Source organism: Pagrus pagrus (assembly GCF_965226575.1).
Source record: "Pagrus pagrus genome assembly, chromosome: 2".
NCBI classification, from domain to species: Eukaryota; Metazoa; Chordata; class Actinopteri; order Spariformes; family Sparidae; genus Pagrus; species Pagrus pagrus.
This window is the reverse complement of record NC_140186.1, coordinates 5,656,481-5,783,153: the sequence shown is the minus strand read 5'-3', so window position 1 is coordinate 5,783,153 and position 126,673 is coordinate 5,656,481. Positions and strand designations below refer to the sequence as shown.

At 41.8% G+C, this 126,673-nt stretch overlaps 6 protein-coding genes across 8 annotated transcripts; 5 read left to right on the top strand and 1 right to left on the bottom strand.

The window, feature by feature from the left end:
* Positions 1-8,176: 8,176 nt before the first annotated feature.
* On the top strand, positions 8,177-11,905 carry LOC311272776 (dynein axonemal light chain 4). Of its 2 annotated transcripts, none has more exons than XM_084379430.1 (4): positions 8,177-8,273; positions 8,789-8,868; positions 11,318-11,401; positions 11,588-11,905. In XM_084379430.1, exons 2-4 carry the CDS (start codon positions 8,797-8,799, stop codon positions 11,750-11,752), a joined length of 321 nt encoding a protein of 106 aa, XP_084235556.1. In that variant the 5' UTR covers positions 8,177-8,273; positions 8,789-8,796; the 3' UTR covers positions 11,753-11,905. The 2 variants fall into 2 exon arrangements, with proteins under 2 accessions (XP_084235556.1, XP_084235557.1); XM_084379431.1 differs by having other exon boundaries at positions 8,237-8,339.
* A 10,413-nt stretch (positions 11,906-22,318) lies between these two features.
* fam20cl (family with sequence similarity 20 member C, like) lies at positions 22,319-56,162 on the top strand. Its single transcript, XM_084379526.1, has 10 exons — positions 22,319-22,839; positions 24,183-24,358; positions 26,652-26,730; positions 27,057-27,149; positions 27,352-27,467; positions 27,684-27,864; positions 28,086-28,210; positions 55,326-55,407; positions 55,522-55,581; positions 55,874-56,162. Exons 1-10 carry the CDS (start codon positions 22,337-22,339, stop codon positions 56,145-56,147), a joined length of 1,689 nt encoding a protein of 562 aa, XP_084235652.1. The 5' UTR covers positions 22,319-22,336; the 3' UTR covers positions 56,148-56,162.
* On the top strand, positions 29,782-54,916 carry dnhd1 (dynein heavy chain domain 1). 2 transcript variants are annotated; one of them, XM_084376041.1, is made up of 44 exons: positions 29,782-29,844; positions 31,137-31,561; positions 31,906-32,103; positions 32,188-32,391; positions 33,194-33,304; positions 33,425-33,581; positions 33,848-34,102; positions 34,325-34,468; positions 34,867-34,978; positions 35,166-35,398; positions 35,491-35,734; positions 35,991-36,148; positions 36,891-37,016; positions 37,176-37,452; positions 37,659-37,786; positions 38,161-38,359; positions 38,436-38,521; positions 38,668-38,887; positions 39,037-39,162; positions 39,270-39,364; positions 39,489-42,639; positions 42,738-42,843; positions 43,092-43,251; positions 43,360-43,633; positions 43,741-45,268; positions 45,359-45,464; positions 45,806-45,920; positions 46,025-46,211; positions 46,425-46,527; positions 46,822-46,950; positions 47,147-47,338; positions 47,464-47,883; positions 47,992-48,400; positions 48,551-48,649; positions 48,771-48,947; positions 49,351-49,529; positions 50,358-51,356; positions 51,444-51,612; positions 51,752-51,826; positions 51,986-52,211; positions 52,341-52,432; positions 53,184-53,333; positions 53,567-54,195; positions 54,298-54,916. In XM_084376041.1, exons 2-44 carry the CDS (start codon positions 31,227-31,229, stop codon positions 54,685-54,687), a joined length of 13,473 nt encoding a protein of 4,490 aa, XP_084232167.1. In that variant the 5' UTR covers positions 29,782-29,844; positions 31,137-31,226; the 3' UTR covers positions 54,688-54,916. The 2 variants fall into 2 exon arrangements, with proteins under 2 accessions (XP_084232167.1, XP_084232166.1); XM_084376040.1 differs by lacking the exon at positions 29,782-29,844 and adding an exon at positions 29,923-30,210.
* Positions 56,163-57,853: 1,691 nt separating the features above from the next.
* On the top strand, positions 57,854-66,509 carry baiap2l2b (BAR/IMD domain containing adaptor protein 2 like 2b). The gene is made up of 14 exons (XM_084376065.1): positions 57,854-57,985; positions 58,170-58,245; positions 59,163-59,249; positions 60,232-60,293; positions 61,119-61,190; positions 61,767-61,856; positions 62,003-62,134; positions 63,057-63,161; positions 63,593-63,695; positions 63,864-64,071; positions 64,328-64,393; positions 64,527-64,866; positions 64,973-65,016; positions 65,552-66,509. Exons 1-14 carry the CDS (start codon positions 57,932-57,934, stop codon positions 65,625-65,627), a joined length of 1,515 nt encoding a protein of 504 aa, XP_084232191.1. The 5' UTR covers positions 57,854-57,931; the 3' UTR covers positions 65,628-66,509.
* Positions 66,499-105,275, bottom strand: pvalb7 (parvalbumin 7). The gene is made up of 5 exons (XM_084376074.1): positions 105,042-105,275; positions 68,591-68,659; positions 68,190-68,319; positions 67,930-68,039; positions 66,499-67,127 (listed from the first exon to the last, which is right to left on the bottom strand). The coding sequence occupies exons 2-5, from the start codon at positions 68,649-68,651 to the stop codon at positions 67,102-67,104; spliced, it is 327 nt and encodes a 108-aa protein (XP_084232200.1). The 5' UTR covers positions 68,652-68,659; positions 105,042-105,275; the 3' UTR covers positions 66,499-67,101.
* Positions 67,072-114,784, top strand: ncf4 (neutrophil cytosolic factor 4). The gene is made up of 14 exons (XM_084376088.1): positions 67,072-67,157; positions 72,524-72,612; positions 79,191-79,369; positions 80,597-80,686; positions 81,030-81,484; positions 82,563-82,647; positions 82,732-82,891; positions 91,319-91,389; positions 92,127-92,254; positions 95,817-95,865; positions 105,214-105,312; positions 109,869-110,020; positions 111,255-111,320; positions 114,362-114,784. The coding sequence occupies exons 5-14, from the start codon at positions 81,453-81,455 to the stop codon at positions 114,567-114,569; spliced, it is 1,050 nt and encodes a 349-aa protein (XP_084232214.1). The 5' UTR covers positions 67,072-67,157; positions 72,524-72,612; positions 79,191-79,369; positions 80,597-80,686; positions 81,030-81,452; the 3' UTR covers positions 114,570-114,784.
* Positions 114,785-126,673: the final 11,889 nt, after the last annotated feature.

The window sequence follows — 126,673 nt, the reverse complement described above, 5'->3', positions numbered from 1 at the left end:
CAACTGCTGCTAAAAAGCAACACTAAAACCAGTGGAATTAACTCCATTTCTGTACTAATTACTCATAAAATTAATAGATTTCTGCACTCATTGTGCTAAAATGAAAGCTAAGGTGCAATATGTAAGAATTTTAACTTGAAACATCCAAAAATTACCTAAAATTATCAACAGAATGTGAAGAAATAAGTTTTGAGTTTTGAAGCTATAGAGTGCTGTAGCGATGAGTCCTCGTCTCAAAGTCAAGGTTTCTTTTTTAATTGGTTTTTCATTTAAATGCCTGAAAGAAGGTGTGTGGTTACCACAGGCTTAAGATACTTACACGTTTTTGTTCGAAGACATAAAAAACATCATTAAAAAGTCCCACAGGTGAGTTATAAAGCGCGTACGTGAAAACGGCGGTTGCTAACAAGTGGCAAAGTGAGACTACAGGAGTTTTCAGGGACATTAAACATCATCATCAGAATCAGAATCAGAATCAGAATTAGAAATACTTTATTAATCCCCGAGGGGAAATTGCTTGCATCACAGCTGCTCCCATTCAAAGTCCAGAAATATACAGCAAAATAATAATAATAAAAAAAACAAAATACAAGAAATGTACATTCCACTAGAATATATCTATATATAATTTGTAATAAATAATGCTACAGTTGAAAATATATGGGTTATTGCACATTGTTTGTCTTAATTATTGCACATTAGAGAGAAACAAAGCGTCCAGAGTCCTCCTATTGACTCAGAGTGTCTGACACTCAGAGCGAGGTAGTTGAACAATTTGATGTTCACAGGCAGGAATGATTTCCTGTGGCGCTCTGTGGTGCATCGTGGTGGGATGAGTCTAGTACTGAATGTACTCCTGTGGCTGACCACCACGTCATGGTGTGGATGGGAGCCATTGTCCAAGATGACATGTAACTTGGACAGCATCCTCCTCTCTGACACCACCGTCATCGAGTCATGCTCCACTCCCACAACATCACCGGCCTTGCGGATCAGTCTGTTCAGTCTTTTGGAGTCTGCTACCCTCAGCCTGCCGAACACGGAGACTCATCTCCTCACTAGTCCGTCTTTACAGGCCGACTTCAGTTACAGACTATTCTAACTCTAACTTTACAACTTGTAGATTGACCACTGTATAGAAAACATATTTAGTCATTGTGTAGTAAGATGCTTAGTGGTGGTGACGTTTAAACCATGCGACCGCAATGTAGCCTGTTTATAGCCAAGCATTACCTTTTTACGTCTAGAGATTTACTTTACATTTGAACATGTTAAATTGGTGTTCATCTGTGAAGATTATCTTTCTGAACAAAACGTGGAAGTATCGTAAACTTGTGTTTGCCACAGAGCTTATTTTCGGCATTAATGCAAAATCCAGTACAAATTTCTTATAGGCTTTTTGTCGAGGGACCGGGGGGGGTGCTACCTTTTCGGTAAGCCTACAAAAATACGTCATCCATGCAGCTCTCCAGAGATACTTATGAAGTTAGCATGCCAACCAGCTTGTTGTACGTATATTTTTCAGTCTATAGAGCCCTATTTTGAACCTGGAAATGTTAAGTTTTTGTTGTAAATATACAGTATGGGTCTAGCATCATTAGCAAAAATTAGCATTATCACCAATTTGGACAATATTTCAGCAGCATCTTGGCCAGTATCTTGGATATTGGGCAATATTCGACTGGCTGGGGGGTTACTGAGGATGTTAAATTTATTTTGAATATCTTGTGGCCATATTTCACCAACTCTGTGTAGCCCATTGATCAGTTATAAATTCAGTCAATCAATGAGTGAATGAGTAAGTGAGTCATCAAACACATCAAGTCAATGAGGTAATCAGTCAGCCCTACAGTCAGTGAGTCATCCAGTGAGGAAACATTTTTCTTCGCCGATTCTCGGCTCCATCTCCCCGTTGATCTCTGTCACAGCTTGTTAGCAGAGTCACATGGGGTCCACCACTCCCCTCCCCAACAAGCTGCTTCCTCTGCTGTTGAATTATAGATACACATTAATTACCTCTCTCTGAGGCAGGCAGAATTTATGGAAATCCTTACGTGACCCACCACCACCCTCGCCCCCGCTGCCGCCTACCATCTCTCTCACGCACATACACAAGTACACAAATACACCGACTCAAATATTAATTTCTACATCGAATCTTGATCCCTTTCATAATATCTCTCAACTCTTTTCATCCCCTGCAGAACAGATGCTGGCAGTGTGTGTCAGCCTTCCTCTTGACTACACAAACAGATTACCAGCGTTTTTTTATTCTCCGTGCACGGCACCGCTTCTTCTCTGCGAGCTCTCCAGTCGAGCAGTTCTTACACGTCCCCTCATATTTATTCTGTAATTTCACTGTTGATCACTCCTTCACCTTGAGCTGCTTCACCCTGAAACCCCGTCTTCCATTATCCAAACATTCTTCCTTGAATTTCTTCCCACGTGTGCAGCAGCAATGCTCGCTCAAGACTCTGCCTCATCCTCTATTTACCACAAAAATGTTTTTTAAAATATTTTCCCCCGTCCTGATGAATACTCTCCTCAAGGTCTTCATACCGCCACTTTTCTCCTCTTCTGTTTTTTTTCAACCTCTCCTCAGCAGTTGGGAACTTTTCACCGCGCCGTCTGTCAGAAACACCTCCATCTCCTTTTCTCCGGCCTTCCGCTTTGTTTCGACGTTCGTTATTTCTGCTTAGCTTCCAGCCCTCTGGCACTTCTCTTTGCAAGTCTCTCACCTGGGTATTATATGCTCGCTCTCTTTCAATGTATTTCAAGATGTTTCACACTTGATCCGAGATGGCTGCAGACACCCACATATACAAGTTGTTGTAATCAAATATAGTCAGTTCTCTTGTTCTAATCTATAAATGAACATAAACACCCATTTTTCTTTTTCTTACTATGCGCTCTGATTACGATTCACGTGTTGAAGCTGGGTCGTTATTTTGTGTTAGCGGACTCCATTTTTAAACCAACATTAGCTACTGTTGCTCTCTGTTAGCGGCGCAGGTAGAGGCACTGAGACGAGGCGCTGGAGAGTATTCATCAAGTCACATCCAGTGGACTGTCGCAGAAAATCCGCATTAAACAACTTAAACAAAACGTCCACAGGCTTGTATAGGCAATCGAGAGAGATGGGGAAGACAGTCCGCTCACATCTAAACTAAGGCGTTAAAAATGTGTCCCCATGGCGATGCAGTGAAACATGTATGTATATTCAATGCCATTTTACGATTCTCTTCTTTGTCTGTATGAGTTCTCGCTCACCTCTCGCTCCCCTTTTGTTATTCAGTCTGTTTCAAACAGTCTTTTCTTTTCGTAGCTTTTAGCGGTGTCCTTCATGTCACATAGAAATAATACACTTGTCAAAATATCCTCAAAACAGGACAAAGAGAAAGGAAAACGAAAACAGTGATTCATTCACGAGGCATGATACACAAATGTATTCATCTGATAAGCATTGAGGTTTATTTTTGACCTTGGAAATAGTTTGACAAAGAAATTCCAACTCGAGGTTCATGATGAAGATGATGAAGAAGTGTAAGAAGCCTGTGTGATACAGTTGAAAGCTTTGGAAAAAGCTTGTATGAATTATGGATTGTCAATGTACTACTTCAGATTATTTCTAAGGCAACAAGGTACAAAACGGCCGAGCATGGCCACATTGTCATAGTTCAATGTTGAGGCCAGCTCAACTTTTATTTGTGGTGCGTCACGCCCTTCACGCGGGAATGATTTTCAAGGTTCATATCGCCAACATCCACTGATAATGACTTGTGACCTGCTGCCTTGACACCAGTAGACTGCACACACCATAAAGCATCACAGAACCGCAACATCCATGGTTCAGTTCTGGCCAGGGACCTGTCCGTCCCCCTATGTTTTCCTGTCCCTCTCACATAAAGAAGACATTTTAAAGGGACACTTCACTCAAAGATGAAAATTCAGTCCTTATCTACTCAACTCCAACCTAATGGAAAGTCGGATGTGGTCCACAAAACATTTCTCATCTAACAACTGAAGTAGCCGTTTATGTTAGTAAACAATGGCTCCATACAGCTTGTCCAGCATAATTCCAGATCCCAAATTGATTTAAAAAACATGATTTACACCTGCAACCTGCGACTCTGGAGCCCCTCTGCAGTGGCTCCCTGTGGCTTTGACATTTTACATGGAAATGAATAATGTATATTTATGTATATTTATCATCATCACTGTTTCAGGCTACAGTGTTTCTTACATTCTCCGACAGTAAAAATGTGCAGCCTACACACAGAGTTGTATCTGTTCTATCAAGTTGTGATTAATTGAATGATCTTGAGTCAATATCATTGTGCTTTATGCTCAAGCCCGAGGGTTGAGCGCTGTATGTTTACTGTTTTTAAATGTAGGCTGCCGCTATATGTTTTATTTAGTACCAAATGAGGCTACTTTTTTATTTTGTACATTTTCACAAACACAGGGAGGACTTAAGTCGGCCTGCATATATAGTTCTGTATTTACTACTCTATTTCTATTTATTGTAGGTTAGTTCCTTTATTTCATAAATGCACCAAAACATGGCATCATTGAAACGGAAATGCAAAGTTTAAGTACCTTATACTGTAGGCATAAGAAGCCCACTGCAGAGTTGCCACATGATGTGAAAATATAAATGAATGCTCATTTAGACCTATTAATAATCTTGATAGGCTAATTTAGACTTTCTAGGCTGCGTTACCTTCATTATAAGACACAAATATGTTTTGCGGCTCCAGTCAGATTCCTTTGGCGAGGGACGGGGACAAAAATGACTCTTTTGACAATAAAGCTTGCCGAGCCCTGGCTGAGGAGATTACTGTAATGCTGTTTTGCTGCTCCAGAAATGTTTTGTGGGCTACGAAACTTCACCTGACTTTCCATTGGGGTGTGTAGATAACGACAAAATGTCTTCATCATTTCTTTATGTCTTCTGTATGTTGGCTCAAAACATTGTAGAGAGAGACAGCTAACACAAGAAGACAGTGAGCTTGAATCTGGATTGTTGTGTCAAACTGTATTTATTTGGCTCGTGTACAAATGTTACCAAACCAAATTGGGCCAAAACATTTCATAACATAATCTGCCACTGTGCAATCAGTTAATGGCTGACTGTTTCTCTGAGCTCACACACTCCTGAGAGGAGGAGGCAGTAGAGGTGAGGGACAGGGTTTAAATTTAGTCGCATCCTTTCATGTGGTTGCATAAAGAGAGTTACAGACAAGGACAGAAGAGACAGAAGAAGAAGAGGAAGATTATCATGCGATCCGTCTGCCTTCCCAGTGTTAGATAATCAATTGTAATACCGAGGAGAGTCGTTGTTTTAAATTAAAATCCAGATGCTTCAGACCGGGGTTATTACAGCAGAGGCTAAACGCACGCAGCCCAGGTAGACGGACACAACCCTCACCGGGAGGACGTGGGACTGAGTGGGGTTTTGGGTGTGTGCCTGTGATTTTTGCGTGTAAAGCTGACTGACAATTCTGGGTCAAAACACTCCACCTGGGGATTCCACCCAGATGTTTCCAGCTGAATGTGGGTCAGATTTAGTAAGAGGGATGAGAGGGGAAGGGTAGAAAAAGAGGTTTTACTCACATGCAGAGCAACAGAGAGTGGTTTAATTTTAGAACAGATGGACAGATAGACAGTGGTGGACTGTAACCAAGTACATTTACTCAACTTGACTTCAAATTTATTCTGTTTTACTTCTACTCTTGCACATTTTATTAAAAAATATCATACTTTTACATTTACAGACTAAGATTTTACACACAAAACACCTAATGTAAGCATTGTGCAACATCTGACATTTATTTTTTATATGCACAATGTGCAACGTTATTTATTTTTCATATAAGGTGCTTGATGTGTTGTCAGCTTGCTCTTATTAGGGCCCGAGCACGAATCTCGTGCGAGGACCTATTGTATCTGTAAGGATTATTTATAATTCTCCTTCTTCCTTCCACTCCCACATCTGACTTCAACATGATTGGGGGTGGGGGTGGCCAGGGGACTCCATAGCGCCACCTAATGTCGCTGTGTCCCTGTGACATCTTTCTTGGATTGTCGTGAAATTTGCAGGAGTCATGGCGCTCAAGGATTTAGGCAGGAATGATTTTTGTCGGAATTTTTGCTGCAACAGGAAGTCGGCCATCTTGAATGGTGTGCGGCAATTTTAATTTTTCCGATGCTATTTCGGGACTTTAGGATGTTCGCAGACTCACCAAATTTGGCCCGTAGCTCCTTACCCATGAGTACGTTAATTCGATACCACAACTGCCCTCATGCGCAGCACGATAGCTCAGTAGCGCCCCCTAACACCCCCTCATGGCTTTTCCCATTCATTTTTTTTCATTTCTACGCCTCGTACTTTATTTAACTAGTCTGACAGATTTCACGCCACAGACTTCACACTCACTAAGTATCATCTTGAGACCTTGATGATGACACCCTGTCAAAAGCTTTCGCCTCCGATATCCCTGGTGGGCGTGGCGGTGCGGTTAATTTTGATGACCCCCCTTATGGCTTTTCCCATTCTGTACGGACCCAATATGTCCGTACAGTAGCATCCTTAGACCTTCAACAGCCTGCGTTGTGCTTGGTGGGCGTGGCGGTGCGGTCAATTTCGATCCTTCGCCATCGTGTAGGAAGTCCTTATAACTTCCACATACAATTTCCCATCTTCACCAAATTGGTCACACATGTAGATGGGCTGGCCATGATTACGTCTATGCATCAATACTGTGTTAAGTACAAAGATGGCTCTATAGCGCCCCCTGGAATATTTCTTACTTGAAGCCCCGCCTCCTACATGCATACATGAACAAAATTCGGTATACATATGTATCATTACCAGACGCACAAAAAGCCCTCTTGAAGGCATACCCTCAGTCCAACGGGAAGTCTGCCATTTTGGTTCAAAGTTCAGAACGTCACCTTTTTTTCCCATTTAAAACCCATTTTTCTGCCTCGTAGCTTAACTAACTGGTCCTACAGATTTCACACCGCAGACTTCATATTCACTCAGTAGCATCCTCGTACCTTGAAGATGATGGTTTGTCAAAAGCTTTTGCCTAAGTTATTCCTGGGGGGCGTGGCGGTGGTGCGTTCAATTTCGACGACCCCCTTATGGCTTTTCCCATTCTGTGTGAACCCAATTTCTATGCCTCATACTTTAACTAACTCGTCCTACAGATTTAACACCACAGACTTCACATTCACTCAGTAGCAGCCTCATACCTTCAACAGCCTGTGTTACACCTGATGGGCATGGCGGTGCGGTCAATTGTGATCCTTCGCCATCACGCAGGAAGTCCTTATAACTTCAACATACACTTGCCCATCTGCATCAAACTGCTCACACATGTAGAGGAGCTCACCCTGAATACGTCTCTGCATCAATACTGTGTCATATCTATAGCGCCACCCACTGGACACAGGAAGTCACTGAATATTCCACTGTTGTGTTTTGTGTGACACGTATCCCATTTAGGTAGGAAATTTCCACAGGCAAAGGAGTACACATCTGGGCTCGCGGCCTCCGACGGCGCCACAGCCCAACGTACGTGAGGGGGCAAGGGCCCGCTCATCACTGCTTGCAGTTTTAATTGTACTTGTATTTTTATTCTTGTTTGCTCTTTTTACTGATAATGGTGCCTTGTGAGGCAGGGCACACTATTTGTACATGACACAGTAATAAAAGATCATGAATCTATTCTATTCTATATAAAACACACTGCATTGTTATAGAATAAAATTGCATCATTCATTCAAGCCATTAAATTTAGCTCCACTTCAATCAGCAACATTTATGTACACTTTTTGTTTATGCATCAGACATAATGATCCATTGCTTTAACAGTGCAACACAATATTATATAATGAGAGTACTTTTTTTTGCCAATAATGATCAGAATCAGACATGAGGAATTTGCCTTTTTTTGATGCATAACAATATATAAAGTGAGAGAAAGAAGTAAAAGACAAAACAAGCACTGGAAATAGAAAGATTTACAGAAAAAAATGTATATATATGTTTAAAAAAATTTGAAATATATCTGTTGTTAACATGAAAAGAGTGGGGCTGGATGGATATATGGAGTCTTTCTTTTGATTGACAGAGTTCTGAACCAATAGGAATGAGGCTGGGCTGTAGTGGGCGGGGCTTCCCTCGTACATCAGTTGTTTAAAATGTCTCCCTAACAACCGAACTGGGAGTCCAACAGCAGAAGTTTTCGCTGGACAAAGGCCTCGTAAGTAACTCACGTCTGTGTGTTCACCTCCGCCGCTCCGCATTTATGATCCACCGACAACACGCTGTGAGTCGCATTACTACGGCTGCTGATTTAAAGAAGTCGTTTTTGAGATGGGAAACATCAACCGGTAGCATCAGCTGTTTGCTATCACGCAAGCTAAGCTAATTAGCTAGCTAGTAAAAACCTAGTTCGCTGGTAACGGATGCTAACCTGATGGAGCCTGGTCACGTTAACGAAGCGACCGTTACATGCGATATCTGTCGATGCTGTCTGAAGGAGAAACGTCTTATTTTTGCGCAAACCACTAAGATATACTTGTTGTAGCTAGTTAGCATTGGCTAAGTGGTTTTTTTAAGCTAATGAACCTAGCTGGGTCATGTTACAAGAGTGTTCAGCCAGAGATGTGAAGTCTGTCCGTGCTCCTCGTGAAATGCTTTATGTTACCACGCTGTTGGTTGACTTTCTTACTACGTGGGTTCATTTTTAACATGTGGGAAATGCCTTTTTTCCAGGAGTCGGAATGGCTGGGACTGGCGAGGGAAAGAAAGAGGAGGCCGACTACAAGAGACTGCACAGCTTCCCTCTCATCAGGGTAGGAGAGAAACGGGACAGTGCCTCTTGATACAGGACAAGAACATCCTAACTGTTGTTGGGAGCAGCTTATTCTGCAATGACAACATCCAGATCACATTTTGATCGTTGTCTTGTGCTGTGTAGGCTGCACATTTTAGGCTGCTGGGTTTTAGTATTGATAGTAATGATGTATTTGTTTCATAAGTACATGAAATGTACCTGCAAACATAAATGTCAGTGTCTGTAATTGACTTCTGGAAATGAAAGACAACTTCTCATTGGTTCAAATTGCTACGTAGTGTGCTGACTTGGTCATTAAAGCACATACAAGTTCACTAGCAAATGCAATAGTGACTAATCTGTAGTTTTAGAGTATGTGTTTTTTACAGATGTTTTACAGAATATGTAACTACTATATATCAGAAGCCATGTGTTGTGATTAAGACAGGAAAACTTCAGGCACTTTGAAGACATCCTTATGCATTAGATGATGCAAGATCCTTAGAAGTGTCAAGAAGAAGACAACACATACTTTACACTGTGATGCACGATATGGATTTTTTCAGCCAATACTGATAACCGATAATAATGATAATTTCAAATTTTTGTATTTTTAAAATAAGTTCATTACCTGTAGGTTATGTACCCCTGAGGGTAAAAAGGCTAAGATGTGGCAGGCAAAGATGGATGATTTATGGTTAATAATTCATAGCTCTAATAATATTTATTCTGATAAACTCAGACTTTTTGCCTCCTCTTCGAACACTTGCATAACATTTATTGCAAGTTACAATTGTGTTGTCTTCTTCTGAACTTGAACAACAACGTCCAGTGACGACATGTGTGGCTCGTGTTTACATTACGTAGCTCTACACAGGTGCAGCAGCTCTACGTCATGAACGTGATAACTGATGTATATCGTGCATCCCTCCTTCACACTCGACTGATCCTCCAGGCCCAGTTTGGGTATTTAAATGTGTTCATACTATACAGACAGTTGATGATAAACAACACACAGACAAAAAATGTTGGAGAAAAATCTCTCGCTCAAATTGAGATAATCTTTCGTTAGGTATCGAATACTCTAAGATCAGCAAACTGCATAAATGTGTGACTGCAGTATTAATGTAACTGCAACCACATTTGTCATGTTTTCCAGCTACTGTTGCAGAGTTGGTCAGCCGCAGCATAACGACTAATCACTGGCATTGCTCACGATGATAGAAAGTGCAAAGCCCTATTAGCACGGGACTAGTCTTGCCTCTGGACCTCTTGTATTTGTAATAATTCAGAGGTCTTTGATCTCAATCCTGTGCGATTCTGCCATGGCCGTAATTTGTTAAATAAAGATTCTGACACAAATTACCTTCAATATTTTACCAAAGTTAAATGTCCTGTAATAATATTAGTCCTGTGAGAATCGGCAATGCTGTGATTTGGCATATTTTTTTATTTATTTTACTGAACAAATATGAAGTTTGTGAGATGCCAGAGAAGTCTAGGAGCAACAAAAAGTTTGTCATATTAAAGTATCGCCACAAAACATCTGTTACTTGATCTAAATGTGCTGCAAATATGTGTTCATGCTTGTAACGCATGCAGAAAGCAGGCAAAAACGTCATTAATGTGGCTGCGGAATAAAATGAATCTCCGCTTCTGAGATGTTAACGTTATGTGGAGCCATGACATCATATGTGGGGGGATAATGTGAATTTAAGTTAAAAAAACAGGCTATCTCAAGTGAATGTGACACAAGAAACACAAACATGAGGAGGGACACAACTAGTTTGTCGGGCATGTTGAGCAGCAACATCGGGAACTGAAGGTGTTTTTTAAAATTTCCTAGCAAGCACAGTAAAATTAGAAGAGAGGAGATGTTGTTTAAATATGGCTTTAACTGTACACAACATCAGATATCTCCCCTGGAAGATATTCGTCGTGTTGCTCTTGGTTGTTCATATGAAGAGCAACAGAAATAGTTGTGTCAAGAATAAAAAATGAGGTGGCAAGAGAAGTTCAAACCCTGGCTCCTTTCCCACCTCTGCACAGCTGGTCAGTTATGGCGTGAAGCGAGTGTGGATGTCGGATTGTCCATTTGGGAAAGTTACAGAAATGTTGGAACACAGCTGTGGGTGGAGGAGGTTTTCTTCTACCGTCAGAAGACTCATTTGGATGTAAGACAGTTATGACTTCTCCGACTGAGTCTTGAGGGCGACACACACACCTATGCTGTTCGGACGTGCATCATCACCATGGTGACACACACCAACTTGTATGAATACACCATTGTCCTGTCTCCAAGCACCAACATGAGTCAGAAAAGCAGCAGTTTTATTATCTGATTCCTGGATGAGTCCATCCAAGCTACTGCGCTGTGTTTGCATGACATGTTTTTAAAGATCGTCTTATATTTAGATTTGTTTTTTAATATCTTGAGTCTAACATTTAACACGTGTGTTTGTCTCCAGCACACAGACATGCCGGAGGAAATGAGGGTTGAGACCATGGAGCTTTGTGTTACAGCCTGTGAAAAGTTTGCCACCAACAATGAGGTGAGTGAACGTGTTGTGTGGTCGGAAATTGTTTTCCTGCCACGCTGTGCCTGTAGTTAATGGCTTTCGCAAGGAAATTAAATCACATTCTCGACAGCGGTATTGTGTCAGGACTTTTTGTTCGCACTGAGGCTTCATTCTCTACATATAAAGATTCTCCTTTTTTGTCATCGCTGTCTTTCTCAGAGTGCAGCGAAGATGATCAAGGAGTCAATGGACAAGAAATTCGGCAGTTCGTGGCACGTGGTGATCGGCGAAGGCTTCGGCTTCGAGGTCACGCACGAAGTGAAGAACCTGCTCTACATGTTCTTCGGAGGGAGTCTGGCTGTGTGCGTGTGGAAGTGCTCGTAGCACCTCCTCGCTGTCCTTCCTCCCCATCTGACCTGGTCACTGGGCTGGGAACGAACACCAGCTACCAGCCAGATGCTGGTCACACTTTCGTTGCGGCGGGTTAGTTTGTCCACACCGCCAGCCACTGTGGCAGATAATAAACCATCAGTTGGAGATCTTGTCCAGTTTGAAAATGTAGTTGGAAGGGAACTATGAGTGCAGCAGTCACTTTGGCTGGTAGGCATTAAAAAATAGCTTCCTGCCTTGTCCGTCACTTTCCTTTTTCTCTTTGTTTTCTACTCTCCGTCCGTCTCTGAAGCCGTACCCATGGTCCTAAACGTTTGTGAGCGTGCATGTGCAAGAACGTGAGCTCAACTTTTACAAACAATACAGCCAGCCAGGGTCTCCAAAGTCCTTTATCCTCATTCCTCTTCAGGGAGCGTGTGTGTGTGCGAGTGAGTTTATATGTTTCGTGTGTGCTGGACACACACTGTTTTTTGAAATAACATTTCATCGTCACCTCCCTCAGCAGTTTGTGCAACAGTAAACTGTCCACATCATCTGTGACTTTTCACGCGTGTCTTTCTCTCTTTCTCTCTCTCTCTCCAACCGCACTAGTCTTTCAATAAAATTTTTAATATTTTTTATGTGTACATATTTTGATGCGACTTGAAAAACTTCTTTTTAAAGACCAGTGTCATCTTCTTACAGACTGAAAGGCTCAAGAGTCTCCTGAGCCGAACGAACACTACACCTGATCCACCTTTTCTCCCTGTAAAGGTGTTTGTAATAATCCCTATTAATATCCCCCCCCCCTCCGCTGGGTGATATTAGCAATGTGATTGTTTTCATGTTGATGCCAGTTTTTAATGATCCAGTGCAATGGATCATTTTGTGTGACTTGACCTGATTGTACAATAAACTCTGAAATGTGGTGAAATACGAACCTTAATCGCAGTGTGTGTTCTTCATGATATTTAATGTTCGCTAAAGGGGTTCAATTACATTCATTATAATTTTGGAAGATCGAATATATCATAAGCAAATGTAATTCTTGGAGCACCAGCAGGGAAAGAATAATTGCCACCGAGGTGTGAAAGATTTCTGGTAATTTAAGAGCAAATTTGGTTTGCTGTGTTTTTTATTTGTTTTAAAAAACAGTTACGCAGTTTATACATTTATTAGCGTAGCCAAAAGTCAAATGATAATATATATGTAATTTGAATGCCTAATTTTAAAATGGTAGAATGGAGTAAAAGTCAGGGAGTCACCGACCATCAGTATCTCCAATGCTCACCACTTTGACTGCCACCGGCCTCTCAGTAAACAAGATTAAATCACATTCACTGATGGCAGTGGGTATTGTGTCACACCTACAGTATTTCGCGCTGGCACATTCACGAGTAATTGTCTCATGACATCCCCCGCCATCAATTTGCAAGGCTGTCTGAAAAATTGTTCTCATTGAGTCGGTAGTTGTACAGCAGGCTCAAAAGCCTTTAGAAGTAGTTACCGAAGACTCTTTTTCATGTGAAACAAGGCCAGAGTACAGGTTGTTTCGTCAATGCTACGATCGAATTTGTGCTCTTTCAAAGGTAGTGTAACACAGGCCTGAATGACTTTCAAACCATTTCCCTGGAACGTAAGGTCAAATCAACAACAGAAAACATCGGCCACTGGTCACTGTGTTATTTTAAGCATCAGTTTTCACAATTCAGACACAGGGCAACTCAAAGTGCTTTTACGGGGCATAAAATGACATTGAAAGACATTAAAAACGAGTGAAAAGACATCAAAAAAAGTATAAATAGAAAAATATGCTAAAATAGAATAGGCTTTAAAAAGACAAGACAATAAAAGTTACAGCGCAGTTCAAGATATTGATCAGAGCCTTGCTTCAGTAAAAGGCAGTGGCAAACAAAATGGTCTTCAGCCCCTTCATTTAAAAGAGGTGAGAGTTGGAGCTGACCTGCAGTTTTCTGGGAGTTTGTTCCAGATATGTGGTGCATAATTACTGAACCGTGCATCCCTAATGAAAATATATTTTTTTTTTGCATGAGGAATAACATGCCGGCAGCTGCTTTTAAAAAGCTCTTTATAAATAAGAAATACACAGAGGAGAATACTAACAAAGATGCTTCCATAAATACCTCAGAAGGGGTTTATGTTCACAAGGAAAAAGATGTAAATGCTGAAGTGTTTGGATAGTTTGGGACTTGTCAGGATGAAGATTGAACCAGGCAGGTTTTTCCCCGAGAAACCCGAGAAAGTTGTATTGAAAAGATGCTGCTTTAAAGTTCAAATGCAATCCTCTGAAGGCAATTTACATTTTTTTTGTGAAAAAGTTTCTCAAACTGACAGTTTTGCTTAAACAATCTTTGTAGAGTTCCTTGTTGAAAGGCAGCGTTAACCTCAGCCGGCTCTGCTCTGTGGCTCCAGTGAGAGATACTCCAGTTCATGCGATCCATTTTAAACGCATCAGCAGCGGTTACAAGAACCTGTCGGTGAAACGTGATGCTGGCACGCCCGACAGAACCGCGTGGAGAGAGGAGAACAAACGATGAGCACAATAACCCGGTTCTGTTCTTTAACGCTTAAATTAAACTTCTGCAGGACCTTCAAGGTCGTCACAACCAGGAAATTAAAGATTAGTATCACAATGAGATTGAATGTTAATAAACATTAAGGGAGTGACTCATCAGTTTGCTGCCAAAGGATGAAGAAGTTTCAAGGATATTTGCACTCACCTAATCAGTATTAGTTCTCATTGTCATTAACCACACAGCACATCTCAAGGAGTCTTGAGCAGGCTGCGTAGATGCATTGAGTTTCACAACCTGCCAGCTACTCACATGAAACATGACACTCACATGTCCTTTACGACAGCGCTCCAGACTTTCTCTCTCAGGTGCACCAGCACATGATTTAGGTGCACCTAATGCATCTTAATTTAATATCTGGCTAGCAGCAATGTTTAGTCACACTTGATGGATTTCTGGGCGCATGTGCGACCAAAATAGTCACACCCTGCAGCCTCGTATCGCTATCACTCGAGTAATTGCTGCATTTATATGTGTTAACATGTTTGTGTGTTTATATATGTACTTGATTTGTGTATGTTTGTACCCCTAAATCCCAATTATAATCCTGATTTCTGTCCTTAAGTCAATCACATCTCATTTCTAGTCTAAAATAAACCTTTTAAGTGATAAAAACACACAGTAGCTTGACTGTGTGAATGTACGTGGCACTTCTCTACTTACAGGAGAGAGCTATTATGTGACGTAATGAAGTGTGGAGGGCATTTTGACCCAGCAGTGGAGGGCCAGAGGCCGCCATTATTGACAAATCAACAGAATCTGGCAACCTCCACCTGAGTGTTTGTGTACCCAAACACCACGACCCTGAATCAGGTCAGCCTGCACTCCGGCCTCAGAAATGAGACGACACTCGTCAGATCTCTTTCTCATCATTTCCCTTCTGTTCACACTCACGTTGCGCCGAAGAAGGAATTATCTTCCTGTGCAGGAAATAGTCAGCGACGATCTGTCCGTCACAAAGCAAGCATATATTCTGCTCATTATTTTTCACTGTGTGTGTGAATATTACATGTACCATTAGAAGTTAGTGTCTGTCGAGTCTTTGTCCAGAGTCCTGAATCTGCCTGAAAAAGTGAGTTTGCTCTTGTTAGCTGTGGCTTTATTTGAAATATGATTAGAAAAGGAAACAATTAAGTGATATTAAGATTAACCTTTGGGCCCTAATAAAGATTTTGTTGCAAAGTGGTCATGTAACCACACCACCCAAACTCCCTGGCTTTAGTCTTTTACCTATTTTCAGTTTAATTAAGTTAAATTGTGCAGTTATTTAAACGTAGGCTGGAGCCGCGTTGCAGTCTGGTGCTACAGTACATCACTAAAACAAAGTTAATATTGTTTTATTATCACCATCTTTTGTCCGCAGGTGCCAGAATCAACAAAAAAAAGACAGTTCTTTGTCGTAGCTTTAACAAAATAACATGAAATTCATGCATTAAAAAGTCTAAAATGACTCGAGCCTTGTTGTGTATTTTGTTGAGTTGTGTCCTTTTAACATCGCAAATGTTTCCTTCATGTTTGAACCCAGAGAAATCTGTAATTTTATTCAAGGTCATGGTGCTTTTCATTTTGTTGCCTGTTAATATAACTTCTGTGCGAGGGTCAGAGAGTGAGGAAGGAAGTCGTGAGCAAAACTTCAAAACATCACCTCGTCCGTGCCTGAATCACGGCAGATTTTCAGCAATGGTTGTTGTTTATACGAAGACATTAACTCCCATGACCCCACACTACTGACGTCTCTTATTTTGTTTTGATCGGGAGCGACAGAAATAAGTGTGCGTTTAAGTCATCATTGTGGGACCAGTCTTTCTAGTCAAGGCTTAAACAGTGGAAACAAATCTTCTGTCCTCATGGTCTTCACTGTAGCTTCTCTGGACCACAAGGATCAGAGCTGTTCATCAATTATTCTCGTCTGATGTTGCTTAACATAGCATTTCAGGGCGAAGGTACCAAATCTGAAAAAGGCAAACAACCACAACGGCTTTAATATCCTCCAAAGAAGTTTAATACTTCGGTGACTTTGTCAGCGAGCCTGAATCAGCGCTTAAAAAGGTTACAGTTCATCCGGGTCAAGGCATCCAGACTCCGAGTCAGTTTCAGCCCTTAAGCCATCAGATCTCTGAACACTCTCCCCGCCCTCCCCGTTACAAAGCACCCCGAACCTCCCTAACGCACACAAACACACACACAAAACATTGCATGAGTCACTCTCATACCAGCACATAAGCTAAAGTATCGACCTTTGGACTATTTGCACTATCATGATTGCTGCTTTGCCACCTCATCCTGCATATTTATACTTCATTCTGCACACTCATCAGTATAATTTATATTCTCTGTATATTTATATATTTTTTTCTGTTGCATGAGTAGTTGGAGAAATGATATTTCACACCTCTCTGTGTTTTTAACATTTTGTGGAAGTGACAGTGAAGATTAATGATTACTGAGATATGAGATCTTTCTCTAAATTTCTTTGCAAGTTAATTTTATCCGGTTTGTTGTTGTGTCGCTACCACAGTTGATTGCTAATTTGGCTGCAGCACTGACAGGTGCTACAGTCCCTCCTTGTGATGTTGCCAGAGAGTTCTCGACAGGAGATTTGGCAGGAATCTGCCGCCAAACAGCAAAAATGCATTCATAACATTTTGATATCGAGAAGCAGCCCGGGCACGAGAACCGCTGGCTTACAAATCCCTTGTCATTTCTCCATCCTGTAAACATCTGCCCACACAATTGAAATGGATTTGACCGGGCTACGTCCGGATTTGTGTGGATTTAACACCCTGATAACTTTCACCCGATTTCACCTGCCTGTTTCATGAGAAGGAGGCGGCACATTCTGCAATTATTGTACCAGCAATCTGATTAATCCGGTGGGTCCTGTGTCGGTAAACATGGCTCCACCCTGCGAAGCGTCTCATTCATTATTCACCTCAGACACTCTTTATATATCTCCTCCCTCTCTCCGTGTCTCCTTGGTGTTGTTAAATATTCATACAAGGAGCCGCAGAGTCGCACCAAAGGCTCTGTTTGCTCAGTCTCAACACTGAAACGCTCTCCCCAGTGTGTGGAGAGAAGACTTATTATGCTGCCGGAGGCTCGCATGAACTTTAGGTGAAGTTACAGACATCGTTAGCATCAGAGGAAACTATTAAATATCATGCTCTCATCTCTTTTCTTATGTATTTCCATGTTTTTATTGAACCATTGTGTATTGACTTGTTTATGTTTTTCTGCTTATCGTGTGCACGTTTCTTGGTGACATTTAGTTTTTCCCTTTATATAAATCTTTCAAAATGTTCCATCTGTTGCTGAACTTCATTACAAATTGTTTCACTGTTATTTAATACTATGCCTCTTGTTTGGGTACAATTTCACTATAGTCTCTGAGTTTAGACTCTTCGAGACTTTCCAAATTTCATTTGACCAAATGGCTTCACTTGTGATAGTCAAACAAGTCATTTCATTTTTTACAGCTGCTTCTTTTACAATGTAAGCTTATGGGGGGAAAAAAGTATTTTTGGGCCACAGTGCATCACGTGACGTAATTAAACTGTTTGGCCACTACGAAAGTTGGCCTCAAAGCCCGGCGCTCTTCCTGGGGTGTTGCATTCAACACACATTCAAGGTTGATGTGAGTGACAATAGCTCGCTAATAAAGTGTGGTTGAGCAGCAGCTTTCACATCATTAAATTACCATTTCTTCTCTTCCTCAAGGTTTTATTCCTTCTAAATAAATCACAATGACTGCTGTGGGCGAAGGCTTTAGCATCGAGGACACACATCTTTTCTTGGAATTGTGGGACCTTAACTACAGTTTACGTTTTATAATTTAAAGCTGGATTAAAGGTAGTACAAATAATGAGTTTCCAAGAGAAGAGGCCCCCTTTTTTTTTCGACTCAGTGCCTGGTTTATCTTTACAGTCTAACATGCAGGACTGATGGCGGCTGCTTTCACATAGCGTGTTGCAGCAACAGGCAGTCGAGAAAAATACTTTTTTATAAATGTGGAAAATCCACTGATTAGTGCTTCAGCTGTTGATGTTGAACTTCAAACACAGTTTCTGTGCCGTCACACTGTGTCCTCATTCGAAGCATCTCTGTTATGTTGGAAAAGCTCAGTGCCGTATCTTAGCAACCTCCTTACCACCTGCAATGATGTGTGGAGGGAAGGTTGGAGCCTCCATGTGTGTGTGTGTGTGTGTGTGTGTGTGTGTGTTAAAAGACACAGGAAGTAAAACGGAGAAGACATCTGTAGGGGGTTTAAGATGTGGTGACTGACAACACACAGGACTCAATATCTGGTGCTGAAAAAGAAAGAAAAGTGGGGTTTTTGGAGAGTTTAGCGACTGAAAATTCAGATTTCAACAGTCGCCGAAGGATCCAGAGAGTTAGAGAGGAGTGGAGCGAGATGAGAGTCTGACAATAGTTAGAGACGGAGGGCGACGGAGGACAGCAAAAGCAAGCGTGAGGGATGCATTTTTCATCCGAACACCGCTCGTGGGCTTTTTATATTGAGAGACGAGGAAAAAAACAATCCAGTTTTAATATGAGAGTGTGTTTGTGTGGCTTTCCGCGAGTGTGTGTGTGCATGTGGTGGCTCCTCTTATGACCACCAGCTCCTGTGGCTTTGTGTCTCACTAGCTCATTCCTAGACTGAAATAAAAGGGCGACTTTTATTAAGTTTTGGGAAGGAGGATGGTGAAATGTAGCAAGAGACGACTGGTGTGTGTGGATCAAGCTAGAAACAGCTTGTTTATAATACATCATTGAGGGACAGAGACAGAGAGAGCGTTAGACAACAACAGAGACACTTGGCAATAAAAGTAAACTGGCCAGAGGGCTGGTAGGTGAGCTGAAGTAAGAAAAACAAATCATGAGATTGGAGGGAGAGAAATGGAGATGACAGTTGTGAAGCTGTTTGCGTCCTCTCTCTTCTGATTGATTCCTCTCATCACCCTGCTGAAGGCTGGAGATCCTTGGGAGCTTTTTGCTTCACTTGCAGCAAGAAATTGAAGTAAAACCCTTAAATTGTATCCTGATACCGGCTGAAAGGATCGGAAAAGATGATTCTACTGGTGTTGACAACCTTGAAAGTCATTTCAATTATAAAAACCAGTTCCAGTTATCCAAGGCTGCCACCACGACGAGGCTGAACAAGAATGAGAAACCAAAATTAAATAAGCAGGACGGCCAAAGAGTTCAAGCGCACGCTGATTTCAATTCAAACACGACACAGTTTCATGATTCAGTGCAGCAAAATTAATTATCCTGTCAAAGTCTAGTCTTTGCTTCCCCAGGGAAAGATAACTGGGTGGACTTTTTTCTTTCTTTCTTTTTGAAGCGTCCTCGGGCTCCATGAAACGCCCTTCAAGTCTCATTTTATTATCACTATTGTAACTGATAGTAACAGATTCCTGATGTACAGTCACAGTTCATAGTCAATGGGAGAAAAAAAACACGAATGTGGAGAGACAGTGGAAGAACATAATGAGTCCCAATGCATCCCTGCAACGCAAAGCGGTCACTGAACGGGCTGACAAGTATGAAAGTGACAGGACGTCCAAATTAAACCACAAAACATTTGCCTTTCGACATAGGCTAATTTGTCTGTTACTTATTAACTGTCATAAATCTCTGTTGAAAATAAATGTTTTAGAATAAAAGCTTAGGACTGTTTGTCTTGTTAGTTTCAATCATATACCCTACCTACAGACACACAGTTACATGTACAGTAACTCCAAAAATGTTAATCTAAAAGCAGTCACAAATCTTCAGCTTCCTCTGCGTTGGTCTCCATCAACATGTCACATATTTCTGATACACCCTTGAACATAACTTGTTTTAGTAGGCAGGTAAAACCCACTGAGATGTGTCCTAGTCTTTGAATTTAAATAATTTAGACCCACTGAGACATCCTGGCCGCTAAAATAAAGAGCCCGTGTTTGCCCGTCTTGTGTGTTCTGTCATCCTTATGCATAATAAAAAATACACACATACAACGATACGACGCTTCCTTTAGTGTCCAGCTTCTTTTCCCGCTTTGGTTTACATAATTTTAATCCGACTCGCTTCATTTGCATGTCGCTCATGTTGCAATCCAGAACATCAATGTTTTATGAGCGCCGGTGAATAATACATGAATATGACCACCTGCATGAATACAGGAGGCTTGCACGAAATCTGTTCAATGCACTCTATCAAGCTGATGGAGGTGAGTCACTTTTAAGGTAGGAGATCCCTTTCTCTGCACCGTCAATACCCTATTCAATACACTATTTAGGTAGTCATGGGGGTATGAGGCATGCATTTTGTTAAACTTTATCAGATCTCCGTATGAGACACACATAAAGCTCACAACATGTAGATACACGCACACACCCAGACTTTAAAGAACCATACTTCACAGGAACAGTGTATCCTGTGGGAATCTCCATGAAGTCTGAGGTGCCTGAATCAAAGTCTCAGAGCAAATACACTCACAGAATATAAAATATCTGCCTTCATACTGCCTGGTTATTAAGTCCACATTGTCGAAGCCTTGAACAGACTGCACATAATTCACTGTTTATGTACATAGAGTATATTTACACATACATTTTCCGGCAGCACACAGAATACATCTTCCTCTCTGCTCTTATTTCTCTTGCAGTACGGTGTCAGATCTGCAGGAACAACTATTAAAGCCACTGTGGTAAAGGATTTACCTTTGAAACAACATATTTCAGGAACAACACAACCTCATATCGAAATGGCTGGATAGGTTTTTTTGCCAGCAACTCCCAAAACAGGCATGTCAGCTAACATCGGCCACTTTAATATTTAATGTGTCTGCGGACGGGTGTTTTCAGCAACAACCACAGGTACTGTACCTCATACAAGCTGCAGATTGATGTCAATAAAGGTCACAGAATGGTGTAAAACCTGTCTGTCTGATGGATGTCTGTACTACGTCTGTGACTCTCTACATTGTCGTCAGAAGTGCAACAAAAAGTAAAGGTTTGGCTCAAGGTGAGTTGTGTAAAAGTGATTTCCTGCACAAAAGAGGCAGGTGCAGAACTAAGTTCGGAAAATATTGGATTTAAGTTCAGGAGTAATACTTTTTTCATAGCATGAATATATGTACATTTTTATCTTGATTTTCTTTTCACGTTCCTTTGAAATCATATTTAAAATGTCGACCCATCAGTATTAATTCGGATCGTCCTGCATCTGCAGTGCATGTTCAAGTGTGTGTGTGTGTGTACTGAAGTAGCTCCTGACTGGACAGTCCTGGCTGTCATGAATGATCAGGAGGTTTGCCCTTCCAACACTGCCTGTTAAGCATTAAAGGCACGTTTACATATAGTGTATAGAGTTACACTCTTTTGTGAAGTAACTTTCCGAGACTTTGCAGAATAAGATCAATCCGTGCTGTGGAAATGAAGAGGTGGAAGTGACACCCTGAAGTCGAATTTTTCAAAGGTCTAACTGATGAACGCAATGACAAAAGGACAAGACAAATAAACTGGCAGAACAAGTCTGACCGACTAAAAAGAGAGAGAGAGAGAGAGAGTAAACACATTGATCCACATCCAGATCACTTTAACCTGGCACCAACCTCTGAGTCTGGTAGCAGGAGTACAGAAAAGTGCAAACAACCCGAGTAAAGCTGCCTTGATACTGGATAGAGTCCCGTCTGATTCCACTGAGAACCAGAAACAGCAGTGAGTTGACAAGAGGGATTTTTAAAGGAAGGAAACTATGTGTAAGTTGCCTTTTTCTCTTTATGTAAACTGACTTCAGAAAGGTCAGAAAGTAAAAGTAGGCTGATATGGACTTTTTCAATGTAAAAAGCTATATACAGACTGCGTGATACTCTGACTTTAATATCTTTTTTAACGCTCTACACCATATGGCTTTTCTGATATTCTCCGAGCATCTTTTGCACAGAATTTTCTTCTTCCTCTCTTCTTCCCTCCATGTGTTCACCTCTCCTAACCCTCTCTCAGCTCCTCTCAGTAGGATGATGTGGCGTATGCGCAGTCGCTCCAGGACAATCTGTCTGTCCTTGGCCTTCATCACCGTTTTCCTCTACCTCCTGCTGGCGCTTGTCTCTCTTCCCATTTACCACCAGCCCTGTGACCCCCTGCTGTCACCGAGGACACACATCCTGCGAGACCTGGCACGCGCCAACTACACCTCTGTGGGGCTGAGTGGTCCAACTGATGCCACACATAGAGATTCTTCCAATAAGGATGCCAGTAAGGATGCCAAAGGCCACGTGCGGGCACTTTCTGATGGGCTCTCATCAGCGACAGAGGGTGAAAATGCCTCAATGAACATGCCGGGTGATGTGCGTCGCTACGGCACCGACCGAGCAGAATCTGTGGAGTCTGGGCTGGCAAAGCTGGAGGCATTGTTCGACCATCCTCTTTACAATATGCCCAGCCCTCCTATCCCCGAGGAAGACTGGCTATTGAAAGTGAAACCGAAGATCAAGGCGAGCGAGAAGAGCTCCCAGATGTGGTCAGTATATAATACAGTTAATGTGCATCAGACTCTTTGTTTGTGTGAGATTTCTCCTTTAAAAAAAAAAAAAATCTTCCCATAACCTCTTTACCTTGAGCAAACACAATTGTATTTGCTTCATCTAACGTCTTTCGCCATTTCAGTTTCTCTCAGTTGCTGTAGTCAAGTCAAATAAAACGTAATGCCTGCAAGGGTTATTATATTCGACACCTCGCTACCCAGGCACAACATATCCACTCAATATAAATCTACAGCAAGTAAAAGCCAACAGCGAAAACACTTCATGGACAACTGTATGTAGAAACCTGCTAATATTACACTCAGTTTCTCAGCATTTTCCTCTGAAATGTACAGTTCATGCAAGATTTTCAGCAGATGGGTCAGACTGCAGGGAGCAGACATGATCCCCTGTTGTCAAGTCGTGTTTATATTCGTCACAATGCTGTTACTATAGGTCTCTGCAGGAATGCTTGGAGCTTCTGTACGTTGTCGGTTAATGTATTTCCACGCAGCATTTGCAGACACTAGAAATATGAGCGGCCTCCTTGGTATGCATCGCAATGTTCTGTGGCATCTTCCCACCCATTTCTGCATTAGTCTTGATCTTTGTACTTACACGGTCTGGAATGTTTCCAACAATGTTCAAACCCAGAGAAATCGGTGAGTTTACTCAAGGTAACGGCGTGTTTCATTTGGTCGCATGTCGCTAAAACTTCTGGAAAAACCTCAGATGATTCGTGAGCGACTACACATAACGTGAGTAAAACTTTTAAAAGTACCTCGTCCTTTTTTACATTTCTGTCTGAGTCACAAAGATAGAATTTCATCAGTAGTGGTTGTTTAACAATGAAGACAATAAATCCCATGATCCCACGCTACTTGTGTCTTTTGTTTTTACAGAGAGACTCCTCAGGGCAGAAATGACATACTGTGCATTTAAAGCTGAAACTAACAAACTTTATTACCGATTCATTTGTTTGTTTTAAGTTATTGATTATTGTCCTATCTGTAAAATTTCAGAGCACAGTAAAAATATCGCGATCAAGAACCTAAGATGGCATTTTCAAATGACCAGCAGTCCAAAACCCAAAGAGATGCAGCAAGTTTCACACTTAGAAAGCAATTTTCCTTAAAACATGACTCAATCATTATCAAAATTGTTCCTGATTCTTTTTTTTCCTGTTCTATGTAAATTTATTAATGATGCTGCTGAACAAATCATCAGTTCTTTGTTTAGCCAAGGCACGTCTGGTGCCAGTCTCTGTCTCACAACTTAAATCAGAGAGAAGAACTGACACACTCGCCCACCTGGTCACTGCCTCGCCTCCGTCTCTCTGCAGGGTGAGTGCTAGCCAGGACGGCTACGAGGACGTCCATTGGAACAGCAGCAGTGACAGCCATCCTCCATGGCTGCGCTTCCACCTGGGCATCTCCCGCTGGCAGCTGTACCCCCGTCATGACCCCAACATGGAGCCGCTGACCAAGCAGCTCGCCACGCAACGCATCGTCAGTGCAGGTGTGACACAACATTTCTGAGCCGGGGTGGTGTGTGCTTGGGCAAAGTTTCTCTCTCAGACACTTCAATCAACAACACACTGATCACGCTCGACAGAGGAGGTGTCAGACGATCAAAAGAGAGATGTTTTTTCAAGTAGTGGACAGGAGGATCTGAGTCAGCTTCGAGGGTGACTCAGTTCACTTCTTGATATAATAAGCGAGAGACTTTTGGAGGACTGCAGTCGGCACAAAAACAAGATGTCGTTGAAAAGCAGTAGATCTATCAGAACCGAGACTAATTTTGCCTCCAAGACGAAACCTGTAGTGGAAAAGGTGGGCCCGCTTCAGGGAGAGAGAGGGCAGATGAAGGGAAGGGTTGTTAAGATTGTGTGACACCTGAGGTTTAGGGTTAGACTTTCAAATGTAGATTTTCTTCTTACTTCTCTTGAAATGAAAGCAACTGTGAACCTTTGAAGGGCCTTGGGGGCTCAGCAAGAGGGTGGATATGAATATACTGTATGAATCACTGGCCAGGGAGCAAACATCTCAGCCAGTCAATCAGCCACGGTTCTCCACACTAACTTTTTTCACTGTCGGTGTGTTTGTGTATTTGGTTTGGTTTAATTAAAGCCGTGACAAGGAAATGTCCTCTTCTGTTGATCCTGTCGGCCCTCGTGGACAAAGGTGGTATGAACACACGACTGCCTCCTGTCATAAAAAAGCTCTTGATCTGGCTAGCTTGTGCATTTTTAATGCTATTCTTCGTTTTCAAAGGATAAGTTCAACCACAAATGAAAGTTTGGTCAACATCTACTCACCCTCATGCCGGTGGAAAGTTGGGGGAAGTTTCCTCGTCCACAAAACATTTCTGGAGCTTCACAGCAGAATGGCATCGCAGCATTCTCCTAAACAACTGAAACATAACTCGTTTTAAAACTCCACACAGCTCGAACTAAAGTGTCCGGAAGCCCTGAGATCCTAAATCAATTTGAAAAGATTTTTTTTTTAATTTTACACTCCAACAGTGCAGGCAAGCTTATGCACCCACTTCTGACACTTTAAGCTGAGCAGCTACTGTGAAGGTTTTGGCTCAAAAAGGGCGTAAACAGAGAGAGATAGGGTTAGAAAAATTATATCAGCGCTCATACGACGCCTGTCAGCCTGCTGACGTTCAGACCCATGACTACTCAGTAGCTGTTACTACATTATTACACAAGTATTCAGTACTCATCAGTTTGAGCGCACCCATCTTCAAACCTGGCCTCGATTTCGATCTCAAGTACACCCAAAGTTTGCAGCTAGTGAAAAATAGTACCGAACAAAGACAGCAGCTGAAGGTGCAGTCTTGGCCTCTTTTCTAACAACAAGAAACCTCATTATCAGACCAGATAAGTGTACTGTCATTAGCCTCTTGTCGTACTAGTATGGCTGACGTAAATTGAGCAAGGATGTGTCTTATTGTTTCTGAATCTAACTTTTGATTTCCCAAGCAAAAGCGTTATTTCGTCTCCCAAAGGTGACACAGCCTTGCCTCGACAAGCAGTGGCATAAATATCGACAGGAAGCAGCTTTTTGTGCTTGAATCTTCACTCAACCTTGATAAACTGCACGTGATTTGAAAGCACAAGGCCTCACATTCTGATCATTTTTCCAGTTCCACTTCCAGTAACAAAACAGCGGAACAAACAGTTAATTCTTTTCACCGTGTTTGTGCCTATGCAAATTTGGTTCATCGCTTTGATTAATTCTTTTTGATATTAAAACTTCAAAGCACGCTTACAGAAAGACTATGTCTGTGACTATTACAGCCCAGCGTGACAGTGACTGTAATCAACACAGATCAAGGACGGTGAGAATGAGCACGAGAACGCACGCTTTGTCTAAATAACAGAAGATATGGAATAAAAATAGAGATTCATTTACCCAGTTGAAAAAATAATGATCTATATATGTGGTAGAAAATATAATAATCAGTCCTTGTGACTCATTGTTCACTCCATGTTACAGAGTGAAGGCTGAGTGACACGTGAATGAATGCAAGTAATGCAATGTCCCATCAAACAGAGCAAAAACTGTGTGTGTGTGTGTGTGTGTGTGTGTGTGTGTGTGTGTGAGAGAGAGATGACACAGTGGTGTGAGTGAACTGTGTTATATCGCGATGACGCACATATTGTCTATTGTTATATTTTGCTCTGCGTGTGCGCCCCATTAAAGGCCAGTGTGTTTGGTCACAGCATGGTGTGTTGCATGTGTGTGTGTGTGCAAACTGTGTGCTTTGTTGCTATGGAAACATTGTCTGCATTGTTTTTCAGTGCAGAAGTCTGGGGGGACGCAACTGAAGCTGGTGATGTCATTTCCCAACTATGGACAAGCCATGTTCAAACCAATGAAGTGAGTCGCAGGTGGCAAATCCATCGCGCTGTTTATGAAATCAAAGAAAGAGTGAATCGGTTCAGTAAATCACGAGGGGAAACTGTGGATGCATAGAAAGACATTTTTAATCCTTCAGACAACTGAGAAATGTCGTGAGTGAGTAAATATTAGAAAGGACTGTGTCGAATATTTCCTTATGTCCAGTTAGTGTTGGATTTAATGGAGAGCAGAAACTTCCACGGCCCGTCTGTGCTTGTTTAAAGCAAGTGAGCAAATAAAAGGGGCTTATATGAATTTAATGAACACATTATGTGCTATAGTTTGACTTTCTTTCTCTCTGACAGGCAGGAGAGAGATGAGGAAACCAACTATAACCTCTACTACTTCTCTGACTTTGAGAGGCACAATGCAGAAATCTCAGCTTTTCACTTGGACAGGTACCAAGTCCAGTTTTTTTCTACAAGTACAACACTGCTCGAGTTTGCACAGCGAGTGTAATGCTGGATGAAATGGCCACAAAATGAAAACACGTTACGTAACACTGGATCTTCTGTATTTTCTTCTCTACTCCCTTCCCATTTTCTTTTGTGTTTGTCTTCTTGTCCTCATTTCCTCCTTTCCCTCCAACTCTCCCTGCAGGATTTTGGGCTACAGGAGAATCCCTCCGGCGGTGGGGAGGCTGGTGGACGTGGTCGAGGAGATCAAAGATGTCACTACAGACCGCAAGGTGGCTCGAACCTTTTTCACTTCCCCTGGTACCGCTCACACAAGCCTCCATTATTCTTTCAGCCTGCGTAAAATGCCCCTGTTTGTCAACTGATGCTGAATCTCTTTGATTTGTGTTTCCTTTCTTCTAATTCTCTCTGGTCACAACCACCCACAAACTCTTTCATCCAAATGTTTTCTTTTGTCATTTTCATTTCCTCCTCTCCTCTTCCTCTCCTGCTCTGTGCTCCTCTGGCTCCTCCTAGTGGGCAACGTGTGTTTCTACGGCCAGTGCTCCTACTACTGTTCGACGGAGCACGCTGTCTGTGGTCGCCCCAGGAAGCTGGAGGCCTCCCTGGCCGTCATGCTGCCTGATCTCTCCCTGGCGTCCCGCAGGTCCTGGAGATCCCCCTGGAGACGCTCCTACAGCCGCAGCAAACTGGCAAAGTGAGTGGGTCTTTAGTTACAGAGGAACCAGTGTGCTGGATGAGATAAAGGGATTCAACATATTCAGCTCAGCAAACCCCAAATGTCTCTACGTGAGACCAGAACAACAGCTACAGTGGTGTTACCGGGGATTGCAATCCTCTAAAACTGGTCTAAGAGTCTACCTGTGATATAGACCACAGGTGGTAATGTAAAGAGTGGATGCTGTCTGTCTGTTTCAGGTGGGAGTCAGAACCAGACTACTGCTCGACAGTGAAAAAGACCCCGCCGTACGACAAAGGCACAAGACTGGTGGACTTCATCGATCTGGTCATACTGGACTTCCTGATGAGTAGGTTTATACTGAGTACAGTGTATTGTAAGAGGTCAGACGCAGAAGTCAGACTCTTTATAATGCAGGTTAGGGAAGAGTTAACGAGGTTGTTACCTGCTGCTCGGCACACAGCAGGAGAGTCGTGGCTCGAGTTTGGCTTCTTACTGAACCCTCTTTGATGTTGATCAACATGAAGGTCTACTAGGCTGAAGAGTCGGCCTAAAATATAAATGTTCAGATGTTATTGCATTGAGTTTCATGCCGGAGGATGATGTGTTCATCTAAAAATCATCAACACCTGAGCCATGAACTCTTTCAGTTGGCGAGGCAGCTCACATATTGAAGCTACACTTTCACCTCTGCATGGTTGTAGAGATGTGCTCAAGGAAATGTAATATTAGAGTTACAGGTGTTACAGTGCAGCTGGTGACCCAGCAGTTTGTGTTTGGAAGAAGATCCTTTAAAAGTATTAATGCCACGTCATAAAAATACTTAATTACGTAAGTATTTTTGTAAAAATCCTGCATTTAAAACTTTAATCAAGCAAATTTACTGAAAATAATAGAATGAAAGTACCAATATAGCAGAAAATTGGTCTGTGACTGATATATATATAAAAGTAAATTACAAAAGCAAAGGATTTATATTGACAAGTCAATGCATAAGCAGCTATAAAATATCAACCACAGCTTGTATTTATTACTTATTTAAGCCTACTTTAAAAAAACTTAGTTGGTAACACTTCATAATAAACACCAAGTTAATAACAGTTAGTTCACTGTGAACAAGCAATGAATTGCTTTAAAAAACATTTATTAAGCAGTTGTTTATTGCTTAATTGTTGTTGTTTAGAGCGCATTTGAAAGGATTAATCAATACTGTGTAATTAATCTGTAAGCATCATTTGGATGGCCATTATAGAGTCGCATTAGATGTTTATAAACCTTTACAACTGCTAAATAAATGTTGTATAAAGCATTTCATTGTATGTTAACAGTGAAATAACTATTAGCTAAAGTTTGAAAGACACTCCTGGTCTTATACCACTGCGTTTAACTTGAATAACATATGTTATGTGTGCTTGTGATGTGCTGATCTGGGTTACTCTGTTATGTTTGCTTTAGTTTATTTTTTATATGAAGTTTTAATTATGACTGCAGATGTAAATTAGCTCCAAGCTAACTCTGGTACAATGCATCAAATGGCAACATTTATGTTTATTATTGTACACGGTCCCTCTACAGATAAAGATAAAAACACATTAAATATAAAGTTACTGTTATTATTATTGGTTATAATAAAGTTTTAATGTAAGATTTTAAAAAGCAGTACTCGCAGTAGTACTTTTACACTGTGGTGTTGATGTTTATAGCTATAAGAGTAGAGTAGTAGGCCTCACTTCCTCCAACACGGATCTGCTGGGTCACCAAATACGGTGTAACACCTGAGTGACTCGCTGTGATTTCTTGTTAGTGCTTTCTGTTGTTTCATGCAGTCTTAAAACGACATACCGGGTTAAACAAAAGCTTTTAAGGCTAAAGGTTACTCACAGTAACAGCAGACATACTTGACCTTCAGCGGCAGACCGGCCGGCTCCGCAACCAACTGTGCGTTACCGTGGCAACGAGCCGTCGCCGCGGTTGCCTTGACAACTCGTTCACAGACAGGTAAGAGTCACAGAAGTTTGTTTCTCTACTCATTGTTAGCTAGCTCGTTGTTTAAAAGTACTTATTTAACTTTAGAAACATCACTACCTGCTTTCTAATCCTCCTGTGGAGCAGCAGTAATGTGAACGGGTGTTAAACTGCGACGAGTGTAACGTCTTCGGTTTACAGTTAACTTTAGTTAGCTGGTGTAATGTAACTAACTTTGGCTAACGTTAACTAGGAAAAAGTGCTTATCGCGTCAAGCTTTATGAATGGATGAGTGAAAGCTGAATGAATGAAGCTGTAAAAGGTTATAGCAATCATTATAGGCGTCATATCAGGGATAGTTACACAACGGTGTATGAAAATGTCTCCCAGTCAAAACGAGTATGTATCATGCTTTATAAGATTTGTTGTAAGCTAACTGCTAACGTTTGTCTGCACAGAGATATCAACACTTTAGCAGCAACATGCTGAATCTCTGTCAGCAATCCAAACATTTTTCAGGATTTGTAGTCAGATATATGGCAAAGTAAAAGGATACTGTATGTAAACATGGTTATCTTGGTTACAGATATTGTTGATAACTTTTTTAATGGGCTGTTTTATGCCATTAAACTGATAATTCTGTATTCAAAGTTTCTGCTTATCCCTGTCTAATTATGTTTGTTGAGACTGCTGATATCATGTATATCTTTATCTGTTTTTTGTATGTTGCTACTCAAAGGAGCACTATGTAGTTTTGGGAAAAGAAATTGTAATCAGAATAGAAATAATAAACTTTATATATACAGCACCTTTTAAAACAGAGTTTACACAGTGCTTGGACAATCCAGCAAAAACAGGAAACTCAGAAAGACGATATTACAGAATAAACACTCAATAGTAAAGCCAAACACAAGGAAGCCTCGTCTAACACAAGTTAAAAAGAGAAGGCAGAACAGAAAATGTATGAACACAAGAAGTCAATATGAGTCATTACAAGTAAAAGGACTAAAAGTGATACAACAGGCAAAATCACAGAAAAAGAAAAAAAAGTAATGCAAAAGTAGAAAGTTCCTCAGTGACTCATTTTTTTTATCCCTCAACAAACTAAATAAACAAACTCTATTGGTTTCCGTGACTGAATAAAATGAATAAACAAACTGAGTCTGTATTATTACCTCATTAATATTTCAATATTAAAATTCTGAGTCTGAATTTCTTCCCCAAATACTAAGTAGTGCCCCTTTCACAATACAGGATATGTTTAGCATGATAAACTGGTGATTCACACTAAAAATGTACATTAAGTTTTTGTTCTTTTCTTCCAGAATTGCCAGAATAAAGTCCTAATGTAGATTGGCAAGACAACGTTTGTGCTACTGAAACCTGCTGATGGTATTCAGAGAAAGATCAGCAGCATGTTCGCTGCCCCTTCAGAGAAAAGGTCCCATGATGGAGACATTACTAGGTCTGGATCCAAGGTTAAGAAAAAGGCCCACGCTCCTGAACTGACTTTACCTCCACTATGCCGGGAGCCACCATCTCTCTCAGCAGCTTTTCTGGCCAGGCCTCTGTTCAGAAATGTCCCCTCCGATCGGCCTTCATCGGTGGTGGAACTCCCTCGTCTTACAGCCCAAGTAGGACCTGGGAAAACCACAGATGATACAAAATGGACTGAGGGACCTCGACTACTGGCCTCAGCATTAGGGACCCACATCCCTAACAGAAGTGCTGATGAGTCAGCAGCACAGAGGTACATGGAGTACTTTGTTCAGATACAAATTTTAAAGTTGTGGTTATGAGTGTAATTCCTACTGTTATCACACTGTTTCAGATAAAATCAGGACAATGAGAAATCTGATGTTGTTGATGGTTTGAAGGTGGACTGGATGTGCATTTATAGATCTTTGGTTGTAGGGTAATTCATATTTTTCCAGATATAGTTTATACAGTATATTATAGGAGCTTGTCAAGCAGTAAGTTTTTCAATTACCTTCCATAAAAGGGTGACAGATTTAGCTATCAACATTTACTCCTCAAGGTATTTGACGACTGAATTAATTGCTCTTTTGTTTACACTCAGTTTTTATTTTTCAGTCTTACAGGGACAGACGAAGCCATAAAAATCGCAACATGTAACGATAAAAAGATGACGACTGTGATAAATGGGAAAGTGACCAAACCAAATAAAGTTCCTCTCACTGGCACAGAGGTAGTTCATATCTTTGCCAAGAAAATAGACCTGGGGGAATTGGAGCTTTATTACCTTAAAGAAGTGGCCGGAGACTCTTACAGGTACAGTAAAATAAGGTTATGTACCAGCTGGGGTGCACACAATTAAATAGTGAATACACAGTGATATGTCTGCTTTATTTCCAGACCATATGACCTGCGAGTGGTCGATTCCAGTCAAGCTGGTTCTGAGCACTACATCTTCTCCCCTACTACTGTCCTGCATGTGACAGAGGGGGGTTATGGTGGACTTGTGAGTCTGGCAAAGTGGCACAGAGAGTCTACATTGTGGACAGCCTTGCAGGAGATCCAGTTTTTCAGGGACTTTAGACTGCGGAAAGCTTTCACCTGGTAAGTTACATACAAACTATGCTTTCTCTCGCTTGTTCAGGGTTTTGTTTTCCCCTAATAACTGTTTATTTTACCAGGAAAATCTGTTGAAGTGTGACATATCTCAATCCCTCCAGGCAAAATGTCTGTCGAAACAAATTCCCTCTTAGCAGAATTTGAATCGTATTAAAGGTGGAGTTAGTGATTTTTAAAAAAAGATAGTTGATTGTTGAGTCTCATTTCCAGGTCATCAAACCCTAACGCTTTGAGTAGGTGATGCACGGCATGAGCAGTCTCTGTGAATTCTTTTTTTAACTGGCGATAGACGGGTTTTCTGCTTCACTGTATCATTCTGAAGAAAATGTTGATTGTGCAATGTAATGGATAAAGAATAATGAAATCAGCAGAGCTTACATTGGTTCGCTATAAACCTCTCTATCACTGTACAACTTCGTCTGCCACCAGGCACGTGGCCACCCGGGAAAGGGATTTACTGGCGATCCATCTCTGCTATAGACTAAATGATTGAATAAACTCATGTTTTGTCCTGTGTTGTTGTTATTTGTAACTCTGAGGAAAACAGAAGCGATCTAGTTGTCTTTGCAACAGTGGCAGCAACAGAAAAACTGCTTGGAAACACTGGGGAAGAAGTTGTTAGTTGCCACTTTAAGCTCAATAAACACAGACCTTATTTGAACGGAAATGCTTCTGTTTGTCCTGGACATTGAAATCTTCCAGGACATGTGCTCCAGCGTATATTTCTTCCCTGCTCTTTTGTGTTTTATCCTCAACCTTTGTCTGCTTTATGTTTTTTTCATGCCAGGTGGCATAGAAATGTACGTAAAATCATTTTTCAGCGCCGCAGTGAGGATCTGCAGGATATGCTGGTTATAGCTGTACCTCAGTTCAGAAATGCTCTTTTTCTGTTCACCAGGTGCGTCACGTTCACATGTAAATCATTCAATATTAGTTAAATTGTTGATTTTTTAAAATGAGACCAATGTTAAGCTTCAGTTATTTGGATTACCTAGCAATGATTCTGAATCTTTTACAGAGTCATTGAAGAACTGAAAGGGACACACCGGCTCCCCCAGGACGAGTCTAGATCATACACTTTGCTGGAATTAAAAAATGTGCTGGTAACTGTGAATCAAGAGCGTTTGAAGATACTGGAGGAATTATCACAGTGTCGCGCTGTCATCTTGAATGCGGTACAGTTTTCTCTGTTGTAACAAACTCAAACCTGTTTTAAGCTTGTGATGAATAGTTTTAACGAAAGAGCCTCGAGAGACAGTTTTTAATTGGTTCATGAGAAAAGTTTCTGAGCATAGAGAAAAATGTCAGTTTTATTTGAGATAGAAGCCTTTCCATTTCTGCCATCTGGTCAGTTTGCTAGGAAGTAAAATAAATATGTGACAAAAATCTTATCACTGTAGATCTTATTTTATTTTTACTGCGGCGGTGTTTTTGTCACCAGGTGAAAGAGGGCAGCTACAAGGCACACCAGGAGCTGCAGCTGCATATGGAATATGCTAAAAAGCCACATAAAATCTACGAACCCATTCACCTCCATCTGGCTCATCAGAGGGAGCTGAATAAAGAGTTGGCTCGGTCTGAAAGCGTCTTGCAGAAATTGTGCAAGTTCGCTGCTCTCGTCAACCAAATGATTGTGCAGAGTCTCGTCACGATCATCCGACAAGACGCCACTTCTTTTGTCAGCCACGTTTTGAAGGTAGCAAGAGATAATTGTCTGTATTTTCAGATAGAGCACTTTAGCATACTTCTCTCAAGGTTATAACAGGAGAGCTATGGATACAAAACTTGAATAACAATGAAGGAACGCAACTACATAAAATAATGGAGACAGAATCAGATAAAGCTTATTGACAATGGATTTAAACATCAATCATATTAATGCTTTATTGATGATGTATGATGTGTTTTTGTTTGTTAGAGGAAGACATCTCGGCAGTGCTGTCTCTTCCACACTGAGCTTTGTTTCAGTGCCAGTAGTCAGCTGACCTTGGACCCAGCAGTGCATCTATTCCAAGAAGCAGTGAGTGAAGCCGTCCTGACTGTTGGTGATTCAGTAATTCAGGTAATTTTGAAAAATGTCCACTTGCACAAAGCCAGCCACTTACTGGAACTGTGCTTCACGGTTGTCACAAAGTTTCATTTCATAATCTCGTCACACCATCAACAGAAAAGTGGCTGACTAACAGAGTGACTGTATTACTTAAACAAGCTGAAATGTGAAGTACAAAAATATAATGGATGAATATAAATGAATAAATCAGTATCTCCAAAAGGTTTATTTGCATGGATGTAAAGCGCTGATCTATTTAATTTGCTCCACAGCATCAATAGTAATACTTGCATTATATTTAATAGTTGCATTCATTGCATCTGTTCATTCTGGCAGTGTTGTTGTCATTTTGATCAGCCTTTTGATAATGAGTTTATCACCAGCCTCTTAACACATTTCTTTTCCATCAGATGTGTGATACTTGTGGATTCTTCCTAGAGAGCAGCAACAGTGTCTCCAGCTCTGGTTTTTCTCAGGAATTAACCTCTGACTGCGGCTGTATTGAACATGTGACTTTTACAGGTACAGCCATTTGCGTTAAAGTTGCTAGTCTTTTCAGTGCTCTGATCTCAGTTAATTTGAGCATCTGCTCATCCATACCTGCAGTTTTCGTATGAAAATTTGCCAGAGCAGTTATATTTTATTTCATTTATTTTATAAACAGTGGGAAGACAGGTTATTTTCAGTCTCCATGTGTTTTAATTCCCAGGGGACGATAAGAACAGTGATGAAACAGCTGGTTGCAAAAAGTTTTGCTGCTGGAAGTTTTTCAGAGACCTGTCATCTCGCTGGCTTGTGCTGCCTCAAGAGACCTCGCTGATGGTGCGAGGCAGCAGGGTACACGGCTGCTACTACCCCCTCCCCAAGAGGCAGCTGGAATGGCAGATCAGCATCAACGATGTTAGAAAACAAATTGAGAAAGAGCAGTCCAAGATTATGCAGGCAAGACTGTCACTTTATCACGTCAATCAAATGTTAACTAATTTGCACACCTGCTCATGTGCTCCTAGTAACTGTCACTTTTCTCTGTACAGGAAGCTGAGCTAGAAATCCAGCAGCTGTGCGAGAGCTACTCATGGCTGATGGAAATCCACGTGTTCATTAGCCAATGGAGTGGAGCCTCTCTGGAATCCATGATGAGTCAGCCTGCACTAGTATACGAGGAACATATAAAGAAGGTACGCCACTGGACAGAAGCAATCCACACAGTTCCCTCATCAATCTCCACCTCCAACCAGCTGTTCACCATCCAGTGCAACTGCATCAAGGACAATCTAGGTATGTCGGCTCTAAAGTATATAAATCTTCTCTTCAGTCTTACTTGATGACTCTAAGATACAAAATCCTTTTCAAAAACTATTTGAATTGACTTTGCCCCAAACCAGGGAGGAGTGACAAAACAACGTTTTCTAAAAGAAATTACTCTTTATTGTTCCCTGGCTTTGTAAAACAGTAAACTGGATGGCCAGTTGATGGCTTACTTTTTTGTTTTTATCCTGAATGCTTTATTACTGTTTGCGTTTGTTTTTTCAAGGGCAACAGCTGATGATGATTGAGCAGGAAGTGCTGGAGCAGCTCGCTGAGCAGATAAAGCAGCTCTCAGAAAGTGTCATATCAGACTTGGAGAGGACTGCAGCTGAACTCGAGACAGAACCCCAAGACTTACATGACTTCTCAAAATATGCTGTTATGGTACACAAACACACACAATACATACTTGTATGATTACAGGTCACGCAAAGAGAAAAATCAGCCCAAACAATAAGAAAGACATTCATAAGAAGCCAATAGCCTAGTTTTACCTGTTTCACCTTTGCAGGGTTTGCAAATGGATGATTCAGATCCTCTGAGATTCTTCTTTTGGTCACATATTCATTTTAATTATTCATCTTAAGAACTTTGTCTTGTTAAAGCAAATGTGTTCTGAATTTAGACTCCATTATCCAAGAATGTTCAGGTGATTCAAAGTGCATCAAGGCTTTCAGTGCTGTTATTTGAAGGCATGTAAGTGACGAACACTAGTGTACACTTAAGTTCTCCAGTAAACTCTTTTGATGGTGAGTTGTTAAAGACTTTCAAAGTGCAGTTTCAAGTCAGACAGAGTTTATGGTTGGTTGTATTTTACCTAATCGTCACCCAGCTTGCTTATTCAACCTACAGGCAGGAGGTCGTTCTCTCAGTCTTCTCAATCATTTGTCAACATGCCAACATTAAATGAATCTTTTATTCTCTGTAGCATAATGAGATTTTGTTCCTCTGATACCAGATATTTTAATGATTTCTGATCCGAAAACCAACCATGTTACATATTAACATTGTCTGACTTTGTTTAAGAGTCTAAGGGACAAGAAACTCACCAAGTGCTGTAATTACAGAGTCATGATAAACACCTAAAATTGATTTTAAAAAGTCCAAATCTGTCTTCTCTCTTCAGGTGAGGGAGTCTGTGAAAATGTTTGCTGACCTACAGAAACGTTTGGAGTACATTCACTCCCTCCAGGACACTGTTTGCAGTAACTATAGGAAGATGACTGAACAGGAGGTGACTTTGAAGGACAAGGTCTGTATGGATAAAAGTGAAAATGATGACATTATTAACCACATTATATTTGTACAATTCAGTTTCCTGCATTATTTTGGAACATTACAGCTGTAATGTCTCATTTATAGCTTTTTTCACACTGCGGTCTGTGTGCTTCTGTTTGTGTCCTATATTCAGATGCTGGACATGTGGGATTGCTTTATTCCCCTCTTGAAGAAAGCAGATAGCATTGTGTGCCAGCGTCTTCCTACAATGACTCACGCACTGGACACAATGTTCTCATTTTTGGCGTATGACCTTAAAAATATGGTGTCTAAAGCTACATCTGGACCCTTCCTTGATCCAACCCAGAATGCAAAAGAGATGGTCTCCACACTGAACCACATGTGTTCACATGTGCACAATCTCAGTGCAAAGCTGGAACAACTTAGTAGGAACAGTCGAGACCTACAAGGTGAGTTGGTACAAAATATGGGTTGAAGCTTGAAAGAATTGCTTTTGATGTTGTGCTTTTAGCTTTGACCACTAGTGGATTAAACATGTATTTTAAATGAGAAATTAAACAAAGAAAAAAAGAAGCTTGGCAGTAGTAAAACTGTCATAATATGTAGTTACAGAAACCCTAATCTTATCAGACTGTGTTTTCTTGCCTCCCATTAGAACATCCAATCAATTTGACCACTTTGGCAACAGATGTTCAGAAGCTCAGCGCCCGTAAAGAGTTGTGGGGGCTGAGAGATGCCTTCATAACATGGCTGAAAGAATGGAAACAGCTGCTTTTCAGTGAGGTAACATGTCAAACTGACCTCTTTCTGCTTATTAACATGATGACTAAATATGTTTTGCAAGGAGGTAATTACTGTATTTGTGCGCATTCATGGTACTGAGAAATTTAAAGCTAATTTAAAATTTACTTAAAATTGAATTCAGTCTCTCCTTAATTAATTGCCATCTTTGGGGAAAAAAGTAGTGATGTTAAGAGCTGGAGTATCGACAGCACAGCTTGGTTCACACTACATTCATGCAAAGATGCTAATCACTGTTTGTAAACCATTAGGAGTTATAAAAGTAAGAATATTCTGTTTTGTGATTTAAAAACAACCCTATAACTACTGTCCATGGGAATTAAACCAACAGATATTTTGAAATACTTTTCTGTCAGGTTGTGGTGTCACAAGCTCAAGGGAAAGTCTCCAAGTGGAAGGAGGAAGCTCTGTCTCTAACAAGTATCATACCTACTGATGATGCTGTGCTGCAGGAGACTTTAGGAAACCTGGACAGCTTAAGCCGTCAGCTTACATTCATGGCCAAGCTGCAGAGCCCCACAATCAAACATAAACACTGGAAAGCTATTTTTGAAGGTCAGAGACATTCCCATATTGTAATGCATATCATTACAGGATATTTAAAATGATTGAAATGCTTTCCATCTGGCAGGCATGGGCTATGTTCCAGAGAAGGAGGTGACTGTTGCTGAACTGATGTCTCAACAACCTCAAATTGACCAGCAACTCATTAACAAGGTGAGAGCAGGAGAGATGTTACATATTGAGCATGTTATGGCAGTGCTACTAAAATCAAAACAAATAGGGGTTGAACTACCTTTATATGTCATTAACACACAATACTTGATTCATTTTGCTTCTCGTGGTTCCTTTTACTCCATCAGATATGTGGGGATGCAGACGCAGAGTGTAACATGGAGCGGACCTTCCACAAACTTCGACAGGGTTGGGAAGCCAGAATCTTCCAGCTGGAGAAATTCACTCCCCCTGTTTGTGAGCCACAGCAGGGATTAGCAGAGACAGAAAAGCCCACAGAGGGCACCGTTTCAAATCTCCAAACGGCCAGTCAACATTCCTGTCATGATGCAAGATTCACCATCGTTGGTGAGACTGAATAACAACCTAACAACAACTTAGTAATAGAGATGTAATCATCAATCAAGCAGTAACTACTCTGATTCAGTTGCTTGCTGGAAAAGTGTGAAATCAATATTCTGCTTCGAAATATCTGAGATTTGTGTTTTCTCATTCAGGTCTGGAGATTCACTTTGCTGAGATAGAGAATGATTTGATGACTCTGTCCATCATGTTGAAGTCCCCCCACAGTGTGGAGTTCAGGCTGCAGATGGAAAATCTGGTGCAATCATTACAAGATCTTGGTAAGGGGTACATTCAGGAATAAAATATAGAAAGCAACATTTTGAAAATTTGTGTAGAGATAGTATGAACATTGTATTGTTTTTCTTCCCCTTTTAATAATTAATAGAGAAGCTGCTTTCTTTATTTGAAAGACACCAGCAAATATGGGCCTTCCTGACCAAGATGTTCTGTCAAAACTTTACTTTTCAGAAAGTGGATTTGGTATGTCCCTGTTTCATGATCACAAGTCACATATAACTAGCTTTTGAATTGCTATAAAACTGGTATTTCACAGAGCTTTTCTTTAAGTTTTGGTTTCAGATAAATGTATTTCTTTTCCCCATAGCTGGATCAATTCCGACCAGTTGATGAGACATTAAAGGAAATCATGCTCTCTATATCCAGAGACCCTCATGTGTTGAACTTTGTTCATTTCAAGAAGACAAACGACAGATTCCATGGCAATAACCTTTGCCAAGTACTTATTGATGGCCTGTCTACAATGGAGGGTATTTCCAACCAGATGGTGGATCTCCTGGACACCCTCTGTGAACAGTTTCCAAGACTCTGGTTTCTGAGTGACAGGGAGGTGATACAGCTACTCTCTTTTCACCCAGTGCCTTTCACACTGCAACCCTTTGTACACAAATGCTTTAAAGGGGTTCGTTGGCTCGAAGTGGATTGTGAAATAACATCTAGTACAAGAGATGTAAAGTACTCTGAGGCTACGTCTCAAAGCCACAGACAGATGAAGGTGCTGGGATTTTTTGGCAGCCTCCAGGAGCACATTACCTTTCTGTCTCCTTTGGAACCAAATCTCAGTGCCTTGGATTGGCTTTGTCTGTTCGAGAAACAATTGAAGATGACCATGGTACAGCTCTTGAAAGAATGTGCTGTTATGCGAAACCAGCTTGAACCGTCCTGTCAAGATTTGGGATGTGAAAAGAAAGTTGGAGACGTCCTGATCCACATTGCTGATAAGAGGAACATCGCAATACCTGTGCTGGATCTCTTGTTTGACTATCCACTTCAGTGTCTGCTGGTGGCTGAGGAGGCAGTTTGGTGCAACGTTGTGTTACAAGCTTTCCAAGAATTGAGCCCAGTGAAGCTGAGCAACATAAAGGCACACACCTCTGCAGAGCTGAAAAACCTTGGACGGTCCATAAGGGATGGCGTCACAGGGGCTAAAACTGAATCTCTGGTTTCTAAGTATAAGATGATGTGTCTGCGTGTGTTAGTGCAACTTACAATGAAACATTCGCAGCAGCTATCTCAACTCATGGAAGTGCAAGGTGTACCTCTGGAGTCTTCTTTTGAGTGGCAAAGTCTGATGAAGTATCACATAAACTCAGAAAATTGGAGTCTGAAAGACAATGATGAACCGACATGTTATGTGGATGTTTTGGGCCATCGACTCCAATATGGTTATGAGTATTTTGGTCCAGAAGATTGGATGATTGTGCATTCTCCGTCCACAGATCGGGCAGTACTGGGGATTCTCCTTGCCATGACAAGCTATAGATGTGGGTTTGTGAGTGGACCCTGCATGTCTGGAAAGAAAACGACTGTGGTCCAGTTAGGAAAAGCGCTGGGGCGACAGCTTGTCAGCATACAGTGTTGTCCAAGCATGAGACCAGGTGTTGTTCAGCGGATGATGTTGGGTGCCCTCCAGACTGGAGCATGGCTGCTACTGGACTCTGTAGACTTACTAACACGAGGGGTCCTGTCATTACTGGCACAGCATCTTGTAGACATTCACCAGTCGTTCTCTAGGTTGACAGAAAAGAAGAATCAAAGAGAGAATAAGGACCCAAAGGACAGGACTGCTGAGAGCGTCACAGGCTACAAAAATGTTGATTCAGAATGCCAAATGATACTTGCAGGGAAAAGCATTCATGCCAGCCTACACTATGGGTGTGTTCTCATCTCATCGAAGGGGTTTACGTCTGAGGTTCCAGAGAGTCTGCGGTATGCAACCAGACCCATTGCGCTAACCCATCCAGATTACAGGATCATCGCAGAAGTAATGCTGACTTCCATTGGTTTCACAGAAGCCATGTCTTTAAGTCAGCGTCTGGTGTCCCTCATCAGCCTGGCCAAGGATTCCCTCTGTCTGCCTGATTTCCTCACTGACAACCAAAGCTGCTATCTCGTTGTCTTGCAAAAGATCATCTCCGCCTCTGAATTACACTTCGAACAAACTGTAAGGCAACGGAAAACTTCGGATGAGGCTAAAGGATCGGCTGCAGAAAAAACTAATCATACGTCTTCACAAAATGGGACTGCCAGATTTGTCGAGAAGGACAGAAAAGAAGCTGAAAAGCTTTCCAGGTTGCGCCATTCTCATTTGTCAGTTATAGAGGGATTAATGGAGGAGACAGCCATTGTTAAAGCCATTCTCTCCGTCGTATTACCTTTTCTTTATGAGCACAAGAAAGCCTCACAGTTCTACATCATTTTCAGGGACACATTCCCATTAGCTTGTCAGTTTCCTCTTTTCCAACACTATATTGAGGAAGAAGAAGAGAACCAACTTAAAGATGCAGTTACAGAAGACTTACAAAGGAAACAGTGTCACTCTGACACCAAAACAATTAGCAGCGCTCTTACGCTCTACCAGGCCATTAAAATATCTCAGGCAGTTCTGCTCTTAGGCCCCTCAGGTAGTGGAAAGACAACCTGTTACTGTGCTCTAGCTGGAGCACTAAATCGTCTGGCTGCCGGGGCAGTGGAACATGTGAGTGAAAATGACAATGTGACCAAAGGAGATACTCCACAGGCAGAGCAGCAGATCTCTCCTTCAACCTGGAACTCTGTTGACACTGTGGTCTTATTTCCTAATGCCATGTCCCATGAAGAGTTATTTGGCTGCTTCTGTGAAAAGAGAGGATGGCAAGATGGAGCTGTTGCAAAGGTGCTGAGAGATTTAGAACGACGTGAACCAACAAGGTCTAAAGTCTGCAACAAGAAAAGTAATCGGACACCAATAGTGAAATGGCTGGTAATGGATGGGGAGCCTGTGGGACAGCCTGGCTGGTTAGATTACTTAACCACACTTTGCAGTGCTGAGGACCCATTTCTGTGCCTGTCATCAGGTGAAACACTGCCATCGCAATCACACCTTAAACTACTTATGGAGACCACCAACCTACATGGTGCAAGTCCCTCTGCAGTGACCCGTTGTAGCCTTGTTTATTTCACAGGTACTGATCTGTGGAAGGCTGTGTGGAAGAGTGAATTGGATGCCCTCTCTTCTGAACACAAACTGGATCAAGGAACTGTGAAAATGTGGACTCGTCTAGCTGGAGATCTTTTTTCCAGCACTCTGAGTTTTCTCAGACAAGAGGCATTAACCTCTGCAATCCACAATGAAGGACAATGTTTTGGAAGTGTCACATATGGACTGCAAGAAATCACGTCATTTGTTCGGATCCTGCGTGCCCTCCTACACCATTTCAGGAAGGAAGTGGAAAAAGCTGAGGCAATACAACAAACAGGTATAACCATTACTCACATTTCAAATGACCTCGTAAACACACTAGTTAAGGAAATGACTGTACTTTCATTAACGCTGTATCACCTCTTCTCTCACCAGATATTCACAGAACTGCCACAGATCCCGACACTAAACAAGAGCTGCTGCCCAGGAACCTTTTTCTGGTGGCTTACATTTGGGGATTTAGTGGACATCTGCATCCTCGGTAAGAGAATCTTTATGGAGCTTACATATGTAGTCACTTATAATTATGCAAACGATTAAGTATGTATGTTATTGCTGCTAACATATACAGTGGTGTACTGGCTTTCTGGTACACTGGGACAGATCCTGCAACTGTCAAAAATGTATTAAGTTTTGAACACATCATAATTTGTTTTTTGTGATACAAAAAACCTCCTAAATGAACAAAAAATACTAATTTTCTTCTTTTATTTTATGTTTTTACTTTAGACACTGGCCACAGTTTGACTCACTAGCCCGTCAAGTGCTGTTTACTTGTCGGTACAAAATTGTGGTTCCTGATGAGGAGAGTGTGTTTGATCACTTTTTTAACATCGACAGCAAGATATGCCCCAAGAACACACTGTTGACGAATTACATCTCTCCCAAGGTTTGTCCTGAGCATTCAGTGTTGTGTATTGAAAGAACATCAATGTAGAGCTTAGGCTACTGCAATTAGATATTTCAACTAACAAGTGTTGCAAATCTGTTTGCATAGTTTGGGAAACATACCTATCTCCTCAACATCATGTTGGAGGCAAACCAGCCAGTGTTGCTAGCAGGAGAGCCCAACTCTGGAAAGACCACTCTGTGCAAAACTTTGCTGAGTTTTGACAAACCACATATCAGCCTACCAGCCAGTCCACTGCTGGGCTCCAGAGACCTGCACACTATACTGAATAACATCAGCTGCCAGAAGAACTGTAAAGATACTTTGACAAACAAGCCTGGGCTGCTTCTTTTTGTGGATGATTTGCATGAAGCACCGTGTGGTGAGTCAAAAGAATTAACCTTATTGAGAACTAAAATGAAAGTTTAATCTGATTTTGCACCGCTTGAAGCTTTATAAGGTTAATTTGTTCTGTCTTCCTGTCGATAGATGTCTATGGGAAGATGTCAGCATCACTAGAGACACTACGACAGAGTATTTCAAAGGGAGAGATTCTCACATTTGATACCTATCACTTCAAGTCAATGTGTTCTGAAACCATCAGCTACATGGCTACCTGTTGTGTCTTTGGATTGGGCAATCACCAGAGCAATGTGATATCCTCCAGGCTCTCACGCCTGTTCTCCATCTTTGTGCTCCCTTGCTTATCTAGGGACGTTATTTTGTCTATCCATTCTCCTCGGCTGAAGATCTGGCTCAAAGACATGTCACTCATGCAGAGTGGTGCTGACATGGCATGTTGTATCATCACTGCAACTAAAAGTCTGTATCATGCAGTATGTGACCAATTCCAGCCTACTTTGCAAAGGCCCCACTTCACATTTTCCCATCATGACCTTGAAAAGGTGTTTTCAGGATTGTGCCTGTGGCAGCCTCACATCACAAACACAATGCAGAAAACGGAGAATTCACTTCCAGGCTTTCTCCCTACATCAGGGCCTGCAGCTTCAGTGCTAAACATAGCACATCTCTGGATGCATGAGTGCATGCGTACATTCTGTGATAGGTTATGCTCCGAGGACGAACGCAAAACTCTCGTGTCACTCATAGCCAAGACAGCAACGACACACTATGGAATTCGATTGGCTGAGGAAACCAAGCCTGTTGGTGTAGATAACCCACCGGCTGTGACAAGCCTTGCTGTTCCCACACTACCCATGGACACAGCAAGCACCTGCAGGCCAACTGATCAGAGTGTAGGTACACTAACTCTGCCTCAAGAGCCAAAACCAGCTGACCAGTCAGACCTGAACACATTGACTGAATCTCCCCTTCTGTTTGAAAACAGTCAGCATCTAAAAACTCACCCCCTGCAACCCCAGACTCTTCAGCGTATGGAGCACATAATAACTACGCTTGTTTATGGTATTGACCTCTCAGAGGCCCTAAACTCAATGAATCAGCAGCACAGTTTTAGACGCACCTGTTCCTATCAGGACCAAGACCTGGATGTACAACTGCAACAGCTGTGTGATTTTATTGACAGAAAAGCAGAAGAAAAAGGACAGACATATGATAATGACTACAACTTTACAACCAGAGTCATTGTACACAGACAGAGGGTGATTCAGCTGTTACATATCCTCAGGGCGTTGCTCATACCTGGAGGTCACGGAGTGCTGATCGGCTCAGACAGAGGTACAGGCCGTAAAACCACTGTGTGCTTAGCTGCCTATGTGATGGGCTACCAGTTGATGGAGGTGCATCCTGGGAATGAGGATAAATTGCATGAAATCCTTAAAGAGGCTGGGAATCAAACTAGAGCGGATGGAGTTAATGTCATCATACTGGTCCACGAAGGAATTAGCCAGTCTGTCAGAGAGGAACTCTTGGTGGGGATGGCTCACAGAACTTACCCAGGGCTCTACACAGACGAGGAGCTGAGAAATCTCGTTTCCAGAGTGACTGCTGTGAAGAATTCAAGAAGATACCTTATGGACAGCTGGATGTTTGAGAAGTAAGAGGATAATAGAAAACCTATTGGTCATCATACTACATAAATTTCACTACTTTGTTAACCATATTTGTTCTGTTTCTTTTCACAAAGGTACTTGAGCCAAGTCCACAGAAATGTGCATGTGTTCATGCTGCTTCCGCTCACCGTGTCAGACAGCAGCGAGATACCTGCCAGCAAAACAACCCATGGATTGAATGTAAATAAGTATTTTCTTTGAGTATCAACACTTGTCACTGTACTCTACAACAACACACAAAATGCACTTTTCAGACCAGGTGGAGAAGATCCAGGCAACAACTATTTAGACACATACTTTTACAGTTGGATTCTTACAGGATCAGCCCTTGATTCTGTTGTGGGATCCTTGTACCCCAGCAGCACCCCAACAAGCAGACCATGCTCACTCTACTGTAATGTGATATTTAGGGTGGAAAGGGCTCTGTATACATAGCACAAGTTGTGCCATTAAGTGTGTTAGATTTATAAAGTAATTTTACTAAAATCTAACCTGATGACTTCTTATCTTTTGTGATCTAGGCACAACTGACCAAGGCCCTGAGTGTCAGTTGCTGTGTGGAGGTGTACCAGCCTTGGTCCCACCAGTCTTTAGTGGAAGTTGCTGCTCAGTGCCTAAAATCCAGTACCCCCAAAAGTGAGTCACACCACCAAAGTTAGTCTTTACTTTAAAGTCTATACTTACTTAATTTGTACTTCTTCTTACTGGCAAGACATATCCTTTCCCCTTTTCTTTTTTAGTGAAGCGAGAGGGGCTTGAGGCCGGCCTGTCTGTTGCTATGGCAGGAATCCATCAGTCTGCGTGTCAGTATGCTGCTGTCCTTCTAAGAGCTCAGCCTTTCAGCCCTCAGACTTATATGGAGTTAATTTCCCACTTTGGTTACCTCTGCAACCATCTGCACAAGCTACGGCAGAGCCAAGCTGTCAGGTAGTTCTTCTGAAACCGTTGGATGATTAGCATTTTTTCCTCTTTTCTCCCTGTGTCTTCAGTATTTACTGTGCTGCTGCTGATTTACCAACACATTTGTGTTTATGCTACTGTGAGCAAGCTTTATCTGATAAATAAACACTCACAAAGAGTATTTGGATTGTAAACAGAAATACACACACTGCTACTATTGTAACTATTGTATTTTTTCAGAGTTGCCAGTGTTCTGTCTCACTTGGATGTCATGAACAACACAGCTGTGCAGTACAAACAGCACTTAATAAGACTGCAGGAGAAGGCTGCTCAGACACAGCAGGTAATATATAGCAATTCAGCATATGCAGCTCCAGTGGGATCAATATTCTGTATGTGGCTGCAACTGTATCGACTGCCACAGTTTCTATACCACAAGAGGTTATTTTTCACCACAGTCAAAAATGGTTTAAACAACTTTGTAAGCAATATATCGAGTGCACTTCAGATGCCTGTGAAGGCTTCAGAACAGAAAGAGGAGATTATGTTAAAGTAAGCAAGTGGTCTTCAGTTAATATTGAAATTCTCATATTCAGTAACATTTGCGCTATAACACACATTATTTGCCATCCTTAAGCGCATGGAAGAGCTCCTCAGAGCTGCAGATCACCAGAGAAGCCTGCTTGAGGAAGCTCAGGACACATGTGTAGCATTGGCAAACAAGCTGGATGACCTGGAAGAGCAGATTAATTACGCCCAGAAACAGGTACAGATTTCCTGTTTTATTAAAATCTGCATCCTTTAAATCATATTGGATCACATTATAAAAAATTGCTTATTAGCCTTGTCATCATAGTATCCTAGGCTGTTTAGATATTGGACTAAATCCCTGAGAACAATTTAGGGGATTTACCTGAAGTGTCACAGAAAAGGATCTTACTATGGTATTTATTTTTTTCCAGGTGAGACCTGTGTTTTTGTCAGGCCTCAAAATTCTCAACTGTCTAAATCCATCTGACCTGGAGGAGGTCCGACACTACAGAGATCCACCTGATGGAGTTGTGAAAATTATGGATGCCATTTGTTTGCTGTTTAATCGTCCACCAGGCTGGGAGAGCGCTAAACAGCTCCTTGGACAAACCAACTTTTTCCAGGTGTGTGGAAAATAGTAATAGTGGCTTCATACAGACGTTTATATTGGTCAGCACTGGCTGAGTAATGGCATACAGTGGCGTAAGAGGCTGATTTGGGATTGTTTTCTCTCTAATATCTCTCCCAGGAGTTGGAATTTTTTGACCGCTACACTCTGACAAATGAACAGCTGCAGCAGCTCGGACAGATAGTTCACAGTCCCCATTTTGTGCCGGAGTCTGTGCGAGAGGTGAGCAAGGCCTGTGAGTCCCTGTGTCGATGGGTCCAGGCTAAGTATGAGTGCTGCTGTGTACAACATCAACTGTTGGTCAAGCGGCAGTTGGAGGTGATGGCGAAAGAAGCACGAGGTCAATTGCACCTGGCCAAGCAGCACAAGGAGGACACATGCCATCATCTAGAGGATGTCAAGCTTCAGCTTCGGTTGATACAAAAAGAACTGGAGGAGCAGATGCTGGAGCTGCACTCAGCTGAGAGTGCAGAAAGAGAAGCTACTACAGCTGCAAGGCAGTTGGAGACACATTACAGAGACTGGAGGGCTGCTGCTCAGGTAACACAGAATCTGCAAATATTCTGTACTATTTAAACATGACACTAAATTTAGTGTTATTTCTTGGTAATCTTTTTTTAAATGATAATGTTTTTTTGATTTTTTCAGGAGGCAGAGTTAAATAACCAAACTCTACCAGGAGATGCCGTTATCCTGGCAGCAATCATCTCTTATTTAGGCCCCTTTGGGCCTGATGTGCGCACAGAACTGCTGAGCAAGTGGAGGGAGCTATGTCAGACAGGAAGCATAAATATAAACCGAGAGGACCCGCGAACCTCCCTGTTTACACAGTCTGATGCCTCACCTTCTTTACCTGTTCTTGGTTTTCCCATCGCTGTGTCTGAGAGTCTGCAGCTGTCTATGGGTCAGGCATTAGGTATTCTCCAGGATGCTCCATCTGCCAGAATGTCTGTAAAGCTGCTGCTGTGGGGCTGCAGGAGTGCGTGGGTTCAGTGCTGGCCTCTGCTGGTAGACACCCAGCAACATCTAGATATAAGCTCTCAAAGCTGGCTCACAGGTACAGTGAGTCCTTAGATTTACATTTTTGCTGGGGTTTGTCTGTTTGTTGCACCTTGTGCCATTTAAATCCCCTAAAATCTCTACAATGCCTGTGTGAAATGCAAATTGTATTCAAAAACAGAAAACCGGTTGTGTGTTTGCTCTGCAGCAGAAAAAGCCAGTCTTCAGATGGAGGCAGGGTGTGACATGGTGGTTTGTGCTGATGATCCAGAGCTAATGGAAAAGATCGACCAAGCTGCGGAGGAAGGTAAATTAGAAATGCCACACCACTTAAACCACACAGACGATGAGACTTTTACATCACGTTGTAGTCCATTTGTTACCAAATTATATGTCCTTTCTCAGCTTTCTAACCTTTTGTTTTGCAGGCTTAAGTGTCCTGGTAACAAACGTGGAGCGTGTGATTCCCAGTCCACAGTTTCTGGCCAGATTGGTTCGACCGGCTGGATGTTGCCTTCCAGGGATAGAACAACATGTTCAGCCGACCCACCCTGAATTCTGCCTCTTCTTCACCACCCATCTGCCTGTCCAACTGCTTGGCAGTGGTAAGAAGGATTTGTAGTCTGTTAAAGTCACTTACTTGGCATTTGTCTTGCAACAGAAGTACAGAATTTCCAAATTCATTTGTCAGCCCAGTCTAATAAATGTAAACAAGTTTGTCTTGGCTTGGTTTGACTGGCTAAAGTTATCACTGCTACAGAGGCATACTAATAACTTTACACGGATCACAATTACAGTCAGTATTAAGACCGCATATTACGCTATACTGTTTGTGTTACTCTGAGCATAAAGAGTTAGAATAATGGGATCTTTACAAACATTACAAACATTGATCGCCAAAACTCAGCAAACGTAATGAAGTACTGTAGACACTCTGGACATATTAGAAATTAGCTCCTCTAACTCAGCTGAAAGCAGTAGCTCACTTTTCTTGCTTTTGTTCCTTAGAGATTCATCCCTCCATTTTGGCTCAGGTCCGAGTGGTTGACCTTTCTCTGAGCTCAGAAGAGATCCAGGAGCTGATGCTGACACAGCTGCTGCAGTCTGACTGTAAAAAGCTGCTGAATCGACACTTGCAGTTGCAGAATGACAAACAGACGCTGCAGGAGAAACTGGTATCAGAAGAGGTGACGATACCATCATTTACCATCATATCAACAAATACTGTCTCTGTTGCTTATATACTGTAGCCTCATTTAATTCAGTGAAGTAGAATGAAATCAGTCGGGACATTCGGGTGCTTCTTTTCTCTAAAACAAAATGGAACGGTTTGAATGTGTAAAAGACAAAATCTGCAACTGGCATACAAATGATTTCTGACTGACTGAGGCATAGCCATGGTCAGTTTGGTTGGGATTTACATCATTTCATGTAGCCTGTACAATAGATGAATGACATTTCTCTCTCACACATCAGCGTTGACTGTTCTTTTACCTGATTAATTTATATTAATTATGTCATTAGCTTTTGATTCCATGGCAACTGCTATTGTGAGTGTCCTTCCTAACTATGCACCAAAATAGCTAGTTTCAGAGTCCGACATGTATCTTCAAAAATTAAAATTAACTTAATAAAATTAGAGGTTTGCCTGGTGATCTGGTTGATATCCCTCGATCTCAATGATTATCGAGTAATCCTTTTCCATATAATTAATGCTGTTCCAACAAGCTGTAGCCTGGCTTTGCATGTTCACCTTATCTATATTAGATTATGGACTAAGTAAACCTTATAACCTGGGCTGCAGTTCTGTACATCAATCATATTCTCGGCTTTTGAGTGTGGTTTCAAGTGTTTTGTAATCAAACTGTTGTTGTGGTCACTGAATGAAAAAGTTACTTTCTACCTTTAAGTTAAACTAAAGCTGAGGTCAGTCCTTTGATGCAAAATCTTACTCTATACATCATAATGTAATTATCTGTTGTCGTTTGTACTGACTCTATCCAATCTTGTCTTAGAATGCTCTTATGGACTACATCCTGCAGACTAACACCCCACTGCTGGAGGACCCTAATTTTCTCCCCCGCGTGGCTGTTTGTCAAGAAGCAATGACAAAACTGCAGACCGAGATCCAACAGCTGAATGAGGAGCTGGAGTACCATGAGTCCCTGCTGGCTGTCCCCCGACAGTTAATGAGGCTGGCTGCTACCCTCTACCAGGCTCTGCAGGAGGTGTCCCGTCTGTCCCCTGCCTACTGCTTTTCCCTGCATGGCTTCATCATAGTTATGCAAGAGGCCTTCATTGTGAAGGGCAGGCCATTACTGTCATGTAGCAGTGGGAAAGTGTCAGAGGGCGTCATAGCAGAGGTCACATACTGGATGGTAGCCCAGCTGCTGGTGCAATACAGGCCTTGTCTCTCCAAGAGCCATGTTGCTGTTCTGAAGATGCTGGTGTCTTTGGCTTTGCTCCAACACAACCAGCACTGCGCTGAGGCTGAGAGGGTGGCTTTCCTCAGGGGCCTTCAAGACACAGAGAATTCTGTCTCACAGTCCACAAGTGCTCTGCCCAGCTGGATACCACCCCATATCCACCCAGAGCTCCTCTGCCTGGAGAAGATCCCAGTCTTCAAAGGATTGATTGCCTCTCTCTCCACCTGTCCCACACAGTGGCAGGAGTACCTGCACTTCACTTCCTCTTCTGTAGCAGGGGCTGTTCCCTGTCGCTCTCACTCCCATTTATCCCTGCTACAGCGGGCTCTGCTATGGAAGACCATGCTTCCAGACTGTCTGGAGGAACTAGCTGACGCCATGGCCGTCTACCCTGTGTGCCTGTCTGGACAGACCTCAGAGAGTGAGGCCCCTCACACTGGGAACCCAGAGGCCCTCTCAAGATGTCTCATCAAACACGCGGGACCCATCATTCTTACAATGCCCAGTCCAGGAGAAAATAAGTGGACAAGCATCCAGCCTCTTCACTTAATAAACAACATGTCCCACTGTGTAGCAGACAAAAAGGAGGTAACACACACGGTTTCTGTTGTTAATATCTGTAACCAGAGTATATTAATGCAGTGCTTAATGTTTTTCTTAATGGATATGTTTTAGGTGAAAGTCATTTCCTTTGGGGCTCCGTGTGACACAGAGTTCATTCTCTCAATGCTGGACCAAGCTGTTAATGACGGCCACTGGTTGGTTTTCAACAACTGTCACCTGTTGGATCGATGGGATGATAAAGTAGTGACTCACCTCAGCCGGTTGATCTCCTCTTTCAGAGGTAGGTAGTCCATCATGCATCACTTTAAATTGTATTTGTAAGATTTGTTGCCATTAATACATGCTTACAACCCAAGTTACAGCCCAGTCTTTCTACTTATGTATCTACCTATCTGCCTGTCTACCTACTCATCGCACAGAGAAGCGATGCCTGATTCACCCGTGCTTCAGATTGTGGTTCATAACTCAAGAATATGCATCATGCTCTATACCAGGTAGGTCGTAGATCTATTATATTGCAATTTCTGCTCTATGCACAATCTTATCCTAAGTGAGCTAATTTATAGCCTCAAGCAAAAGCTCAGTCTCTGTTTGTCTTATTCAGGTTGTAATAATGATTTTAATGCCGATTATTATTTTGTGTTATTAAACAGCGGCAGTGCGAATGTGTGCCCTGCCTCTGCTCTGTGACTCTCCCTGGAACCTGACGGAGGAGCTGAGCTGTTCCTTGCGACAGGTGGTGTCCATCATACAGTGTCAGTCATTGTCGGCTGTCACAGCAGACAACATGGAGCTCCTCCTCCGCTGTGCCATCTTTCACTCTGTGTTACTGCAGAGACAGGCCTATAAATACTTAGGCCAAGGGAGGATTTACAATTGGTGAGAAACTGGGCTCACATGCTTTAGCGGTGTTGTCTCATTGTAAAAATATTTTAAAACCGAGGCACATTCTGCAAATGGTGGATTTAGATTTTATTCTTGTGCATTTGGATTGTTTGTCTTTCGAAGGAGTCAGGACGACCTCCTGGCTTTGATGGATGCACACATTAGCACTGCTGGTCTCTGCCATGACAAGACTCAAGCTATGCAGTATATAGCAGGTGAGACAGCATTAAAGTGGGATTCTGGTATTTTGAAACACGGGCTCCATGTTGACATGTTTTCATGTGTAAATGACTGATAGGTACTAAGGTTTGGAATCGGCCCAGCCGCAACACGGGCTGCGATGGCTGCAATGTAATCCTCAAGGGCAGCTTCGTCTGTCAAAGTAAGACCAGTAAAAGTGCTTGTTTTTGTTTTTGAGATTGTTAATGCAAGTGTGTGCCATTAAGGAAAGAATGCCTAAAGAGATAAAGCTTTTTGTTGATGATTTTTGGAACAGTGGATAGACGAACCAAGATGATTTTGGAGAGTTTTATTTTGTTTCGGTCAAGTTTGAATACATTTTTTATTTTTACGATGATAAAAAAAACGTTTTTGTAAATTTGCATTGCAGCTCTTTCTGGTTAAACAAAAGGATCTTACTCCGTCACAAAGAATCTTTGCCATAATGTGGTTAGACATTTAAAATGACAATCTTATCCTGTCAGTGGCAAAAGCAAGCACTTTTAGTGAACATACTTTGAAGGATTATTCGGCAGCCATTGCAGCCATGTCCAGACGCTGGCTGAGAGAATCTACAGGACCTATTCGTCAATTACATACCAAAATATGTAAAACATGGGCCTAGCTGCTGTATGAATATCCAACTTCACAGTTTACAGATAAAACTATCCTTCTTGTTCAGTTACTCTACAGTCTGATTTAACCTTGTTGTACTTTTCATTTTTCACTTTTCACTTTTTCATTCAGTCAATCTCGTGCATGGTGGTCATGTACTAGACTCTGCAGATTTGGAGGTGGTGGAGAGCCTTGCTAAGATCTGCCTCAGCGCGTTGTCACCTCTCTGGGGCAAAGGACCACAAATCCTTTCAGATATTATCAGCAATCCTGGCAACTTTGGTAACCACACAACTTTTTTAGAGTGCTGTGTTTTGCATAGAAAATATCCTACAAGCCAACTCTTTGCCCTTTTCAATATTTACCTGACACCTTTTGTTGAGCAAGTTGCACGACCGTAGCATTAATATGAGGCGACATTTAGTTTACGTTAGAGCCAATACCGGGATTTCTGTTTGTCAGATATTGTTTGTAACTACAATGTATTGATTGTGGTGTGTGTTTCATGTCGTCAGATTTGACAGGATTACTGCAGATTTTGGAGCAGGGTTTTCAAGATTCAGCGAACATCAATGACTTGACCCTTGTGCTCGGCTTCAGTGCCGATGTGGCAGCTGAGAGAATCAAAATCAATAGCCACAATTTGAACATACTGCTGCGGGCCTCCCAGACTCCTCTAGGAACAGCGAGAAGCTTCTGCACCCAGCTAAAGCAGCCTGCCACACTGCCAGCCTTTAGCCACGCTATAGACAGACTGCAGACTCTGAAGACTTACCTTGAACACCAGGATGACAGCCCAGATACAAATGCAGGAGCTGTTTCTCACAGTCCCCTACGTGACTTCCTCCAGGCTGAGTGGGATGATCTCATTGATTCAGTGTCCTCACTCCTCTCACAGCTCCGACAGCCCGTTCAATACAGCACGCCGACCTCCGCTTCCCTCCTCAAGCTCACTGACTTGTCTCACTTGGAGAGGAGGGCAGAGTTGCTCGGTGCTTATCTCTGGCACCACAACACCACAGATCCACCTGTTGGCTACCGACTGTCTTCTTTTAAAAATGCCAGAGGCTTCCTGGTGGCGGTGATAAGACAGGCTGCTCAAGTGAATTACAAATATACCAGTGATATAGCCCTGCATTTTCAGGTAAAGCATATAAATGATAAAATCATGTTTAAATAGCCTTAAATGTTTGAACTCTGGATGAAAATAGTTCCTACTGCATGTTGATTGTTGTCTTCCCTCCAGGTTCTGAGTGATAGCACATACCCGGCCTCACTTCCTGTGGATGCTGTGTATTTGTGTGGCCTGGAGCTTAGAGGAGCATCATGGGATACACAGCTAGGAGCCCTAGAGGACACAGTCTCTCCGCAGCCATGCTCACTGCCCCTCGTTTGTGTCCAGGCCCGAGTCAGGAGCACAAATACATCCCGGGATACCTCCCACTGTGAAAGTTCACATTTAAACTGTGACCCACAGTTACCACTCTATCACTGCCCGCTCTATCTAGATGGAGAGCGGGAGAGTGGAAACTGGGGACTGGCAGATGGTAACATTATCGCTATGCTGCCCCTTCGTGCCAAGTTAAATCCTGTTTTGTGTAGTTTGAGAAGGGTGAGGCTAGTGAGTGTGCTCTGATGAAACCAAACTTTTACCTGCTGTGATGTACCAGGCTGAAGCTCAGATGCTTTTACTTTATTGATAAAAAAAAAAAGGCCTCACTCTACATGCTTATTTTTGTAAATATATTCGTCAGTGGGACTACTGTTCACATAAATGTATGTGACACTTCTGTTGCTGTAAAATGCCTCTTCATACTTTGAGTTTTGCAATATTTTGAATTTCTTATTAAAGATTTCACACAATGTCATAGTTGCAATTTCTAGCATTTTGTATGATTCACCTGGCATCACTGTTTTGTGTTTTGTGGTCTTGTGCACCCATAACTACACCCGATGTCATGTGAAAGTAATGTCATGATGCACTGACTGTAATACACCTCCATATCAGCTGGTTTTCAGTTTTGAAAGCTGTTTAAATGTTAATGTATATTCAGATATTTTTCACCCACGTGTGAAAACACAAAATGCCATCAATTTTGTCGCTGTTATTATGTGTGTAAGTAGCATTTTGTCCAGATATTTAGTTTTAGCACACAAAAAAGTTTTAGGTTTGCATAACTGGTAACAACAGAATACATAGCACTTTAGAGGTCTACAGAGGAGGTGTGAATGTTGTTGATAATAGTAATTCAATTCCTTTTTCTCCTCCTTGAGGTAACATGGACCGGCACCATTATGAAACCTTTGAGAGGTTTGGCAACAACACTTTCCTACTACACCTGGACAACGGGAGGGCGTGAGTATTTTTGGTGTGTTTGTGTGTGTCTCTGCTAATGTACGCCTTTATGGTGGTCACTGGCGTTGTAATTGTGATGTGGCTTAACCGACTCCGGGTCTCTTCTGAGTGCAGATTTGGGCGTCACTCCAAAGATGAGCCTTCTATCCTGGCTCCTCTGGAACAGTGCTGCAGGTAAAAACAAGTACAAGGAACAAGATCATATATGGTTCATTATTTTCTTTGTGTCGACTTTGTTGTCTTCAGTTAAATTCAGACTGAATTCGTTTAAAGAAATACAAACAAGCCCAAGTGTTATTTCACCCATACCAAAATAATAATGGGTGCTTTGTGAGACTAGGAAAACAATCACACACAATATGACCTTAAGTCATCCCCCACCATTTTCCTCTCTCTTCCATTAGTTCCTCCTCCCTAACTGTGCCGTGTTATCCTTCTTTCTCTCCTACTCTCTATCTGGCTCTAGAATCCGTCGCACCACCTGGCTACGCCTGCGTCTGCTTTCTCTACCACAGTATCGTCTCAGTGACGTCATGAGGGCCTCGCTCTCCCGTGATCCCCTTCACAGTGTGGCTCCACTGCTGTCAGAGCCCCACCTCGCCGCTCTCGACCGGCGCTTGAAAACTGTGCTGGAGACTGTAAGTCGGTGCCAAAAGAGACAGAGTGAAGACGGTGGGGATGATGATGTCATCTATGATGACATGGCCTCCTTGAAAGACACGGTCACACCTGCTGGGTAGGAAAGTCTGTTAATTTTGTTATGTCGATGACGACATGTCACACTTGCACATGCAAAATGTTGTTAGCAGTTACATTAATGTCGTTGTTAAAGTCTGAAGGACTTTGACAGTGTCTTGGCATAGTTCCAGTTACAGTAAAACAGGTTGTATAAACAGAACAAAACATGAGAGGGGAACCCTAAATAGCTACACTAAACTTCCAGAAATGTTGGATTTGACAACATAAATTCACTGTAATGTAACAGTGTCCTAGGAAAGGGCAAATAGTCCTTCGTATCGACACTGGCACCATTTCCCAGGAAGTCATATATTGTAGATATTATAATTATTATCAAGGATAGATACAATATTGAAATACAGAAGAGGCAGATTCTGTCATATACTGGAAAGGCTGTCTGTGTGTAGTGAGGGAGGGGGTTTGTGACTACATGTGAGATACAGGTTATTTTGTCTTGTAACAAACAATTACATTTTAGTTTTGTTGCTTTTTTTTGTCGTCCTGTGAAAATAATCATTTTTAACACTAACACTGACTGTCTGGATCTGAATCAAGCTATTTCAAAGGTGACTTACAGATAATGTCAGATGCTATATAGTAAATATTTCTACTATGAACAGTAAACTGGACATTTTCCTGATTGTATTTCCAAATTATTTTCATCATATTTGAAATACCTTTTGCACTTTGTTCCTTTGATATATTTAAATAACTTGGCTATTGTCATCACACTGAAACATAAACATACACTGACTGTTAAAAGCAAATTGAAAAATGTTGTTTGTTGACAATAAAATAAGTTTTTACAGATAAACTTTATTGTTTTTATAATAATTAGAACTTAATCGAAATCTGATACTGGCAATATTAGTTTGAATTTTATTACTTAAATGATGATTATCTGTTAGGATTTCTGCTACACGAAAAATAATGAAACATATTTTTAAGTAGAGTGTGTATTGTGGTTCAACTGCAGTACAAAGTAAAAAACATCAGAAGCACGTAATAAATGTTGAATTGCACCTTCTGATTCTTTAATGATGATGAGCAGAGAAGGTGATCCTATATTATTTTCATGTACTTGCTGTGTACAAGGTTTCCAGTGGATATCTCAAAGATACTTCATAGGTGAGTCCTATGAAGCAGACGTATACTCACTTGGGGAAATGTTCTCATCACGTTTGAAACGTTCAAAAGCAAGTGTTTCTCAGAGGTTCTGGATTAATGTATTTGTATCTAGCTGTATATGAGTAAATAATATGTAAATTTTCTAAGGCAGTAGTTCGTTTGACCGAAGCTGAGGTCCCCCCGTAGGTGTGAGTCTACGTCACAGCTAGTTGGGCAGCTGCTTGTCCTACTTCTCCTTTCCCTCCAGGGTTTCAATCAATAATTTACCTGGCCCGGTCATATCGATGGCACCTGCTCCCTTTTCTCTTCCCCTCGCTGGCTTGCTCGTTCTTTCCACGAAAACTGTTGATGACAAGCAGGTAAAAGAGCTCATTAACGAATGACAGAAGAAGGGAGAGAGGGAGGAGAGCACTATCATTCTATCAGACAGGTGTTATCGGTCTTTGGGACAACAGCAGGAGCAGAAGGACAGCAGTGAAGGTGACTTTCACTGCCTGAAGACGCTGACATACAAAGATCGAGAAACGCCCGAGGAAACGTCTTCAGAAGTCTGAATGGGAATACAGACTGTTTACGGAAGTTTGTTCTGTCTCTGACGATCGTTGTTTTGAGGCTTTTTGAGGCTTTGAGGTTCATATTCTGTTTGAAATTGGTCACTATGTCCGGAGCCACCAGTGACCAGCTGCACAGATCAACTTTATCTGTCTATGTGGTGAGTTTATATCGTCTGCTTGTTCTCTACATTTGGATTCTGGTCACGGTGTGGACACATTGGCTGTAACGTAGTATTTCAAACTGAAGGAACTGTTTTCAATGGTGTGTTGGTTTGCATGTATATCACTTTATTCGTGTGTGTGTGTGTGTGTGTGTGTGTGTGTGTGTGTGTTGTACTGTAGAACCTGATGGAGCACTTCAATCCTGGCCTGCAGAAGCTTGTCGCTTTAGGAAACAGCTATGTCAAAGCTTTCCAAGGTGAGTGACCATGTGACTGTCTGGTGGGTAGATTTTGTCATTGTTATTTTGATTCATTTTATTTGACACTTTTCATTTTTGATTTTCAGTTTACACATATAAATATGTAAATGGTGTCGTGTAATCTCCTGTGAGAGCAGCTAGAAATAAAAACTACACACTGTAATATACAATCAGATGTTAATTAGAGGGCCTAATACTGCAGGTGCTGTAAGGGTTGTGTTGTTGTAGTTGCAGAAGTAGAGGAAGCTCACAAACCTGCTGTCACAATATGTGTAAATCTGTTTCAGTTCTTACTTGTTGCACTGAAAGTTTTTATCTGGGTTTACCTAGTTTTAACCACACCAGCTAGTCCAGTGACTGGGCTTGTATTGGGCATTAGAGTCGCACAGTAAAGTGATATGTTGTAGTAAGACAAAATGAACTATATTCCTCTTCATGTACAAATAAAATATGTAAAATTAAGTTTATATTTCAGTACTGATGCCTCATGTTTCCTTCCTTTGAGGCATCAAAGCTTGAACAGAATTTTTTTTCGTGTCTCCCAGTATTTGCTTCACTAATCCTTCCTGCCTACGTATCCCCAATCTTTATCGTGTGTTACGTTGGTAATTGGGCGAACAGCATGTATCATTAATGCACCTCTCTGCCTGATAAAACAAGAACAGGCTGTCAGTCACAGGCCAACAAGGCAGCGTGGTAAAACTATACCCACTGGCATGGGGCTATTCCTCGACCAAAATCACATATCACATGTCAGCACTGCGAGGCTTGTGTTTATAATGAATAGAGGCGGAAATGATTGACCCAATTAGGAGTCGTTAAACTGGCTGTTATACTACTCCAAAGCTTATCAGTTTATAAGATTTGAGAAGCTTTAAGCTTATTGTGTATTTTTGTGTGTGCGTGCCATACAGCCTTAGCTGTTTGCAGTGAGGCCTACTTCAGCGCTGTGGCTAAGATGGGTGACCAGGCCATTCACACGCTCTCATCCCGCTCTCTTGGTAAGTGTGTGTGCGTGGTTGTATGTGCGACTGATTACTGAGTCTTTCTATTACAGGTTTCGCCCATGATTTATTACATTAATTCAACAGAATTGTCCTCTAGAGATGGCCAAGTGCTCTATCGAGTTAATGTCAAGCCTGGTCATACTGTCGCATTTCAGATTGTGAAATACCACACGCTCACTCAGTAACCTTATGATTACACCCTTACACACACCTCGTCCCCTTATAAATATCTGTGTGTGTGCTCATGGATGTGTATTTGTGTGTGCATGTTCGCAGACTCTTGAGTGCATATTTTCCACAAGCTTCACTTTCACTCTGACCCTGGGGACGTGTGATAGCATTGTTAACGGTAATTAGCATTATGCTAACGCATCCCTAATGAGAGTGTGTGGGCTCATACATCAGTGCTAGCACACAAATACGCACGTGGCTCTGCTAGTTTGGCTTATTGAGAAGGTCAGGGAGCCACAGCGTGACAAGGGAGCCTATTGAGTGACAGCCTCTAAATTATAGATGGGGACAGTCTTTCAGCTGCACTCAATTCATTAGCTCAACCACAATCCATGACAATAGACAAAACCAGAGGCACTGATAATATAAAGGGCTTGGCTAACTTTCCACCAGTCCAGCTGGTTTGATCGAAACGTAGATGACTTGAGTTGTGTTGAAATGTGTTAAATTCATATATCAAATTACTGACATTCCTGATAAAATATCGTGCCTCTCCTTTGTAATGGACGTAAGATCACGCAAAATTATAGAATTAAACATTTAATGAAAAACATTTTGTCGCAGGTGCGTACAGTATACATTGAATTTAATTGAATACACGATATAACAAACAATATGACAATATGATACTATGTAACATTTTAAAATAGTTCAAAGCATCGTAGACTTTTTTCAATGCTTTAAATTCTGACTGCAGATATTCGATATGTGTGTTGATCTACCCAAGTCCTTTTGTTTTCAACAGGGGATGTCCTGATCCAGATATCAGAAACACAGAGGAGACTCACCGCAGAGATGGAAGGAGTGGTCAGTAGTTGTATTCAGTCAATACTCATGTTATTTAATCAAAAACACAGGATCAGAAGTGCTGGTTAAGTCTTAAAATAGACAAAAATTGAACAAATATGAACCACAATAAATTATTTCCCATGCGACAGGTTTGTCTTGCTATTTTATTAAACCCAGTTGACTTTTAACATAATCTTATCCACCTTATTCCAAGCTCCGATACTTTGCGCAAATTATTGCCGTGACTCCCGTCTCATTCTGTTGCTTAACTGTAACCAGCAATTTCCATGGTGAAAGGATGCTTATCCTCTTTCTTAGAGTTATTTGTAAAGCTTCTTAGATTTGAAAGTGCTGCCTGCCCGTACACATTTCCCCAGGTAACCTCATCAGTTTCCTTGTGGATAGCATTGACACATCATAGACATTGTCGTCCTGAGTATGCTAAATTGCAGGTTATTCAATATTTCATATTTGGAAATAGACTTTTGAGTCCTTAATTAAGAAATCTGTGAAGGATTCTGATCTTTTGACTCGGTACAAATTAAATGACTAAAGCTGAGCTCTGCAGAAAGATTTTGGGAGACGTTCGCTTCCATTTTGCTGCTTGTTGAAAAATTCATAGTGCTTCTCAAACCCTTGGGCCTGATTGCAGTTGCTTTCAGTGATGTGAATAAGAAAAAGGTGGCCTCTGATAAAATAGTTGGTCTAAGGACGGGGCACATTTACATATAGATGCAGTCAAGCGAAACAACCTGATAATGAAAAATTTTGTTTGAACAAAGGGAAGGTTTCCATAATGACTTGGCTACACCGCAGGGACACGTGTTTTTCTCCCTGCTGCAGTTTCGATGGTTCCAGATAGAGGTGTTGCAAGCCATGGAGAAGAATGTCAAGTTGGATGAGGAGTACATTGATGTGAGTTCACAAAATGGAAAAGTATATTTTTTTTCATTTGTACCCTTCTGAGGACGAGTGGAGTTGCGGAGAATTTTGAAGAGCTTACTGAGCTGTTTAGATTCAGAACATGTTTTACTGTAACGATTAGGCAGCTGTTGTATTACATATACTCCGTGGATGTTCTGCATATAATGATTATGACAATTATTTGTGTCTTCTTCACTTTCTAAATTCATAAATATTTTTGGCTGAATGGAAAGTTAAGAAAAGTAAAATATTTATCAGTATATTTTTAAATAAATAAATGTTTAGTGCAGTTACTGTTGGAGTTTCCTGTTATTTCATGCTTTGTGGTTCAAGCTACTGATGTGTGCAGTTTTCTGAATGATCTCTCCTGAAATTTTACTTCATTACAGTAGTATAACAAAAACTATCTTTACATGTCCTCCAACATAAGACAAGAGAACTACACTGTAAGGCCAGATTCAGTTGAGAGTGAATTGTTTAGATCTTTGTAGAAAATGTCTGTTTGTGAAGAAAACATTTGATAATCACATCAGAGCTTCTTAAATCAAACGGTTTCCTGTGCTACAGGGGAGTCGCAGAGTGTACGAGCTGGAGGTGAGAAACCAGGCAGAAGCTTTGGAGAAACAGCTCAGACGCGGAGCCTACAGAGACTCTCTGGTAGTTACACAAACACGTAAACGCTGCACTGGTTCACGCACACACACTGAGATATACTGTACACAATGTACATCTGTGCACTCACACAGTCCAGCAGTAACACATCTGTGCCATGTGTCATTTCTCATATGTGTTTGTGTGTTCAGGAGAACAGTGAGTACATGTTGTACCTGAGGCAAAGTCAGCAGGAGATTCTGAAGGAGGAGGAGAGGAGGTATCGCTTCTTAGCAGAGAAGCACTGTGGCCTCACTCAGTCACTGCTCTTCCTTATAAACAAGGTATAAACACGCACCTGAGCTAACTTTGGGCTTGACCCCAGCTTTTTGTTTTTATGAAGTTGGCTCAGTAGTAAGTAAGCAAACACTTCCACAAAATTGCAAACTAATGAGAAAAATCTACGACGATCCAGTAAAAACGTCTACCTACTGGTTGATGGACATTCCTTGTTGTATACATCAGAGGAAAATGAAATTACTCAGATTTTAGGTGTTGCAAGGTATTATTGAGTCAATTAGAGCTGATGGACAAACATAATTATAAAAAGAAAACTTGAATATTCATAATTTAAGATACCATTTGCAGTTATACAACTGTTGCTTCCTTTACAGATAGTTGATACTGTAGATAACATCTTTTTTATAACATGATTATAAAATATGGCTTTTAAAGAACAGTTGTGACCAAAAGGTAAGAGAAGCAAGCTTGTGATGAGAGTGTCAGACTTTAATGATAAATCTGGGTGGGGGAGTTGAAAGGCAGCACTTACCCCTCCCTCATTACCACCTCTGTGGTGCCCTTGAGAAAGGCCCTTGTCACTGCTCAGCAGACGGAGACAGCAGATCAGATCGTGGTTGCTGAGCAGCTTCCAGGTATGAATGTGTGTAATTGTGTGAATGTGATCAAGGCATTCATAAAAAAGTGAGCGGTGCTCTCAGTGAAACACCACTGCATAAATTAAGTTAAAAAAAACCCAGGTGAAGGTGTGTGTAGCTGATGCCAAATTAACCCATGTCGTCATCATCGTCTCAGCAACATTTACATGTTTTCATGGCCAATACATTTTATTATTAACACGGTAGCACGTTGGTCGCTTTATGAAATTCATGTCTCAGCGTCCACTGTCTTATTCACTGTTCATTTGTGTTGCTGCCTGATCAGCTTGAGATTTAATGAGGTGCTGGTGTCTCCTTCTGTTTTCAGACAGGTGCATCTCTTCAGCAAAAGGCAGATGGATGGAAGGAGAAAGTGAACGACACCAGAGGGTCCAGACCTCGTACTCCCACTCACTTGGACCAAGAGGCGCAGGTACAGACACATCGCGTCGTTCTGTCAATTATCTTGATCCAATGTGAAGATTATACTCAGTCGATCAGCACATCTCTTTTATCAGTATACTGTATAGGAAGGCTTTTACTGTATGTACCCTGATGGATATTGGACGTAATCAAATGCTACAGCTCAGACATAAATTCTTTATTTTACTAAGACAATAATGCTTAGTTTTCACTGACACTGTTAGATAGGTATTAATTTACCCATATATTTATTATTGATGTTGTAGTGGTGTTGAATTGCATCGTATTGAGAGATGTTGTCATGACGTTAGATATACTTTTCACACGTGTTTGTATACGGTCTATCAGCTGCACAACACTTAAGCTTAGATGCAATGACAAATAAATAGAATTTGAGTGGGAACAGCAGTGAGTTTACCTGCGTGTGTTGTTCCTGATCAGCTGCGAGGTTCAGTGAGCTCCCTGCTGCAGACTGTAGCCAGAGATGAAGATATGTCCTGGGCCAGGAGGGAGCAGCAGGCGCTGGGCAGAGTGCCCTCTAGAGGTGAGAGGACGACTGTACTTGAATGTGATTACGATCTGATAACCAGTGAAGCCAAACAACATCAGCAGTATTTTCCTCAGCAGCGTTCCATAAAAATAGATACTGCTCAGTACATTTGCATTGTGTAAACTAACACATGCTTTGTGCTGCCTGTTCTCCCCCCTCCAGCACCGTCTCCCATCCCCAGCCGCTCTCGCTCCAGCTCCGTGGGGGAATCTCTGGGTCTGGGTGGAGGGAGAGCCATGAGAGCCCTGGTGTCTCACCCCTCCTCATCCAACCCAAAGCTTCTGCCTTTCAACAGGGGAGAGACCGTCACCGTACTGGTCCAGGAGCCACGCAACGGCTGGCTGTATGGACGCACTGACAGCAGCCTGCGGTGGGTGGCTGGGATAGGAGGAGAATTTGCTTTTAAGCATTTTTACTTGATAATTAATCGATCTAAATGCTTTTTATGATTGGCAGCAGCCAGAAGGAAATGCAACTGATACATCTCTGGCATAACTGTTGCCTTGTAGCCCTCTCCCTTCTCCTTGTACAGTTGACAGTGAAATCACAATGGAGATGAGAAAAAGTTTATATTGTCATGAGAACATGTCATGTTTATTTACATGTATCTGTCTTATCTCTTTCAGTCAGGGCTGGTTCCCTGCTGCGTACGTGGCCCCTATCGAGGATTTCTCCAACACTTTAGCAACAAGGTAGGGACAGGTCGACCCCAGGATGTAAGACAAAAAAGGTTTCTAGGAGGGCTTTATTTTCTGTTTATTCACCAAAATGTACCAGGTAACTTAGTATGAATCACTAAAAGATCCTATATGTGACCCCTCCCAGTGGTGGTTCCCTAAGAAGCCACAGTATGAACAATCTGCTGGACCCCACTGACACCGACCCATCAGAGAACAAGAGCTATGGAGATGTCCCACCACCGGCCACACCCAACCGCAGAGCCTCTGTAGACTTCCGGCCGGTCTCTCCTCTCCCTGAGAAGAAGCTGGAGCCAGTCGTGGAGTCAAAGCCCGGTCAGACAAAGAGCTACAATGAACACCTGCCTCCACCTCCTCCCCCGCCGCCTCCTCCTCCCTCAAATCAGAATCTTAGAAGGGGCTCTGTAGATTTTCGACCAATCTCTCCCCTCCCTGACAGGAAGGGTGAATCAGCATCTGATGTCCAGGTACCAGAGGTTTAATTCTGAAAATAATTTTCTGGATGTGTTCCATATAATGTAATCCAACTTCGCCTGTTTTGGTTGTTCACACTGGCATATCTTCTTTTTTTAGGCATTATCACCTCATGGGCCACCTGAAAATCCACTGTTTCCCAGGTAATTTTCTTAGTGCGTATGGGTTGATAGAAAAATAAGTTTATATTCCTTGAGTTGCTGATTTTTGAAGATATCCTCTATAGAGATGTCTGCCTGGCTAATTGCTCGTGGTGCTCCAGAAATCATGTCCCGCTTACTCAAGATAATCCACAGGCCTTTTGTGAGTAGTGTCACATTGGAGCTACAGTATTTCTTTCTATTGAACTTCACCCAGCAACCGCATCACTGCATAGAAGGAAGAATGCATCTACTCGTTGACAAGACATCCCTGTGGCTGAGAACTACAAAACTGTTGCTCACACCAAAACAATCTAGAGGGATAAATAGGACTGCAGATAAGAGGAATAATACGTACAAGTCAAACCTCTGAAGCATGCTCTCTATCCACAGTCAAAATGTACCTTCTTCTAGCTGGGGTCTGCTGTCAGTTTCCCATCCTGGAGTGTGTGCACGTGTGTGTATCTGTTCATTTGTGTTGACAGAGGTTGAGCATGTCAGGCATTGTGTTACATTTTTCGCCATCCTCTCGTTTCAGAGGCACGAACCCATTCGCCACCGTAAAGCTTCGCCCCACCACGACCAATGACAGATCCTCTCCTCGGATCCTCTGATCCATCCTCGTCATGCAGGCAGGGTTTGTGACCCAGATCTGCCAGATGAGGCTGTGGAGGCGGGATATACATTTTTGTTTCAGGAGAATGTAATCACAGCTCTGAAGTGTGATGGCTTTTAGCTGGAGGGACAGTGGAAGGTTTGGTGGGCTTTTTGTACAGTGTTAGATTAGGTGAAGTATTTCTTGTAACAAAAAGTGAGACTGTAGGACATCTAGATTATTTAATATCAAAACCAATTTCATCAGCTCTTTGTACAGTATTGGAGTTTTTATAGATAGGCCTGTTTGTTTCTTATAGAAGAAATATTGAAGGATTAGTTACACATTTTTGGAAATATGCTCACATTTGCTTTCTTGCCAAGAGTTGGATAAGAAGATCAATAGCACTGCAGCAGGTTAGCTTAGCATAAAGACTGGAAACAGGGGTAAACAGTTAGCCTGTGTCAGCCAAGAGGTAACAAAATCCACCCACCAGCACATTTTCTTTAAAAACAGCAAGATTCCTTCTTTATCAAGGCTTTATGCTAAGGTATGCTACACGGCTGCTAAATCCAACAACAAGTTTGGCATACACACTTTCTACTAAGTGAAATGGACAACCATATTTTTCAAAATTTCAGACTATTCCTTTAAGCTGTTGATAGCTTATGATTATTTTATTAGCTAATGCTTTGGTCCATGTGGAATATAGGATCTCTCACATGACAGTGATAGTTGTCCTTGAAAGCCACAGGTTCTCAACTAGTGTTTGTAAATTTGTAATCCTCTTCACCCTCCTGTGATTGACATGTTTTGAAATGTTAAGTGCGTTGTTGTTTTGTGAGTTTAATATTTTGTGTCCGTTGTGAGTAAAACAAGTAAAGAGACAGTTATTACTCAAGTTTTCTTTATTGTCATTTCTTTTCTCTCTTCACAGCTCGTCTTATATATCATTTTATCTACTACATCATCTGATCAGAGGCAGGGAGTGAGGAGGAGGAGATAGAGGAGATGAGGTGAGGTGAGGGAAGGTGGATGAGGAAGAGGAGTGGGAGGAAAGTGCACTGATATGTGAACATCTAGAAGTAAAACCAATCAGACAAAATGCACAACCTGAAATACACAAAAGAAGGAAATAAAGATTTAAGTCTTCATAACATCTACACCATCTACAGCACTAGTACCACCTGTTTTCATACCACAAACTATCTTCATTAAAATCATTTAGAATGATTCTGAAACCCATACAGCATGTGCGATTAAATATATATAAAAAATGAAAAAAATTAAAAATGAAACTGATGCCTGTATGTTCCTCCTCACGCTGACTCCCTGTTGGCCTGCGTCTGCAGTGTTTTGTAGCGAGCAGGCCTCGTCTGACTCCATGTGTGGGGTCCCCAGGAAGGTGAGAGGAGTTTGAAGGTTGCAGTTACAAAATATGAATGCAGGGATGAAGAGGAGGAGGAAGAAGAAGGGGATTGTTCAGCTGGCCCCTACTCATGCACCAAGACCTCGAACTCTGAAAAAAAGAATGAAAACATTTGCACAGGTGACTTCTAGTGACATACACCTTAAAGACGAGGCTGGCAATGATTTATATTATATTCTCTATATGTTGTCACCACATCCAATGAAAATACCAACAATGAATTGATCCTACTATCGAGGTTTCTCTGTGTAACCATAGCTTGATACATCTCATTCTTCTGAGCCGTAGACCTTATATTTTCCCCCCAAATGTTGCCACAAATACTCACTAAAGCTCCCAAGAGACGATGTTTGGTATCTCTGTTCTAAGCTACTGTAGAAGCAGTGTGCAACATTTTAAGGTAACGAAAACAGAACAATTCTCAGTTTCAGGTGATTATACACCGATGAAAACATAATTATGAATATTGTATTACTTATCTGCCAAAAGGTCCCTCTAAATCCAACACACTGGACTTCAAAAACACATCAGTGAGCAACACTGTTGACACATTGTAGTTTGTTTTCGGTCAATACGGCATTCGCGCCCTGCTGCTCTCTAAACAGCCAGATATGTATTTATTCACTCCCAGCTGTTAAAGAAATGCTTCAGCCGCGTTTTAAAAAATGAAACCAGATATTTAGATATCTGTTTTTAAAGACTTGTACATAAAGTACAAACAGATGGCTTGGGGCAAAAGAGTCAAAAAGTGATGAAGACAGATTTATGCATTGTTTATAAAATAATACAAACTTTAACTGACTAGTATTTCTGGTGCCGACTAGACCTTCCATCACCCCTACTTTTCTTTTTTCTTTATCATAAGCTTCATTATGTTCCTCCGTTCTCTTACCGTCAATGCCGATCTTGCCATCTCCATCTTTGTCTGCGGCTTTGAGGAATGCTCTTGTCTCATCGTCAGTCAGATCTCTGCCCTCCTGGGAAAAGCCCTTCAGTACATACCTGAGAAACAGGGTGTTGCAGAGAAGCATTACTGTAGGACAGTGTTAATGAGTTAATGAACACATGACATGGGCTTCCTACAGTATGCAGTCTGTTATCCTGGCCTGGCCTCCTTTTTAGTGTGTTTTTGTGTGTGTGTGTGTTCCTCACTTGAGCTCTTCCTCCTCTATGAAGCCGCTACCGTCCACATCCAGAACCTTGAAGACCTTCTTGACGTTTTCAGCTGTCATGGCCTTCATTCCCACCATCTCAAAGAACTTTTTGGGGTCGAATGTTTCTGCTACAAAAGGCAAGACAGAACCAATCAATCAACGCTAACGTTTACCTTAATGTTAACCAGAAATCTTCTGAAAATGAACATCAACCTCAAAGGATAAAATGAATTCTATCACAGAACTGTGAATTTAAATTAATAGCACAGACAATTAGCAATATACATAAAAAAATGTGTGTGCATTTACTGTATCTGTCAGTATCTAAAACTAACTTATGGAGCTTTGTATGTCTGTTTCTGGTGAGAATACCACACGGACTGGGCGACTGTTACCGACCTGCAAAGGCATCAAGAGCTTTCTTGATCTCCTCAGCTTTCAACAGATCTGTCATCGACATTTTGTCAGCTGGAGAGAGGGCCAGAGAGGGGAGAAACAGAGGACATGAAAGGTGCAACGTTAGAAGTGAAAGAATAGTATTTCAAACTGTTGAGCGCAGACAACAGCCAGAGCAGAACTACAGCAGTGGAGGGTTTGGTACAAAAGCTAAAAGCCAAATTTAAACTGTTAACTGTGGATCTGATCTGAGAACTTGATGGCTGTTAACTACAGGTCTGACCTGGTTGATTGGAAATTAATATAGTCTGTTAGTTGGAGGTGGCATACACACACACATGCACACTCTAGTGGGCTTGGTAAAATTATATTTACAGTAGACATTCAAAAGATGGCCAAGGTGGAACTTGGACACATGTTTCAAGGCCATAGTTAAGTATTTAAGACGTGGGCATGAATACAGTCTGGCATACACTAAGGGGACAAATACATAATACCCCAATTGCACACATACAAACACAACCGCATTATCCAACCGTTCACCTCTAACATGCATACTTGACTCACACAAGCTCACATATCATACATTTCTTTATTAATGTGAACTCTATTCCTCTAAAACAATATCTATTTGTAATCACATTTCTTTTTGCCACATTGCATCACACAATGGACACGCAGTTAAAGATGCCAGCACTTGCACATCTGACTTGAGGATTGCACCACTTGCTCGCCTGTTACTGGCCTTTGCTTCCAATTTACAAGCAAGAAAATACAGTTTTTGTTTTTGGAAATACAGTGGACACATGACTACACCTATGCTGTATAGAATATTGCAACATTAGTCATGTAAGACTACAGAGAAGAAGAAAACGTAAAGAAATATTACCAATATGCAAACTTCAAAATACAGTTTTAAATGAATAATGCTAATTAGGTGAAACCTGAGTATGCAAAATGTTACATACATGTTATCCTAGCACTGCAGCTAGTATACTCCATGTTAATTATGCACTGTCCTATGGATGGATGACACAAGATGTAAAGACAACCTGGATTAGTCTAAAGCTCAGCTCTCTTTTATCCTGAGGGCATTTTTAATCTCATGTTATTTCACTTCCAGCTGTTCTTGTTTGTTTTAAATGTAATTGCTTTGTTTGCTGTTTTACTAATTTGGGCTTTTTGTTAGTTTGGGCTTTTTTTTAAAGCCATTTTTATCTGAGCCTCCTGTTTGTGTTTCTTGCTGTCAAGGATCTTTTCTCTATTTATACTCGGCTCTTTTCTAACTCAGGGTTTAAATAAGGTTGAATGAATAAACACATTTATTTTTCAGTGTTCACAGAGGAAAACTGGGCATAGAGTATAAATATAAAGCTGACATTCGCTTAAACAGATGGCAGTGTATCTGCCATGTCATGTTTCCCCCGAGGTGGATGGGATTGTGTGCCTCAGTTGCACTGCAGTACCTCGTAGATGACAATAGGTGTCAGAGCTGAGCTGAAGGCTCTCAGGCTTGTCTGTTTGGAGCACTGGACACACTCTGAGCTGTCAAGACAGATGTTTGATGAGTGTGTTTGTGTCTATAAGAGATCTGTGTCTTCAGCAGCCTAGTCCCTTTCTCAAGATATAAGACTTAAAGAGCCTCAGCAGAGTAGTTTAGTTATCCTCACTGCACTCTCACTGACCCCCAACAAAATATCATCCCTCCCTGACGGACAGAGAGAGCAGAGATACGTAGCCATCCTTCCTCTTTCTGTCCATTCTACTACTTCACACCTTTTTTCTCCACCTGTCATGTGTTTAGATATTTAATCACCTAAAGCCATTTAGTGAGAATCTATTTGTGGTTTTTGAGACGTACAAACTTTTCCGTCTTTGAGATAATGTTTTACAAATAGAAAGCTTGATCACCAGTTAAAGATATCTCAGGTTATCGTCTAGTGGTTTGTTGGTGTCTGAAAGGTCGTTTGGAGACCTGATTTCATCTTTTACCCATCCTCAACAAGCCTTTGACAGATAGTTCTGGTATGACAAGTTGTTCTCGATCTTCATCAGATCATATGCGTCATACCAAATGTTTGACTTAAGTTTGCAGGTTCTTTCATAACAGCCTTGACATCGAGGTGTGCAGACGATAGCTGTGGTGAAAGAATCTGTCTCGTAATCGAAAGGCCGAAGCTTCTGTCACCGTTTGCGGCGAACGAGCCCAAAGTGCCCTTGAGCTCATCCCTTTCTCCTCAGGGTAGCTTAAAAATGTGAAAAATTGCAAAACAGACACAATGACTGCTATCAGCCCTGCAGTGAACAAATACGACCGCTGTGATGGATTATTGAGCTCAAATTTTAGCACCATCTATTCATCAAATGACAGACTTTCACTGCAGATTGAATGTCAGTTCTTGGCTCTGAGTTTGTCATAAATAATGCAACAGAAATAACATGTTAAGCCTTCAGTTCTAGTTCTAGAGGCAGAAATAATAAGAATTTCATGATTTTCATTGGTTGATCACTCCAGAAAACTGCATCAGCCTACAGCACAAAATATCTCTGTGAGTTAAAGATTGAAATTCTGGTGACAACACAGTCAGCAGCGAGTCGAGGCACAGCAAGTGTATTATTTATAAAGTATAACTTATTAAAACAGGCAGTCTCATTGAGCATCTGGGCCCCCCTTTGTAACACGGGCACAGCTAAAATAGTAACAACCATGAAGAACATCTAAAACATGCATTACTATTAATTACAGTGCTCGACTTCTCGGCTACTGTGCCATGTCTCTGTGCATAAACACCTGTTTATGGCGAGACACAGGCCAAGAAAACAACCATTAGAGCAACGCTTGCTCCAACATTACCTTTAATTTGATACAGAGTACTGCGAAGACGAAAACAATTAAAGGAAACAGCAGTTTGCAACACACAGGGGACGTTAGAAGTGATCAACATCAGACCAGAATAGAGTAGGTGTCCCTTAAAGAGAACCTTGTTTTTTAAGGGACTAAAAGTTACTTTATAACAGAGACGTGAACGAGGTGTTGTCAGAAAACAAAAATGTACAGGTGCCAGTTTACACACACAAATCTCCCCACCACTTTTTTAAATGGTAATGCTAATTAAAGAATGAAAACAGCCGACTGACACGCATTGGTGCTTTCTACAGTAGATGTTAATATGGCATTGTTCTTCTGACATGGTGTTGAAGTTGTGGATGCTAACGATCAGGACTTTTACTTGGTTTGTCATCGTTATTGTGGGTTTTATGCTGAGTTTTCTTGGATAGTCGACTCTGTAGATTTACTCTGTTTTGACGCATTGTTATGCAACTTTTCTAGTCTGTCTGATTTACACACAACAGCCAAAAATCACACATGTTGAAGACTATAAAAAACGTGTCTTCATCTGAGCCGGACAGCCTCACAGGAAGGTGGAAACTGGTGTCAGACAAATATTTAACTCACACTTAAAACTCTCACACTGACTTTGGAAGTTGTCACAATAAACATGGCACTCTTCTGTCCTGTTTTTGCTGATTTTCTTTGTTATATACTGTAACTACTCCCCCGTATTCCTTTAAATTAAAACCATGCTCTTTTATGACCCTGGTTAAACTCACATCTGTGATGTTTTTTCAGTCAGCTCAGTTTCTAGCAGAGCTCTGACTCTGTTTTATCCAAAAGCACTCCTGCTGTACTCTCCACAGCTACAAAATATTTTATCATCATGTTGCATGCGGCTTAATTATTCATGCAACTAGCAAAGGTATTTCATTCAGTTGCTGACTATCTGCCTGTTCGAGATAAACCCAGCAATTACTGAGTTAGATTTTCCTGTTCACGATAGCCTCACTGACCAAAACACCTGATAGTTTTTGTTTTTTTCAAATAACTATTCTCTGCTACAACATTTAATGTTTCTTGTCTGTCTTACCTGAATGAAGGGGTGGATGAGTGCACCTGAGCTGAGACAGAGGGCAAGAGGAAAGGTGATGGAAGGAGAATGGAGTAGAGAGCAGGGTTGGAGATGGAGGTAAGATGAAGTTGGGGGGAGGACACAATAAGACTTTTATAGCTGCCTCCAAACACAGACTCTCTTACCCCACATCCCCACCTCTCAGTATTCTCTCTATTTTGAGAAAGGTAGAGTGGCTGTCAAGACATGACACAAACATCGTCAGCCCAGGAGTGCGATCGCTTTCTCTGCAGCAATAACAAATCACACACAGGCCTATTAATAATATCACTTCATCGGGCTGCCCTCAGTCCACATCTCCTCCGTGTTGACCCGCTTCCTCTTTTGTTTCGATCCTTTTTATACCCTTATCTGCCTTTATTTATTCCATCGTCTTCACGTTATGCAGCCCGTGTCTCTGGTAAACTGTATATCTGTACACTACCTGCTCAGCACATATAAGCAGACAAAGTTTGCGACTCGCTAGTGGAGCACTTAACAGCTTGAGAGCCAGATATTTCCCTCAGTAGTTGGCGAAAAGCAGGGCGAAAAAGAGACAAAAATGAATAAAATATAATGTTTCTCTGTGTCGCTGGATCTGTAAACGGGCAACTGTTGAGAGATTTGTAGCTGGTGGTGGAGTCCTGCCCCCGAGTGGTCAAACAAACTGATGCAGCTTTACCAGGACCACCTTTTAACTCACACAAACCTGAAGTTTAACACACATTTCTTCACTCCTTTCTTAAAAATAATCAGACTTCCTTCTGATTCTGTGTTTCTGTTTCCCCCTGAGGGAACACCTTACTAAAGTTGTTTGTATTCATCTCTCTCTCTTTTACCCTAAAAAAACTCTACTCCTCACTTCCTCTCTTGCAGTATCTTTCCTTTAATCTCTTTTGCTCTGTCCATTACGTTCCTTATCTCTCCTTCCTGTCTCCACCCCTTGCACTCTCCTCTCTCCATATCAAAGAACAAATTTGCTCCTCTTTCTCTGCATCCGTATCATCTCATGCCTCTTCCTTTTATCACGAATCGATCTCTATCCTGTCAGGGCCCTGACAGCTTGTGTGACTCCTTGTCTCCTCCCATCTCCTTCTATTTTCTTTCTGTCATTCGCTTATCTTTTGCTTTCATCCCTTACGCTAGTCAAGGCCAAGAGAGGAATTAATTAATGGTAGGTGCAAGAATGAGAGATAGAACGACAGAGACTCCTGAGGCAGTAGACTCACTTTGCTGTGAGGAGTATTTTCTGATGATGTTAATGGGTTTTAAAGGAAAAGTTTGTATTGGCTAATAATCCAAAATCCAAAAAGACATGATCTTTTCCTTTAGAGGAAGACTCCATACTCGATACTCCTATGCATAGAAAATATGAGATCATGTATCTGTCACACAATCTTTGAATAATGCTGTTCAAATACTGTCTCTGTGTCTTCATGTCCTGTGTCGACCCTCTGCTGTCTCAGTGTCTTGCTCTCTCCAGCTTCTCCTCTCAATCGAATTACGCCTCATCAGCACTGTCCAGCATTGTAGAAGGACGATGGAGAGCAGGGCGAGGTGGTGAGGAGAACACACCGGGAGGGTCAGGAAAGGAAAATAGCAATAATTGAGGTGAGGCAGGTTGGGAGTTTGTCAAGGACAAGACAAGCTGAGAAATAATGGGGATAATGAAAGAGTAACAATGTTATTAACACTGGAGAGAGGAGGAGAGTGAACAGAGTGTAGAGCAGAGGGGGCGGAGGATCAGAAGTCTTTTGTTGTCTGTGTGTTTAAAGTTGAAGCAGCCATTAATAACCTGTCTGGACCTGTCTGTCCAACTCTGCAAAGCAAAGATGGACAGACAGGATGCCTAAATACAATAGATGCATGATAAACAGAGCGTTTCACAGAATAAATTTAAAATACACAGAATGTGAGAAACAGAAGTAAGAATAAAATGTGTTTTTAACGATCAACCCGCAGTTCAACAACAGGTGGTGCATTAAGTCATGGCAGGGGGGAACACAAGCCACAGCTGTGTGTGTGAATATGTTTGTGTGTGTGTGTGTGTGTGTGTGTGTGTGTGTGTGTGTGCAGTACTGATTTCACTGGGGTGTCCCTTGTCAACTCACCCGAAGATTAGCAGATATAGGCCCTAAAAATAAACACGGGGTGACCCAGTGACTGCACCAATAGGGGACTACGTGGAGCATTACAATATCAGATGTGTGCTTGTACAGTGAGGACTCTGTCGCCTACTGTAAGAAGGACGGTTCACAGCTCTTCACTATAACGCTGATGAGAAAATGACCCTACTTCTCACTTGATTTATGACCTCAGTTAACAGTTTGCTAATGGATTAATGCTTTCAGTCCATAGTTTCAAGTGTTTTCAAAACAGCATATTGTTTATTTATGTCCTCCCCAACTGCACCCTCTTGTTCAAATATGGTCACTTCTAGCTCCAAAAAACCCAAGAAGAAATAGCAATAATGCTAAACCTGAGGCTTCATGGTAGTCCACAAAACAATGGGTGATGTCATAGTCGCTCCGTCCACTATTTACTATGCAGTCTATGGTTGGGAGGCAGTCAGTCTCTAATAAAAACAAATGCAACTTTAGGTAGCTAACTGTTGTGTGACTTTAGCTGGCTTGCTAACATTACAATCAGTAATCACCTGATCCTCTTCAGAGTCAGAGGGTGTGTGAACTGTGTGGCTTTAGTGTGAGGACCGGACCGGTGCTGAAGTCAAATACAAAACAGAAGTTATGATGTGGAGTTTGAAATCCTCAGTTTGTACTCATTTGCGTTGGTGACTTAACTACAGTACCCCACACACCCTCATGAGTTTACTTCAGGCCAATATGTACAGTAGAGTGGGAGAAGGAAGCCCCGCTCTTTGCCAAATGTGCATGACTGCACTGCAGGCACTGGTTATATTGGTATATTTAGTGCTAATGTTACGGCTGGTGTGTGTGGGCGTGTGTGGGAGATGGTGAGTTTTTAAAAGGAATGCACCAAGTTGTTGGCAGTTTGGCTTGTAACGCAGCCAAAATGTTAAATAATGAGAAGCTGAACCGGCCACATCTCCCCGGTAGATTCCAGTTAGTCGCACTGATTGTTTGACGAGCATTATCTCTGCAGTGGGAACATGATGTATTTAAACTAAACCCTGATCTCTGGAAATAAACGCTTAATATCATTTACAGTTACAGCCAAATTCCTCCATGATAAGTATGTCTACTGTAAATGATATTACTACCATAAATGTTAAAGGCCCTGCAAACCCTCAAAGGAGTTTTCAGTTACTCTGATTGAAAAGACTTCTGCTCAGGTCAAAATTGGGCAGAGTGTTATGTGATTTCACCAAACACACTTCATCACCAGTAGGAATGATGGAGATGCACGCTGTCCTGGTGAGAGAGGAGGTCTCATCAGGTGATCTAAGTGATAAAACCCTTTCAATCGTGAGGTAAACTATTTTTGTTTGCCAACCACATGAATGTCTGTCCCATCTGAAAATGTACACGCACGCTTAGCAAATACTTCACATAATACCATGCTTTCCCCAGAGATACCCTCTTCCTCTTCTTCTTCTTCTTGCCACGTCTCCTCCAAAGGCAGTAGATATTTCTTGCTCAAAAGTGTTGTCAGATGTCAAATGTGTATGTTTTATGTTGGGGTGGGACTCTCAAGGCACCTCGCAATTCAATTTTGATTCAGATGGCTCGATGCAACTAAACGTGATGTATGTTTTCTCACTGTGTGACAACTTGGAACTTTTATTTTGATCCATGATTAAAATACACAGATGAATTTACTTTTATTATCTTTGCTCATGCTGAGCGATCCTCACCAAAACTCAAGAAGTAGCCCTGGAACGTAAACACGACGTGGTTCAGCCGTAAGCTTATTGATATAAGATTACTGACTGCATCGAGACATAATCTTCCAAGAGAGAATCCTGATGCACCTAAGATGTGTGTGATCTCGTCAGTACATCTAATACAAATAGTTTTTGACAGAAATTGAAGCACTGGATATCGAAATTTGGACAAAAAACTCCTGAGCTGTCTCACACTGATTATAGTCGCAGTATGTCACTCAGTGCTTCGATTAACTCGGCGCTCGGGTTCACCTTTTCCTCTATCTACTTCCCTTATGACGTCTCTATGGCAACCAGCTGACTTTCTGTCAATCTCACTGCTTCTGTTTCTGTGTGTGTGTGTGTGTTTATATGCGTGTGTGTGTGTGTTTTGGTACCTGTTTGTCTGCCAGCTTAATGGCTCGTTATCTTTCATCAGCAGGCGTTTTACAGCGAGCTTGCGTTTCATTCCGAGGCTAGCATGCAGTAAACTATGTACAAACACAGCCACAGTACACAAGCACACGCACACAAAGCCTCTCTCACACGTATACACATTCCCAATCAACACATTCTCTCTCTTAAACACACACACACACACACACACACACACACACACGGACACACACTGCAGACTCTAGCAGCTGGCCTGACCTTGACGATAAATACACCCTTGAAAAGTGTTTCTGCAATTCATGGCTGGCGATAGTCTGTTATACGAGCAGCGTTTCAAAGGATCCATCTCATGCTGAATTAAAATAGATATGGAGTCAATATGTGCTGCACACACACACACACACACACACACACACACACACACACACACACACAATCCTCGATGCAGCCTCACACTTTATTGCACTCTTTTTTGTAACTGAGACTTTGTGTAACAAACAGAAACAAATATTCACACCTACACAGTTTCTCCTCATACACACTCCTACATTCTCTCTTTCTACGTCTCTTTGCTTGTGCTTGACTAAGTTTTTTACTCGGTTACCAAGTAACATCTGAAAAACATTTTTGTAAACGCTTTTATCCCAGTGCACACAAGAAGTCGCGGGGAAGAATCACACTGAATACACAGGGAGAACGCCTTCAGCACACCTTGTTTGATTTACTCAGGCTTGTACCTGCTGCGATTCCTTTCCCCTCTGATCTTTGTCAGTCCTTGTCTTCAGTCAGTGATGCAGTGTCTCTGCTCTTGTAGGTACAAAGCAAACATCAGCGCTGAAGATTAAAGTGGTCGTGGATTTTCCGTCTTTTGGCGGGAATCCCAACTATAAGCAAGTCTGGATATTGTGTGCATTAATGTTAACGGACAGTGTGAAAGTGTTCAGAGAGACTGAAGTAGAACTGACATCTCAAGGAGAGATCAGACGGATTAAGACTGAGCAGAAAGTTTAACTCAATCAGTCACCTACATTTGATCTTCGAGCCCGCAGGAAACTGTGTAGACCATAAATCAGTGTTATCTCTCTCTTACACACACACAAACACCAACACCTCCAGCACAGCAACAACTTTGCTGACATCTAGTGTTATACGTTTTAATCACCTCGGATTTGATGTCAGAACTGTGTCCCAGATTTGATTCCAGATTTTCCCCCGTCAGAGTCACCAGTCACCAGCCCTCACCTGTATTTACCTTTAATTATCAACTTCAAAAGCAGTTTGAGAGGTCAACTCTGTGGCCCTTAATGTTTGTGTAAGGGTGTGTGTTTCTTTATACTTCAGGTGAGATAAGAAGTGAGGGAAGGAAGGACGGAGCACACTGCAAGAAAACAGTTGACTGAACAGGTGGAGGGGACAGATTATTTCCTGAACATAATACACATGAACATTTTGATTTCAGCAGTATGTTTATCCTCGATAACACTTTTTTGTTATGTTAACAGATTAATACATTTAATTTATATTATACCTGCTTTTTCTAATATGCATTCAAACCTTCACTTAAATGAAAGAACAGCGGAGACATAAAGCTGCCATGCTTATCTCAGCTATGTCGGACAGTTTTAGTAAAAACAACTGAAAATGAAGTTTGGTATCAGTTTTATTAAAGCTGCTCTAATCAATATTTATATATTAACAAGGGGTCAATGATTATGTGTTATATGACAGGTGCCACTCTTGCTGACGAATCCACAGAGGATTGTCCTGTCTCCTGTTCCCCCTGGCTCTGTGTTTTGGTTTTATGGCTTGCGAGTTTACTTTATTGATGAATGATTGATTGATGATGCATCAGGCAGGATTTTATAACAAAAAAAGCTCTGATAAAACATTTGTACATTCCCTGAAAAGCACCAAACACCACAGACGTCATTAGCGGCTAGTGTGTTTTGACAGGTGCTTTCCTCAGGTTTTGGTGGAAGCCAAAATGGAGAAGTGAATATTGGACTTGAAATCGTTAGGCTGCTTGGAACATGACTCAGACTAAATTGTTAATGGCTGCATCGTTGTAGCTCTTTTGTAATTTTCTTTCCATTCACACTCGCACACAGTCTCACACAAACTGCAGTGCTGCCTTGCCGGCCTCACCATCAGGGACACTTTGGCATTAGGAGCAGAGTCGAGGTGGGATCGAACGGCCAAGCCCTGCCATTAGCGGACAACCTGCTCTACCTCCAGATGTGTCAGTGGTGTGTTTGTTTGTTCTGCTGCCACCAAAACACCTGAACTGTTTTTGCAGTTCAGATTTGCTCCTCGGGGCTGCAGGTACTCAATGTAACGGAGATGTGGATGTGAAAAGACCGAGTTAAAAATACATGTCCTGCTCACTGGACTCTGCCATCTCTCTTGTGTGCTTCAGGTCTCAGATGGTGACCGACATTTAGCAGCTCTCTTCAAGACTGAACTCACACATGACCTGCAGGTACAGGACTGGAACAGCAAAGAGTTTAGAGAGTTTCAAGGTCCCGAAGTGTCTTTCCAACAGAGAGAAGAGATGCTGAGAGCGGTGCTGAATGATTCACACATTCCTCAAGACAGGTAAATGAATCAGAGAGTTTGAGGAGACAAAATGCACGTCATGCTGCATTCACTTCTCAAGTAAATGCAGCATGACATCACACTTTTGCTGTTTGATCCAAGTACAGCACTGAGTGTCGTCATTAATGTGAAAGGATGAGGATCACTCATTCGTCTGTCCCATCTTTAGATAAGAAATGACTTACACCTGCAACTTTACGTTGCTGCAACTAACTTGTATCGTGCTTCAGACTCAAAGTGTAACTCTGGGCTACATTCAAACTCATGTTATGTTTGGACTAACACATAGCTGGTGCAACAGCCAGTGTAACACGTCCATCATCCCAGTTGATTCATATTAAATGTGCAGTAGATCATGATAACAGCTTGTATTTGTCCTTAGCCAGCGCGCATGTTGACTGTGCAAGCTAATACCATGTTGAAAATAGAGCGCTTAAACTGGAGCAAGGTTGTGCTTTTTTGTTTACGTGACAGAAACTAACAATCCTCCATTGTGTGATACAGTGTGGGAGGCGGGGAGAGGCTGCCAGTAGTCAACAATCTTGTTCACAGTATTTACACTAATCAGTCAAATTGAATGTGGGAGTGATTTGGGATTGATGGTGCATGTGTGCACAGACTCTGGAGCAGTTACTTATTTACAGTGTCCTCTACAACAAGAGAGAGAAAAATAACAATAAACAGACAAAACTGGGTGCAAAATAACTGTCAGTAAGTAACTAAAACACGTATTGATATCCATTACTTTTAGCTTTATTATTAGGGCTCCATAATACATCGTTTCAGCATCGACAATGCAGTGCACGCATATGCAAGTAGGTGTATCAGCTCGAACATATCACGCTACAACATTTTTGCTGCTTGATACAAACGCAAAACTTTGTCTTTTTAGTCCAGTTTAAGGGTTTTTAAGGGTTGCCTGAGAGTGACATGCGGGCTCTGCATACGCAGCAAACCAACAATCACTATCATTCTCGATCGGTTTATAAAACACAGCAGGGCCTGCTCTGGTTGTTTGATAAAATGCACTCCCCCACAAAATCATTCTGTCGCTCTGGATTGATTAATTCTTTCCAAATAGAGCTTTTCAAGTTATCTGGTAAAAACTCACAATATGTGTCACAATGTCTGTTTTTACCCAATGTCGAACAACGTTAATTAATATCATTATTCTGATTATAGAAATTAGAGATTTGATGAGTGTTTGATTATGTTTTTAACTCGCAGGTGATTTTGCTCCACTTTCTGAAGGTGAAGAAGCATTTTCAGTGTTACCAAAAGTACCCACACACCCAGGGAGACTGTGAGCTCCTGCAGGTAAAACGTTAATTAAATATGATCATAGGCGACAGGAGGGCCGACTTCACCTGTTATGCAGGTTGCTGTTATGCTGTTATGTGGACACGCCCAGTAGAACTGGGAGCTTTCCACCTCTGGCACCTTGATTTTTATTCTCTTTAAACGCAACACGACACACGCTGCCTGTGTCAGATCATGCATGTTTGACAACTACAGGCTGCCATTTAGGACGCTGTCCTGATTGATTGGTGATTATGTGTGATGGTGGCTGCATAGGTCGACCATAATAGATAATAAAATCATTTCAAGGAAATCTAAGTTGTTTTTTAGTTTTTATCTTTAATTTTTTTTTGACTGGCAGCAGACATTTCAGATGATGATGAACTGACCCATTAGGATATAACCCCACCTGTCTCCAGTCCATCTAACTCCAGCTCATCTTCATCCAGCACTGTTTCCAGATACGCTGCTCTACCTGCCGCTCGCTGAACATCACACCTGCCCTCTCATGTGCCACCTGCCTGCACCCCGCTGAGACCCCGCCCCCTCCCCTCTCGGCACGGTCAATTGAACGCACCTTCGCTCGGTCTTTTTTTGGGGAACTTTCGCTTCCTGCTGCTGTTTCCGCACAGACAGTTTCAGGGGCGGTGAGTCAGTGTGTGCAGCCTGCGGTGCGTCAGTGAGTGTTTTCTCCCACGGACACTTCTGTGAGAGGCGCTTCTCTCTCCGCACAGACAGGTCAAGTTCCTCCGGTCGTCTGCAGCTCAACACCGTGACCACCGTCATGTCGCTGCCGCAGCAGTTACGAGACGAGAGGTGAGTTTGTCTTCACCGGATTCAAATCATTTTTTAATAAAAATGACTAACCACTAACTTCATTAATGGGTTGATGAGTTTGCAGGCTGGTGCTCATTTATAGCGCAGATTACAGCTGTTTTAGCGTCTGTTAACTTAGTGGTTGTATCACAACATGATATCAGGTTATTACATGTCACTTCACTTTCTGTTATCCTGTTATGTTCAGTATATCAGGGTAATGACATTACAGGCGGACTTTCCTGCCGTTGCGCAGTGTTTGCAGAAGTTGAGCGGCTGCACGGTTGGGTGGTTTTCTGGTCTTCATTGTAAAAAAAGACGATGGAAAAAATACATTTGTTGTTTATTGCATTGCTTAATTGTGTCATTGCTGCCATAAATGGAGCACATGCATTAAAATACAAACAGTAGATTTTGTAACTTTTGAAAAAAAAGACTGCACAGCTGACAACCAATTTCAATGTAAGCAATATGTAAATAAAAGTCAATAAAAACAGGAACATGGGGCTTAAAGGAAGGGTTCACACAAAAATGAAAATAAAGTCGTTATCTACTCGTCGTTACGCCGATGGAAAGTCAGGTGAAGTTTTGTAGTCTGCAAAACTTTTTCTGGAGCTTCGCAGGAAAACATTGTTGCAGCACTCTCCTGAACAGCTGAAGTACATGGGGACTTGTTTTAAAGAAGAATAAAATGGCTCCATACAGCTCAGCCGGTGAAATCAAAGTCTCTGGGAAGCCTCGACACCCTAAATTAATTTGAAAAGACATAATTTACAACCTTGCTCAAGATGAAAGTTGCTAAGCTAAGCGTTAGCACATGCCCTGTCTGTCTTTTCAAATCAATTCGGGATCTCAAGGCTTCTTAGAAACTCTTTTTTAACGCTCTGAGTCCTCATCTACTTTACTTGTGTAGGGGAATGCTGCAACACTGTTTTGCTGTGAAGCTCCAGAAATGTTTTTTGGAGTACAAAACTTCACCTGACTCTCCATCTGCACGGGCGTGAGTAGATCATGATAGAGTTGAACTTTTCCTTTTAAATGAATAAAATATTATCACCGCATTATTTCTTTTACTCAGCGACTTTGATCAGCTGCCTCACAACATCGCGGTCAGCGCCACCATCGCAGATATCGAGGAGAAGAAAGGCTTCATCGACTACTTCGTAAGTTTAAAAACATCAGCTAAGCCGAAGAGCTTTGACAACAAAAAGTACAAATCTGCCTCAAGTTTTGCGTTTCTCTCCCAGATGTTTGTGGTTGAGGTGAGGACTAAAGGAGGGAGTAAGTATCTCATCTACAGGAGGTACAGAGAATTTTTCAACCTCCACCAGGTCCTCGAGTCCAAATACTCTCCCGAGAACCCGGAGAAACCTGGTCCCAACACCTGCGTCCTGCCGACTCTTCCAGGTGAGTTAGATCACAGCGCTGATAACTGCAGCAGCGGCATGCAGACATGTCATGTCACAGTCGTCAACACGCAACAGGTTTCACATAGTTCAAATACAAGTCGTTCATGACGCCCAATCTGATTTTTCAAGTCTGACTGGTGCAGTATGAGGGAACCTCTGAGCCAAACTATGTGACAGTCGAGGTCTCTGATTTCCAATTTTGTTAAGTTGCACCCCCAGCAGGATGATTTGCCTCGGGCTACCATACCGGACAAAAAAATGTTTCTGAAGCTGGTTCTGATTTGTATCGTCCGCTTGTTGCAAGTCTAACTTCTAGTGCTGAGAAAACAACCTCAGCTGAGAAGACTTGAGCACTGCATGCAAAAACACACAACCTGTGAACAATTTCAGTGAGACAACTGAGGGCTTGCGGCTAAGAAAGTGTTTCGCTAATGAGTTGAACGTTGCTCAAATTCTGCAGCAACACACTGTGATGTCATCCATCCACGCACTGTGTTGGCCAATCAGTCATATGCAAGCGCACCCTTTCTGCTTAATTGCACCATTGTGCAGTGTTTCATGTGTGATAAGCCTTTGTTTTGCTACCTGCTATAACACAGACAGTGTTTTTGTGTTTTATTGCACTTATTCTGTCTTAATTGTTTTAGTAATTGATAAAAGTGAGTGCAGAATATCCACATACAGCTAGTTGTGTCCAAGTAAAAGCTACTGTGTATGAAGTGTTGTAGTAAGTAATACAGTAGGCTTTTAGATTATTAGCTACTACAACCTGTTACTGTCATGATGATACATTGAAGTACTCCAGTACTATTGTAACACAACGGCAAATGCCTTTCATCTTAATCATAGTCTCTCAAAGTGCACCCGACCAATGGGGGCCCTCGGCAACATTTTGTGCAGCCCCAAACGTAACATGAACTCCAGACGTTGTATTTTTTATCAGTCCCTGTCAGCACTTTCGCTGTCAGCAGCCTACAGTACATTAACTACTAACAAGTGTCAGTTAGCTTTGAAATGACTGAATGAGAAACTAGTGGCACCTGGTGAGTCACCAGTGCTAGTGCTGTTAGCCACAGCAACCGATTCTGGTGGACAACTTTACAGTTTTAATGACGACTTGAGATTGAAAAGCCACCGTAGAACAAACGATGTATGGTTCAGGAGAAATGACACTTCAACTCTTGCTTCGTTGGACCTCGAGGAGCAGATAAAGTGAACTGCCTCATCTGGAAACAGGCGAATCCAGCGCTCAAGTTATTTAATGTTGAACGCTGGTATGAGATAAATCAGATGTCCTAAGATAAGTTCATGGGCGTTCCTGTGCTGACCCTGGTCATATCCTCAGTCATCAAAACCTGAATAAAATCACAGTGTTATTTATGACAGATGAAGCAGGTTCTGTCATCTGTAAATTCACATATGACACCTTGAAAGTACAACAGTTGTGTTCATTGTGATCCCATTTGATTTCACTCCTTAGTATTTGTTCTGTTTCAGGTTGCGTTACCAAACAAATCGTCCTTCAGATGCTTCACTATCATGAAAACTTTAATACTAATGGTGAGGAAAATAGAGTGCAGTCAGCAGGGCTCCAGTTTCACAGCGATGACAGTGATTTTGCTGTGTCGGGGCTTTGCTGCCGACAGAAAACAGGGGGAACATTGTACTTTTTACAGCATCGTTTATGCCTCGTCACCGTGCAACCTTCACCTTCACGTGCATGCTCATTTCTGCTCCACTTCATGCATATGGAGAGGAACAGACTGGGTTTATGGTGACAGCTGGCTGAAGTCTCTCCCTGTGGCTGGAAGAACTGAAACCCATCTGAACACGGTTTTAAAATCGAGGATCTGCTACATGTGTCGGACAGATCTATGTGTCTGTCAGGTATCATAAATCAAGCATACGCCCCTCATGTCTTGTTCTGAGTGGATTGAGAAATGAGTGGATTTTTGCCCGATCGATTCAAAAACACAATGGTTGCAGATGAAATCATGGAAGAAAAGCGAATAATGTTTTGTCTTATTTTTCAGTTTCATGTGAACTTACTGAATTAATTTCTGTTCGAGCCACTTGGATATACTGAACAAAAAGCTCTTCAGGGAGATATCTGATGTCTAACTCCTACACTCAAAATATTTATTCAGTAGAATTTAAATAGTTCAAGTTGAATTACTTTGTGAGGCAGTAGAAAAGGAGTAGAGAGGTTTTCTGCCCTGATCGGAGGCCTTTAAACTTGATTATTCATCCTGATTCATCCCGATACTTAAATTTACCTTTATGTTGATTAAATATGTCTCTGAAATTTTGAAATAACAGCTATAGCCCTACATTTGGCTCATCTTATTCTTCACAGGCTTCTTGACACAAATAACCAAGCCTCTGGTTGAAAACCAAGATTTTAAGCTAAACCTGCAGTGCCAAACTTTTGCCTCCCCCTTCTGGCAGTGAGAGTAATTACACAAACGCTGCTGACGTGCTTGTGAGACCGTAGGATCCGCCGTACTCTACATATTACTTGCTGTAGTCTACTCGGTCGCTATGGTTAATCCCCCCTTTAGTTCTGAGAAACCAGACTTTGCTGGTTAAACGTAAAACGCATCACTACCAGTGCGCCAGAGCAGGAAAGTCGCCACAGACTCCAGATTTAGAAACTCTGTTATACTGCAGAATACAAGTAAAGTAAAGTCTTAACCTGCGTTGTGTGAAGTCGTTTGGCAACGACTTGAATGTATCAGACATTTATTTAAAGTCCCGCACTGAAGTCTTAAATTATTCAGTCATATGAATTAAAGTTTTACTGGGACTGTCCACAACTAGTGTCCTTGACACCCAGATTTAGCGAAACAAGAGTGAAACCATCAAAGTATTTGCAAAATTCAAGCAATCCAAGAGCAAATCTTTTAAATTTTGTTGGTACAGAGTGAAGTTTCTTCCCTCACAAATGATCTTTGGCTGGGGACAGATACCATCGTCTGGAGAGCACACACAAACCAGATAAACAAGTTTGATTTTGGTCTGATGTCACGTTACTCACAAAATTTCCATTAGAAATAGTGCGAGCTTTGTGTCACTGGTGATGTCTGTCATTGTGAGAGTGACAGTCAGTGCTGGCTAAAAATGACAAGATAATAACAGATGTTTGCAGCAGAGTTTAGCGACTCTGTGTGTTTTACCGATGTCTAAACTCAGAGTCAGTCGTGCCGTTTTTCTCATTCACATGCTCTTATTTATTCCCTTGGATATGCAATGAAATGCTCGCTGTCAAACAGGAGAGCAGGCTCTACAGGCTTTATTTTGGCTGACACTGATCCATTAAGATATGGCTGGATATGATCCTCGGGATCTGCTCGGGACGACTGTAATAAAGATTAAATGTTATCGTTATCATCTTTCCAAATGTCATTTTATTGAGCTCAATGAACTGAGGGTAATTTCTTTCCCCTTAAAGGTCTTGAAATCGTTTTGGAATAAAACCTTTAGATACGCCTGTAGCAGAGTGTCACGTTGTCAGGCTTAATGTCAAAAACTCTGCACTGCCATCAGTCATCGTACTGCCACGAGGTGTGTACCCTTACAAGGTCAATGTTAAACCTTATATCAGAGGGCTGTAATAAATAAGTGTAATCCACAGTGACATTCAGAATAGTCAGAAAAGAGCAGATGGATGGACGGACAGATGAGAGCCACGGGGAAAATACAGGAGGCAAACTGTAAGTGAAAGCAGCCACGTGGAAGCGGGAGAGGTTTGGAAGAGATGAAAGAGAGACATTCATACATTCATCCACTGTAGGATAAAGTTTTAAGATGACAAGGAGTTGAGTTGCGTCAGGAGAATTAAGAACGAGAATGAAAGAGAGAAAAAAGTCCACCCAACAGAGACTGTGTTTAATAATCGAAGTTAATGGAAAGTGCAAAGTCGTTGGCCCGTGCAAGTGAGCTGTTATTAAAGAAGATTAAGTGTGGGTGGGAAGCACCTGGACAGACCACAGTCAAACAGAAACTTTAAATTAGAGCGAGTCAGCAGCGCAGTAACGAGGGCCAGACTGAGGAGTGCTGTTTAAAGCTCAACGTGAGGCTGAGCAGACGGATGCCAGCAGATCTGAGACCAGAAACCAGCCCCAGACTCATTTCATCTGCTAAATACAGCAATATACAACAGTTTGTCTATGTGACATTGATGCAGGGATTTATTTATTCAGGTTTTTAATGCTTTCCTTCTGTAATCTTTCAATTCAAGGTGAAATAGAAGTCTGCACACACAAGATTTTCCCTTCACAACATATATTCTGGCCTCGATCGGTCGCTGTGTTGCAGTATGTCTGTGTTTGTCCTCTTGTCCTCATCTTATTCTGCAGCTCATTGTTTTCCCATAAGTCAGTCTTGTCTGGGAGCCGCCGTCAGTGTCTGTATTGATTATCGGAGGCTGGAAACCAACATATGCACCAATAAGGCCTGAAGGCTTTGAATGGGAAGCTCGGTCCATCGATTTAGGAGAGATGAGGACAGAGTGAGGTGTTTGTGTGTTTGCGTGTGTGCAAAAGTGTATAAATTACTTATAGACGGTGAGTCAGGTTACACTGCTCTGCTCTGTAATCACACTTAAGTCACATGCAGATTTATTTCTGTTGGAACCCGAGTGGCTTTAGCGTAGCGATCGACTAACGAAACATTAGATTTGGTTTAATGTTTAATGTCAGAGCTGTGAGCCAGGCTGAAGTTAATAACAGTCGTGTGAAACCAGAGGTCTCAGTCCTGGAAAGATAACATACGCAGTCACTGTAATCACAGACTGGGGCTTTGTGGTTGAAGTAACAAACGTGTTGGCAGCACAAACAAACCACAAACGCTCATGAAGTGGATCAGATGATAGATCGTGGAGTGTTTTGTTTTCCTTTTATGATTTTATTTAGCTTGTGGTGCTTGTGCAGAACCACTGAAACCCGTTCGTACACCTGCAGGCTGTTCATAGTGATAACCACCCACAACAGCCAAAACTCATTTGGAGGAAGCAGAGTCTCCCCATGACATGACATCATCGAACATTACCGACTCGGTGCCGCTGATTAGGAACCGTAATACAGTATCGCTGATGTGATAGTATTTTAGAGTGAGATCTTCAAAGTAACTTCATCTGTTGTATCTTCATGCTGCACCTGTGCTGTTGGAGTTCTGCCAGAACCGAATCCAGTCCAAACCATTAAAACAAGACTTGTGCTGTTCTCTGATCTCCTCACCGTTCTTCTCAGCTCCCCTCTGTCCTCCCCCAAGTGCCTCCTTCCCTTGATGTTTGCCGTATGTGCTGTGAGCCAAGCAGGGGGTAAAGTTACAGATGCTTCTTATTCTTGGCATTTCTTTCAGCCTGCTCAGAGGAGGAGAAGAGTGAGGGTTTTTACCTGATAGTGTGTGTGTGCCGGGGAGTTTCAGCAGTTGTAGAGATGCATTTCACGGTCAGAGTGAAGTGTAAAATGAGTTTTTTAGATGGTGAGTCGTTTGTCCCTTATTGTAATGTTTCTATAATGGTGACAAACTATTGAAACTCGTTATTTTAGTGCTTACATCGTGCATTGCAAAGTTCCTTGAGGCAAATCTGTGATTTGTGATTATTGTCCTCTGACAGTCCAGCCACCATATCAGGTTAGAGAGATAAAAAAACGTTGATATATTCATCTGACTCGCCTTCAGTTATCACTGTGCGCTCAAAACAATCAGCGAGAGCTTTGCCTGCCCCAAAATATAGCGAGGGGTTGTTTGGGATGTGGGCGACTCAGGGGAAGACCTGCAGACACTACTCAGGGCTGAAAAACATACTTCAACACCTCTGCCTGTTTTTGAATTATAAAAAAAAAAAGTATTTTGATTTACAGTAAATATGCGACTAAAGGATGCTGGAATTAAACATCAGTAAAAGATAATACGGAGTAAAGATGTTTTTTATGCACCACTGCTGAATGTGCATCTGTTATAATGTGTTTTTCAAAGTAACCCACTATAGAGGTGTTCGTTTCAGTCACATGTGGTAATATGTATAATTTAGACACACACCCAAGGCTGTTTCTCTCATTGCCGCTTTCTATATCGGGAAAGTTCTACTTTTCTACAAACTCTGATTTAGCAGCTGCCACTGAGGAGTCTGCTGGATAATATTAGATCTGATGGGTTTAATTGCGGTGCCAGATCTCATCAGGATGGAAAGGGAATAAGAAAGACAGCAGGGAGAGAGGAGGGAGACAGAGGGGAGGATGGGTGATGGGTGATGGGTAGGAGCAGAAAAAAAAAAAAAGGAAACGGATAAAGGTCTGTTTTTTCAAATTGAAACTGTTTTATTCATTCAAATTTGTGAAAAATATCTCGACGACAGACTCTGTTTTGTTCCCTCTTTCTTTCTCACTTCTCACTTTTCTTTAGATTTCCTTTTTATTTAAAATTCTATGCAATATATCAGATATTTTTAATGTACGAGATTTAAATGGACATGGTGATGCATATAGTTTCTTTCTGTCGTGCTAATTTAAATAAATCAAACACAATTTCCTCGCTCATCCTCTTGTTTCATCACAGGTGTAGCCTTCGGTGCTTCAACCTGTGAGCTTAAAATAGAATAAAGAAATGAAAGCTGCTCTAAAACAGAGTCAAGGTCGGCCCAGCAGATGGTTAGCAGATGAGCGGATGAGTGAATGATTCATCAGTTAGTGAGTAAATGAGTGAATTTGTGTCTGCGGCTGATTGAGTGAGTTATCGTGCTCGAGAGTGAATGAGACGAGAGAAATTGAGGGAGGACAGAGGGCTGAATATTGTGGCTGAGGGTCATTAAGACTGTGCTAAATTTGATTTAACAGCAGCGTTAGATGGCCTTGGATGGATTGTTGAGGGGCCTGAATTAGAGCATTAGGAGTCTGCACTGTGCTTCATAACGTTTGACTGCGCTGGACTGTGGATGTGTCCAACTAAGGATTATTAGCAGTCTATAATGTGTCTGTCTCCAAATGGTTTGGGGTCAAATCTCTGTGTAGGTACTACAAAGAGCTAGACATGCCCTTAATCAGCTGTTCGTAGAATTACCTCCTCGCACTGCTCCACCAGGTCAACAAGCTCAGAGCATGCTGATATAATATTTAAACCACTTGTAGCTTCAGTAATTCATTTAATCATCACAGTTGTACCTGTAAACTATTAGTGCAGAGATAGTGTATCATCAAGTAATCAATCCGGATTTAGAATAAGGGTGTAAAAAGCATCAAAATATCTGAAGTGTATCGGTGCATTGAATTACTCACTTACTAGATGAATTACTCACTTACTAGATGCTCAGATAAATGTTATGACTGTTATGACAAAACATTTTTTGCTACAGCACACTAAAGGATAAACTGAAAGGGGCATAAACAGGAAATGATGAAACAAGGAAAAACCACTAAAGTAGAATAAATATAAAGAACAGAATTGAAGAAATGATAGTCGTAAAAATAGTAAAAAGTTGATAATGCACGTTATCCCACAATGATTTAATTTAAGTTGTCCTAAGTTTTATTGAAAGTTTTTTTTACATTCAGTATTTTTTTTTTACCCAAGTGCCAGAACGTCTCTATCGCCCCCTCATGGCTGATTGCAGTACAGGTCATAAATCCTGCCCCCTCTGTGTCAGCAGGTGGGACAAACTAAAAACTTAAAGTGCATGTCAAATTATTTTTTAACAGTCTTTCTCATCATGTTTATGAAAAGTTTGATTGAATCAGTTGTTTGGTGTTATAAAAAGGGGATGTAACGTCCTGATTGTTAACCTGCGACTGAGTTGTGTGGGTGTAAGGGCAGGACCTCGATACCGTGGCTCCATCCCCTGATAACTGCCCAATGATGTCACCAGTACACGATGGCTGCTACGTATCTGGGATATTTCGGTTTCATTTTCATACAGTGGGAGGAAGTGGAGGTGTGTCGTCCATCTTTACATAGAGTCATTTGAAGGCTAACAAACATGTCACATGCTCTCGAAGCTATTTTTTTATTGTGTATTGTTTCCACGCTCTCATGTCGCCTGCTAGTAGATTTTTTCTTCCCTGCCTGTGGCGTTGCATCACTTCTCTGCACGTCACCACCGCCAGCTGTCAATCTTCTGTGTGTGTAGACTGTAAACGATCATATTCAGCGAGTGAAATTGACCCTAAAAGAATAAAATTGCATCTTAGATTGAGTCGATCGCCTTATCTTTCCATTTCTACTTCCCCATAGCGCTCTGAGCTCACATCTGTTCACCTGGCCTGAGGCACAGTATGTGTGAGCTGTGCACATTCTGCATGCTGTGCTTCTATAAATACCAGTTTACAGTATGTGTGGGAAATTACATAGGCCTTGATTATACTGTACATCTGACCCCTGCTGATTGTATCCCTGCACCTTTTTTAATTGTGAACATGTTTCTCTGCAGGAAAAGTCTTCATGGGCAACAAGAGGCAGATTGCAGAGAGCAGAATCCCTGAACTGAACACGTACATGAAGGTAATCACGTCTAATTTTATGCACGCCGCTGTCTTTTATTCTGCGCAGAGGTTGCTGAGTTGTTGGCATGCTCGGCTTCTTCTGCAGCGTGCAATGCAGAAGCCTACAACTTGGTGGGCTGAACAATGCTGTAGGTGGATAAGCACTGACTCGGATATTTCAGCAGTAGTTTGCAGATGGAGCCCAACATGTAGGCGTTGCTGCTCTCTTCTCTTTGCTCTGCCCTGTGCCCACATCACGTCTGACTGACTGTAGTTGTGGGACTTTTGACATGTTTCAGCGTTGCTCCATCGCTAAAAACACGATCAGGTTCTCTTTCTCCCACTCGCTCACTTCTCTTTTCTGCTTTACTCTTTTTTTCCCGCAACCTACGTGGTTCTCACTTTGCCACACTCTCTCGCCTTCGCTTGCCTTGCACTTGTAATCTTTCTCGCTTCATCTCCTCTGTGTTCATCCACTCCTTGCAACCCTTCTCTCTTCAAATCTCCCACCACCCTACTTCTCCTTCTCCTCTTCCATCAAACTCCCACTCTCCCTACAGCCCCTTTTTCTCTTCGGACCTCTCCCACCATTCATCTCGACTTCCCTCCTTTTCCCCCTCTCCTCCGTCTCCACCCATCTTCCCTTCAAGCACTACCTTATTATCTTTCTTTTGATCTCTCTTTCCTCTCTTTCTTGTTATCCAACCCTTTTCCCATCTCTCTTGCCTCATTCTCCCTCTCTCTCCTCCCTCCCAGAGGTTGCTCGGTCTGCCAACATGGTTTTTGCTGGAAGAGGCTCTCAGGATGTTTTTCTACCAGACGGACCAGGACAGCCAGCATCAACCACGAGCCCTCAGGCGTCTCCGCCCACCTACCCGCATAGTGTAAGCCCCTCTGCACACAGTGCTAAAAGCACTAAGAGAGTGACTGGTGTTACTACAAAGCATCTTGCTGAATCCCTTGAGCAGTAGGCCAGATTTGACTAAATATGAATATATTAATATATCCACAACAGGCAGATTGTTTATCGTGAGAGCTTTGAATCAGAGGAGACGATACTTCAGTTGTGCAAAGTGTTTGAGGGTGCAAAGGTGGCAGCCTTGGTGATTCAGGTTTAAAGCTGAAGCACCTTCAATTAGTGATGATGAAGGGCACTATTTGTTGGTGTTCGAGGGCTTGTTTTGTGCCCTAATTTATTTGCATACATTATTATGTGATTAAGAAATCCTGCAGGGTCTCCCGAGGCCCTCAAAACGTGACCCTAGTCTGTGAAATATCGAAGGCTTTTTAATCACGGAGATGTAAAATTGCCTCCGCTATCTTTTAAATGGTACCACAATTAGCATCAATCTAGTGCCATTAGGCTTTTTAAAGAGCAGTTTTCACCACTCGAAATAACGAATGAATTACATAAAGTTTTGAAATTGAAGTAGTTGGAGCAGATGGGGTTCAGGTTTTGTTTTTGAATACGGAGGATAAGATCAAGGGAGGGCCCTCCACCAGCATGATGGGCCCCTAAAAAGAGGCAAAGGATGGAAAGAAAAAGCATAAACCTTGAAAAGTGTAGACTATTGAAATTCTTTTAATAATTATACTGGTTACTTGAATGTGTTACTGTTCGAGTGTCAGTTTTCCTCTTGCAAGAAGAGCACGAGCAAAAAAGACCAGCACAAATATATTCAACCAAACAAGTGAACCAATTAAACCCCACGAACCAGAGAAATCTATTCACCAGGTATCAGAAACTTTTATACATTCAGCTACAGTGACACGATCTGAAATGAGCAGCTTATAAAATTAATTTCTCTGCTTTTATTATTATAATATACAGTACTTGGATGTTGGATTCAATGCCTGTAGGCTTCCAGAACTTAGCTTTTGTGACTCTTAGTGAATGCTGTGAGACAAAAGAGAAAACTTTGGGGGTTTTCCGGTGGGGATTTTTCCATGCACATGTGCTAGCTCGGCTTGACTCGTTTTTACTCAGCACGTCAGTCCAGCACGTCATTTTATCTCCACATTTCTCAAAGGAGCAGCTCTTCCTCCTTACAGCACAACCGACGAATAGCAGCTAACAAAGCTCCTCTAATTTTATTTCCTGTAGATTCTTCACACTAAAATCCTCCTTTGTTTAGTTACTTAAAAGCTTTTATAACGATGCAGAAAAAAATGACACACAACTTCTGAAACAGCTGAAAGTGAAGATGATGAAACGGTAAAAGAAAGCAGATATCAGAACGTCAGAACAAAACAATTCAGTTAGAAGCTACAAAAGTACCGAGAGCTGAACACAGAGACTTTTAAAAACGTCCGACTCTCAGGTCTCCTGCAGAGACACGAGTTGAGTCTCTAAACATACGCCTGGTTTGAGGTAAGAAGGGGGGTCGTTACGGTTTGGCCGTTGTCACGACACGTCAGTGAAGCCCATTTTTATCGGCAGAGCAGCACACTTTGGCGCCAGTCCGAGAGGTGGCATGCCGCAGCATCTAGAGATAGAGCATCGGGTACAACAGTGTCCTGCAGTGTCATGGTGAAACCAGGACCTAAAAACAGAACAGTCATACCCTCAGCCCGGTGAAAGGTGATGCAGCTGTGCAAAAAGTTATAACTATTTTATGTGTGATTAAAACGAGGCAGTCCCTGAGTTATGACGTCCCATTTGGCAAATAAGTGCCGCCTTGATTCCTCCCATCTTATCTCAGCCTGTCTCCCTCACATCGTAAATGGACGCAGTTAAGTAGCGAGGAAAAGATGGAGGCAAGGATACATAAATTTGGCATTGAGAAAACTCCACAGAGACTTATTACCCTTTTAATGGTCCACTTCCCCATTCATAACGGCCACTCGGGCTTCTGATTGGCCCATTTCCCTTGGGTAGGATTACACCAGCCAGGAGATGTGGTAAAGACGGACTCTCTCAACAGGAAATGAAGCAAATGTAGACTCTCATTACTTCCTCTGTTCTTGTAGCTAACCTGCCTTTGTGTATATGGAGGTATGATTGGTTTGTGTGTTGGAACTTTATAAGGAACTGTGATATTTCCTCTTTTGAATGTTGCCACATGTCAGATTCTCTCATTGTCCTAGAAACCAGATGCATTTTGTCACATAGTCCAAATATTTCACAGGTCATACTAAACCTTTTATGATGAGCTTTATTCAACCCTGGCAAGTCTTTCCTTACATCGTTAAACCCAAGGACCGTATTATCTATCTATATCAGGTTGCATTTTCTTTGTCCATATTCTTTGCAAAACAACTTTAAACTTTGGACCTGAAATTGGTCCGTTTGTGCTTTGTTTTTTCTTTGTACAACTGCAATTGACAGGTGACAGCAAAAGTCAGAGCATTACCGAAGTTATTACAATAAACCCTGAGGGGAACAAGAATGTCTACAGTAAAGTGCATCTTTATACATCCAACAGTTGTTGAAACATTTGTGAACCATCAACATGGTGCTAGATCAACATTGCCATTTCTATAACTTTGCCGCTAGCATGGCTAATAATAGCTACACTGATTGGTTCTGACAGGAACTTTAAATGAGTTCCCATGAATCAAAATCAATGTTTGAGTCTTGCTCTATATCTCAACTAAACGCCAGTTTGAGGCCCGACAATGGCAAGTTAGTCTTTTTGTATTTATTGTTAATCGTGTGTAAGAGTTTGTGATTTCCTGGAAAACAGTAAAATACAGTTGATAACTCATCCTGCACTCGGGGGGCGTGTACTAATCCTTTGTGTTTCTGGGGACCAGGCATCATGGATAACTGTACAAAAACACTACTTTATCACTTTTTTCACTGATGTGGATAAAACAGAAAATATTTTTGGTTTGGGTTGCCTCAACTCAGGGCAGGTAGTGTCACTTGTTGCTAAAGTAACTGCTCACTAATGTTAATGCTAACCAGCAGCCTCCCAATGAACGCCTCCAGACCAAGTGTGAGCCTTCAGAGAATGACGGAGGCCAGTTACAGTACCAACATGATATAAGGAGTTTTTTGATGGATAGACACCAGGAGCTTTGTAGCTAACGTTACTGCTAACTGCTGCTAAATGTAGCTGCCGTTTGGTAAAGTTAGGCCGTGCAGTCCTATTTGCTGACTAAGCCCTGGGACCCAAATCTGTTGAGAAAACCACCTTGGTACCGGGCTGTGTTATTCAGTCCTGGTCCATCCGTGTTCATTGGGAGCTACCGTTGGCTCCATGGCAGGAAGTTGTAACGCACATTCAGCGCTATTGGCTGCTGTAAATGCCAATCAATATCAGCGACAAGTCTCTGCTTAGCTGCCTGTTTTTACAGGAAATGTGTAACTATGCAAAGCAAATAGCACTCCACTACTCTGACCTCCCATCAGGACTTAATCTCTCCTGCTGTTCATCACACCTGCAACATTTATGTTCACTTATATCCGTCGTCTTATCTCTGTATCTCTTTGTCTTTTAGGAGAAAAGTCAAACCAAAGATGGACCTCTTCTCCTCCCCCAGGGCCGAGGTATGTGAAGCAACATTTTTTTTAATTTTTTTTATTGTTGTTGCTTTGGTTACAATCTCCATGGCCACCCACAGAGCAACAACTTTTTAGTCAAACAACCACGCAGAATGCACTTCATCACCCCGAGAAATACCATGTGATCCTGTCAGCACCCTTGGCGTGACTGCAACTCATGGCATGCACACGCACATGCACACGCACACACACACTGCCGACTGCCTTGTTTGTGAGACTCACAAAAAACAAAAAAAAAAAGGGAAGGGAAACAGTGTTTGTATTCTGTGGTCGTTTTAAGATGTGTGTTTGTGAAGTTGTGTAGCTGGTGTGGTTACAGTCACGGCAGAGGTGAAAGTGGTAATGACCTGCCAGTTTAATTCTCCGAGGAGGCACAAACGGGCTTTTTTATTCTTCTGTAGAATCAGCACAATCCTACACTGACCTTTGCACACATGTTGGTACTTCTATTCTTTTGAGGACAAAGTATCCTCTAACACTAACTTTAACAATCACAACTACACATATGTTAAACCACATGTTCTCTTCGACTTCAGTTTTGAGAAACATCCCAGCAAGGTTATCCAGTCGTGTTACGACCATCTAATGCCAGTCAAACTATCATTCATGCGTTTATTTCCTCACAGTTGGATGATCGGGACGATCTTTTGACAGTTATTAGGCAGAAATTAATCACCAGACTCCTCATCGCAAGACTCCTGACAAAAAACATTTTACTTTCAAAGCCCTTCATGACCTGGCCTAGAATATATATTTTGTAACTGCTGTCCCAAAACCACCCAGCATGCAGCCTGCCTGAGCAACTACAGCCAGCTATAATCGGCATCGTCTGTTTGTGTATTTCATTTGTGTGTTTTGGTGCACTTTGTAACCTCGGTTTTGTGCTATACAAATGTACTGACAATAGTCTAATCCCATGTTTTGCCCTGACCTTGGCCTGACTGTAAATCTGACCGTCAAACAGCTCTCTGAAGAAGCGAGGAGCAGCCAAAGTGACCTCTCCTTCCAAAAATGTCCTCATTCTTTACGTCTAAAGCTCAAAGCCGAAGAGAAATATGAGAGACATACACACATGCACACGCTCAACTACAATCACCATAAATGTGTATTTTTAAAATAAAGAAATAGTGCCTTGTAGTAACTGTGGGTAATACTGTTTGTGTGGGAGTAATCATGTTGATAGTACTGGTGGATGAGAGCCATTACTTTACTGTGATCTTCTATCGGTATACGTTGTGGTGTGAAGAAATATATTGAGTTTTTTATGTTTGTTATTTTTGTACAAAGCATCCTCTCTTATGAAGTCATGTTTGTTTGTAATTCAGCCCACGTCGAGACATTTTTAGAGAAAGGTGCCCACATATCCCATTTATTTAGTCCAGTTCTGATGTTGCAACGCTACATGTTTATTAGGAATAGTCTTTCTGTTCACTTGCCAGATATCCAGATTTGTGCAGAAACTGCCATGTAGCTTAAAAATAAGTTGGTGGCAGTGCAGCAAGAGTATTTCAGACTCTTTCCAATGCAAATCTGCTCATGCAAGTGTTTCAGAAATCAGATTTAACTTTACATTCCAATAAAAACTTTATAGTCTTTTCTCTTTTTCTGTTGGAGACAGTTACTGTAGAAATATTCATACTGGAGCTGCAATAATTAAAAGTGTAGTTGACTATAGGCAACTATTTTGATAACCGATTAACTGTTTAAGTCATTTTGCAATCAAAATATGTCATAGTAGACTTTATATCTTCGGTTGGACAAAACATGGTCATTAAAGGCCAAACCCCCTGGTGGTCACTGAGCTAACAACTGCAGGGAGATTGTGTATTTTCAGAGCAGGTGTTTGTTTTTCGGGATAACGGGCTGTTGGACAAGATGTTTCAGACTATTAGGTTTTAATTCAACAGTTAATTGATTAATAGAGACAATAACAGATTAGCAGTTTAATTGGTTAAGAGAATAATCAATAGTTGCAGCACTAATCCATTCTGTAGTGGCAGATTTTTCTTTTTTACTTGATCTAGGAAAATGAAGCTTGTTAGAAAGCAGCTGTGTTTGTGATCACATGCAGTGTGTGTTTGTGTGTTTGATGCACTTTTGCACCTTCTCTGTAAGTGGCTGTGTTTACACTGCGGCCTATAATGTGTGCACGTGTCTGCAGGTGAAGTGTGCGCGCGCTTCTGCAGCTCTTGAACTCTTGTGCGCTTTGTCCCCTCGCAAAAGCGTTTAACTTTTCTTAACCTTGGACTGCACAGAAATAGGTACAGCTCTTTTTCACATGCATGCGCACACACACACACACACACACACACACACACACACACACACACACACACACACACACACACACACACACACACAAACAACTCAATTTCTCTCTTTATTTTTTCTTTCTTTCTCCCTCTGTCTTACTCTCTGTATCTCTCTCTCTGCCTCCCCTCTCTCCCACACACAAGTAAAACATTGGTGTACTCTACTCACGAAGCAGCAGCCAGCCTACTCAACATTTATTTTAGCCCTCTCTCTCCTTCTCTCTCTGAGAAAAAACGAGTGCTTCTCTGTGCGTTTGTGTGGTTTCGTGTTTGTCCTGCCGTGTGGGTTTTTTCCGTGCAGGGAAGTGGCTGTTAAAGTCCGTCCAAACAATGATCAATGGCTGGTCTGAGGCTGATGGATAAGAGGGAAACACAAGAATTTGTCACAGTAGAGCTGGTGCAAGCGTTAGCATTTACGCTACAACACTTCATTCCACTCCACTTACTGCAGAATTAGCTCAGGCTTAGCCTCAAACAGTGTGATGGGTAATTGTTGGTGGCTGTAGCACTGCCAGCTTCAAACAAGGTCAATGGGACAGGCTGCTCTTAGTTAACATGATTTTAACGGTTCACGAGCTGGAGGGCCGGCTTGTCTAATGTGAAAAAAACTGGGGAGTGACAGACAAAGAAGCAGGGGCAGATAAAAGAGAGCAAAGAGGCAGAGAGTGTGTCGGAGATGCAGAGAGATGGAGTGCAAAAATGAAAGAAAAACCCATAAAATTAGGAAATTGAAATTCAAGCAGGTGCTTATCGACCGAGGCTCGGCCCGTCTTCCTTTGCACTGAGAGCCATTAGAGCAGAAATTAGATCTATTTTAGATAAAAACCTGCCCGAGCAAGAAAAGCTGATGCGCAAGTACAGTTTGTATCTAACCTCACCACGTAGAAAGTATGACCATGAAACTCGAATGTTCACTTTTATCTGTGGTGTGAAGTGACATTTTTGTTGCTGAAGGTTATTGTGTATGTTAACGTGAACCACTGTGATGAAATAAGTATAAATTTAGCAGGTTTGATACAAGATTTGAGAGCAGCATTGTATTTTGTTTACCAGTTTACCTCAGTGGACATATTTAAGCATATAGTTTAAACAGTGACTATAAAGGTTGAGATTATACAACTTTTTGTGTGTTTTTCTTCCAGTTAACTGGGTTTAAACGGCTTAACTACTCTATATTTTTTTATACAAACAATATATCAAATGGCTTTTCCTAATGTAAAAGGTGAGTCACACTGATGTAACTGCAGAGAATTATCTCTTAATCCTGCAGCTCTGCTGAGCAGATTTGCTCAGCGATTGGTCGATTGCCTGATGAATCACTAGAACGATAATTAAATAACTGTTAAGATAATCGATTAATTGTTTCAGTCCTTTTCAAAGCATAGACGTCAAGCATTTACTGGTTCCAACTTCTTAAGACGTAAAGTTGGTGCTGCTTTTCTTTGTCATATTTAATATTAAATGAAGAGTTTTGGACTCGACGAAACGATTAATCGAAAATGTGTGAAAATAATCAGCAGACTAATGGATGAATGAAAATAATCATTAGTTGCAGCCCTAGTTGTTGCTTACTGTTCTGTCTCCAAGCAAATGAACCGTTTGGTGCACTCTCACCACTCCCATTAGCCTCGTATGAAGCAGCAGCAGGAAGCTGTCTTCAGCAGAATAGCTCTGGTGGACCTCACTGTACCCTGCCTGCCAAGCACAAAGACGGAGACTAGCTGGAGAGCATAGTGGACCATTTAGCAGCTAAAGACCCGGATCTCTTTTTCTCAGGAGTTGGCAGGGATCAAACCAGAGGCTACAGAAGAGTAAATGTCGTCAGGTCACTTCAAATGGATGCTCATCATGCTCCATGATTGCAAAATTGCTTGCAACATGCATGAATATAGCAAAAGTCCTCAGATTTAAAAGCAGGTTTTGCAATCCGAAATACAGACAAAGCATAGTCTGAATCACTGCCCAGTGTAGGATCTGCTATCCCCTAATGCACACTGTATTTTCTCTATCTGACAGCTGAAGAGCAGAAGCGACTTGCACAGACACACACTGCTGATTTTTATATGGATATTCAAGCATGTCCTCCTGTGATCCTTCACTCCGGGCCCTCCAGGAAGTGGGCCATCTACTTAAAAAAATACACTTTCATTAAACGTCAGGGAGAGAGAAAAAAAAACCTAATTCTCATCTCCACCTCCCTATTGCCAGACTAACGAGATGAGGGTTTAACAAGCTCATTAAGGCGGGGTCGGCGCGAGTCTAATTGTACCGGATGATTGCTCCCGGGGCCGGCTGAACCCAAGGGTTGTGTGGCTACATTTAGAGGCTGGCCCTTTACTGGGCACAGGAGGTGCACCAACATCAACCTGCTCTGGATAAAACAGAGTATATTTTTAGCTTGGGGAGACAGAATGATCTTACTGTTTGCTTTGCATTACATGCCGAATTATAAAAAAAATGGTGGATTAGATTGTCTCTGTTCTGTTGATGCCGCTTTAGGTAAAGAAACTGGTGTCTTTGCTTCCTCTATGACAGATTTCATCCTGCGTGATCATTGAGTAACATTGCAAAGCGGTGAATCACAGAGTCGAGCTCTTCCTCTGTGATTCACGGGGTGATGCAGTTGCCTAAGAATTACATTGTTTGTTGGTTCTGGTGCACAAATTGCAGCAACAGATCTCAACATCTTGCCACATCTTGTGGTAACTCGGTTTCGAACCTCAGAGTTACTGCCCACATCTTCGTGTTCTCTCGTCCACACATAAGACGATATTTTTCCTCTTTACAAAATCTGTGCAAATGACTTTTTTCTTTTTACAAAATATCTCTGTACACAAGAGAACGAATGCTCAGACAAGCATGCAGAGCCAGTAGGCGGCAAAGTGTAGAAAAACATTCTGAGCATATGTGGTGAACTTATTCTGTTTAAATGAAACAAAACTGTAGAAAAACCAATGAGTTGAGTCCACTGTTGCTAATTACGCAAAGTACCTTGGCTGGAACTTGGCTGGCATTGTTTTAAGATGGACTTTGTGTTGGCATCGTCTGTCTTTATGTTTCTTTAAGTTAGCACACTTAGAAAACTAAGTTTTTTTCCCTTGTGAATAATTGTAATTTTCCCCAAATTCCCAGTTTTGATTTTATTTCCCTGTCAGCCTTTTGGGACTTGATTTTATTTATCTCAGAGTAAAGTTATTTTTGCCAGCCAGATGCTTAATGTTCGACTAAAAACACCAACGTCCGACTGTCTCTTTGTGTGCAGCTTTTTAAAATAGCATACACTCATCTGCCGTATTACCCACGGCGCTAAGTTGTTATTGCTAACTCATCAAGTCAACATCTTAATTAGTTAGTAGAGACACAGAGGAAGACAGAGAGGGGAGAAAAAAAAAACCAAATTGGATGAAAGAAACCAGACCAGAGAAAACGACAAGTGAAAGTAAAGGGATGGAGAGGTGGAACGGTGATGGTGAGGAGATGGAGGGAGAGATGAAAGGAGGTGCAAAGTGAGGGGGAATTGCTTTGTCACATCATATTTGGTGTTTGTGTTGGAGATAGTAGCTTATCGCCTCCAACACATTTTCACATCATCTATAAATTACAGCCAGCGGCGGGTCAACGCTATATTAAACCAGCGTCTGGAATAATGCATTAAGAATAGCAGCTCCGGATACAAAGAGTGTGTGTGTGTGTGTGTGTGTGTGTGTGTGTGTGTGTGTGTGTGTGTGTGTGTGTGTGTGCGCGTGTGTGTGTGTGTGTCCTCAGGGTCAGGGTAATCTCAGTGGATTGTTAATCCAGCCAGCTCCCTCACTCCCCAGCTTCATTAATCTGCCATCAGCCTCTGTCTCATTTTCTGCAGACACACACACACACACACACACACACACACACACACACACGCACATGCATGCACACACACACTCGAACATTTACTTTAAAAGTATTATCCTTTCAGATTTTCGAATCGTCAACCCCAATTTTTCAGCGAGAGCCGTTTGATGTATTCAACAGTTCACTCTGGATACAGTAGTTTTTAAAGTTTTACTGGCTGAGTCCGCCTTTTCTGCACAAAATGTAAAATGCGTACCTGTGACGCACAAAAGAGGGTATGCGTGCAGGTACTGGATGTGATGTGAAGGACAAAAGGCTGATTCTCTGATGTGATAAATCCCCTCAGCCCATGATTTGAAAGATGCGTTGCTGAGTTGACCTCCTTCTCTTCTGAGTAGCTGTTCAAAGTGTGTTTGCTGCCCCCAGTGGTTGATTTATTCAAGCACACTTGCTGTTATCACCACAGAACTTAACTAGATTGGTACTCAGTAGAGCGCACACTGTACCTCCGCCAAGGCCCAACAGTCCCCCTTTAATTCAATCAAGCCTGATCCAATATCAAACTGGAGGATCTGCATCAAATTGTACTCACTAGATAACAGCCACCAAAATACACCAGATGTTTCTTTCCTGAGAAATGAAAGAACATTTTGCAAAAAATCTGTCCCTTTATCTGGATCTGCACCAAAAGTTAATGGGGTCTATTATTGGCCGAGACCCATCTTCCATCCAAGTTTCATGGAAATCTGTTCAGTAGTTTTTGTGTAATCCTGCTGACAAACCAACACAAAGGGACACGAGTGAAAACACAACCTCCTTTGCGAAGGTTATCAACCAGGATGAAATATTCAGCCTGCTTTAAGGGGCATCTAGGGGGCAACAAGCTACAAACACAACACTGACATTTTATCTCACCTTTTAAAGTTGTTACAGCCAACGTGTTCGCATTAGCATTTGTATTTAGTCATGTTTCTGTTCATCTGCCAAATATTCACTCTCCTTTTAGCTCTGATTTGAGTCTTCAGGTGCTACATGCTCACTTTGGTCACCGGTTGGTCATGAACTTTGTCTCGTTGTTTGGTGCAGGGCAGGTGGAGTACAGTGTGTTTATCAGAGCTTATTCACTGCAAAGTGTGGTGAGAGTGAACCAGAACAGTGTATCAGGCTGCACAAGACACAAAAATGAGTTAAACGAGTGAAAAATAGTCCATGATAATCTGTGGATTCATTCCTGTGAGCCACATTGCATCATTTGACCTGTAATTACTATGTATTTATTGATAGTTAATCTCTTCTACACTCACATCGTCACTCGCTCACTGTCCTGTGAGGATTATCACACGCAGCCACTTGTGTGGATAGCGATCCATCAGCCCTCTGCAGCGCTGCACCTCTGTTTAACTTTCACTGTTCTTCTTTCCTCTTCCTCCTCCTCCACCTCCTCTTCCTCCTCTTCTTCCTCCTCCTCCTCTTCCTCCTCTTCTTCACCTCCCTCCCACTGCTTTAACCGCTCCTCGTTCTTTTTTCGTCTCCTGATTCTCCAACTCTTTTCCTAGTTTGAGCGTCTCTCGTGATTGCTCTCCTACTGTGGCGGTAATTCTCACCGCAATTTCTCAGTCCGACGTTATTAATCCTCTTTCTTGCTTTTCTTTCTTTCTTTCTTTCTTTCTTTCTTTCTTTCTTTCTTTCTGTCATATGTTTGCTTTTGGATCTACATGTGCACATTAGATTACATTTATACATGTGCTGTCACAGGGAAGAGATTATTGTAGTTTGTGTGTGTGCTTGTGTATGGTTGTGCATTTGCAAAAGCCTCTGTGTGTGTGTTTGTGTGTGTGTGCGTGTTTGTGTGAGTAATAGGCTACTTTATCATCCGTCTGTTAGAGGAGTCTCTTTGCAGCGGGACAGAAAAAGGTTTAAAGCATCAGTAATGACTCTACTGAGTTCTACTTAAAATGCAAATTCGACTCTGGCAGAGGCTTTTATTCCAGACGCACCGACGCTAACCAGCACGGTCGAGCATCCTACCCCTCACACTCCCACACACACGCACACACACACACCCTTGCATTGCAGCGTGGCATCTCCTCAGGCTGTACCACTTTTGCAAAAAACTCCTCGTCCGTGCTTTTTTACTTCGCCGCCCACAGACGCGCACTCACACAAAAAAACTCTTTCACACTCTCACACAGATGCAACAATACTCGGCTCTTCCTAACCAGTACACTGTGCTCAGATAAACAGACAGAAGGGCTGCTGACTGAATGTTCAGTCAGTTCATCAGTTAGTCAGGGGTGATTGACAGTTTCTGTTGTTAATCAAGCAAAGAAAATGCTCAACATTCACTGGTTTCAGCTTCTCAAATGTGAGGATTGGCTGCTTCTCTCTGTTTTAAATCATTATAAATTCAACATCTTTGGGTTTTGGACAACACGAAACGTTTGAAGACATCTATCTGTGTAATTGTGATAGGCATTTTTCACAATTTTCTTACATTTTAATGAAATATTGTACATAATTAATGATAATGAAATAATCATTAGTTGCAGTTCCTACACACACTTTCAGAGACTTATAATAAATTCACCAATGCTGTCAAATACTAAACAAAGCACATTGCGAGGATGTTTGGTGTCTGCTCCTTGCAAACACACAGACAGAACAGCTGCACAACCAAACACTTGAAATGATGCTGCTCTATCATTCTCACTTTCTTTCGCTCTCACACGAACACAAACCCATCTCAGGGGTTCACTCCTTTTACTGTCAGTTCTCCCTCCTCCCCACAACTTGATCGATGAATTCATTCTTGTCTTGTCTCGCATCCCCTCACTTTGTTTCTCAAAAACCCCCGCACATCCACACAGATCTGCTTACACTTGCTCTAATTTGCTCACAAGCCTTAACTTCATCAAACTGAGGAAAACATTGCATTTCTTCCCTCTTCCCATCTCTTCCTCTCACTTTTACATCCTCGCACGTTGTTCTCCGTCAGCAAAAAAGTGCGTGAAGTCTTACCTGTCCGCTCTCACCGTCTCTTCTCTCTTAGTGTTGAGTGTGTCCGTCTCTCTCCTCTCTCCTTCCTCTCTCCACTCACTGACTTGTGTGTGTGTGTATGTGTGTGTGTGTGTGTGTGTGTGTGTGTGGTTTCGTTTGTGTGTGTGTGTGCGTGTTTGCGTGTGTGTCCCAGGCGATGTTTGACTTTCGCGGCAACGGCAAGGCGGAGTTGAACCTGAAGAGGGGAGAGGTGATCTTCCTGCTGCAACGAGTCAACGCCGACTGGCTGGAGGTAAGTACAGAAAGAGAGAGAGAGAGAGAGAGTGGGAGAGAGAGTGAGGGGAGAGAGAGAGAGGGAGAGGGAGGGAAAGAGTGGGAGAGTGGAAGGCAGAGATAGATGGAGTGAGAGGAGGTGGAGGGGGAGAGGAGACTTGAGCCAAGAAGAAAGAAAAGAAGAGAAAAAATGGAAAGAGAGAAGGAGGTATCTTGATTGGGATGGTGAAGGGGAGGACTGAGGAGGAAGAATGAAAGAGGAAAGAGAGGAGCGATGGAGGGAGACACAGTGAGATGGCAAGAAAGGGAGAAATGATAGGGAAGGATGGAGATAAAAAGAGGGAAAGAGGGGGAGAGAGAAAAAGTGAGTAGGAGGGATGAAGAGTGAAGGGATGAATTCATAGAAACTGAATGAAAAGAGAAATGAGGAGATTTTGTTGCCACCTCAATGAGCGAGTTGCACCTTTTCTACGTTTCCTCCAAAAGATGGCCAAAAGTATATGGACAAAGATATCTGAAGTAGAGGTGGGACAAAATACCAATGCAGGAATATATCATACATTATCGAAACTGTGTGTGTGTGTGACACACCAAACCGACGGCAACAAACTGGTGGTGATAAAGGCTGACTGTTGTGTCAAAAAGCTGCACTTGAACGCACCGCAAAGATTACAGCCTAAGGCCAGCTAGCTTGGACGTTCTGCGCCTATATGAGAGGAAGTACCTCTCCATACCACCAGGTGGCGGTAGTCTGCAGTCATCATTCAAAAGGGGAAACCAGAAGACCCGCTATCGCTATAAAAAATATTTTTATGATAAAGCCAAATTTAATCACACCTCTTTGCTAATATAGCCACTTCTAATCAAGGAGAAATGGGTGAGATTATGGATAATCCAGCGACAGGCTCAAGGGGCACTGATAGGCTTCGATGAGCAGCCAATCAGAGTGATTTCTCTCACCGACTCTGCCGCCAGTTCTACACGTCCAAAAAGCCACAGACAAAGACCGACAACTGGGGCCCTCACCGATGGCCCCGACATCGGCCGACTGTCGACCGCCCAGACTGTCAGGGCCCTTTAAGAGGCACTAAACTCAGACTCTGCAGTTTTGAACATTGTTTCATCTCACCTGTAAAATGCAGGGAATAAATGCATAAATACTGCTTTTTTCTTCTTCAGTTAAAGACATCACGAGGTGTCGTAGATGATTGTCTTGACCATGAGGGCCTGCATGACATAATATTACTTCACTGGTCTGCACAGAGACTGGACCTCAACCCCATCCAACGCCTATAGGAAGAACTGGAACGTTGTGAGCCAGTCTCGATCATCCCGATCTCTGCAATGTGGCTTAATGTGGACAAATCCCTGCAGCCAGGTCCCAAAATCTTAAAGGTGGAGGTTGTTATAGCAGCAGACGAATATATATGCTATATTTAACAATTTAGTTTTGTTTAATTCTATATTTTTTATTGGGCATCTCTACCTCGCCAAATGTTTTAAGTACACAAAACAGCCCCTTCACAAGTTGCAACAGTCAAAAAGTTAATTACAGAATAAAATACAACTAAAAATAGATTAACACTTCTGTTATCCCCACATGGCAGCGAGCTGAGCACAGTGACCACAGAGCATCTCGTCGGGTGCGATTGGAGGTGCCCTGCTCCAGTTTCCTTCAGAGGAGCAATTACTTAATGAACAAAATGTCCTGAATACGAACTGCGACTGTCACGTGTGAGTCGTCCAAAAACCAGGATGTGGGACATTTTAATTAGCTGCTGAACATTAAAATTCAACTCTGGAACATTGTTGAAATGGTTGTCACCGAAAAAATTCTGCTTTGTCACACGAGCACTTGAAGAAAAGGTCAGGAAACATGTTGAGTTAAAACGTGCAAGGTGTTGAGATGGAGTGTGAGAGAGAGGAGCAGGGAGTGGGTGAGTGGCTGAGTGGGAGAGAGAGAAAGGGAGGAGGTGGAAGCTGATGTGGTGGGAGAGAGAGAGAGAGAGAGAGTGAGAATCAACATGGAGGAGGAGGCCGGTGCACTTATCCTGCCCCTAGCTTTCTAGAGAGATCCAAAAATCGTAACAGAAAAGGCTGATAATAATAACCTTACACAACACTGCAGAACACTACCCTGTTGTTCTTTTTTGGCAACCCTGCATCCATGATAGGATGGAGCTTTTTGTGTGTTTTTGGGGGTGGGCGAGGTTAATGTAACACTTAAAACTTGTGAAAAGTTGACTGAGTGCCTTTTAATTTAGTCAGTGGACAGAGCGGCTGTGGGTGGAAAACGTGACGAATCCAACTGGCAGACTGGTGCATCAAGGTAAACGTTTCAAACACACCGGTGGAGAGACACCTGAACAGTTTGAGGAGAAAATGAGAAATGCTTTCTGCGGTATGTGAGGAGCAGCCTCCATTTGCTGCGAGGGGTGGCCAGAAACTGAGAATTAAAGGATTAATTTAAACTCAGAGTTTATTAGAATGATGAATTAAGTGTAACCTGACTGAGAGTTGTGGAAATGAGACACTAACCCCTCTGCTGCAGCTTCTCACTGGGTTCAGATAGACGGTGAGTTCATCGTTCCTACATATATCAGTCACGTTGTCCTAAATCCTACGGAGTCATCGGCTATTATCTGATAACGATTTAGCCTCCGGCGGCAACAGCCAATGTTTCGCGGCTTTCGGTGGAGCCAGATATGGAGTCTCGGTCGTCTGTGCACCTGTCATTGTTTACAGTCCGATCAGCAATCTTTGAAGCCATCGGCTTTGTCTGACGGCAGATTAGTTCATCTCTGCAAACAGATATCACAGATAACTAATAAACAGCTAAATGGTTGTGAGACGACAGCTGACGGTTTCCAAGATTACATTTTGGCCAATGCTCTCCACATGAACTGTTTACATACGACCATAACCTGCTCAAACGTGGTTGGTCAATACTGCCTGGATAACAAACATAAACCAGACACTTCCAATAGACCGGATCATCGTTGCGTTTGTTTGTTTCTGGTGTCATTTGCAAAGATACATAGTTAAACACGATGGTCAAACCCATCTGACCTTTCTGTTGTAGTTTCTTGTTCTATATAGCTTTTCCTGCCGTCTTCTACACAACAGCGACGTGTTATGCTAACTGCTAACTGTCATTTTCTGTAGTCTGTAGATTAGGTCTCCAAACTAACACAATGAATGTGTTGCTATTAATTAGATATGACAGGATAAAATATGCATTTTACACACACTTAACATAATTCATAGATAACATCATGAAAAAATAAATTATATTTATTAAATTATATGTAAACTGATGTGCAAAGCAGCTGTTTTTTACCCGGAAGTCATCGTAAACAAACATTGTAATCTGGTCGATACCAGAATTTTGTCTCTTGCCTGCAGAATCTGCATTTATATGCAGATATCTGTTTATAGACATGAGGTTTTCCTATGCACCATACATGGAGAAGTGGGAGAACAAAGTTGTATTTGGATCTCCTTACACCAAACAAACACTGTAACTATTAATATTATACTTTATAATTTCCTCAGAGCACTAATTAACTACATATTCTACACCCTCACCCTGAGAGGCTGCCAATAACAAACAGACTCCCTCTCCCATCGCTGCACTGAGCAAAGAGAGCGAGCTGCGCCGAGGTGTTAATGCAGAGAGAGGTTTTATAAGAAAACAAAAAAAACATGTGTGCACGGATCGTTCATCCATTTAGCCTTAAAAGGGAAGCCCACTGATTTTACATAACAAACACCGAATGGTCATGAGCAGTACTGCTCAGCCTGTGAACACAGTTGAATAATGTGTTTTATGGCTCTGGAGTATCTAGTTATATACTTAAGTGACATCACCTGAGTCGTGCTGGCTTGTATGGGATGCAGATCTATAACAGATCGCCTGTGTTAAAAACTGGGGTCGGACACGATGTGGAAAAAAACCCCATTATTAATGGGATTATGGGAAATGAAGGAGCCAGAAATGGGACGCGTTCTTTGTTAAACACAGTTCTTCATAAACAAAAGTTGTTATTCTGATTGTTTCACTTGATGCTGATGAAAAGTGTCTTCATAAAAAAAAATATATATTTTACACCCATTCTTTACCAAATGATTAAACTAACTGATTATAGTATCTTAATAGCAAATAGGCTAAATGTCCAACGGCTCAGCACAGATTGGAAACGATCATTTATTTTGCCGTCTCCTGATCACGTGGATCTTTTCACAAAAATCTGTTGCCTCGTGCTGCACACACACACACACACACGCTCATTCATCAGCAGGGGTGTAGTAAAAAGGCTGTATGGTTGTGTCGAGTGCTTGTAACATCAGCAGGATATTATGAACAGGCTAATTAGTCTGTGAAACTTCTCTCCAGATGCACGTCCATGCTGCTTCCTTGCGTTCTTTAGATCATCAGCCCATCTCATCACATCAGTCCCTTATCTCTCTGTCATCTGGGACTCTGCTCATTTGCTATTTCTCATCATCTCCTTATCCTTCTTCCCTTCTCTTTTTTCCCTCCCGTCCCTGTTTGTCCTCCTGTCTTCTCCTCAGGGCACAGTGAACAATCAAACGGGTATTTTCCCACAATCCTTTGTGAAGATCATTAAGCCCCTCCCGAACAGTGACACAGAAGGTGAAGGTGAAGGCCCCACCTACAGCTGCCTGCGCTGCTTCCTGCTCACCCCCTCTGGAGTCGACACCAGGTCGGTTCAGAAGAGTGTGTGTGGTAATCAATGTGATACTGACGAGTATACAGGATGTCTTTTGTTGATGGTTCTGTTCTTTTATTTACACAAATAGAAACTAAGAACAATTTGTAATGCAGAAGTTAGACCTTCTGATAATATCTGTTCATAATTTTATTTTGGCGTACTGCTAGAATAGGTTTACGTGCTTTCCTCATACTGTCCAGTGCTGCAGCTCTGTATCCTCCTCTGTCTCTTTAGCTCCTGTCCCTTTAAGGCCCCCCCTCCTGAATACCCAGCCTCCTCTGATTGGTCCGCTCACACACGCCTGATCCAGCACCGCTAGCAGCAACAGAGCAGCTGTGTTAAATCAATTCTTCGGTGCCAAACTAGCCACGAGGCATAAATGATGCAAATGTGTGGCATGGTGACATAGTGCGATGTCACAAAGACACAGAATTAAGGGCGCGACTGCTGACGAGGCGTTTAGGAGCAGTGTTATCTGTAGGAGAGAGGAGCTTCTGTCGGTGTGTATTTTGACCTTTTTAACATTGAAGATCTTTGACATGCACTAGAACATGTTTAAAACGCTGAAGGAAAGGATACAAACTAAAAAGCATAATAAGATTTCAGTCCTAGTTTGATTTGGCAACACCTGCAGTTACTGGTGGGAACATCACATGCGGTTAATTACTACAGCTCACAGACTTCCAGTTGCAGCAAAACAGCCTTTGTCGTTTTAATAAAGGAAGCCAGGCGATAATTGGCCGCGGCACACAGCAGGGCACGGTGGAAGGAGCTTGTTACCTCGCTGAGAAGGTGGAGGTGTGCAGCCTGCAGCTCTTTATCCAACAGTTCAGTCTGGCTGCTCCTTCTTGTAGACTAAACTCCCTGCAAGCTCTCAAAAAATGCCAAAAATGGCCATTGTGAAATGCTTTAGACGTGAAGCTGCAGCAGAATTTACAGTTTGCATTAGTAAATTAAATGTACATTGTGCTATTTCTGCAGCCAGGGGTCTCTCACTCAAAACAAAGCATGAGAAATGTTTGTGGAGTGTTGTGTGGGAGGGCCAGGTGGAGCGGGGGGAGGGCGACACGTTGACCGGCTTGATCAGGCTCCATCACCATCCTGTCACCTTCAGTGACTCGACAGACATTTATTTGAATCCTGTGATCATCACTTAAAAGATTTAGATTGTAACTTATAAAAGCACATTGTAAATCTGCTTTAAGGTGTGCTTTCCTTCTTTCAGAGACGTGTGTGTGCAGGAGGACCTCACCATCCAGCCTACATACAAAGACCTCCTGTCTCGTATGAGGTAGGTGTACACTGAACTCTAGACCTTTCTACAATTTGCTATCATTTATTATTTTAGTAGCCCTGTGGACATTTTTAGGGGAGAAACAAAAGATCCGACGGACATTGTGTTACGTTTCAGTGTTTTGTGTCATGTTTTTAATTTCATTTACACTCGCGTGGGAAACGGTGAGTAAGAGAAATGTGAGGAGCATTTTTGTGGGAGTTGAGAGCCGACTGTCGTTTCGCTTTTGAAGGAGAAGTGATCGTAGGCCACCTCACACCTGTGAGTGAATTACAACACCTTCCCAAAAATGTGATAATTGAAGATGAAACTGACGTATCGAACGAAGGCTTGAAGAGAAGGCGGTGAAGCATGTCGCAATTTTTTGCATTAAAACCTTCAGATCTTCACATTCATAATCACATCAGCAGACTTGCGTAAGCCTTTTTTTTCCGGTTTCCTACTTCTTGTTCTTTGTGTCACTGAATTACATCTCTGAAAAAAGAACAAATTGACCGGTAATGTTTGACCTCGTCTTTGTAAAGCATTTGTAAAGTGTTCTATTGAAGCCATTTTCATAAATTAGACTTTCAAAGATGGTGATTTAAATCACAAATTAAAGCATCCCGTTCTCAAATCCTTGCACAGCAGAGCAGATTTCCATATCTAGTGTTTTTGTCCTGGAGATGTGCTGCTGAACTAAGGTGATTGCTGACCTTTGCGGCCACACTTTCCGCATTTCACTCCCTCAGTAATTTTTCTGCGTTAATTCCAGAACAAACAAGGATGAGTAAAAGTCCATTAATTCACCAACCTGCCCTCAGGGGCAGCATATTTAGCCACTGTGCACAGCAAACTTGCAAATTGCCACTTGCCAATCATCACCGTTCGTCAAATTAGTTCCTGTGGGACCTCCGACTCCCCCCCGTAACTCCCCCCGTTCCCTCCCGCTGCACCACCATCGCCGGATGCATATGCTCATTACACCATCATATCTGTTCTTCTCCGTCTTTTTCCCTTTCATTCTCCCTCTCCCTCTATCTCTCATTATCTGGTAATTTAGATAGGTGAGCGCCGTGGTGATTAGCCCTCCCCATTCATAATCAGTTCATTTCTTCCGCTTATCTGCTCATTATTGTTTTTCTGTGTTCAGGCCTATTGTGCCCTGGAGTAGGATGGATGAGACCCTGGTCTTGAGTTTTAATATGGCTTGGCACTGATAAAGAGGAGGGGGAGAGGGAAGAGAGGGAGGGAGGAGAGGAGTTGCAGAGGTATGGGGAGAAGGACTGCGTCGTGTGAAACAGGAAAGAGGAAGATGGTGAAGGAGTCTGAAAATGATAATTAACTGAATGAAAATATAACTTGCCTCGACTGTGAATGAGTTTAAATTCGAGTAAAACCAGTGAATTTGATCAGCTGTCACGCAGCATCACATCACACTAACTTGTGATTGTTACAGATGTTTTTTCTCGTGTTATTTTGATTTCACAAGATTATCGTCAGGATGTTTTAACACGTTGTATTTTGGCATTTTGTCACACTCACACTTTCAGTATCCGGGCAGAGGGAGACGTAAACAATGCTGCCGGTGGTGACACTACTGAATTTTTATATTCAGAAGATGTGGTTGTGATTTTGCTGCTTCTTAACAGAAAGAAATCATTAGCTACATTTCTCGACAAGATTCACGTTGGAGAATGCATGTCCTCTACAAAAAAGTCTTGTCATTGCTGCTGGCAGGAAGTGACTTTGGTTACCTCTCTGCATGTCCTTCATCAGATGTGTTACTTCATCATGTTGCGCCTCCAGGGCCTTTAGAGAACCTCATAAACTATCACTCTGCGTCTCTTTCTGTTATTTTCTTCTTTTTCTTTCTCTCTTATTAATTCTCAACACAAACATAACCGTCTATTCATGCAAAAAAAGTGAATATAGAGAGGGTGGTGCCGTTGTCAAACTTCCTATCTGCACTTATTACCCCATTTCCTTTTGTCCGGCACATGTTTTTCTTGGTGATAACTTTCACAGCGAATATTTTAATTAAGCTGTAATAAATCAACAAAAGCCTTGCGGGGGCAGTCATTTCCTTCGCTGGAAATATGGAGCAAAGGTTTCTTAATGTCGTCATTAAATATCTTTATGGCTTTTAACATTAAAGTAAACAACCACTCGAATACACGTAACATATGAAAGCATTTTTTTTTTTTACATAGAGCAGTCAGAAAAGAGCCCCCACACAATATGATGATAATAAAAATACAAAACCTAATTAAAAGTGTTAGCAGTGTTGAATGGGCCTGCACCCCCACACGCAGCCGGTCTTTCGACAGCCACGTTGACAGTTTTTGTGCGTTTTGGACGCTTTCAGCAGCTCCGAGTCACTTCCTGTGTCCGATATGTGGCAGTAGAGAACACCTGTTAATTACATGTCACGTTCAAGTACATTTCACGTTATCAATCACGTGAAATTTTGGAAGATCGGACAATGTACACTCAGGTTACAAACACTTCCTGTTTCGTGGTGAATAATGCATTCATCATGTCATTTCCTGTTGTCACTAGGACTATAACTGATTAGTGGCATGTAAATGTGTTTAGGCCAGGACTCTGATCAAACAGATTCATCCGTGTACATCTGAGGTACAGAAACTTCTTGTCTCATGGGGAAACATTGTATCCGCTGCACCGTCCTTCAACAAAAACTCAAGCTTTTAATGACTTTTCTTCTCTTCTTTACCGCTCTGCATGTAAAGATATTAATATATTATCAATAACATGTTGAAAGCTACATTTCTACTGGTCTCTCATGCTTTTTTGTATCTATTATTAAAACGTGATGTTTTTTACTTAAGTTCTGATGTAACACAAAGGAACTTAAACCTCTTTTAATTTACTTTTGTACATATCAACATCAGTCATTTAGGATATTCTCCAGTCTTGGCAGTATTGTCTTGGTTTAAGTCTGACTGCTGTGATGATGATTCTCAAATGATTATAAGAAAAAGGGGGACAAAGTGAGTTTAAAGTCAACCTCTCCCCGTCCGTGTGTGTCTCTTTAGGAGCGTCTTCAAGGTGGACGACATCGCCGTGAACTACCGCGACCCCGAAGGCGACCTCATCCGTATCCTCGACGACGACGACGTCGAGCTGATGATCAAGGAGAGCAGAGGTCAGCAGGGCAACGTCAAGAGACCCGTCAATCAGTTTCCATGGGAACTGCACGTGACCTTGGCTTCTGACCTTTCTGTTTACAACGTCGAGGCCTGAGCGAGCGAAAATCAGGGGAAGTGGTGAAGATATTTAGTATTATTTTATTATTTTATCGGAATGATGAACTTTGACCAGGAGAATGTTGTTGATGATGTTTTATGGTTTGTCTTTTCCAATTATTTACAACCTCATTAGTGTTAAAAGTGTCACTCCTATTTCACATAATGGCCGACACATTTCACTTTTTAATAAACTAATTTAATAACATTTAATTTGCGTACCTGAGTTTTTTTCTTGTTGGAACTGGTTGGTATTTGTTTCTGTACACTGGAGTATCCAGCCTGGTGCCGCCATGTTAGCCTGAGAGCATTAGCTCGGGGCAACGCAAACCTGGAGCTGCAGCTAATCTCACACATTTAAAGATCTCAGGGATGTCGAGAGTTTAGTGAATGTCAAACATGAAAAAATTCCTCAGGTGAACCTGAAGATGTGGAGCTGAATCTTAAAGATAAATACTTTTCACTTATTAATGAGAGGCTATTTACATTATTCTTTGAGTATACACTTCAAGAGATTTTTTTGAGATACAGGTCACGATACACGACGTAACTACAATAGGAACTTTTAACTGAGACGATTTGCTGCTTTTCTCTCTTTTATGACTGTTAAACTGAATCTTACAAAAGCAATTTGACAACATCACCTTTGGATTTTTGGGACAATGGTGGACATTTTTCTGGCATGTTATAGACTAAAAGAGAAATAACTATCAGTAACAGCAACAACAACCCAACAAAATGATCAACAATGAAAATCTTTGGTGAATAACTCAATAAAAACCCTGCCAACTGGCTAACTACAGATATTTAGTGTTACTTTAGCACTTAAGAGGCAAATCATAACTTACGATTGAACTCTTTGGTCCGTCCTCTCGCTCTCACCCTGCATTCACATTTTATCCGTGTGTCTGCACTTCATTCACACTCGCCTCAGGAAATTCAAATACTGTATCGCCTTTGCTGGCAGGACAGTTTTTTCCTCATCTCTAATGCAAAGTTATTCCCCTCATATTCCTTTTTTTTTTTAACAACCTCTCCCAGGCAATGTGGAAGTTATGCATCTTTTAAACGTTGCTTATCGCACCACGGGCGACTGATACTCGCCCAGACTAAAGTGTAAACACTCTTGTTCTATTGAGTATTCAGGTGTCTGTTTCTCCTCCTTTCCCGTGTGTCAGCATCATTGGAGAAATGACACAACCTGAAGGGGACATATGTATGTAGACTCTCCGACGGATTGGATTTGACAGCACATTTTAAAAATGCATCTGACATGTTATTGCCAGTTTAAGGGAGAAATCCAAATTATTGTAGAAAAGTGTCCAAAACATCAGTTATTATGGAACAGTGGAAACGCTCCCTTGACACATCCTGCTGGTGTAAATGGTGATTTTTCAGGTGTTAATGGGTTTTTTGGTGATGATCTGCTCCTATGACGCTCAGCACATTAACCTGTGTGTCACTGACATACTGTAGATGAACATCATTTCAGTTCCCTCTCACTCGAATGTTGTGTTGGTATGCAAAAAGTGGAAGACTGCATTAGTAGCATTTGTGGGCTGAAAGCGTTGGAAACAGAACGAGCGAACGGACACTGCACGCACAAAGACACACAAGTGAACACACACTTCAATTCATGTGAGTTTAAATTAAAGTACAGGGGGAATTTAATGGATAAAGAGGACGTGTCCTTGATAAACCAGTTTGTCTGTGTGATTTTTACACATAACTCCGCTTCCAATTACATTTATTGTCTTTTTCATCTCTAAAGAGCGCCTGAGATTTGCCTGTTTCCAGTGACTGACAAGCGCTGTGACACTGGTGTGACCTTGGCGGCGCTGGAGTAGAATAAACACAATGTGGTACTTTGTGATGCCATGCCTCATGACCACAATCACTCTTTACTGCATGTATGTTGGAGGCTTTGTGATTGCTTTCAGTCATAGCTTTGCTTTAGCTGCGATAAAAAGGGAGAGCCCATCGCCGCCGCGGTCTTAACTTGCTTTCACATTTTCCACTTACATTTAGCCGATGCTTTCAGCCACAGCAACTTAACGCTGAGTGAGCACGCGAGGCTTCGGGTCCTGGTCAAGGGCACTGTTTACTGATGAACAGTTGTTGTTAAGGGGCTTTTTGAGAGTTGGAATTAATCTCCTCGTATAGGTTAAGCTTTTAAGACTTAATTTCCTAGTGATGTTTGTCAAACATTACAATCATAACCATAAATAATAACTTTAAGAGGAGCTGTGATTGGAAATGCTCGACACACTCTGCTACTGAAAATGTTGGTCGATGTCGCTGATACTGTCGCATCATAGGCTTCAACCCATCTACAAATAACACAACTTTAGACTTTCAAATTGCTATGGCGAAGTCCAGTGTTGCATGCAGGTGATGCTCCAGTTCTTCCCATAAAGTACGAAACAGATGCGTTCAAATACCACACATGAATAATGTCAGGTTGTGTCCAACGTGAAACATGTTTAATTTAGGTCATGTAGCGTACTTTCCTCATTAACATATGTAGTTTTGTTGACTAAACCCAACCAAAATGTGTTTATTTTTATTACCGTGAAGACAAAGGTCACCTGACAATGGATCACTCTCCTCAGAAGTTAATGGGAAGGATTGGTTTATCACCTGCACGCAATTTGAAAATGTGAAGTTGTTTTATTTGCACGCAGATTGATAAGATCGGGTTGTTTAAAGTTGTGTCACATGTTCAGTTTATGTTATTTTTCACTGCTTAACAGCGATTATTCGAAGATTCACATTCTTGATACAATCTTGTAGGTGTAACATCCTGTTAAAGGAATAATTCAACGTTTTGGGAAACATGAAGTTGCAGCCATAGCCCCCCATGTCTCTGGCTTCTCCTAAGCTTATTTAGCAAACAGACATGAGAGTGCTTTTCCTCTTTCCATCTACAGTAACTCTTGGCCCAAATGCAATTAAGTTTATTTACTAAAATGTTCAATTACTTCTTTAAGGTGGCAGAAAGTCACTTTCATTCCCAACATGTCAATACCAACTCGTCAAATTTTGATGCTTCGGGACGGCGACCGGCCTGACCTACAATTTCAGTGTTTGGCGAGTTGGGAACGAGACTCAAATTGGCCCCTATTTAAAAGTTCAATTTTAATTGGTAGAGTAAAAAAAAAACAACAATTTATAGAAGTGCTGCTTCCCTAGCTGCCAAATTATAGCACATCATGTCATATCAGTATTCAGATAAGTGCCTACATTACCAGCCAAGGCGGCTTTGAACCTGTAAACGTCAGCTAGGCTAACTGGCTAATCTAGATATCTGTATGAGTACATTTTATAAATAGCCATGGGCTGTTTATCACACTGTTCTGTTCTGAGAAACAAAAACTTGGAGGGAAGCTATTATGCTGGAGCACGATCTTCTGGCATTAACAAACACTGATGGGTCTGACTGAAACTAAATCAGATTTTAAACTATGAAAACTGCAAGAGTACCAGTCAGTTTTTTTTTGTGAAACTCGAGGAATGATTAATCTTATTACCGGGGGCGACGGCATCATCATACGGAGAACATTTTGTCCCGGTATTGGTGGATATTTCTCTGTCAATCTGACCCGGCCCATCTGTCTGTGACATTTTGTCACTTTCACGCCCTGCATCTCTCTCAGTTTGTCATCCTCAGCCTCTCTATGCCTCATACCAGCCACAGAGAAAGGGCAGACTCTATCTAAGTCGCATGTTCTCCGGTCAACCTTTGCCCGCATTTTAATTATCAGCATTCGTCTTTGCTGCCACGGCGGCCTGTTGTAGCTACATCTAATTAAGCTCATAATGAATGTCATTAGGGCGAAGAGTCATGTCAACCTGCGAACTTGCCATGTAACCGTGAACCAGCGATGAAACGTGGGGCACATGCTCAAGTAGGAGGCAGCTGGAAACAAAGGAGCTAAATTATTATTTTGTGTTTTAAATTAGTTTCTGTGTACTGTAGTGTATGACTGGCAGCCAGTTTTAGCAGTTCTGTGAGTAAGCAAATCAGCAGGGCTCAAGTTAATTGACGTAAAGTACTTTACTAATGTAAAATAGCGGGATGGCTGTTCTGGTAATGTGACATTTAGACCTAGCATGACAGTTTGGCATGTTGACATTTGCTCATTAGCTCTAAATTACAGCTGGAGCTAATGGGAATATCTTTAGTCTTGCAGGTAATGACAATTACCGTTTTTGTGGCGACCAAAACCGACTATTTTAATGCAGGAGACGGCAGGTAGAAAGTGCAATGAATGAAGTTTTATTCAGGACCAAGGCAACACTAGGAATTGGATAAACGCAGTGGAACATCAGGAACGGAAAAAACCCAACAGCAGGCTCGCGGAAATACAACTCGACAAAAAGCAAACTGAAGACTGGACTTAAATACAAACTAAACTAACGAGGGGATGAGGTGCAGGTGGAGTGAGGCAGAGAAACACAGGTGAGGGTAATGAGTGGAAAAACACTAGGAACAGGCAACATGCTGCAGACAAGAGGACTCATCGGGTAAGTTTAGCAGGCAGTTAACCTTCCTCTAATGTTCTAGGCTAATAGGTGGCAGCAGGGGACGGCTGAAAAGCACGTCTGAAGGGGGGCTGAGGCAGGAAATAAAAGGCAGACAGCAGGTCGAACTGCACCTCGAGAGAAAAACGGCACTCGGAGACGCATGTGTGCAGCAGATACTGGGTTTCATGTCAGAGTGATTGAAATGGTGCCTCGGATCTGTGGTTGTTCACCTTCCTGAGTGACTGCTGAAACAGACGACTGTAACAGACTCGGCCTAAATTTACCTTCATGTGGTTGGTGGATGGTGTTAATTTCCCTCACCGGGTCCCCGTGTGCCTTCTGCCTCCCTCCATTTTGCTCCTGTCTCCTTTTTCCTCCCTGACCTTCCTTTCACCTTCTCTTCTTCTTCTTCTTCTGTCTCCCATGTTATTTCTCCCATTTGGCGACTCTCGTCATATAAATCTTCACTCACTGGAATAACATTTTTCCACTTAACAGCAGAATAGCACAAGAGGTAGTTTAACACCCATCCTGATAAGTTACCGCTCCTGCTCCGGCTGTCTTTCACTGCGGTTGTTTTGGGAGATTGCTTTTTATATAAAATCACATTACTCTACGATCCAAATTGCTTTTGGAAGAGCTTTCGCAGTGAGGAGGGTATCCATTTAAAGTTTGCCGATAAGGTAAATTGGGCCATAAGTTTTACTCATGTGACTTCTTAAAATAGTTTGGGTGAGCTGCTCTTTCTTTGAACGTGTACCTTTTTACAACAGCACGCATGTGACCTTGAATCTAAGCGTGCTTTCTCATAGATACGAGCCTGATACGACACTGCATTATCCCCCGAGAAGTTGACTAAATGAACAAAAGAAAGTGAGAAAGAAAAAGCGTGTGGATTCGTTTCTTTTGTCGGATCCTTACCAGAAATGTGATTGATTTCAGAAACACAGTTTTAATATCAATTCTTGTTAGCATCCTTGATTTTGACACTTTATTTGCCAACATGCTCGCAGCCTGCGAACGTTATTAGGCACTTACAGCGTCACCATTCTCATCAGGTTCACTGAAACCTCTGAATACACTTCGATAATGAAGCTCTCATGAAAGTTCAGTCAGTAAAACTGTTCTTCTGCATGCTTAGACAGTCATTCACTCCTCTCATGCATGCTCACTCGTTGCTGCTGTCGATTGTTATCAGCTGTTCACATCAGTCCCCTCACCGCTGTTTCACGTGCCCCATCCGCCTCCCCATCACGGCCCTTTGCAGATACTCCAGCTTCATTATTTCATCGGTCTCAGCAGAGTCATCAGCCACTGCCAGTGTCTGGACTCTGTGGGGGGATTAATCTTCCCGCTGCTCACTACTGACGCCCCTCGATCACAAACAAGACAAGACTCAATTATCATGTATCATCTACTGTGATAAACACTGTCTTTACCTCGCTCACTTGTCTCTGCTGATTGAAAAGTCTTCTCTTGTCCTGGAGGAGCTTTCTAAAGCGTGTGGTTGGAGACAAAGCCTGCGTTACAAGCTGAAAGTGTGCAGATTGAAACACGTGGGCATTCACTGGTCAGGGAGGATCTAAAAAAAAAAAAAGATGTTGCTGAGCTGCATTTTGGCAGCTGTAGGATCCAGTGCTTGAAGCTAAAACCAAACTAGGGACTTAAAGTCAGCATATCTCATCCTCAGCCACACTGATTTATACCATTCTTTGCTTAATTCGCCTCTCTCAAGGTCCCTCACCTTTATTAACATGCAATACTAAACACTGGAGTGTCCCTGTAAGATCTGCTGCAGAAGAATTAGGTTGAGATGCAACCTTTGGACTCTTTCTTTCCTTAAAGTCATGCATGATGCTTCACTTGGTTTCACACACTGAACATGATGGAAGTAGTTGTATGATATATAAAAAAGGGAGCTTGAGAGAGAAGTTTCAATCCTATTTTACTTTTGGCCTCTGCACTTCTGGTCGATCGCAGCACAACCACAATCCACCAACCACTTTTTTAAAGAGGCCTTAAGCCAGATTGGGTGTTTTTTGCTCCTTACAGCTTCATTCCAGTCTTAAACTTGAGTCTACAAACACGCTGAGTTACATTACCTGCTGATGTCTTTCACAGAGAGCGTGCTATAGATGTGTATATTTTCAGGAACACTGACAGCGCAGGTGCCGGGGCTGAATTTTGATCTTTTATCTCATGAGTAGGAGTCTCGGTAAATGTATCAAAAGATAACCCTCTGCATCGATCCTCTCACAGATCAGCTGTAGAGCTGTGAAGTGCTGCCACTCGTTGGTCTTTACGAGGTACTGCAGAGTCGGCCCACAGCACAGACTGTAATTGTTGCTTTTAATTGCTGCAGTAACCTTTTCACAATTCACACTTTACAGGATTGTGTGTTGGTGAGACTTTGCGGGTTACAGTAGAGCAGCAGCAGCAGCAGCAGCAGCAGCAGCACAGTGTTGTGTTGTATCTCTGCTGATGCCAGACAGTGATGAATGATGACACAGAGCCAAACAAAGATATATAAGTACATGTGTACACGTTTTCTTTTAGTGTCTAAATTTTGAAAGGTATACAATATGACCACAATCACACACACACACACACACACACACACACACACACACACACACACACACACACACTCTCTGGCTGGTAAGAGATGGATCTGCACGTCTGCTCCCGGTCTTCAGTGATGAGTTCAATCCATCTTTATCTCGTCCTGTTCCAGCCAGCAGACATTCAGCCTCCTCATCCACATTTATGATCATGTAGAGATCTGTCATACAGACAAACACACACACACACACACACACACACACACACACACAGACACACACACACACACACACGACCACATGCCTCAGATCTTCAGACTTATTAACGCTGGTTAAAACGTCTCTCAGACAGACTATTTTTAATTCTTCCTTGGAGTCCCACTTAGTAATTAGTGGTTTGTTCTCACAGATGGATTCAGCAGATCATTACTTGGACTTGGTTCTGTGAGCTTGGCTTCATGTTTATTATTGTACTGACACAAGGGGGCACTGTTGAACTGCTTTGCACAGTGTTTCACAAATATGTGCTGCTGGGTCACTGACAACATCATCATCTTCGATGCATTAATCATAATTAAGATGTTTCAGCAAAAATCATACACATGTTGACACATTAGATGTTGTTATCAAAAACAACACTTAGATCAGGGGTGCTCAAACTTTAACTTCAACTTAATGATGGGCCATGGGCCAAAATGCAAACACCTATTGTAGTGTTAAGATACAAGATGTGTAAGATACTTGATTGTTGAGCCCCATTTCCAAATCGTCAAGTATCAAAGTTTTGGGTTTCCCAGGTCGTCAAATACTGATGCTTTGGGTCGGTAGGGTCGGGTTGTCCACCAACCCAAAGCATTGATATTTGAGTTGGGAAATGGGACTCAACAGTCAAGTATCCTACAAATTAGCCCTTTAAGGAGAATTTTGACCCCCCCAATTTTAAAAAAATTTTTTTTGAAACATCTGGATGGCCAAATTGAGCCTGATGGTGCACGGGGCAACTTTTGCTGGCGGGCCCGACTTTGGGCTGCCCTTCTTTAGATCAATGTCAAGGTTTTCAATGTCAAGACCCTTTATTAGGTTTAAAAATGATATTTATGGTCAACATTTAATAAAATAAGTTAGACTGGGACTGACAAGCAACACCAGGTCATTTAAAAAAGTGAAGAATTACCTGATTGGAAGGATGATTTGAGGTAGTAATTGGACCTGGGATGAACCCATCTGAAACTGCCTCTAAAACTGTAAATAAAATAACAACTTTGAGTATAACTATTCTATCTTTCAATAAATCCAACACATTTTATTGCTAACAATTCAACAAAAAGAAAAATGTAAGAAGAACAGTTGTTAAAGCTTGACTTTTTTAGCTCCTCTCCACAGGGGGGCGCTGTTGATCTATTCGGTGCAGTTGTCAGTAGAACGAATGCTGCAGAGGCACAGTGTATCTTCATCAACATGATCATCATCATCAAGGTTGTCAGCATCAGGACCGTTACCATCATCAACATTAGCAGCTTCCTGCAGATTAGATTCTAAGAAAAGAAAAGAAAATTACCCTTTACCGCTCGCTGTGCCGCTTTATTTGCATTTCCCGGAGTTTGGTAGCAGAGAAAAACATTATAGCACACAACTCTTATATGATTAATAACTTGTTTAAAATGTTTGTAGTAATTTAAGCCTCTTCTACTTTTGATCTTCTTCCAGGTTTGGGATACAAAAACCCTCTTTTATGTCACAAATGAAAAATATATGTGATTGACATCATTTTGCAGAAGCATGACTGGCTAAAACTGCAAAACACTGCAGTGATTTTTTTTTTTTTTCCATCGAGGAGAAAGAGGAGGAGAGAGGGGAGTTTTCATGGCAAAAATTGGTCGATACTGTCATCTCCGTTTAGGCCTGCAGGGTTTTTTTGAACAGATAGGCAGACAGAGAAGGAGAAAGAGAGGGCAAACAAAATAAGTGGAGACGGACCAGTGAGCAGCACTCACAGAGAAAATGTTCAAACAGGGCGACTGGAGTCACACAGATGGCCAGACACACACAGAAGGTCAATTATGAAGCTGTGGAGGAGGCAGAGACTGCTGGGAGTCTGTTGTCAAGAACTTGGCCTGAGATGTTGGTGTGAGGACAGTGTGTGTGTTAGTGTGTGTCGGTGTCAGGGGGTGTGTTTTTGTCTCCGCCCGAATCTTAAATCAGTCTCTCTCTCTCTCTCTCTCTGAGATATGAAAGGGGGGGAGAGACAAGTTGGTAAGGGATCGAGACAGGTGGGTGGAGGGAGAGGTCGCGAAGAGAGGGAGGGTTAAAAAAGCAGCAGAGACTTTTGATGTGCAGGACAACAATAAAAAGAGGCTGCGCCAGGAGATTTACAGTAACAAATCTGTTTTCCTGGATTACAGTAAGCCGGGCAAATTGTTTATTTTGTGTGTGTGTGCGTGGGAAGGGTTTGTGCATGAGTGCATGAGTGATGGAGCTGGTGGGGATTTTTTTCGAAAGAGATCAAAGATCAGCAAAAAATAAGGCAAAATGATTGAAGGCTAAAATCCAGGAAAAGTACTCAGAAAGAAAAAGTCTCTCCTCTTGTTGCTGGTTTTGTTAGCCTCTATTTGACCTGCTGGATGTAATATAGATGCAGTTTACCCCAAAAAACAAGTTCAGCTCATTACTGGCCTCTGTTGTTTTAGGTTAAAGTGTTTGGTTTAGTCTAGTTTAACACCACATTTCCTACAAACGTTGTTGCTTCCTGCTGGGATATTGCTGTCTTCCTGGCTTTTATCATCGTCCCTCTGAACTTTTTTGTTTTGTTGAGTCTCTAATGTCCCTAATTTGCTTTCCCGAAGATGACATACATGCCAGAAGTGTCAGCCTGAAATAAACTACTTACTAGAGTTCTTATCTGACATTTTGATTTGGAAGAATTACAAAATGCATTCAACTTCTCATTAAAAGTTTAGTTGATCGCTTTATTGTGACATGGTACAAACTGTAGGAATTAGCTGAGACACTTTTCTCTCCTCTTCACATTTATCACAGCGAGAATGTGACATCTTTGGCTCTTTTGTGCAGGAGAAACAGTCCCCTTGTTTTGTGTCTCACTGTAATTGGGCAGATATTCAGCCAAATCCAAAATGAAATGACTTCATTTTTGTGGGAAAATAGATGTGAGACAGTCGACATGCTGCAGAGGGGTGGTAACAGGAAAAAAAAAAAGCTCTGGGAGGCGTATTGAATTCACTTCCTTGATACCCTCATTCCCAATGGGATGAGTGAGGATGATTCATTTGCTCCTTTCTTGTGATGTGAGTTTAATCTGAGTTGGGTTTATTTGGTTTTTCATGTTTGAGAAACACCATTTTGAGATTTTGTGCTTAGAAAGTTTGTAGTTCCCCATTTTGGGATGAACTTGTGCTGTGAATACTGATCGTAAAACTGCCAGAATAAGTACTGAAGAAAGGTTTACTCCAATACTACATAGTCAAATTGGAGTGCTGTCCTCATCTTTCTATTGTGTTATTGACTACATTAAGGATTTAGCACCAGTCTTTAAGGTGTCACCGTGAATTGAATATGTTGTGTCCTATATTTTTGGGAAACTAGGTTGAAATTTGTGCTGGATTGGGATTGACTTTGACTGTTGATGCCTTTTGATATATCTTATTACATTAAATAAAGATATTCTAGAAGGAAAATCAAGATATCTTAGTGCTGTATTATAAAAGACATGTAGATTCAATTTTAATTATTATTATTATTATTATATTTTGGTAAAATCTATATATAAAATTGTATTTATCAGTAGCATAGCTGTTCGTATAGCTTTGCTCCATAGGAACTTGGGTAGAAAATATCAATATAAACCCCAAATTGGTCCTGATGGTCAGCATCTCCCTGATGTACCAGTGAGAATGGATGAATGTGAGGCGAATTGTACACCACTTTGGATAAAATGCAGTCATTTACATTTGCTTTAAATGGAAGAGAGGAGGGAGCACGTCAGTTAAAGCACAACAGTGAGAAAGACAGTCTCAGACATCAAATGTGTATTTTTGGAGACATAACAGAGACAAATTTGGAGGCAGAGTTCAAAGGTAGAAGCGGATATTATGTGAGAGAAACGCACCCATAAACACACGGACATTTCTCTAAACACACACACACACACAGACACACACAGACACACACACACACACACACACACACACACACACACACACACACACACGCCCATCACCTCCACAGGATCTGTAGTATAAACCGTCTGTCCAATCTACTGACAAACAGGAACACACACACACACATGCCAAATTTCTTTGTCACACACATGGATATAAACTGTTATCATCACAACATACCATCACTGTCATCGGAATAACCGCGCCAGAAATATCCAACACACACACACACACACACACACACACACACACACACACACACTCTCTGGACGGTGTTCAGACATGGGTGTGGGTGTGTCAGTCTCCTGTTCACCGCCACACAGAATAGGCCATTGTTAACCTTAACTGACAGAGAAAGGAAAACTATTAGGAAAAGTCCCTCAAAATTAAACACACACACGCGCGCACACGCGCACACGCACACACACACACACACACACACACACACACACACACACTGTAGGACCAGTACAGTCATGAAGTGGAAAGAATTTGCTCGTAAAGTTTGTTAAATTATCTCTGTGTTTCATTGTTCTGATCTGCTTCATCTTTTAGCGCTTCGTCCACATCCAAACTTAATGGTATGTGTGTGTGCGTGTGTGTGTCTGTGTGTGTGTTTTCTCGACATCCATCATTCTTATCATGCTTCCATTTTTTGTTCATTCTTGTCTGTCTCCTTGTCTCCCTGTGCCATTTTTGTCTCCACTATTGTCTCCATCCGATTCGCTCTCTCTGCCGGCTCTTTCTAATTCCCGTTATCTTTCCGCCGTTTCCTCCTCGGTCCTCCACTCCTTCTGCTGTGCTGGCATCTGAAACAAAGGAAAAAATGAAAGCCTTTG

What these genes read in the sequence shown, in the direction of transcription:
- ncf4 (XM_084376088.1), top strand. Translation starts at nt 81,453, where the DNA reads ATGTCGCTGCCGCAGCAGTTACGAGACGAGAG. An exon ending in TCTCCTCCCCCAGGGCCGAG is followed by an intron (nt 95,866 to 105,213) that starts GTATGTGAAGCA and finishes TGTGTGTCCCAG; the next exon opens with GCGATGTTTGACTTTCGCGG. An exon ending in CCCTCTGGAGTCGACACCAG is followed by an intron (nt 110,021 to 111,254) that starts GTCGGTTCAGAA and finishes TCCTTCTTTCAG; the next exon opens with AGACGTGTGTGTGCAGGAGG.
- baiap2l2b (XM_084376065.1), top strand. Translation starts at nt 57,932, where the DNA reads ATGTCCGGAGCCACCAGTGACCAGCTGCACAGATCAACTTTATCTGTC. An exon ending in CTATGTCAAAGCTTTCCAAG is followed by an intron (nt 58,246 to 59,162) that starts GTGAGTGACCAT and finishes CGTGCCATACAG; the next exon opens with CCTTAGCTGTTTGCAGTGAG. An exon ending in GAAAATCCACTGTTTCCCAG is followed by an intron (nt 65,017 to 65,551) that starts GTAATTTTCTTA and finishes CTCTCGTTTCAG; the next exon opens with AGGCACGAACCCATTCGCCA.
- dnhd1 (XM_084376041.1), top strand. Translation starts at nt 31,227, where the DNA reads ATGTTCGCTGCCCCTTCAGAGAAAAGGTCCCATGATGGAGACATTACT. An exon ending in GCGCTGTCATCTTGAATGCG is followed by an intron (nt 33,582 to 33,847) that starts GTACAGTTTTCT and finishes TTTTGTCACCAG; the next exon opens with GTGAAAGAGGGCAGCTACAA. An exon ending in GTTGATCTCCTCTTTCAGAG is followed by an intron (nt 51,613 to 51,751) that starts GTAGGTAGTCCA and finishes CTCATCGCACAG; the next exon opens with AGAAGCGATGCCTGATTCAC.
- LOC311272776 (XM_084379430.1), top strand. Translation starts at nt 8,797, where the DNA reads ATGGCTGGGACTGGCGAGGGAAAGAAAGAGGAGGCCGACTACAAGAGA. An exon ending in ACAGCTTCCCTCTCATCAGG is followed by an intron (nt 8,869 to 11,317) that starts GTAGGAGAGAAA and finishes GTTTGTCTCCAG; the next exon opens with CACACAGACATGCCGGAGGA. An exon ending in AGTTTGCCACCAACAATGAG is followed by an intron (nt 11,402 to 11,587) that starts GTGAGTGAACGT and finishes TGTCTTTCTCAG; the next exon opens with AGTGCAGCGAAGATGATCAA.
- pvalb7 (XM_084376074.1), bottom strand. Translation starts at nt 68,651, where the DNA reads ATGTCGATGACAGATCTGTTGAAAGCTGAGGAGATCAAGAAAGCTCTT. An exon ending in ATAGAGGAGGAAGAGCTCAA is followed by an intron (nt 68,040 to 68,189) that starts GTGAGGAACACA and finishes CCTGTTTCTCAG; the next exon opens with GTATGTACTGAAGGGCTTTT. An exon ending in TGGCAAGATCGGCATTGACG is followed by an intron (nt 67,128 to 67,929) that starts GTAAGAGAACGG and finishes TCTTTTTTTCAG; the next exon opens with AGTTCGAGGTCTTGGTGCAT.
- fam20cl (XM_084379526.1), top strand. Translation starts at nt 22,337, where the DNA reads ATGATGTGGCGTATGCGCAGTCGCTCCAGGACAATCTGTCTGTCCTTG. An exon ending in AGCCGCAGCAAACTGGCAAA is followed by an intron (nt 27,865 to 28,085) that starts GTGAGTGGGTCT and finishes TGTCTGTTTCAG; the next exon opens with GTGGGAGTCAGAACCAGACT. An exon ending in CACCTGGACAACGGGAGGGC is followed by an intron (nt 55,408 to 55,521) that starts GTGAGTATTTTT and finishes TTCTGAGTGCAG; the next exon opens with ATTTGGGCGTCACTCCAAAG.